Source organism: Eleutherodactylus coqui, chromosome 12 (genome assembly GCF_035609145.1).
Source record: "Eleutherodactylus coqui strain aEleCoq1 chromosome 12, aEleCoq1.hap1, whole genome shotgun sequence".
Classification (NCBI taxonomy): Eukaryota; Metazoa; Chordata; class Amphibia; order Anura; family Eleutherodactylidae; genus Eleutherodactylus; species Eleutherodactylus coqui.
Window position 1 is genome coordinate 90,414,743 of NC_089848.1, and position 144,179 is coordinate 90,558,921.

General features: G+C 44.6%; 1 protein-coding gene across 1 annotated transcript; it reads right to left on the reverse strand.

The window, feature by feature from the left end:
* Nucleotides 1-6,472: 6,472 nt before the first annotated feature.
* FAM171A1 (family with sequence similarity 171 member A1) lies at nt 6,473-115,186 on the reverse strand. The gene is made up of 8 exons (XM_066584951.1): nt 114,902-115,186; nt 50,326-50,553; nt 44,930-45,022; nt 35,302-35,460; nt 33,523-33,699; nt 18,023-18,139; nt 15,023-15,137; nt 6,473-9,141 (listed from the first exon to the last, which is right to left on the reverse strand). The coding sequence occupies exons 1-8, from the start codon at nt 115,107-115,109 to the stop codon at nt 7,575-7,577; spliced, it is 2,664 nt and encodes an 887-aa protein (XP_066441048.1). The 5' UTR covers nt 115,110-115,186; the 3' UTR covers nt 6,473-7,574.
* Nucleotides 115,187-144,179: the final 28,993 nt, after the last annotated feature.

Below are 144,179 nucleotides of genomic sequence, written 5' to 3' on the forward strand. Positions count from 1 at the left end.
CATCCTTTGAGCAGGTATCCGTCCAGGCTATTAAGACCTGCTTGTGGCACATTTTAAGAGATCGCTGGTAGAAATACAGTGTAGTGCAATACTATCGTATTGCATTACTCTGTATGAGCAATGAAATAAATCGCAAGTTCAAGTCCCCGTATGGGGACTAAAGAAAATTGTTTTATTAGAAAAAATAAATATTTAAAGCTTGAAAGAAAGCAGTTTTCCAGTTGTTGCGTCACAAAATAAAAACTTTGGTGGTATTGTTGCATTCGTTAAAGTCCAATTTATTAAAATCACATTAATGTCATATTGTGAATGCAGTCAGAAAAAAAAAAAAGCATAACTGCAGAATTGCGTTTTTTGTTTCACCCAATGTCCAAGATAAATTTGAATAAAAAGCTGTTGAAAAGTTGTACGTACTCCGAAATGGTACCAATATAAACTACAGGTCACTTTGCAAAAATGAGATCGCATCCAAGCCCATCAATGGGAAAAAAAAAAAGTTATGAGGGTCAAAAGACGGCAACAGAAATAGAATATATATATATTTTTCCTCTTTCTTCTTTCTTTAGATAGTACAACATAAAAAAAACTATATAAATTTGCAGTCACCGTAATCCTACTAACCCACAGAATAAAGATAACATTGCAAAAACAAGCCTGTCCAAAAATGGTGCCATTACATTTCTTTCCATTTTGTCACACTTAGGACTTTTTTAAAGTTTTTAAATACATTGTATGGCACATTAAATGGTACCACTGAAAAGTACAACTTGTCCCACCCAAAAAAAGTAAAAAAAAAAGTTATGATTGCAGAGGGAGCTGCAGCACTGGAGGAAGAAACAGGTGACTATGGCTTATTACTTCAACACACTTGCAGCAATATCTAAAAAAATCGTCCCACTCCCGGACAACCCCTTTAATGTATCCACATGAATTTGGATTATTTCATCTGTTATGTACTTTATGCGGAAGCAATATATGTAAAAAAAATAAAATAAAAACTGCATTTTACAGAATACGCAAGTTTTTAGGCAAAGTACAAATCACACAGAACCACAAGTACTATTTAGGCAAAAGTATAAAAAAAAGTGTCATAAAAAGGCCTTTATGGGGGAAAAAAATGTATTTAAAAATGCAAAAATTAAAATCACTAGGGTGAGAGAAAAAAATAAAGATATTACTCACTGAAAAAGGAGCCAATAATGCAGCAACTGATAGACTGCAGGATGTCAGCTGGTGTGACCAACTGTGGTGATATAGGGCGATCCATTGCTTTGCCAGTAGGGGTTGCAATCCTGTATGGTGTGCCACACTTATCTATGACTGGCATCACTGGCATCAGTTCACATATGCAGGCTGTTTGCAGTCACCCCATCTGGGCTGGGTCGAGTTGGGCGACTGCACAGAAGTAGCTCCTCCATATTGCACTATGGCTCTCCACATTCTACTAGGGTTTATGGTGATGGCACCTGCCCTGCAGTCCATCAGGCGGTGCATTATTGGCTCCTTTTTCAGTGAGTAATATTTGAAGATGCAAGACTCAGGTTACTTGTACACGGGAGGACTGTTGATGCTGCATAGCCATTCCAACGATATCTGTCCTGTGCTTTTACATGGAAACAAAAATCGCTCACTGAATGGAGGTGGAGGGCGCCAGAAATCTCTTCCAGTCATCTGCCTCCAATTAGAGTAAACAGGTAGTCCTTTATAGATGGGCTACTGCCTGTTTACATGGACTTGGCTTGTGAGTGATTCTCACAAATGACTGACAAGTGAGTGATTCTCGCTCTGTGCCCTGTTGGGTCCCACTATGGGGAAAGTTAAAGAAAATCTGCCAGGTTGCAAACAGTAACACCAAAACTGGCAGTTTTTTTTAAAATGACAGTTTTGCTTTATTTCCCCCATATATTCTATTTATTTAGGCCAGAAATTGTACTTGGATTGGTTTACAGTTTAACTACACACCCAATTGTGATTTCAAATTGTGAAGCATATTGCGCACATTTGCCTCATCTTGTGCCATTTGGTGCTTCCATCTCCAGCGGGCTTCAGATTAACTGGTGTATGACAAGCCGGACCCAACAAATATGCAGTATGTATATAGTTTCTAATTCTATAAATTTTACATACAAAGTATATTCATTCTCTGATGGGGATTTCCCCGACTTCATAATGCAGCCCGAGCCTATATACTGTGATAGCAATTCAGGCTGCCCATTTATTGGAGATTGCCTGGGCTTGGCACCTATGAGACGAATAGTAGAGAGCAGCATATGGCTTGGGCTTGGCACCTGGTAGCCGAGCAGCAGAGAGCAGCCTATAACTTGGACTTGGCACCTTTTAGCAAAGCATCAAAAAACAGACTGTGGCTTGGGCTTGGCACCAGTTAACCAAGCAGCCGAGAGCAGCCTCAGACTTGGGCTTGGCACCTGGGTGCCAATTAGCAAAGAGTAGCCTCTGGCTTGGCACCTTTTAGTAGAGCAGCAAAAAAGTAGTCAGCTTTGGCTTGCCACCTGTTAAACTGAGCAGCATAGAGCATCCACTGGTTTGGGCTTTGCACCTGTTAACCAAGTGGTAGAACAACAGAGAGCAGCCTCTGGCTTAGGCTCAATACCTGGTAGCTAACTAGCAAAGCGTAGCCTCGGTCTTGCACTTTGTACATTTTAACTGTGCAGTTCTGCTATGGCTCGAACTTGGTGCCTAGCAGCTGAGTAAAAGAGAGCAAGATCCAGCTTGGGCTTGGCCCCTCCCTGGCAGTCGTGCAGAAGTGAGCTGCCTCCTGGCAGCGGAAAGCAGCCTCTAGTTTGAACTTGGCACCTGGCAGCAGGAAGCCTCTGGCTTGGGTTTGCCACCTGAGCAACAAAGAACTGCATCTAGCTTGGTTGGGCTTATTAGCACCTGGTAGCCAAGCAGAAGAAAGCAGCGTTTGGCTTGGCCTTGGCACTAGGTAAACGTGTCACGGAAGAGAAGAATGCTAGATTTGGTCTCTGCCCTCACCACCGGCATAGAGCTCTGCCTAGGCTCTTGACAGCTAAGTGCATTCTCAGAACAAGTAAGCGTACCTGCTGTCATGAGGTTCCAGATACTGGGCTAGGTTGATGCAATAGCAATTAACTGAGACTTGTACAAGCTCTCTGCATCTTGGTATATTCATCTCAGCTGAGGGCATATTCACCTCTATCTAGGTATTTCACAGATGGGCGATTCATGGAACAAATGCATTTCCCTACTGCCTTTGGTTTTGGTGGGTGCCAAGCTTGGTCACCGACCTTGCCACCGACTGAGCCATCCATGCAGGCTCTTTGCTGTTGGGTTCAATTCAGCTCTGCCCTGGCTTTTTAGAACTGGGCGAGTTCAGGGAACAAGTGAGTGTGCCCGCTGTGTCACAAAGCTGTGGTTTTTCAGGCTGGCTCGGTCACCGCCCAAGCCACTGGATCAGACCTCTGCCTGAGCTCTCCATGGCTGGTTGCATTCACAGAAAAAGTGAATGTACCTGTTGCATCATGAGGTGGCACATTTCCAGCCATATTGCTACCCTCACCACCAGCCAAGACCTCTGCTTCGGTCTCCGCAGCTTGGTCCATTCACAGAACAAATGAGGTTACTAGCTGCATCACGAGGATGTACATACTGTGCTTGGTCGCTGCCCTCGTCGTTGGCCGAGACCTCTGCCCAGGGTTTTCACTACTAATTAAATTCATGGAACAAGCGAGTGCACCTACTACGTCATGAAATATCAGATGCCAGGCTCAGTTACTGCCTGCACCAGAAGCGGAGCCCTTTGCTCTGGTTCTCCACAGCAGATGCCAGGCTCAGTCCTCTACCTGGAATCTCCGCAGCAGAGTACATTCATGGAACAAGTGATTGTGCCAGTTGCATCATAAGGTCTACTGGGCTTGGAGTTTATACTCCCCATCTGCCGAGACCTCTGCATGGTCATTAGGCTTTACATGAGCAAAATTTCATGATGAACAAATAAAAATGTAGGATGAAGACAACCATTTGCAGCTCTGGCTTGACTGACCCTCAATGTTCTGGAAACAGCTGGAGGACAAAGTCTCCATTAGAATGGACCCCCTGTGACCTTGAAGCAGTTTTGACTCCACTCCTGAAGAACTTGAGTAATGGCAATTTTCCCGGACCAGAGTAGACTGTGTGCATTAGCACCCCATGAGCGAACTGTATGTAGGTTTTAGGTAAGCAAACCGTATGGCAAAAATTGTTACTTAGATGTCTCTTCTGTATTGATAACTCACCGTCTGATGGTCCTTCTAGGAAAATAAATGGGGAACAAACAAAGATGATGAGGAATAAAAAAAAAAAGCTTGAAGACCAACCATCTCAAGCTCATGGTCAACTGCCCATTTCCTTTGAAAGAGGACGGTGGTGCGCCATGCACATACTACACCGTGGAACGACCATCTTGATAAATTGTTGCCGACACATCCACGCCATACCCTCAGACTTTCTGGAAGTCAAACGGTTTGCTATTTTTTTTCTAGTTGTCGAGAAAGGTTTCCATGGAAAAAAAACACCAATTTTAATGATGGAATGGCTTTCTGAAGAGCTCGGAGGAGTTGGTCTTTTTTCTTAACACCATGTGTACTAAAAGGACTTTGTCCATCATGTTACTTTTGTCTTTCAGCCGGATGGTTCAGAACATTTACATTCTTGTCGCACACCGCAATGGCAAATGTCTCCTGCTTCATATCAGTATTGCACCCCGATTCCTTGCACATACTGTGGGCGATGAATGGGTTATTTGTTGTAGGAAGAGGAAAAATGGTGTACGGTTACGAGGTCAAGGAAGAACATGCCTCCACCAACTGAAGAGGAATATGGCGCACTGCATACTTACAGCAACATTGTTTAGGAACTATTAACCTTTTTCAATTCAATTTTGGATTCAGGGTTTCCTAGGGGGCTCGCTCTTTCTGCCATTATACAATTGCGCCATCTGCTAGTAAGAGCCAGTACTGCGGTATGGGACATGCTGGAGAGGCCCCCCGACAACAGTAACAGCCAGTAATATATAGTAAGAATACCCTGCCGGACATCTTCCAACATCAGAGCTGTACAGTCTTCAATCAGAATGTCTTTAGACATCAGACAGTGGATTGGAGAAGGTTAATCTAATTTGCATGCTACACTGATGAACTCCCTGGATATCACGTGCTTTGTCGTTTTTTTAACTTGGCTCATAGGAAATATCGGTGTGAAAAGTGCACCAATTCTGGAGATGGAATGCCTATAGAATTTTTTTTTCTTCAACACTATGATGGTCTACATACTTGTATTTTTCAATGGTGCAACTTGTACCAAATAATGTACTGAAAACGTTTAAGTGATTTCTAAGTGGAGAGAGATGAGGAGAAAATTGCAATTATGCCATCTTGGAAGGGGGAGAAGAGTTTTGTTTTCACAGCGTACATATTGTGGCAAAAATGACAGAACTTTATTATAGGGGTCAGTATGATTACGAGGATACCAAATGTACTGTATATTCCGGCGTATAAGACGACCTTTTAACCACGAAAAATCTGCTCTGCAGTGGGGGGGGGTTGTCTTAAAGGCCGGCTATAAAAAAAAAACCAAAAAAAACTCCCCCGGCGTTCTGCGGCGCTGCTGCAGGCTGTCGCTCCCTCCTTGTCCCCGACAGAGCATTGCTTTCTGGACGCGGGGCTTGAAAGCTAATGCTGTGATTGGCTAACACACACGGCGTCAGCCAATCACAGCCATTAGTCCTCATAAGACACCTTATACATACAGTACTCCTACCGTATTACATTATACTGCATTTTGACAGTCTATGGAGATAGGCATAGCAACTGAACAGCAGTTTTTAAGAATACCATTTTGGGGTACATACATCTTTTTGATCACTTTTTATTCAAAATGTTTTGGAGCCAGGATTTTAAAAAACCTCACCATTGTGGCATTGTGTCTTTTTCCCCTCTAAATAGTATATAGTGATAGTTTAATAGTTTGGTTTTTAACTTACACCGCAATACCAAATGTGCGGTTTTTCAAAAATTTTTTCCCTTTTATATTAAAAACAGGAAAGGGGAGTTTGAACTTTTAATTTATCAGAACATGTGGGTGTACCCACTGTGTCACAGGGCATTCACCAGACCTCACACCATCTAGACTTTATGGGGGTACTTAAAAGATAAAGTCTACAGAAAAGAAAAAAAAAAAAAAGCAACAGTCAACAAATTGAGGGGCAGCCATTGACAAAAAACAATTATGAGAAGAATGATCCATTTCTGTATGAATTGTATACTAATGAACACTGACTTCATAATGATTCACAGTGTGTATACATTTTTGGGACACCCTATACATTAGTACATATATCAGTAATGCAGTTCAATATTTATATATTTAGTGTCTGCCCATTTCTTGGTGCTCGTGGCATACTGTTATACCCGGTCTGTAATTCTGTCCCTAAAATTAGGCACCAACACCACATTTTTAAAAGGTTTTATTTTAATAATTCTTGTATAACCAAGCAGTTCATTTAAGAGAATGCACAGAAGAGTCATTCCAGCAATTCCGAATGTTAGAGTAAGTCATACATTCTCTGCCCACCAAGTCAACAGGGAGCAGTTGAATCAATTCTCGAAATTAACAGAAACCATATTTACATAAATATGCGTGTGACGCTAAGTGGGGCCTAGATGTCTTCTTCGTTTTTAGCTACGTTGATCTCTACTGTACACCGTGGTATTCAGAGCATACATCATACCGCTATGGAAGGAGTGAGCAAAAAGGTGAAATCTGGTGCATGCAAGAAAAATTAAATAAAAAATAACCAAAATATAAAATCATGAAATTACCTGAACTGTAAAAAAAAAAAAATTGGATGAATTAAAATATTTGGGAAGCTTTTTAAAAAAGGCACTTGGAGAATAGGGATCGAATTCTATGGACAAAAACCGTACAATGCACTTTTTGTTAAGTTTTGTTTAGGAAACAAAAAAACATTTAATACAAAAAAAAGAGATCAGGTTCACAGCTTTTGTGTAGAAATACATTACAAAAAGAGAAAAGCAGATTAAAATGAAAAACATAAGAGGAATATATTTTTTACAGCCTCGTTAAAAAAAGGGGTAAAATAAAAATAAAAAGCGTCGCCTAGGCAAAAATGTCAAGTTGGCGTAAAAGCAGCAATGCATAGCCTTTTCCGATAATGTCTACATCGCCTGTGTAGAATGCAAATATACAGTAAACACTGTGATACTATTGGTTTCAAAACTACAAACTTGTCACATGCTCCCATCACGGGGAGGTTAGTGGTCAGAACCTTGCAAGAAACAGTCAAGTTCTTAAGAGTTCGGTACAAAAAGAAAGGCTGCGGTAGTGCTACACTGAAACTACTCACTTCTTAACTAACTGTAAAAGAGTCCATAAAATCCATTCCGCTTCTTTTCCTCGAAACCACCTGTGAGCCTAGTCTTTATTAGTCAAAGATCAGGTCAAAATTTCACAGAGAGACCCTCATCCCCCTACAAAGTAAGCATTCCCGAAAGAAAGAATATTTGGCAATTAATTACTCCATTTTGTAACTCAACAACTTATTTCATATTGAAGGCCAGAAGAGGTCGCTCTTCTCGTTTCTGCCATGGGCTTTTTTTATTCTCTCCTTGGTCATCAGATCCATCGTCATGAATGGAGTACTCGTGGTCAGGGCTGTTTAATGGCACTGGTGAGGAGTCTGCAGTTCGTCTTAAAGTTTCTTCCTGAAGGCTGGGTAGTTGGCCACAGCTCTTTTTTGCTGGTGCCTCGATGAAAGGTCTATTATCCTCAGGGCTACAAACAGCTGTTCCACATTCACTACCACTTTGGTCCATATCCTCTAGATAAACAAGTTGTGTGTAAGCAGTGCCGTCAGACACCTTCTGTTCATGTTGCTGGTGCTCCTGTAACGTTGGGTGCTGTGAAGAGAGATGATGTTGCAGCATTGAAAATTTGCCACCTCTTCCTTTTCGACCAGATCTTGGTTCATTCATGTCAACGCCCGAGTCTAAACTAGCATCATTACTCCCATTCTTTCCTGCTCTTTGGAGATCAATGTATGAATGTCTAACATGTGCATTCGACCGGCCATCTAAAGAGACGAACCAGGCACGGGGATGGGGCATGGGTCTTCCTCCACCGAGTTCCATCAACGCTTTCTCGGTCAGCAGTTGAACTTCGCCATTAATCTGAGCAATGGCCGCATCGTTCAAAGAAGCTGGAATAGAAACCGATTCTGACATGACAGTGTTTTGTCCGCTCCATTCCATGCCTTCGCCATCTTGTAAGTGTTGCTGTGACATTGCTTGGGAGTTTAATTGAGACGCTTGTACCTGTTGTGGATGTTGAGCATGAGATTTGGACAGCTCGGCTTGAAGTCGTTCTAACTCATATGGTTGTTCAGCAGACACAATTAGATGTTCTCCCGGTAGCTTCATGTAATGAGCAGGAATAACCAACGTGGGCAAAACATTCCTGTAAACACCATCATTCACCTGATCAACAGAATTGTAACATATAAGCTGACCTGGATGAGGGAAAGAGGTTGGTCTTTCAAGGTGGTCTACAGACCTAGACATCATACATTCATTAGGTCGTCGGTCTATGACCTGCTCTTGTTCAGGAGCAGAAGGCACAGGGTGACTTTGTTCCTGAAAGTTTGGCTTACTTCCTGCTGTAACATGGTTTGCAGTTTGGTCTTTGTTTTCATATAAAGGCTGACAAATCACTGAGTTGTAACTCCGGCGATACTCGTCTTTCATGGGAGACACAAAACCATCTGAGATGTCTGCAGATTTTCTTGATTTTAAAATGAACTGGTCCAATGATTTATTGTACACCTGTCTCAACGTGCCACTTGGAGTCAAGTTGTCCAAAGACATTCGGCTTTTCCCATCTTGATGAGAAAGCAGCTCTTCTCTTGAGCTGAAGTCCCGTGAGGTATTATAAGAAGGCTTAAGCATCGGAGTATGCATATCAACCTCTCCACTGGAGGACATCATCTCCATATGCATGGGGCTGATTAAGTTGATGTGAGACATTGAGGTGGCTTGATCTTTCTTGGAAGAATCCAAAGCAGAGGTGAGCTGAAGCTTCCGGTGATGACGTGGCTTCAAACATTTCCTCCTAAGTCAACCAAAAACAGAAGAATAGATTTTGTTAAAGCTATAAAACGATAATGCATTAGATCACTGTCAAATATGTAGAGGTCAAATGTAATTTCACAAATGGAAAAACTTGCACAGGACGTATATAGTATAAAAAAAAAAAAAAACCAAAAAAAACCCCAAACACTTTTTAAAACATTGCATTCAATGAAAAATGTATGGAAATGTAAGGCTGTGCACAGAATGGCCTGCAGGGGGCTGCAACTGGGCCTGTGTACTGAATGTGTGCTAATCAGCAGGGACAGCTGTGTGGATGTGTCTGAAGGAACTAAAAACTCCAGACACATTCAATTCCTTGCTGCAAGCTGGAAATGGAAAGCAGGAAGCCAGAGCTACTGCCGAGATAAGAGCAGAGCTCAATGCCAAAGGCGGGCTGCTGCCAGAAGCCAGAGCTAGGCCAGGCTCTGAGAGGAAGAGGCTGAAAGCCGGACGTCTATGGGAGACCAGGCTGCGGTACAGCCACGAGTCTGACAGGGAAGGACGCCTCCAGACTCAAACCCTTTGGGTAGGTGTAGTGGCGCTAGGCCACTGTGTAAGTAGTGAGGGAACTACTGTGTAGTTAGCGGCTTGACGGGCAAGCGGTTATTATTTTTCTCAGCACTAAGTGTATGTGCTGCCAGTGGCCGATAGATTTAGATTTGTTTCTAGAAAATGAGTCCCCGATGACCGAACCTAAAGGAGCCGACACGTCTCCGCTCCCAGTGTCCCTCGCTGCTGCTCTGGGTTTCCTCCGCTGTGTTTGTTTACAGGCGGAAATCAGCCTGTAACGAACCATAAATTAGTCGCAGCTGTCTGTTTACGAGACAGCCTGTAAACATTATGTCAACAAGGAGACTGGAGCCGCCGATGGGGTGGACACGCAGGGAGAGGTGGATATCAGCTGCTTTGTCATGTTCTGCCATGTGGAAGCCATTTGCAAAAAATATATTTGATTTGGGACAACCCCTTTAAAAAAACACAACAAAAAAACTTGTTTAAGGTAAAAATGGACATACAAAAAAAAAAAAAAAAATCTGTCTGCAGATAAGTATCCGGTTTGGCCAACATCCATAATCATGTTTCAAGACTCATGGGTTGGAAATTAACTTAAAAAAGGTAGCTACCTACAGAGGGCAGTAAAGGGACAGAAATCCTGCAGAAGGAAGCAACTCATTTGCATACTTTTTCCTACGTGGAGTATTGCTTGTAAGATTCTAGAGCTACTACTACTCTTTATATTGCGTCCACATATTCTGCAGCAATTAACAAATCCGAGGGACCACAGACAAAATAACACACAGTAATAAACCAATAGACATCAATACAATCTCCTCGGTGAGAACCAGTTTCCTCTCGGTATACACAGATTTAGTTCAGCTCCCAGGCTGCCGTAACGACACTTTTGGCTTCAGTTGAGTGAAAGAAGCCCCTTGAAGGGCACAAACATGATGTGGCCCTAACCCAAGATGGTTGATGTAGGTTCTGAAGACAATTCCTGTTCTTTATGTCCCCTCTAAAAGACAATTCTCATGCTAAACGTTATGATGACATGTCACTAGGATATGCCAAAAACCTTTTAACCCTTTCCAATCCACTGTCTGACGTCTTCCTACACTCGGATTGAAGCTTGGACAGCTCCAATGTCATAAGACGGCCGACAGGGTATTCTTACCGTCTATTGCCAGCCACTCCGCTGTCGGAGCCTCTCTGGCGCGCACACACTGGCTTTAGCCAGCAGATGGCACCGTTGTATAACAGCAAAAAGAGAAAGCCTTTTAGGAAACCCTGAATCCACAATTGGATTGGAAAGGGTTAACCGGCGGGAGGGGTGTCTGACCTCTGGGAATAAAACATGGAGAAATCTTCAGCTTTTCTCCTGCACGGTGACACTATCGGAGATTTGTTGTAAATAAAACACCATGAAGGAGTCGCAGCAAAGTGGCATCCGTGAAAAATTCAGTTTATGGTTTACCTTTTTTCTCTCTTTATTGCCCTAAATTAATATTTACACGTGACCGTTGCATCAGGAAGATGTGCACTACATTAATACATGGAGATGCCGTTTCTATGCTTGGATATGCTTTTAAAATATGTATAAAGATAGGGCTGACCGGCAGAGATTCGGCGACGGCTCCTGCTCCCGGGCGGCGGCGATACCGCATTGCCCATGGACAGCCGGCCTAAGTCACTGAGGTCTGTAACCATATGAAAGGATAAGACAACGCAGAGTCACCCTGAACTTCAGTATACTCAAAGAGTGCGTTCACACATAGTGGAAATGCTGCAGATCCGCACCAAAATCCGCATGACCGGATACAAAGCGCTGCTTACACACGGAACTGCTAGTGAGTGCATTTCCCAAAAATCACATGATTTTGGTTAGGTGACGCAGAAGTGTGCTCAGTAGTGGTTTCGGGTGAAGGCAGCGAGCAACGATTACCTATCTGTACTTAATCGCTGTAGCTGAGACCTGATATCAGCTGCGGACCCACAACTAAAATCAGCTGCGGATTCGTAGCTGCATCCGAATCAATATGCGCATTGGTTGTGCAGACTTGGATGCGGTTTTTGATGCAGGAATGCTACGGATTTTGGTGCGGATCCGCTGCATTTCTGCTACGTGTGAACGCACCTTTAAAAAGAATGGTAGCAAGATATAAAAGTTATCCCCAGCCACAGGGTACGTAATAACTATGATTGATGAGAATCAAACAGCTGGGATCCACCACGGTCCTGAAAACTGGCAATATCTGGCGCAGTCATTGAAATACACCGGCAGTGCGTATATGTACATGTGCTTCGACTTCATTCATGGAGGGACTCTTGGAACTTCTCAGGAAGTCCCAGAATTTGGACTCCCACCGATCATAAAGTTATACCCTATTCACAGTATAGGGGGTAACTTTCTATCTCGGCACAATATTTTACAATTCCTCTTAGCTATGCCCCCTTTTCTGGACAAAGTGCATAAAGTGTCCCTTTTTGTACCAGAATTCTGCAGTATTTTGCTTTATAAAATGCCGCCATTGTTCCTCAGATGCCGTAGAACCTCTTCGAGGACAAGGAAGGCAATGTTAATAAATGTCCACGAAGAAGAAAGTCTGCAGCAGCTGAGGCACAGTACTGTATAATATACACGGCAGCTGCTGAGGAACATCTTAAATAGGAAGTAGATGTCCATTACCCAATGGTTGGCATAGGAGAAGGAACTTGCAAGCAAAGCAATCTGACAGACCTCTTTTGCAAGAAGAGATCAGCAGCGCCCGTGTGACGTCACTCACCTCAGCATAATTGGCAGGTTCAGTTTATACAAACATATACACTGAATGGCCACTTTATTAGACCCCCCCCCCCCCCCCCCCCCATCTAGTAGCGTGCCGGTCTCCTTTGGCCATCAGAATCCCAACAATTTGTAGCAGCATAGATCTCAGGTATTGGCATTGCTCTGCAGGAATATTGGTCCATGCGAACAGGAAGCGTCTTGTAGTTGCTACAAATTAAATGGAGGTCCTGACATGTTCTGAAAAGCCCATTCTACCTCGTCCCAGAGGTACTCTATAGGATTAAGACACAAGGACTATGAAGGCCAGGGAAGCAAGGACAGCCGGCCGGTGCGACAGAACGACATGTTGTGGTTCGGACACATTAGCTGGAGCACCGGCGTTGTAGTCGCCTCCAATTTGCTCAACTGTTCTGTCTGTCGATTCTTGACACATTCGACAAAAGGGTTTCCGACTGAAGCAGGAGGTTGGAATGTGACGGTGCAGAAGACGGAGCCAAGTTGTATGCAGCAAAAATAACCTTTAATAAACCAGAAATTACATTGACATCACGCCATAGGAGGGTTCTTGTACCCAACGCGGCATCATAACCAGGGGCGCAACTAAAGGCTCAGGGGCCCTGATGCAAAAGGTGAGCAGGGGCCCCCCTCTATCTGTACCCGTACCCATACCTTAACCATGCTGCACAGAGACATAACTTGAAGCTTCTAGGCCCCAATGCAAAACCTGTAACGGTGCCCCCAACTATAATGCTTTATTCATAGTACTGGGCTCCCTATATGGAGAAGAGAGGCCTTATGGGCCCCCTAAGGCTCCTGGGCCCGGGTGCAACCGCATCCCCTGCATCCTCTATAGTTACGCCCCTGATCATAACATTACACAGCATCATCTTTTTCTTAATGTGAGGGTACTTGAATTTTCACCAAAAGTCACCACATTGTTCACCACATTCGGCATCACACAGCAGTGAATACCTCTTCAATTCTCCAAAGTGGCAGCAGCAAGACACATGTAGTATTGGCCTTCTCCATGTATACCACAGCGCCCTTCTCCATATATTTTGCAACTATGCAGAACCTAGCAACTACATTCTTGGCTGTCCTGATCCACATACATAAATTGGGGTCTCGGAAAAGTAGCTTGCCTCTTTAATCCTAGCACCACACTGCAGAATAACTTCACATCAACTACGCTTCTGCAGCGGATTTCAGATGATGCCGCGCTCCCCCTCACCTCCAAAGTCTTTGCGTTCTTGGCGCTTCCTTCACTCGACACTCTGTGGTCTTTAATGAGTACAGTGCTACTGGTGCCTTCCACAACATGTGACTAGTGGCGCTGCGCTCACTACAGACCACCAGGGGCCCAGTGCAGGAAGTGGCAATGCTGCGGGTTTTGCAGTGGAATTTCCGCTAAGTGTAAACATACACCTAAGGCTTCATTTCTTATACAGCAGAGGTAAAATGAAAGCTGTGCTGTGATTGGTCGCTTTTATAGAAGTGTGGTGTCCGGATCAGAGACGGGTTACCTTTGTACAGCCCACCCTGTATAATTTCCGGTACCAGCAACTGCTGGGATTCCACGTCCAGTTTCCTTCTACCATGTTTTGTGGAAGTCGATTAGCTGCGCACACTTAACACGTAACAAGTGTGCAACATCCAGGAGCTTTACACATCCATGGCAACATTTTCCTATAAATGGAAGATTCGCTAAAATATACGCTTCGGTGACTCTTGCTTGAATCATATGGCACAGAAGCACCCATCAGAACAACTCTGCTACAGCGGAAGCCATGTCTAGTATACTGCTGCCCGCAACTTTATCACAATCTCACATAACTCAGAGTAAGCAAGGTTATCCTTCATCAGGTCCCATTACAATTGGACTAAACAAATATATATCACATCATCCTATTCAATAACTAGTAAACACCTAAGCAAGGCTTTGCGCGAAAATCGCAGCACAAATCACACCCTACGGTAGTAATAGGTTAGTCACGATAAGTTCAAGATTCCCCCCCCCCCCTCAACCTTGACTTTTTATACCCAACAGTCCTAGAGGGGAAAACTGCACTCATAACGGTCCTCGGGAATATTTTTTCGCGCTGTGGCCCTTTTCTTCGCCTGCACAGCAGTCAGACACAGCCATCTCATCTCTGCCTCAGGGAGACTCTTTCATCCGATGTGCGGTGTACATTTTTTTTCCATCTTCCTCTGCACAGCGATTGCTGCGCAGACCTTAACACAGAGCCTTCTTGCTGAATAGGGAGACGACGACTCCTCCCAAGTGCGCACGACATCTTCTTTGGCCCAGGTCATCAGGGCCTCTTAGCATTGCCCAGCTCTGGTCATTCTTGGGGTTGCACCACTGCTTAGTTCCTGCTATGTGGTCAACAGCTGTTCACCTTCTTTAAAAGGCCTCCGCCACTTCAATAAAGCTGGCTTGCTGGCAATACAATGAAGCCCCACTCGTGAAAGGCACGGAGTCTCTCATAAAGTGGCCAATCCGTGTATACAAATAGACAAGCTTATTCGAACATAGTAATGGCACTTGTATATTACAGTATGGTTCATGTAGACTTACCTACAGTAGTATAGCAGGAGACAGAACAGGACCAGGAGAATGAACACAATCCCTCCCAATATTGCCAAGAGGAACCATGTGTGATAGCTTGTGATATCTTGTTTAACCACAGGATCTAAAAACCAAAAGGAAAAAAAAACACAAATGAAGCTGAAATCCTGATGACATCATTCAAAGGACTATCCTACAAAACACTTAGCACAGGCAATAAATGTATGATCACTGGGACCACCGCTGATCAACAGAATGCTCCCCTCCAGTTCATCACTGCATGACCAAGTTCTCTATGAAGCAGCAGTTGAGCATGTCCGCTCTAGTCATAGTCTATGGAACGGACGGTAACAGCTGAGCATTTCCTAAGGGCTCCTGCACACTTGCGTGTCTCTTGCGCTTTTTTTTCATGCGGTTGTCAATGGAACGTTCTAACATTAACGCGTCGCACCGCAAGCCCCACCACATGCCTGTGATGCAGCCAGAAGGGGGTTAGGGAACAGGTCAACAATTAAAAAAAAAAAACACCTGGCTAACTAATTTATATAGAATGATAATTAACGTTGTACACCCATGTGTCAAAAGTCATGGGATAGCAGTATGTAAATTGATTATGAAGTGGCTGATTGCTGGGGAACATCCACACCTCTAAGTTATGAGGTGTTATCTTGTGAGTGAGGTTGAACCTTGCCAGCAGGCTCATGGCAAAGGGGCAAGAATAATCCGAGTTCCACCGAGGCATGATAGTGGGTACCAGACAGAGGGGACATGCCATTACTAAAGGCCCATTTAGACAACGATTATCACTCAAAAGATAATCACTTTTGAGCGATAATCGTTGTGTCCATTTACACAGCAAGGTGTTCGCTCAAACGCTGAGCAATCACCTTGCATTCCCAGTGGGGGATACAGAAGACAAGTGAGGCCGCTTGTCTTCTCTATCTAGCTGTTCTCCGCTCGTAGCGCCCGGCTGTTATAGCCGAACGCTCCCTGCGGAGGATTCAGAAGACACGTGGGGTGGCCCAGCTTGTCTTCTGCATCTAGCTGTTCTCCGCTGGTAGCGGCCAGCTGTTACAGCCGAGTGCTCCAAGCGGAGGGTGCTTCCAGCTGTTCTCTGCACGGAGCGCCCGGCTGTTATACAGCTGAGTGCTCCGTGCCGGGTATGGAGAACACAGTTGGACTGCTCTGCTCTTCATACCCGCCTGTCATCAGGGAGGGGGATACAGCTGAAACAATAGTATCAGCTGTATCCCGCTGTGAATCCCTGATAAGGCTCATGGTTGTCTTTTAGCATGCTGAAAGACAATGATGAGCGACGGCTTAATGAAAACTGTACGATGTCAGTGCAGCTACACACAACGATTATGGCTCAAAAGACGGCTTTTGAGCGAATTTTGAGCGTTAATCGTTTTCTACATGGGACTTAAGTTGTGCAAACATTTAACACACCTGGGCCCCAGAGGGCCGACAGCATGTAGTGTGGTCTGATGACTCACGGTGCCAAATGTTTTGGGCATAGGTTAGGGTTCATGTACAGCACAAACCCCATATAGCCAGGAATCCCAGTTGTCAGGGCAGGTTGGTAGTGGTTCCATACTGGTGCTGATGGGGGAACAGGGTGTTTCCATGCATGTGTTTGGTCCACCTAAACATATTTTTGACGGGAATCAGCAATGTTTCAGTGTTTGGTGACCATTGTACAGCCCTGAAAGTACCTCATGTACCGCCACAATGATGGGATATTCCAACAGAATGTCGTGTTCCTTTGGGCCCTCGTTGCCTGAAATTTGTTCACATAACATTCTGGAAAGTTTTTATGAATGGTGCGACCTGAACATTTTGCATCACATGCACCGAATAGAACATTTAAGGCATTTGGTGGAGAGGTCTATTCGCACCTGAGATCCTGCACCTACAAATGCCACAGAGCTGTGGGTGGCAATCCAGGCGGCAGGGCCCAGCAGCCCTCCAGGCGGCAGGGCCCAGCAGCCCTCCAGGCGGCAGGGCCCAGCAGCCCTCCAGGCGGCAGGGCCCAGCAGCCCTCCAGGCGGCAGGGCCCAGCAGCCCTCCAGGCGGCAGGGCCCAGCAGCCCTCCAGGCGGCAGGGCCCAGCAGCCCTCCAGGCGGCAGGGCCCAGCAGCCCTCCAGGCGGCAGGGCCCAGCAGCCCTCCAGGCGGCAGGGCCCAGCAGCCCTCCAGGCGGCAGGGCCCAGCAGCCCTCCAGGCGGCAGGGCCCAGCAGCCCTCCAGGCGGCAGGGCCCAGCAGCCCTCCAGGCGGCAGGGCCCAGCAGCCCTCCAGGCGGCAGGGCCCAGCAGCCCTCCAGGCGGCAGGGCCCAGCAGCCCTCCAGGCGGCAGGGCCCAGCAGCCCTCCAGGCGGCAGGGCCCAGCAGCCCTCCAGGCGGCAGGGCCCAGCAGCCCTCCAGGCGGCAGGGCCCAGCAGCCCTCCAGGCGGCAGGGCCCAGCAGCCCTCCAGGCGGCAGGGCCCAGCATCCCTCCAGGCGGCAGGGCCCAGCATCCCTCCAGGCGGCAGGGCCCAGCATCCCTCCAGGCGGCAGGGCCCAGCATCCCTCCAGGCGGCAGGGCCCAGCATCCCTCCAGGCGGCAGGGCCCAGCATCCCTCCAGGCGGCAGGGCCCAGCATCCCTCCAGGCGGCAGGGCCCAGCATCCCTCCAGGCGGCAGGGCCCACCATCCCTCCAGACGGCAGGGCCCAACATCCCTCCAGACGGCAGGGCCCAACATCCCTCCAGACGGCAGGGCCCAACATCCCTCCAGACGGCAGGGCCCAACATCCCTCCAGACGGCAGGGCCCAACATCCCTCCAGACGGCAGGGCCCAACATCCCTCCAGACGGCAGGTGGAATTGATGCCACAAAAAGTTGATGCCCTTTGCTGGGCCAGAGGGGGTTCTACAGGATATTCCTGTCCCATGACTTGTAGCACATCAGTGTATTACTAGGCGTCATATGCTCATTAGAATCTAGCTTCTAACAACTTTTTGAGATTTCTTACCTGGGTTTGAAGGAGACATGGCGGCAACCCAGTATCCCATCTGTGGAGCAATGTATGTCCAGGTCAGCTGGTCTCCCTCCTGTTGAATGATTCCGATACTACTTTTTACCCACGTTCCTGTGAATTACAAGTAGTACAGATAACATTTACAGTAACATGAAGGAGTATGCCTTATGTACTGGAGATGAAAGTACTACGGTATGCAATAATTCTGTGCAGTATTTAAAGGTGGTGAGAGAAGAAAAAAACAAAAAAATTCCACATGTATATTATTGTTCTTGCTGCATCAAAGGATACAACTATTTAATATGACCACTAGGTGGAGCTGTTGGGTTAAAAAAAAAAAAAAAGAAAGTTTCCCCAGTTGTGAATGGGCAAAATGCACAATTTTCAATTGACGAAAGCCAAATAAAATGAAATAAACATTTGTATTTATTTTCTTATATGTTTTTACATCAGGTTTAAGCACCGATGACGTACAGTGTTAGTACATGCTGCGTGACGAGGGGTTGTCTGTAGCAGGTAGCTTTTTAGGTCAAAGCTACTGGAATGGAGTCTGCCATGCAGGACCGAGCACACTAGACATTCATACAGTTCAATAGGTCCTATTTAGGAGGGCTCCAAAAAAATAAAATAATTCCAACCAGTACATATAGGTGACATCGGAGAAGTTGTCCAGTCTGGACTTCGATATTATAATATGTCCTTAAGTTCAATAAAAATGCCCTCCCGCAGCTCCTGAGCCGCCATATTGTTACCCAGGTTTTTCAAGAATAGAACAGACAAATGGTAATTTGCGTCTTGCAGATAATAAATAAGGCATCAGAGGACAGATTTAGGCTGGGTTCACACGGGGCGGATTTGCCGCGGAAATTCTGTGCGGAATTTCGCCGTGGCAAATCCGCATGCGGTCGCTAATCCCGGGATTAGCCAGCCATGTGGACGAGATTTCTCAGAAATCTCGTCCACACGGGACGGCAAATCCACTGCGGCTAAGCTAGCAGAAGCCGCTGCTGCGGCGCGGATTTGCCGAACGCAGAATGTCTATTTTTTTTTCCGCTGCGGCCGCGCTCCCCTCTATGGGAGCACTGGCCATAGCGGAAGAGAGAGCGGCCGGGCCGCTTCAAAGCTTCTCCCGGCGGATATGTTGCGGTTTTTGCTGCGGCCAAAACCGCGACATTTCCAACGGGAATCCGCCCTGTGTGAACGTGGCCTTACAGAATAAGGTCGGCTTCACACAAAGAATGGAAACCGTTAACTTCAATGGGTTTGTTCACAAAAAACACATCTAGAACATAGACTAATTAGCCATTTCAAATCAGTACGTGTTTTCCAAGTGCGCAAATAAACAAGCCCTTGCATGCAGAAAAAGAACAGTAAAAATACGGTGATACACGCGCAAAAAAAAAACTTGTTCTCATGTGCATGCAAATACATATACGCTCGTAGGATGCCGGCCTTAAGCCTTATATCTACGGACAATTTTAAAGTCAGAGTTTGAAACTGCCAGAACTCGGACTTAACCCCTTCCAATCCACTGTCTGACGTCTACAGACATTATGATTTAAGGCTGTACAGCTCCGATGTTGGAAGACGTCCGTCAGAGTTCTCTTACTGTATATTGCCAGCCTCTCTGCTGTCGGAGCCTATCCAATGTGTCACCTCATGCAGTACTGGCTTTAGCCAGCAGATAGCACCGTTGTATAACAGCAGAAAAAGAGTAAGCCCCCTAGGAAAACCAGGATAGAAATTGGATTGGAAAGGGTTAAAGTCCACGTTTGCATTTACATGTGGACTTTTTCATTCTCAGACCAGAATCGCTCATTCAGCTCAATGGGGGCATTACAATTTTTTTTGGACATCTTTCATTAGAGTGCGGTGCTACTTTTTCATGGCCCACCCCGTAATACTGTCATATCTGTCACTTCTATAACCCAGCTTTTATCATTTTATTAAATTTCGTAATTCTCATCGTTCGCGTAGCGCCCGCCTCATACATCGTAGCACCGAGCAGTAGATCGGTAAATAAGATGCCCATGGTAATTGGGAATATTTAATCATCCTTGATGAGTTAAACGCTCTTATTTGACATGACAACTGCTCCTCTTCACCATCCCTGGGTACCGGCTGACATCCCGCCATTGTCATGTTAATATTCAGTCAAGTGTCGGATGAGACGAGGATTTCTAAGTCACCTGCAAATCTTAACCGGAAAAGAAAAAAAAAGCGGATGTGAACTAGTCGCATCGCGAACATTGTTAGCCGTACGCCAGATGTTCAGTGTTCACTTTACACACTTCTAGTTTTCCATATTTTTTATTTTAAGTGCTCAGAACTGCAGAGGACTTTGTAGTGTAAATGAGCAGAGGAATCAGCTAATCCGGCTTTCCACGACTATGGCGTTCGTGAGATGAGGCTTGATGAATATTTTATTGGAATTGACATTTTTTTTTCCTGTACAAAACGCTTAACAAGAATCAGCCCATTACTCTAGAAAACGCGACTGAACCAGCAAAATACAAAAACACTGAGGCTGCAGATCAGTGCAGACTAGATATTAACCCCTTGACATGGAAGCCAATTTAAAGGCTACAGGACAAATTCCAATTTTTTTTCCCAACACTCTAGCGGTCCAAACTATACTAGAGGGGGAAAAAATTAAGAAGAAGTGTTCCTGACGTCCTCAAAAAGTTTCAAGTACAGGGAATGGGCCAAAATAAAACAAAGCTATGCTTCAGGCCAGCGGTTCCATCACAGATCAGGCTCAAAATACTGAAAGAAAGACACAGACAGTCGGCCGGTGATTCCCTGAATGGAACAGGAATGCGGAACCCACAATGCAGGCGTGAAACCACCATTACTCTAAGCAGTGCTCACCAACTGTTCCAGGCACTGAATCACATCTGTAGACTCTTCCTTCGCTGGATGGATGGGGTCTCAGACCTTCACTGATCAAGAAGAGATGGCATAGGCTAGCTCTTATGTTATAAGATAGAAATACCCCGACTGCCTGTTTACATGGGCCGACAGTTGCTTGGCTCTCAAGCGAGCTAAAAACCAAGCGATTCCGACAGGTAAGCGATTACTCGCTCAGTGCCCTGCCGGTGGCACATGTACAATGGACAACTATTGCCTGACATCGCTATTTCCAGCGATGATTCATGTGATAAGGTACCTTTTATACAGGGTGATTAGGTCATACCTGAGTTTTCAACAAGTTTTCTAATATATACCAAGTTCTCCTTACTCGCTCATTTGCTGCTGTTTGCACCGTTTCAGGTCTGTAAGTTCTGGTTTTCAGATGGTTTCTCTCATTTTTCTGTTGCTCTGCTGTTAGCAATCCACTTTCAAGGAGGGGGCATTTAACAAGCCTACCATTCTGCCAGTAGTTCACTGTCTTGACTTCCTTGCCCTTACTTACCATGCTGCATTGCACTCTCTCTGGTCCAATCAGCGGGAAAGAATTATCTAAAGGCCCGCCCCTCTATTCTACCAGGATGATTTGGCATTTAGACACATTCTGGTCTAATGCTTAGTAGACCCACTGTAATCTGTTTGTAAGATAGACACACACACACACACACAAACAGCAGGAGAGGCAGAAACTGTCAAGATTATTACAGTAGCTGCAGATTTGTCAGCCTGTAGCCTCTGAGTGCACGCGAGCTGCCTGTGAACATAGCTTCTCTCCCCATAGCTATCGAAACATCCGTGTCCCCTTGTTATTAAGGAAGTTCCGCAGCCAATGACAGAGAATGAATTGCAAAGAAGCTTGGAAGGGAGACCCCTAGGGGCAGCCACTTCAAACGTGATTTACATTGGTAAAGCAATAAAGTTTTTAATGCAAGTATATAACAAAAATTATGAGACTAACAAACTAGTAGATGACCATAAGTTTTGAAACATTGTGCTATATATTGTAATTCGAGGATTTTGTTTCCATTGTAGATAGATAAGATTCAATGCTCCATAATAGAATTATCAGGACATTTGTCCGATATAGGGAGGGAGTTGGACTGCGGCAAGAAGATCCAATCTTATATATATAGGAGCAAGAAACCCCAATCTTATATATGGACTTTTGAAGGAAAATCGGAATGTCCTGAACGAACCAGCAGCCTTAACTTAAATAGCAGCAAACGTGACATCTGTTCCCTGATTTAATGAGCTGAGGGGGTGAGAATTGAGGCAATGTACAGGATTAGCATATTGGCAAGACAAGCACTGACAGCAGAAGAAAGAAACCGCAGAATAACGAGGGGTCCTAATTAGGTGTGTTAAATATAAAGAATAATGAATTAAAGGTGCACTCGGGGTACTTTAAGATTATATACAAGTGTAGTGGTTGAAGCACAGAGGTTTTGTAATATACCCTTAAAAGTGAAGTGTATATAGAGAATAGTAGACTATGCTTTTGTGTCCTCCAAAAAACAAAAGAGAATTGACCAAAAACGTATCAAATGAAGGCTTTGGTCTCCATTTGCCAAATTAAACTCAATGGTGCTGGTTTCAGGCATCCAAAACAGGCCCCCTGAACACAAGAGCACAGTGTACACAAGAACGCTGTGTGACATACACCATGTTGTCAAAAGTATTGGGACCCCCACCAGTACTATGCTTAAAGTGACCGGATTTTCCCAGGGTCTCTGCACAGAAGCCTAACATCAGAGAAGTCAACGTACAGAGGCGCTTGCGATGGTGCTTGGAGCGCCGTTCTTGGATGGTACACGAGTGGAAGCAAGCCTTGTGGACAACTGAATCACCCCACATCATCTTCCAATCAGATGAAAGAGTCAACTTCTCCAACACCCAGCAAACGGCCGAAATCGCCTCAAGCTCTAAGTTTCTGTTCACACACTGTGGATCTGCTAAGGAGTTTCGGCAGTGGAAAAGCTGATAAAAATCTACAGTGGTAAATCTGTAGCTGATTTGGGTGCAGAAACTAATTATGTGATAATTTTGGGTGGCTTTTTCAGCAGCATGTGGATCTGCAGCAAACCCATCCCGTGTGAACATGGTCTAAAAGGAATGTACTCCGTTATGGGTTGTACAAGATAAAAAGAAAAACATGGCAGCTTTCTTCCAAGAACAGCGCCGCCCCTTCCATGGTTTTGTCCGGTTGTACTGCAGCATGTCTCCACTGGTGAGCAGGGCTGAGCTGCAATACCACACACAACCAGGTATGGTGCCGCTGGTCTAATCCTGTACATCAGCTATAACTCAGGTTGTTATTTTCCAGCTGGCCTCCTTATTCCATCCTATATGTTAATCACCAGATTATTCCGAGGTGTTTACTGAATCTGAGTTAATGTCCCGTAATCATCCTTTAAAACCCAATCATTAAGAAGCTAAACAGATTTTTAAATGAATCCAATTAGGAGGTGGAAATTAAGGTTTTGGGGGGAAAAATGATTAGAAAAACATGGCTGCTTTTTTTTTTTATAGAAACATCTTGTAGATAACAGTCGTTGTTTTTTGCAGTACTGGAGTTCATGGAGAGAAGTGGCTCCGTTTCTGACAAAAGCAGCCATTTTTTTCTTTTAATCTCGTAATATTGGATTTTTAGAATGGTGCAGTCTGCAACAATTGCATAATCAGAACAAACTCATTATTGAATTGAGTTGTTAAAACAATCATCCAATTCCGCCTCCTTCATAAATGGCACTTCTATACAGATTGTCAAGCTTACAGGGGAAGGAAAACAGAAATTCGAAGTATCCTGTGGAGTTATCATTGCAGCGCCCCATCCTGTGTGTATACTTCTATTTAATGACTAATGTGTGCAAATACCTAGAGAGAAAAGATGCGCCCAAAATAGTGCCCGAAAAATTGGGGCGTGCACCAAAATTTGGCAGAAAGTAACTGAGCACGCTCAATAGACTGGCTGTAATTGGAGGATGCTCCGGTATACCAAAAGTTTTTGCTACATAGTATGTAGAGAGAGACGCGCACAGACTGAGGAGACCAAAGAGCGAAGCAGTGAGCGACAGACTAAAGGGAAGGCCTGGAGAACGGTTGCCTGAGCCGCCAGAAGGAGGGATCTTATGACCTTGAGCTGAACAGGGCCGATCAGCACTGACAGGGAGACAGAGAAGAGACTGAGAAAGAAATGGGAAGTAGTAGGCTGGGTTCACACGGGGTGGATTTCCAGTGGAATTGCAGCAGTTTGGCTACACCGAAAAACCACGGGAATTCCGCTGGAAAAGCGCATCGAATTGTGAAGCTGGCCTCATCAGAGACGCTAGGTGTGCACATTGAATGCTGCCATCCAATAGGTGGCGCTACAGAGGTATTAGTTCCATCTTCCTTATTTGCATTCAACTGCAAGATGTTCTTGTAAAAAAATGAAATAACTCCGAGTGCCCATAAAGCTTGCAGATCATTTTCCTGTAAGCAGCTCACCAGCGCCGGTCTATATTTCGAGTTTTGGTAAGAAAGTCTGCTCAGCGTTTACTGGTCATCATAGAGGGCCTGGGGGGTTGGCACTACCCACAAACACTAAACCTTACCATACACAGTTTATATTACCAGTCAAAAGCTTTCAGACAGCAAAGGTCCAAATTTCCCTATGAAAGGGGTATTGCCATTTTATATTCTGGGATATGCCAGATCATCATTAGTGGAGGTCTGATCCCTACTGATCCTGAAAATGAAGGACACAAAGTCTGACATTTAACCAGCACAGCGGCACTCCTGGCTTCCCTCCCTGTAGTGTGCACCACTGTGCAGAGAAACTGTGGTAATTACTGGGGGTCCTGGCAAAGGACCGCTATCAACTGGGGGCATAGGATTTTCTGGGGTAGCCAAAACTTTAAAAAAGGGGTGTTCATGTCATGGCCATGTTTGGCTGACACAGGATGACCACCATCTACAGGAGAGTATGGCTGAGCTAAACCATTTCCATAACTCCCATAGAAGTGAACGGAAGTTAAACAACGTACCACAACGAGCTACTTGTACAATGTTTACATAACAGGAGCTTAGGAAAATCCGTGGCTCACTGGGCTACACTCTTTCTGTAACTCTCATAGAAGTTAATGGGAGTTGTGCAAACAGTATAAAAAAGCCCACTCGGCTGTTTGTGGAGATCCCAACCAGCGCATTCAGCTGGGACAGTTGGTACCAGAACTCTTAATGCAATTGCCAAAGATTAGAAAAACATAGCTGCTTTCTTCCAAAAACAGAGCCACACCTGTCCTTAGGTTGTCTCTAATACTGCAGCTGGGCTGCAATTATTTCCCTAAGGCTGAGCTGTAATACCGGACACCAGCAGCCATGTTTTTTCTAATCTTGGAAATCCATTTTTTTCCCTTTTGGAGAGATGTAGTTTGAAATGCAAGCAGCAAAAATGACATGGATGGCCCGGGTCCACTACAGTGGAAGTCAATAAAGTAACCACAATTATAACAAATATTCACTGGGTGTATCCCTTAAAATATAACTTTTATTGACAAATATATATAAAATGTTTGGGCCTCACAAAAAACAGACAAAACAAAACAAAACAGAAACAGAGCAGGAGATAGAACCCTGGAAAAGAACCGAGAAAAAATCTACGAAGCTGATCCCTCCAAGGTAGTACGGGAGTGTACTGATGGATAAGACACTACCGACTCACTATATCAACCGCTCCAAAATCAATTCAAATCTAATTAGAGGACCATATCGAGGTCTACCCTTATAGAAAAGATGGAAGCGGAAAAAAATTCCACCAAGTGGGTGGTTTACAGTCAGCTTCTAGTGGTGGCGAGCCCCTGGGTTCGCCCTATGTCCCATAAGTTAGACCAGGAGCAAAAATGAGCAAGTGACCCAGTAGAAGCCCCAGAGCTCTGAAAATGACGTCCCGGTAAGAGACAAGTGCGGTTCTATCCAGAGGAATGCCCTGTTTAAGTAATAGTAGCGGGCAAGAAATAATCCCAGAACGAGAAACCAGCAGAAGTCTATGATTGGCTTCTATCCACAGAACTAGATGAAAATTAGTTCTGAATACAAGGACACCAATCAATGCTTCCGCTGAGTACCTCCGAGAGATAAACACAAGTGGCTGATAGACTATAAGCCACAGGTTATCAATCCAGAAATACAATAGATTCTAATGAAACAGCAGGAGAACCCCATTCAAAGATATGATGGGTTCTCATGCAACATGTGGTTTCAAAGACCAATAAAAGACAAGTTCAGAACACCAGTGGACAGTCAGACTGGGTTCTCCTAGCAAAAAAAAAAAAAAAAATATTTTGACAAATTGTTTCAAGATTGGTTCAGACTGGTTCAACGCGTTTGTCTCATACAGACTCATCAGGAACCTTAATGCTTGATAGTGTCATAAGACACGGAAAAAGAATAGTTGTCCTTGATAGTAAAAATATCTATCTCATGTATGATTGGATTAACCTAAGCAGATGCCCTATGCTGTGAGCTATGCTGTTATATGGTAAAATAGGTGGTACCTATCCGTATGGGCAAATAAAAAGATGATAAATTGCCCATAACAGAACAAATGTACCAAAATACCACTTTCCCCAATAATAGAAAAACTCCCAGAAAAATAAGGAGTATGCTCATAAAAATAAAAACTAACCAGGCTGATTGAAACACCTATGGAGAAATGAGCGTTACAAATGTTGCACTGATTCCTCACTAGAAGGTGCTAGGATAAAGTGATATCCTGGAAACAATATCCCAAACAGAACAGAGTCTCCACAATACATGGAGAGTGCTCCAAAACAAAAGGTTAAAAAAAACCCAATCCGGTTAGAGATAGAGCAAAGTGGGAAGAAGAGAGAAACAGCAGCAACTCCTGTCTTGATGTATTTGCAAGACATATGTTTTAAAGGGAATGTCCATTTACCAGACAATCTTGCCAATATAAACTCCAACTGTCTACCAATAATAGTAGTTAGTACTCGCCGGTTCTCTGCAACGGCAATCCATAGCTGTTGCCCTACTTTCTCAGTAATTGTTGTGGAAGAGGATGTCAATGAGAGTCACCTGACCTCTGCAGTCAATCGGAGGCTGCAGCATCATTGTTCTCAACGCCTGGCATCATGGCACTCAGGAGGTCAGCGCTGATGGCCGGAGAACGGGGAGTGACGCTGCAGCGGTCAGGTGACGACATCAATCACCGGGAGGATGGCGGAGCAACAGAACTGGATGCCCACGGCAGAGGATGGGTAAGTACTGCTCTTTTTGTTATTTTAAGACAGTTGGAGCAGCGATGATTTCCAGTAACCAGACAACCCCTTTAAGAAGCGGTCTGATTTCTGATAGGATGGTGTCTTCATCTTTTTTTTTTACTGGGATTCACCTACTAGAACATGTTGTCTTCTCTCCTCAACCATCAATCATGTCCCATGACAAAAAGGTTTTAAAAATGCTATCTTAAAATTGGTCTCCAGAACCCAATGAAACATTAAAATTAGCAAAAAAAAAAAGTTACGTTTTCTATGGTGCAACCGTAAAAATGTCCGTACAAATATGTAATCAATTCTATCCAAATGGCCTCCCTAGCTTCCCCGCACTACAGGGCTCATAAATGTCTCCGCCGCACATCAAAAAAAGTTTTCTGTTTCTGAAAATCCATTACTGAATGTCCATTCCAGTTAATGGGAGTTTACTGAAGGCGTGTCCCATTTCCAGTAACTGGTACCGCTCAGCTGTGCCCGAGGGGTTAATGTGCTAGATCGAGCCCTTTTCAGATGCAGATATTGTGGCCAACTGTGTTCACAGTCCAATTACTGAAGAATATCTGGTAACAAAACGACAAGTGAAAAGTCGGAGTGCCACGTTCTACTACAAATATGTATACTATGGGCAGATACATCCGTTTGCCGTCAGCTTAGGACTCCTGGGAACGAGTAACCTCAAACAGACTATGCAAAACAAGTATTACACATCAGATTCTATCAACCATGGCTTAATGATATCAAGAACTATACACAAACTACTGTATATGGGCTCAATATAGCGCATGACATACACTGAATGGCCACTTATGGTATTAGCAATATCTGCCCTTACAACATAGGAGTTTCCCTATATACATCTGTGACCCCAGAGTGCAGAACAAAATCAAGTGAAGAAGTATTCCATGCATCAGTTTAATCTACGATGCAGATTTTGATGCAAGTTCTCATGCAGTAATGCTGTGGAATTTGCTGCGGAATTCTCCACAGTGGACATTCCGCAGCGTTTCTGCCCCATGTGAATGTACCCTTAGCAAAGTTCGACCCGAAAGAGGGTTCTACCGGTTCAGTTTGCTCAACATTAAATCTACCCACAATGAATTGCAGAATACCAAAGGAGGTCCAAAGCGCTACTCAATGGGCGTCTCTAATAAAGTAGCCATTCACGGTATACTGTAATGTTAACCCGCACTTTGTTTCTACCTTAGCATCAATATACTCTCTCGACTACACAATGGACACTTAGAAGGTCTATCCAAATTGGCACAAGGAAAGGATATTACATGGGCTAGCGGTGACCAGGTCATTGTCTCCTTATGTAGTCAGCAAAAAGACTTTTCCATATCTCATTAGTGAGGCAGCAGCACTAAACAGCATATTCGTTTGCGTCCAGATGGGGACACTTTGTCAGAACTCCTTAACAGCAGGTAGTGGCCTAAGTCCAGCAGTAGTATTATCCAAGGGTCACCTCGGTAGGATAGGAATACAATCCTGCAAACATAACTTCACAGGGGTAGACTGACTGTTAATTTGACTTGCGCTTAAAAAATGTGCCGCTCATCGGGTTCTCAAGTACCCAGCGGCATTGCCCATATTCACTTCTACCTTTTACCCTGGGTCTACTCACTGACATCTGCCACCTATAGCCTACTGGCAACATAGGCACCAGTGATACAGCCTACTTGTTGGTTTTGGACTGGCCAAACAAAGTTTCCTACACTTTATGCATTTCATTAAACAGTGTAAAGTCATACGGCACATCCGACACTCATTGTACAACGTAATTTGCCTTTCTGACAAAAAAACCAAAAAACAACGAGCTGTAGCAGTAACAAACATCACCAAGTTGAATGCCACCTGTCACCAACCAAGACTGTGCCATCTGACGGGAACCTACATCTGTGGACCAATCCTTATAGGATAGGAGTAAATATGGTAACACTTCTTGAAGATTGAGATCATTGCTGATGGATCCAACTAATTTTGATGGGATCAAAAGTGCCGTATCTATAAAAGGACAACCCATTTGTCCCCCGTTTCACAGAAGCACCAGATACAAGAGAGTTGGACTTTAAGCCATTTAGTCTCATTGTTTTTCTTGCAACGAAAAAAAGGTATCAGATGTTCCTGGTGCCCATTTAACTACCTTAAAAAATGAAGTAGTGAGGAAAGAGGTCTATAGCCACCGTCAGGAGGCACACAAGTAATCAGCATGAACGAGTATTGGGTGGTCTACATAGGCATTATATGGCCCAATGCCAAGTACAGACAGACCATTGCTCCAAACCTACAGTTTTGCTCTGTATAGGGAAACACTAAGAAATAATCTAGAATCTAATTGACTATTTTAATGAGGCAAAAATCAGGTTCTATATGTATAAGAGCTGAGACCGAGGGCTTTTATAGAGGATATATCATACTTCTAGGATCTGGAACAACGCTGCTTGTTTGATATTGGAGGAAACGGCCCAAAAACAGTTGTCCATCCAGATCTTTTAGTCTGGTATGCCCAACTAATAGATTTGTAATTAATCTACTATGGAAGTGAGCAGCCTGATAAATGGCCATTGGGCACCTTAAATCAGACGTATATGAGGCTATGAATGGGTCTGTGTCACAACTCCACTTCCAAGAGGACTGTATTTTTGTAACTAACACACACTTCAGCACTCATACATATTTAATATCTGCATAAAATTGACATCTATTGTTTATAACCACCAAAATTTGTGCTAAGGACCTTGCATTTTTTTTACGTGATCAAAATATGTGAGCCGATCCGCCACGTCCAGGCATACCGTATTGGATGGGTTCCAAGCCTTACAGTGACCATTTTGGTCTAAAAAAACCCTCTAGAGATGCACACGCAACAACCACCAAAGTCAACACTTCTATTCGTGTGGCAGATTTTTAACCCAAGAGGATGTGGCGTATGGACCCAAATATTTTGATCAAGATGTCTGCGAAGACCCTTGCATTTTTTATGCAGTTCGTATAAACAATAGTTTGCAATTTTATGAAGATATGTAATATGTAAGAGTGCTGAAGTGTGCGTTTGTTAAGGTCCATTTAGACAACAATTATCACTCAAAAGTAATCAATCAATCTAAGCGATAATCGCTGTGTCTAAATGTGCGGCCATCATGCACTGTTCATGCACTATTTGTTCATCGCTGACTTCAAGCCAGCTTGAAGTCAGCGATGTGTCTTATCAGACTGCATGCTTAGTTCTCAGCGGATAACGCTGATAGTATTCTTTCAGCTGCAGTCCTGCTCGAGAACAATGAAGCTGAATGCAGATAACAGACCTCCAGCTGTTATCTGCATTTAGTGAAAGGCTTCATTTCCACGCTAATAAGCTACTAAGTAGCTACTTAGTAGTTTATGCTAAATGATCGCTCAAAACGGCCGTTCAAGTTATCTTTTGATCAATCTTTCCATGTAAATTGGCCTTTACTGTAACTGGCGCAGCCCTAGCTTATGTGCACCTTCAGGTTTAATTTTTTTTTTGTTGAAATTGCTGACTTTGCTTTTTTTGTTTGCATATTTTTTTTTCAACTGACTAAACATTGGATTAAAGTGGCTGATCATTTGTTTATTGGATTGTTCATATGACAAATCTTTGCTTAGTTGTTTTTAAATTGAATTGTTCTCCTTGTGTATCAGTCAATGAATCTACCTCTATGGTTGTGCACACACTATTATATGGGGCTTTCTTTTCTTTTAGTACGCCATATGAAAAGTTTCGTTTCCAACAATACATCATGAGCAACATAGTGAAAGACCAGACATGACTGCCCAACAAAGGCACACATACCATTCTAGATCTAGAACGGCCATGACAGATCGCCTTTTGTTATCAAGTTTCACAATGTTTTCATACAACGTAAGTAAACAGAAAGAAAAACTGAAACAAATTGATAGAAACTGCCATTTTTTTTTAATCGAACCTTCTACCGGATCCATTAATTGTTTAATCAGTTTTAATTCTGTTTTACTAATGGTTTATTAAAAAAATTAATTAATATATTGTTGGACGGTAATCCGTGGTAAAGAGAAGCTATTAACAGATCGTTTTCGTTAATCTAAAGTCAGATTTTTTTTTTTTTTTAACAACACGATGACTCATTTAAAAAGGAGCTGTGTGAGCTTTCTTTCAGAAACAGCGCCTCTCTTGCCAACAGGTTGTGTCCTGTTTTTAAAGGAGTTTCCCAGAATTGAAAAACAAAAGCAGCTTTCTACAAACAGCGCCACAGCTGTCCATAGTTTGTGTCTGGTATTGCAGCTCAGCCACACTTAAGTGAATACCGCTTAGTTGCCATACCACACAGACTAAAGATGTGGTGCCATTTTTCAGAATAAAACAGCCATGGACCAGAGGTATGGTCCACCTTTCAGTGCCATATTTTATATATATTATATATATATATATATTATATATATATATATATATATATATATATATATATATATATATATATATATATATATATATATATATATATATATATATATATATATATATATATATATATATATATATATATATATACACACATACACATACATATATACATATATACATATACACACATACATAATACCTCTTTGTAATGACCAAATAGAATTGCTGTAAAAATGGTCTTTTGAAAAAAAAATATTCCAATTTTTGTAGTAAGGGAACTGCAAAATCAATCAAAGAAACTTGGTTTACATGGGCGTCCTCTTCCCAAAGAGGTTGGCTTGTTGGAGAGGTTTAATTGTAAACGCAATCTGAAATCTTAACAGCTTAAGCAGCTTTCTACATACACTACTTTAGATTAATGGAAACAGTCAACAAGCTTGACATTAGACACATCCATAACAGCTTACTGGACGTTGTGAAATGCAACGGGACTGGTATATCCGCTAGGCCTCCTGCCCACAGACGGGTATTTGCTGCCGAATCCGCGGCGAGCGTCCGCACCGCAGATGCGCAGAAAATGCCGCTCATAGCATGCTATGGGAAATCGATTTTTCCTGCACACTTACAGAAACAGAACTGCAGTTTTCACAAGCACAGCAAGAATCGCAGCATACTCCATTTTCATGCGTGACCCGCACAGGCAGCTTCCATTGAAGTCAATGAAAGCTGTCCGAATCGCGCCCATTCCAGAATGTCAATTCTGGGATCTACGCAGATTCTGTGTCATCGCCTAGCGACAGCGTGGTGAAAACTGTACTGCTCATGTGCGTCGGCCGGCCCATCAGTAGTACAGAAAAAGAATAAAAGAACAGGTACGCAGGGGGTCATCGGCCACGGTCAGGGCCGGATCATGTGTGGGATTCCACTGTCGGAATGCGGACCTGCCGTGTGCAGGCGGCGTTACACCAAATTCAGTAACTTTGATGTTGCAAACGAAAACAACACTTTCCCAGAACACAAAATATCAAAAACAAAGCTCTACAAAGTAGAGCCAGCAGGGAAAACATGGAGATTTCAATGTTGAAGTATGCATGCAAATTGTGAATGCAGCTCTGGAGGAATATAATACATGCTGTAGCTCAGGGTCAGTAAAAGATAAATATATTGTATTTATTAAAAGTTACTCAACTTTTTACATAGATTCAGTCTACAGTAGATCTAAATTGTGTTTAAAAATTCTCTTTAGAGCGACTCTCCGGGCCTGGAAAAACAAAGATGGCTGAACTGCTTCTCTAAATACTTGATACACACCATGCATAGCATGCATTGATAGTCTAAAGGCCCATTTACACTGGACGAATGTTGGGCAAACTATGCCCGACACTCGTCCCCGCACATACTCGCTCCCGTGCTGTTACACAGGAGTATCGCTGGCTCGCTAACAGAGCGGCCTGCAGGGGGCTGGGGCGGCTCCATTCACTTAACACAGTGGCCATTCAGTACTGAACAGCCACTGTGTTAAGTGAATGGAGATGGATGGGCAAGGGGAGAGAGAGGAGCGAAATCTCCTCTAGCCGCCTGGCTCCCTGCTGGCAAGCCAGCGATACTCGCTTCTGTGTAACAGCACGGGAGCGAGTATGTACGGGCACGAGTGTCGGGCATCATTTGCCCAACATTCGTCCAGTGTAAATGGGCCTTAAGACACTACATGCTGATCTGACTAGTCAGTGTTGCGCATGTGGACAGCACTGGTAATCAAAGCATGCGTAGTATCCTAATGATGGGTACTAATACACAGTGTGCATCAGAGAAGCTGGTGCGGCCATCTTTGTTTCTCCAGACCCAGAGGTACGCTTTAAGTCTTTTGCACAGGAAAACCCCTATATGAAGTATACAGTAATACGCCTTACCATGGTACTGGTCGAATCTCCATGCGGGCACATGTGCATTGTGTTTAAGGTTGCTATGAGTCGGCAGAGGGACCGTCACATGGATCGGGCCTTGAACCAATACGTCCGTTTTATCACTGCCAAATAGATGGATACTGACAGCAGTGACAGGGGTGAGGTCAAACCGGCTGCTGTTCCCTGTGAAGCAGACACATAGGAGATGGTTAATAGGAAGCATGGCCACACAGTATTCACAGTACTAAAGCCGGCGTGAAGACGTTACCGACGCTTCTAACTAGTAACACCGGTCAAGGCATTCAGTTAGGAGCGAATCACGTCATAGGCAGAAAGTGCAGATTAAGCAGAAAAACGGTGACACATTTGGCGCACCTGGAGCGTGTTACCCTGAACCATAGATGACATTTCGCTTGCACGTCTTGCCAAGTCTCATTCAGCAGCAAAATTGGAAATGTCAGCATCCTTACTCACTTAATTCCTTAAACTACTAAACATGCCCTCCTTATTTTAAGTTTGGCTTGGACCTACTGGCAACTCTGTACTACTTCTAGCTCTTCCAAGTAACAGTTTCCACATATTCGTCTCCGCGCTCGTAAAAGCAGAATAACATTTTCTACTTCCATTTGGACTGAAAAAAAAAAATATCACTTTCTTCAGACTATACAAGACATTTTAATTTCTGTTAGTCAACCTCCCAAAACCAAGTTACTTACAAAATAAGTGTTTTATAGCTTTAGTTTAAAAGGGAGAGAATGCCTGGTTACTTGAAAATACAGCAGCTACTCAAGCAATATCCCTATGACAACACTTCATGCGCTACATTGCGTACATCCAAGTCAAGGAACTTCAAAAAGGCCACATCTGGAGTTATTCAAGCCCGTTGATGAGGATTTAAATTCACACAATTCAATTATGACCAGTTAGGTACCAGAGCACAGACAGCAAGTGTTGTCATGGGGACAGCAGAGTTCCAGGAATTGGACCTGTGCCTTTAAGTAATTAAGGATTAAAGGGGTTGTCTGGTTTCCGGACAATATTGCCCGTAGACCATAGTGTTAAAAATGACAATTAAAAGAGCTGTACTTACCCATCATCTGCCATGGGGATTTGTAGATGTGCCATCCTCACAGTCTTTGTGGAGAGGTCACAGGACGTCACATGACCGCTACAGAGTCACAACATGTGGTCGCAGATGCCAAGAGAACATGTCGCGACGCCAGGAGTTCAAAATTGTGACACTGCAGCTTCCTATTGGGTGCAGTGGTCAGATGACTTCATGTGACATCATTTGCAAAAACACTGAAAGAACGGTGGGGGGACAGCGCTGGATCCCCAGGGCAGAGGACGGGTAAGTACTGCTCTTCGTTCTTTTAAGGGAGTATTCCCATGGACGATTTTTGCGCACGACTTCTGTCAGATTCCGAGATGGACAGGAACTCGCATAGGAAAATATACCTCTTCATTAGAATTGGTTAATTCGCTCTTAATTTCTCGTAAACCTAAAAAGTCTAAGATTTAAAAATAATTATTTTTGCATGTTTTCCACTGACCTATGTTACACTCGCCCCTGTGTGTACACAGCCTAACACAATTGGTGGTATAGGGGCAATGTGGTTCCATAACCATCAAACTTTTTGCAAACTTTGAGTTTGTTGTATTGCATTTTTCAGACTCGAAATCCTGCAGGGAGATGCAAGGGTACATGCCACATCCCATCCTATTTTACACTAAATCCTACTGTACTACATTATAACTTCATTTAGAGTACGGCAGACGTCCTACCTGATGAGTTTCCATCGGTCCCTTGTAAGTAAGGGAAGCTTTCCACCTCTAAGGAAGTGCTGGCAGCAGTCAGAAATGCATTGAGATCCTTATAGGTAGCGTTTAGTGGAAGTTCCAGGGCGCTTCTTACAAAGTGCACTCTCGGCTGCAGGCGTGACCCTGTATGAACCACAAACATCAAATGGTTGTCATGTGCAAACTTGTATAGGCTTTCTGCAGTATAACCAAAGCTTAAAAACCATTCCCTCAGGTCTGTCTGAAGATCCTATTACACCAGTCAGGCGGGCTTTTGCAGCAATAACCCTTCATAGCATGCTATGGAAAAAAGATTTTTCATCCACACGAGCGGAAACCAATTGCGGTTTGCGCTGGGAGATGAAAAATTGTAGCATGCGCCATTTTACTGCGGTTTCCGCATGGACAGCTTCCAATGAAGTCAATGGAAGCTGTTCGACCCGTAGCCTGTCCACGATTGACATTGCGGATGGACTGTGGATTCCGTGTGAAGATCAGGAGAATTTAATCAAAAAAAAAATCTCTACTGTGCATGTGCGCCGGCTGATACTTCCACCCACATCCGCAGTACAGATCTTCAAGACACGGACAGCTAGGCAGGGTCGCCAGCAGCGGGCGGATTCCATGCGGGATTCCCCATGCGGAATCCATGCGTGCCCATCAACACGAGGCCTAAACTTCAAGAAGCTCACCGTATAGTTTAACGCCAAACGTCCTGAGCGCCATTCGCTGCTCTCATCTTCCTGCCATCTTAGCCTTGAGCTGAAGGCCAACGTAAAGTGAGAAACAGCTTGTGCCTTAGACAATGCTTTCTCGATCTTCTAGGACTAGTTCACACATGCATCACTCTATGTGTATAAGCCTGAAGACTAATAATGTGGATGTGCTGCTTGACAACGCCATATGAAAGGCTGGTAGGTAGTATGACAAAAAAAACCTGTCGCACATAATTCAGTTTATACACCACCTATCTTAGGGATCTCCAGCTTTCAGGTAATAAGGGGTCCCCTAATGGCTGTTCATTACAGAGAGATACAAGCATGCACAGCTACTGCTCCAATATATGTCTGCAATAGGGAGTCACATGAGATCTTGGTCTCATAGGTGGGATTAGGACCCACCAAACGGCTTTGCCCAGCAGCCTCCATTGTCCTTAAAGGTGTCTCTTGGACCTTTGACACCAATGGTCTGTATTTAGAATAGGCCATCAATATCAAATAGGTGGAGGTCCAACTCCCAAAACTCCCACCAATGATGACCGATGGGGCTGCAGCACTCTAGCTAGCGCTGTGTCCGCTTTGTCGTTCCCCAGGCATAGCTCTATGTTTAGTAGCGGCTTGCAGGCATTAAAGTGATTAGAATTAAGCTGCAGTACCAGGTACAACCACTACAAAAAGTATGGCACTGTGCCTGGTTCACTAGAGTGCCTTGATCCCTTCCATCAGCTCATCAACAGGAGTGTCAGGTGTCAGGCTATCCGTATCAGAACAGAAGGGGTCAATTCTAAAGGCTAGCCCATCAGTGTCTCAATCCCTGAAAATCTCTTTAATTCAGACCAGCAAAACTCCCCAAACTGCTGTCTGTTACAAGGCCTGTTAAAAAGGTCAGACATAGACTTGCAGGAATGCTGCCTTCTTAGGTGGCGCTCTAGAGGCATTGTACCAAACCCCCATTTGCATAAATTTCCCAGATATACACGCATGGCCCTACAAACCCCCTCACACCTAATAAATAGAGAAACTATGCCCCTACTTGCAAAGGCATAAGTGTCATGTATTAGCAATTGAGCTTTCATTCTCTAGGAGGTATGGTAATTTTTAGTCCCTAATTGGGTCAAAGTTTTTGACAAACATGAATTTTTCTTTTTTTTTTTTTACATTTTTCTTCAAAACCATTACGCTTTGATGCAAAAATTGCACGACGGCGCTCGTGAGTATAAAATACTGGCTGACACTTTAACAACAGGTCATGCATCTACTTTCAAAAATATAGGAGCAGGGAGGCATAAATATGATTTTTTTAATTATTATTTTATACTAAAAATGTCAGTTTTCTTCTGTCAATTAAAAGTCGAGGATTTTGGCCCGAAATGTCTGGCAGTGTAGGGGTTAATTACACTTTACGAAGGGCGGCTTTGCACCAGTTTTCATACAAGAGACCTAAAGTAAAAAAAAAAAAAGGCACAATATGCAGAGCATGTATAGAAACTGCAGAACTTTCGCCGACTGCAGACCACCTGTACAAAATCACCAAAAGTTCATGTCTGGGGAGTCAAAACCACAAACCACTTATTTACGACCATAAACCCAAAGCCAAGCAGACAGGAAAAAAAAAGACAAATAAATGAGCTCATTCCAGTCACGCTGCTCATTCCAGACCAAATGGGGTTTTATGGACAATTCTAAGTTCGCTGGTGGGACCAAAATCTGAGCTCTAGAAAGAAATTCCTATTGTATTGTCCGTGTGGTGTAGTAGCCGTATAAAACTATGCACAACCGTAACCACTACAACAATACACCCGATGAAGTGTGCCGTAACACAAAGTGTATCTGGGGCAGACTTAGTCTGCAGAACGCATCAGCATGAAGTAGCAGGCAGCTTTCCCAGACCACTTCTAGTCGTGGCCTCAGACTGAATAGTTTATAACACCCTTCATGGGTACAGCCGGGCCATGTGCTTTTATTACAAAAACCTGCCAATGAGGGGGTGTGTGAAAGCGCCACACGGGCACCATGCATGTGGTTCTCATTAGTATCGAACACTATAAAATGCCTTCTAGGTCAAACAGCTACAAGCTTCCCAGGAAACTGGCGCAGGCTTTCATTAGCTGACTTCTGGCAGTAGCGGAAGGTACACACACTTTAATTAAAAAACGTTGAATTTGGAAAAATTGAAAAAAAAAAAAAACCATAACATTTCTCATGAGCTAACAAGTCTCAAAAGTGAAGTCATTTATAAGAAGGACCCAGTACCAGGTACAACAAGCCCGAGATGTCCAATCTTTGGCACAAGGTTGGAGAATATGATTGGTAGCTGCTTAAGGGCGCCTTCACATGACCGAGAAAATCGTGCGAGATTTGTGTGTTGCGAGATGCACAGATCTCATATGAATATGAACCCCACTCTTGTGATTGAGGTCATATACACGAGAAAGCAATGCAGCATGTCCTATCTTTGCGCGTTTCCCTGGAATGCCTCACCCATTGGTTTCAATGGGGCTGGAAAACACATCGCACGGTATGTAATGTTCACGCGGGTGTGAAAACAATGGGAAACACTTGCCAATCCTCCGACGTGGATGTAAGCGGTGCCGGAGAATAGCAACTGTACTGAGTGATGAGGGGCGCTTTTGACACAAAAACGCCTTGGATCCGTGGGTACAACGCATGTTACCGATATTGGGCGGCGTCACGGCCCGATATGGAGGTCGGCCGTGTGAAACTAGCCTAAATAGCAATTGCTTTACATAAATGACATGGACTTCAGGATCTATTGCGTTCTATTTTTTTAGTTCCCTCTCTCCACGCCCAAAAATATTGTAAAGTATTTTTCGCTGTCAGGGGGGCTTGTGTTTTGTGGGACACCATTAGGTTTTTAATAGTACTATTTAATGTACTTAAAAGCTTTTCAAAAATTTCGAAGCAGATTGAAATGGAAAAAAAAAAAAAAAGCAATTTAACCAGCTTCGGGGTGGGGGCACGTCCTATTTTTACGGCATACACAATGCAGCAAAAAAAAAATTTTTTTAAAAATGGCATAACTTTATTCTGTGGGTCAGTCCAATTACGACAGTAACATTTTTCTTCCTGTGATAGTTTAAAAAAATAAATAAATAGAATCTCTTAATTTAAAAACAAAAAAAAAAACATAGCAAGCGTGTTTTTATGGCCCTGAGGATTAAAGCACACTTGACCGGGATGTGAAAAAAATAAAACATTATGGGTAGGTCACTGAGGTGTTAAACAAGGCCAGCCAATTTTCCATTTATTTTAGTAGAGAATAGCAGCTACTAAATTTGTCAAAAGATACAAAAAACCACAGTTACAAGAAGTAATCAATTGATGGAAACAGTAGGGGTGAGGGTCCTGCTCCAATGAGCTTACATACTACAGATAGTGGGGTGATACAGAAGGTAAAGGTGCTGGAGATGTGCACAGTATGGCGAAGTGGAGAGTGTGAGATGCTATACTCCTAGAAAATGGTCAGACATAAGCCATATAGTGGCTGAATTGGTAGGACCCCAGGGGGTGGTTGATTACGGCTAGCAGGGGTTGCAGTCAGAAGGTCAGGGAGCATGTTATCAGGGGAAGTACAGAGGGGTTTGGTTTAGCGGATATGGTATGCCTCCCTGAAGAGGTGCGTTTTTAGAGCACGTCTGAAGTTTTGCGTGTCAGGGATTGACCTGATAGCTGGAGGTAGCGCGTTCCAGAGGATTGGTGCTGCTCTGGAGAAGTCTTGGAGGGGGAAATGAGAAGTTCAAATTAAAGGGGTACTTAATCCGATTTCATAGCGGAGCCAAGGGCGTGGACTGGATGGTGGATTGAGATGAGGCAAGCAATGTAGGACAACGCGGTGCTGTGGAGAATTTTATGGATGAAGGAAGGGAGTTTGAATTTAATTCTGTATTTGACGGGCAGCCAGTGCAGTGACCGGCACAGGGCAGAGGCATCCGAGTAGCGGCTGGACAGGAAGATGAGCCTGGCTGCTGCATTCAGGATGGATTGGAAGGAGTAAAGTCTGGCACAGGCAATGCCGATCAGCAACGAGTGGCAATAATCGAGCCCAGAGTGGATGAGGGCAACAGTGAGCATTTTTAGCATGTCCATTGTGAGAAAAGGGCAGATTCTTGTTATGTTCTTGAGGTGCAGCTGACATGTTCAGGCAAGGGATTGGATGTAGGGGAGTAAAGAAGAGATCGGAGTCGAATATCACTCCAAGACAGCGGGTGTGCTTGGAGTTATGGTGGTGCCACACACTGAGATGGAGAGGTCAGGATGAGGTTGGTTAGTAGAGGGTCGAAAGACCAGTAGGTCAGTTTTTGAGAGGTTCAGTTTTAGGTAGAGAAAAGAAGATAAATGCCCGCAAGGTTATATAAAAGGGGTTGTACCAGGATTACAAGTTAATCCCTATCCGCTGTTCGGTGGGGGTCTCACTGCTGAGACCCCACTGATCTTAAGAACAGGGGATTCTGTCTCTTCTGTCCTCCTCACTGCGGGCTTACTTCCCTCCGAAGTGGGGAGTACAATGAATGGAGTGCTAGTCACACATGCATGCTACTGCTCCATTAATTTTCAATGGGATTGTGGAAATAGCACAATGGTGAGACCCCCGCCTATCAGCAAGTTATCCCCTATCCTGTATATAAGGAACATGTAACCCAAGACTTTTTCATCCAGTAAAATGCCGGATTGCTGAAACAGACCCCATTATAGTCAATGGGGTCCATTCAGTTCCATCACAAAATGGGTCCATTCGGCTCATAACTGAGCAGGAAAACGGAATCCCCTAATGTAGATGTGAAAATAGCTGCGTGCGTATGGCCAGATTACACTCAGCTCCCACAATACACTGCTCCCTGGCAACAGGAAACTGGAAGAAGTCAGAATTTAACTAAAAGTAGTAAACCTCATGCTACTCAAAAACAGTACAAGAGACAAAAACCCAAACTTTTTCTAAAAAATTCCACACTTCATGTTTAACTGTGGACCACTACACAACATTTACACATATAGGACAAAGCGCAACATCTCAGCAACATTCACATGATGATCCCGTTAGTGAACCCGTGTCACATGAGACGTTCCGATGCACGGTACAGTTATCACAAAGACACGCTGTATTTCCACCAGACCCGTGACGTTTCCCCAGGGAGAATCTGACATTTTCCTTATTTCTGCTTTTCACGACCAGAAGGCTGCACATCCTAAAGAGCCCAGTTTTATTTTTGCACTGACCTCAAAACAACATGTTGGAAATGGCTTCCTGACAGACTTGCAGCCAAAAGGCTCAGCAAAGTCCTGAAACGCGTCTTAAATGGGACATATGGTAATCCCATCAAAAAGCATAATGTCAACTCAGCACGGAATGATTCATTCCAATCAGAAGCTTTTCAAGTGGAAAAATCTGCAAAATCCTTCATTTAAAAAAAAAAAAAAAGAAATTCTACTTTCCAACAATTTATAAAACATTCCACAGCCAAAAACTATAGAAAATTTCAAGTAGCAACTACATAGCTTTACTTATCTTCTATGGATCCAGAATTAGGACTATAGTCAGATATAGGTCCAGAATTCTGCTGGGTTCTACAATGACACAGATGACCCGTACACTGAGCTGTGGCTAGGCTCTGGTAACAGGACATACCAGACCGTATAGGTTTTTTTGCCTCTTTACACTGGGAGTCAAATAACTTTGTGTGGCATAGAGTGTTAAGGCAGCAGAAATGCAGTCCTAAGCTCTCGCTCACGACCTGAAGGTTACGAGTTCAATCCTCGCATGGTTCAGGTAGTTGACTCAGGTCTTCCATCCTTCCAAGGTCGGTAAAATGAATTCGCTCACTTAGCGTTCACAGTTGTTTAGCACTCGCAGGCTTCTCGTCTTGTGTAAAAGCTCAGGGCTTCCCATAGGAGGGGTGGAAGCACTGAGCGAGAAGTGGACGATCAGCATGCGAGCCAGCGGCAAACCTTTTTAGTTTAAATGCTGTGCACGAATGACGTCTGCGTTCGCGCAGTCGCTGAAAAGACTGTCAGCCTGTGTAAAAGGGCCTCTAGACACTTGCTGATCCGACTGGTCAGACTGGAAACACTGGTCAGTCAAAGTTGATGTAGTGTCTCAGACTAATGATGTACTAATGTACAGTGTGTATCGGGGTAGTCAGAGAAGCTGGTAGGCCATCTTTGTTTCTCCAGGCCCGGAGAGTCGCTTAAGGCTTCATTGTCCATGGGCGGATTCTGCAAGCGGATTTCCACAGCGGGAGACCTGCGGAAACCATTTGTGGGAGATCGCGGATGTAATGGTTTTTCCACGCGGATGCACTGCGGTTCATCCGCACAGAAAAATTTCCGCAACCCCACCTCCCTAATTGATTTTGGTCTTCAAATCCCTAGTGCATCCACAATAGTATTTGCGGATGCACTGCGGATCGTCCGCATCCATTGACTTCTTTTGAGCCCGCCCGCACAGAAGCCACACTGAAATGGAGCATGCTGCGATTTGCTTTCTGCACCAAACGGTCCACAAATTAAAATTCAGTTGCGTATGCCACCGCTTCCCTATGTATACTGTGAACTGCGGATCTTCCGCACGGATGACCCGTGCGGTTCTGCAAATTCAATCCGCCTATGGACATTGGGTCTGAAGCAAGATTCTGCAGGAAAGGGGGTCTAGAACTTTTACATGGGGGTGGTAAAGGTTTATGCTCGAGGGAAGGGAAAGCAAGGGCACCCATTCAGAACTTAGCTATGGGGCCCAGGCTGTTCTATACATGTGAGCTACATTCTTTGCACAGGGGTACTCTGTGTCCACCCCTGCACTATAGTGTCCATTGTGCATGACCCTTAATATTAATGCATACGCATTTGGCAAGGTCCTTTTTTAAAGTTTATTTTGGGATAAAGAGAACTTGGGGCTCAAAACCAGCAGGGAAGGCATCATCTGTGTGCTCCCTGCATGTTCCCACAGATAACTGCCTATTAGATCAAGGTGACCAGCGAATGGGGTTAACATATCCAAACTACGTATCCGATTTCTCAAATGAATTAAGCTTTGAAGGGAGAGATAGGATTCTTGTTCTGACACCCTGTTCCCCACAATGTTTGTGTAACAGGATTTGGTTTCTTGCATTAACATTTCAGATACCTCCAGTGGATTTATTAAATACACAATTTTTAGACCTACTGAAATTTCAGCCCTCAAAAAAAAAAAAAAAAAGTAAGACAAAAAGATCTAACATGAGAGAGGAGCTCCTGGGGATTTAGGGTTTATGCATCTATAATGCAGCGGCGTCCTCATTATGCCGATTCATTGCAGTCTTCAAGCTGTTTAGAGGAAAACTCATCGCAGCATGCCAGAAGTCATTAATTAATACTTATGCAAATGATCGACTTGTGTATTACAGTTTGTCCTTATGTACATGGCTGGAGTACGTCTCTGCTTAGTACAGAGTGGTAATGGAGCTCCCATAGAAGTGCATGCAGCCCCTACTGAACCTGCATATCAGTACGGTATGCCCCACCACACACTTCACATCTACAGGGTTATTCACTCAGTTACATCACTACTAGGGGACAATATCACTATACATAAACATCCAATAGTGTGTTCGGCCTCCGTATACTACTGCAAAGCAGAACCCTAAAGCCCTAATTACATCTTCAAGAGCTTATAACATCCTCAAACACAATCAGCAATGAACAACAGGTAGCAGTTTCCACCAACAAGCGGTAGCTGCCACCAATTTGTTGCCCATTTGGCCAATTGATGGAGAGGGAATACAATCTTAGTGGGTGCCAAGAGGCACCACGTGGCCAAAGTTCCTTCTGGCACCAAAAAAAGCTGTGGGCACAACCATTTGGTGCCTGTTGCCTTTAGGCCAGCTCAATTTGCATGCAGTGCCCGATTTAACATGGCCGATTGTGCTGAAAGTGTCCAACTAGCTGGTCCCTTTAAAAGGTGTTGGCCACTTAGCAGACAACCTCCCCTTATAACACACGATGGAGCTAAAACAAAATCAGCTGTACTTACCCGTCCCCTGCTGCTGTGATTGAGCACTGTAGCCTTGCTGTCCTGCCAGTGTTTGTTGTTGGAGATGATGCCATTGGATATCATGTGACCACCGTACCCAAATCAGAAGCTGCAACATCAACGCCTGTTCTTTTGGCATTAGTGATCACATCCGGGGCGCCATGATAGCAAAAGTTTAGAATGGGCATTGACACTTCGGCCATCAATTGGCTTCATTGGTCACGTAATATCCGGTGACAATCCAACAACTCCAAGACTATGGTAGGGCTACAATGCTGGAACGCAGCGGCAGAGGACAGGTAAGTACAGCTTACCTTGTTATTTTAGCACAGTTTGTGCCATAGGGGAAAATGTTGTCTAGTAACCGGACAGCCCCTTTAAGACTACATGATTCCCTTGATGTCCAGCAACCATCAGTCTTATGAGGAAGCGCTGGGGGTTGGTCTCCCTTTTTGACCATGTTCCTTGGCAAAGACAAGATTATAGCAGCTTCACTCCCATTCACCCATCGTTATAGGCCTTCAAAATTTTGTAATAATTGTTCTAGAATTTCTATGGTTCACATATTTTTTTACCTATTTTCGTTTTTTAATATAGCAATAGCAGTAGGATTGGTCCCACTACTCAAAAGAATACCTTTATATGACAGATACCCTTTAGAAGGGGATAGCCAAGCGAGGCATAAGGAGGGCCATGGTGCACCAGAGATGGCAGATGGGGAATCAGAAAGACTCCTTCATCAGGCCATAAAAGGGGTTGTCTCATAAAGACAACCTCTGCTCATATGTACATGGACAGAAGATAGGGGGATGGTCTATAGGATAAGAGAAGATCAGATTTTTATTTTTTACTGGCACAAACATATACTTACCTTGAAATCCTGAGACTATCTGTACGACATCATCATAGACCATTAGGGTAGCCGACCGCTCAGGCAGCAGACCGAGGCTTAGGGAGGAAAACACTAAGGAAGAAGGGAATGAAAAGAAAATTACTAGTTGTATATGAATTCAAAATGGCTGTCAATTATAGTTGTACCTTTTAGCTACAGGACACAAAACATTGGTTACAGTACCAGCAACAGAAAGGCTATCTGGTGAATGTAGGAGCTATATAATGTGACTGCTGTAGAAGAGGACGCCATGAATGAATTTGTTTTTCTGCTTATGGCCGTGATTGGGGGGCTCAATAAAAGTTATACAAGTTTCTTGGTTACCATTAGAGATGAGCGAGCATACACGTTAAGGCGATTTACTCGAGAGAGCATCGCCTTTTTCGAGTACCTGCTGGCTTGTCCCCGAAGATTCGGGGGGGCGGCGAGGGGAGCGGGGTGGAGAGTGAGAGAGAGAGACATCTCTCTCCTGATCCCCTTCGCAACCCCCCCGAATCTTCAGGGACGAGCCAGCAGGTACTCGAAAAAGGCGATGCTCTCTCGAGTAAATCGCCTTAACGAGTATGCTCGCTCATCTCTAGTTACCAAAGACTTATAATGTGTGTGCAAATTAAAAATGTAAGGTGTATCCATTTTCTAAAGTCCACTTATGAAGTACTGAGTAAATGGAGGGCAGCCATGGGAGCTTCATCTCATGCCATATCCGGGCACGACATGAACAGCTAATAAAAAGGGTTGTCCAAGATTTTCAAAAAGTGAGGCCAAGAGCAGGAACCACGGTTAAGTAAAAAACAGCAAGACAAGAACTAATACTTGCCGGTTCAATCTACTGCCGCTCTAGTGTTTTCCACCTGCCTTGCAGCAATGATGTCACATACGTTAATTATGCGACTACTGCAACCAATCAGCGGCCTCAGTGGTGATTCTTGCATTTACAGCATGTGAGGCTAGTGATTGGCTGCAGCACTGACGTGATGTACATGATGTCATCACTACTGGAGCGGCATTATTGAATCAGTAGGTTGGGTGCTTTTTTTTGGTTTATCATGGTTCATACTCTTGGCCACATATTTTTAAATCCTGGACTTCCCCAATTGAGGTCAATGGTAATCAGGTAATGGTTTGTTTGGTGCTGCAGGGATATTCAGCAGGTCAGCGATGGGCCTCCAGCTTCAGCCGGTCCTCCTCTGCTACCAGCGCACTCAGTAATTGGGGAAGATAGGCGCTACATATTGTGCTGACTACGGGGAGCAAGCATCTTGAAAGCAGCAGAGTCTGTTATTAGCATCATTAACTATGATCTATGGAAGTGACCTTTATCCTTTAGAGACCACAGCCAGCAACATACAGAGCAAAACTCAGAACTCAGCTGGTTCCGGCTGGTAGTTTTGAGGCTGTTTGAACCCATTAGTGGTTCTAAAGCAAAGATTGGATGAGCGCACTCCTTCGTCCTGAACGTTTTCATAAACGCCAATAACTAAAGGGGTTGTCTGTGCGATAAACATTTTTGTAAACCATAGATTCAAAACCATTGTTTCACATCTGTCGAAAAACAAAAACTAGCAGCACTTCCATGTCCTTAGGGCTCATGTCCACGGGCAAAATGTGATTTAAAATCCGCAGCGGATCTCCCGCGCGCGGATCCGCACCCCATAGGGATGCATTGACCACCCGCGGGTAGATAAATACCCGCGGATCGTCAATAAAAGGCATTTAAAAAAAAATGGAGCATGAAAAAATCTGGACCATGCTCCATTTTCATGCGGGTCTCCCGCGGGGACGGCTCCCGCGGGCTTCTATTGAAGCCTATGGAAGCCGTCCGGATCCGCGGGAGACCTAAAATAGGAATTAAAAGCATTTACTCACCCGCAGCGGACCGGGAAGCTCTGCTCTTCCTCACGGCCGCATCTCCCTTGCTTCGGCTCGGCGGATGTGCCCGGCGCATGCGCGCGGCACGTCGAAGACGTGCCGGCGACGTGCCGCCGGCGTCAGGAATTCATCCGCCGGCCGAAAATGAAGATCCGGCCGTGAGGAACAGCTGACCTTCGCCGCCCGCTACGGAAAGGTAAATGCTTTTAAATTTCTATTTTCGGCGCTCATGTCCGCGGGGCAGGAGGGACCCGCTGCAGATTCTACATGTAGAATCTGCAGCGGATCTGATTTTCCCCGTGGACATGAGGCCTTAGTAATGCAGCGCTGCAGCCCTGCGGTCCTTACGTCATTTGTTTGGGAACAATCACCACCTGACATCGGCAGCAGTCAAGTGCCATACTCCTGGCATCACCACTCAGATGCTGGGGGCCATGATGCCAGGAGAACGGCAACCTCTGACTGCAGTGGTCCGATGGTTGCCATACCTGAACACACACCAGGAGGGCAGCAGGGCTCTAGACCTGGATCGCTGGGGCCGGATAAATGCTGCTTGTGCTATTGTTTTTTTAGATGTGGGTTTATAGATATAATGTTTAGCACCTTGACAAACCCTCTAAATATTTAGAGGTCAAACAGCTGAATCCCAGAAAATAAAAAAGTAGAACATAGCTATGCGGCACATGTAGCATGCTGAACACATTTTTCTATGGCTTTTTAGTCAAAATTCCTTTGAGGTCTTATTTTAGATGTGTGGATGCAGCAGTTTACAGTTTGCACCTCTCAGCATCCCGGAAGCTATAAGTTTTTTTCTCACCCCCCCCCTTTCCCCTTCCTAACAATATTCTGCAGTTCTACTACCTGCAGTTGCTCCTCTTCTACGATCTGCCAATTTCGGGCCTTGTTTTCAGCCATCCGAGATAGCTGCATTTTCTAACTACCTAATGCACAATGTGCACTGCTCTCTGATTGGTCAGCGTTAAATCACATGAGCAGCTCTGGCCAATCAGAGAAGGTATAGTGTATTTGTAGTCTGAGAGTATGCTCACACAGCGGAATTCACTGTGGAAAAGTTCCACATGAATTCCTCCTCTAAAGTTTGTGTCTTTTTCATGTGGATCTGCATGCAGAATTTGCCGTGGTGGTTTGGCTTCCGAATGTTTTTGCATCAAGAAGTGACATGTCACCTAAAAATTTCACATGCGGATTTTGCCCATTGACAGGGACAATTTGCACATATGGATCTGCACTAAAAAAAAAAAAAAAAAAAAAAAAGGGGCTTTTGAAGCAGATTTTAAAGGTGGAATTCCATGGTGTATTCTGCCATCTGAACATACCCTTTATAGCTCCCACACACTTGTGTTTAACACAAATGGGACTTCCTAATCTTAAATACGCATCGCACAAAAGTCGCAAAGCACAAACTGACGATGCATTTTCAACATTAGAAGGTCCCATTGGCATTTGCGTTAAAAAAAAAACAACAAAACACGCAAGTGTGTGGGAGTCCCTTAAGGCTGAGGTCATACGGGACTGAAATCCCGTGGAAATCTCACGGTATTTCCATGCGGTCATTCCGTGAGATTTCCGTGGGAGGAATGCAGCTTCATAACCTGCAGCCGTTCGAGGCAGGTTTTGGAGCGGCTTCGCTGCCTGTATTCCGCTGTGGCGATCTCTCCCGGTAGAAATGAGAGAGGCTGCCGCAGAAACGGGGAAAGAATTGGCATGCTGAGTCTTTGAGTTACGCACGGCCTGTCAATTTCAAAACGGCTTGGCCGCAATGGATCGGCCGCAGCGCGTGGACGAGATTTCTGCCAATCTCGTCCACTTTGCTGGCCAATGCCGGGATAAAAAGCCGCGGGCGGAATTTCCGTGCAGAAAATCTGTACGGAAATTCTGCGGCAATTACGCCCCATATGAATTCAGCCTTACACTACCAATGGACTATGGGAACAAGGTAGTCTGAAGAGTGAAGAGTGCGTCGGCCATTGTAGAGGGGCAAAAACAGGCCCAGGAAGCAGCAATTTGGAGGAATGACAGAAACAGCTGCAGGAAATCCCCCACCCCTCACTCTTGTCCCAGGACAGAATTTTGTTCTGAAATTGGAGGGTTGCTTTAAAAACTGCAGGGGTCAACAGTTGGGATTTCAGCCATAGTGGTCACTGCCACTGGTGTCCCTGTGCTAGTAATGCATGGCACAAAGTGCACAAGTGTTAGCTTCTAGCAATGGTAGTTTATAATGGGGGCTCAAAATGCCACTTAAACACATACTTGCCAACTTTCTCGGAATAGTTAGAAGACCCCCCAGAAGAAAAGGAAGATCTCCCAGGCAAGTAGGCAAACATACCAGCTGCCACAACTTTATAGTACACTTGTCTCTCCCTGTTCCTGAACTTCTCAGCACTGCTTTCGCAGACGATGTACCGACACTGGTCCCAGGTGTCCAGGAGTGAAGAGAGATGTAGAAACGAGGAGAGGGGAGAATTTTCACATCTCTGAAGTTTGTATAAAAAGGAGTAATCTGCTCTAGGGTCTATTCGGGGTAGTGGGAAAAAAGGTATTCTAGTCTTAGCCATCACTGCTTAGTCATTGTATAAGGAAGGAATACAATTTTCTGGACACATGATGTACACACTGATTGATGCATTACAAGACAACTGCAAGGAGCATACTATCCATCACATCATCATGACCCGAACATACAAACAATGAAGCAGAGATCTTGAAAAACGGCAAGGAATTGAAGTATTTTGGAAAATTGCTTAAAGGGATTCATGCTGCTCAAACCACGGTTAATATGAACCCAGGGCAAAGAGGTCTATTGGCCCCGTGGGCATTTTATTGTGAAACGCCATGGCGTTTCAGAAGAAATATACTTTAAAGTTTGACTCTGAGTTGAGCTCAGAGTTATGGGGCAGCGCCACGCGCCTGCCTCAGCCTGCTGCATGCAGAGCTGTCACTCTGCATGCAAAAGGCGGGGGGGGGGGGGCTGAGGCTGGTGCATGGCGCTGCCCCATGATTGATCTCAAGCTTCAAAGTATATTTATTCTAAAATGTCAGTCTTTCAGACTAAAACACACATGGGGGCAAGAGGCATCCTTGTCTCGGGATCATGTTACCAATGGTTCAGGCAGTATAAACCCGATGAGAAAATCCCTTTAAGTTTTGTATAACTTCATATCCCTACAAGAGCCTCACCTGTCCACTAGAACCCAGGCCACGCTTACATCCTGCTGCTCAGGGCTACTCCAGGATGGCTACTTCATGGAATGTTTAAAGTCCATGATGTGCCATGTGCAGGCCTAGTCTGCCCTTTACTGAAAACAGCCCTGATAAAGAACTTCATTCTAGATTTTTTAATGGTTCTCATCAGGGACCAACGTCCATTGGAGCTACTGGTCCAAATCAGGTGGCTCAGATGTGGATTTAAGAAATGAGTACACACCGAGTGCTTTGTCACAATGCTAGTACAGTATGGTTTTCCTTTTAACAAAGTCAAATCCTACCTGGTAACCGGACTGGTCTCCAGGGTGCGGAGTTTGGCACATAGGCGTGTTTGGTGGCTGTGACAATCAGTTGACTTCCCAATTTGTACTGGAGTTTGATCAGTGCTGTCCCATCTGATCCGGTAGTCCCAGTCGCTGCAGAGACTTGGTTGGCAAATATCTCTATGACAGCATTACTGAGTGGCTGGTGGGTACTGACGTCACTAACCTGGACTTTCAACGTCACCTCTGTAAAAAGGAAAAAAATAAATAAATGAATGAATACCTACTACTTTATCATTTAGGAAAATATATTTTTACAAAACAGAAATGATCTGAAATCAAAAGAAATTGTTCAATTAGTCATTTACAGTCAATTACCAGTATGCTAAATTGAGTTCTACAATGTGGGCTGTAACGCCAGTGCCCGATTTGTGGTTGGAAATTTTATTTTTTTGTATCCAGTTGTAGTTCAAAAAGACCAAAACTACCAACATTTCTTGAAAGCTGGTGGTTGGCAGTGCATGCAGGGAGTTGTCGTTTCAAATCAGCTGGGGATTCAGGTAAGAGGACTTCTGGGGTGCAGAATTAAATTTTAGCAATACACTTGGGATACTAAATAATCAATGACTTAAAAACATGAAAGGTAATCAAATGAGGTTGAGTTGCAATACCAGACAACTCATGGACAAGAGCGATACCGTTATAGGGTTAAAACAAAAAAGAAAAAAACAAAACAAAAAAAAACACAAGTCTGCACCCCGGACTACCCCACTTCAAAACAGTCCCGTGTGTCTAACCCCATACAAGCCTTTTTAAGGGCTCACTCACATGGGCATATGTCACCCACGTATCGGAGCGCTTCTTTTTTACAAGCGTGATAAATGTTGTTAAAAAGCCCATTGATTTCCATCAGGTGACTCATACCTGCGTATTCTATCAAACGCTTGTGAAACGCATGAAAAAAAAAGCAGCATGTCCTATTTAACATACGCAGCAAATACGCAATTACATGTTTAATTTGCGGTGTACTGCGTATTTTACTCGTGTAAAAAGAGTCCACGGGCCACATACGTGTGTGTGTGTGTCAGAAGGGTTCCGGGAAGATAGGCTTTTACAAGTTATTCCGCTGCTAGTGACCGACAGAAATCAGCAATGATCTATGTAGGAACCTGGAAGTAAGTGTTCAATTCTACTGCAGCACCACCACAGGGGAAATGAGGTATTACACCGTGTCCACAGAAATCAATCGGTTGTCTGTGTAAAACATAGATGTGCTGGGTCCTTTAGAGCAAGAACCCCCCCTTAGGAGCCCCCCATTTACAAACAGAATCCCTTTTATATGTCACGTTGTATATAAAATGGTCTCCAAATTAATGCTGCATGAGTGAAAGGAAGCTTCTCTTGTTGCAAATTTAGAATACAGAGAGGAAATCTGTTGGCTAAGGGGGGATCCATACCTGACAGGGATACACACACATGGACACACCAGCTGGATGAACCAACACAAATGAACTCGGAAGAAACACGAGAGCATTTGGTGGCAGCTGTTTAACCAACCCACTATCTGACAGCATTCACCGACAGTGAGTTTAACAGGTCATTACTATAATATGGCCACCAGTATGTGAAATACAAAAGGCACAGAGAGCCCCACAGTCTAGTCACAGCTCCAAGTCCATGAAAACTTGTGAAGTGGGGAACAACACTACTGGTCTGTTAGGATAGGTAGGGTCAGATCTCTAGGACTGGAGACCCACTGCTCGGTTAATTTTAGGCACACATCGTGCTCTGTAAGTAGGGCAGTGCCTATACTGCAGCTCCATGCTCATCAAGGTCATTCTAATTGGAAAGGGTCCCAGAGGTCAACCCCCCATCAAACATCGATGGCTTATCCTAAAACTGCAGAACCTCAAATTTTATTTCTTATAATGCAAATGTTTCAATTAACCTGTAAAGGCCCATTTACACACAAAGATAATCGTTCAAAGTTTTGAGCGATTGTTTTGCATAAACTGCTAATAGAAACGAATATGCATTAGCAGCTTATCACCTTTATTTGCATGTAAATGAGCCTCCAGGACCTGTATGCAGAGAACAGCAGGTGGTCTGTTCTTTGCATTCAGCTCCTTTGTTCTGCCATGGGGCTGCAAGCTGAACACAATGTAATCAGAACTCCAATGGAGAATACAGAACCCTGGACAGCAAAAACAGCATGTGGTCTGTGTCAAATCTTCTCTCAGGCTGAACGATGGATTTTATGCAAACCTAAAATTCATCATTCAGCTAAAGAGTGAAAGATGGGAGCATTTACACACAACGATTATTGCCCAAACGATGGCTTGTGAGCAAATTTTGAATGATATATAATCGTTGTGTGTAAATGGGCCTTCAGTGACTGTTTTAAAAAGGCATATAGAGATTCACTAACAGGTTTTCTTCTGATGCATGCTCCCATTTATAGTGCTGCATCAGAAGTCCAGCACTGGTGCCCTGTGCCAGTTATAGCAGGAACTCACCTGTCAAAAGTTAGCTAGGTTCATGCACTAAGTGCTGGGGTCGGAGTTAGCTTAACCCTTATGAATGCTGTATCTAAAGAGGCAGACAGAGTGAGGGGGCACCTTTCAGTCATCTATCTGACCCCTATGATGCAATTGCGAGGTTTCGATTGGCTGCTATGGCACCTGAACGCCTAACAATGCCTGAGAGGTCAGTCAGCAATCTACACCAGCTGATTAGTTCAACTTCCACAAACCTGGGACACAAAAAAAAAAATTAAAAAAGTTTAATGAAAACGTTAAAAAAAAAAGGTTAGTTAAAAACTTAAACCCCTCCTTTTTTTTACCCGTTACGGGGAAAAAAAACAGCCCAAAAATTGGCATCACCACATTTAAAACGACCCCAATAAAATGTTAGCTTATTATTAAACCCACATAATGAACGAAAAAACAAAAAAACTCAATAAAAAAGTGGTCAATATTACTAAACAGAATGAAAAAAAACCCCAAAAAAACCAACAGGTAGTTGCATATACTGCACCAATAATAACTATCGCTAGTCTCTGTAAGAAAAGAGAAGAGAAGGAGGTTCCGTCGCAGAGCAGTCAGAAAATGCAATGCATGCAGCGCTTTTTGGTCCAGTAAAGTACTGGACAGCTGAGCCAAAACCAAATGAACCCCATTACAGTCAATGGGGTCTGTTTGTCGTTGTTCGGTTCTGTCATAAGACGGATCTGTTTGGCCACGGGATACCCCTTACCTCCTCCCCGAACGGAGCAGAAAAACTGAACCCCCCGACGCACATGTGAAAGCAGCCTAAAGCAGTTTGACCCTTTCCAATCCACTGTCTGACCTGTGAAGACATTATGATTTAAGGCTGTAGAGCTCTGATGTTGGAGTACGTCCGTCTGGTTTCTCTTACTGTATATTGCCAGCCTCTCTGCTGTCGGACTCTATGCAACGTGTCACCTCATGCAGTACTGGCTTTAGCCAGCAGATAGCACCGTTGTATAATGGCAGAAAAAGAGTAAGCCCCATAGGAAAACCAGGATACAAATTGCATTGGAAAGGGTTAAAAGAAAACAAGTGACTTAGACACTGCCTGCAAGCTAAAACTGAGTCTCATCCTCCCTCCTCCACCTGGCCTCTGTACATTTCAGCGAGTCTGATAAATCCTCTGCCTTCAGCACCCCTTTTAATATCTCCACATCTCCTGTCAATGGAGAACGGGTAGTGGGCAGCAACCTGGGAGGGAGAGAGATCCTTAGTGGGCAGCACTTTAGAGAGATTTTTCAGCACAAAAAAGTCATTTTAGGTAAATCGTGAATAGCAGTTTTGCAAGTTACCACACTAGCTGTCAAATTGTTTGAAAAGTTAGTGACCGTCTAAAAACAAAATTTCACTCTTAACCAAGGATAGCAGATAGGCATACAACCACTACAATGGGCACCCAGCTTCCCACAGACCACGAACACCATAAAGCAGCACTGTTATGCTAAATTCTCTCTCCCTCATTTGTTTGTCAGTTTTGACTGTAGCTCTGGCATTCTATTCAGGTACCAAGAAGCTCAGAATGAACACTACTATAGGTTTCATTGAATAAAAAAAATAATAAAAAAAAACAAAAAACACACAAACACAGGCGTAAATGTAATACATTTCTAAATAAACCCAACCAATGTGTACTGCAAAAAAAAAAAAAATGCAAAGACTATGGTGGTATGACATTTACAGGGGCAGCAGCTGGTAACGTTCAGTAAATGTATACATAAAAAGGGCCCGCCACTAATAAATGCCCCTCGTATTATAATTCTTTAAAGCTGCTAATAGAACACATAAAAAGTGCCGTTTTAGATTTGCAAATTGACATTATAAATGTATTCAGATCTAAATGCCAAATGCTAATATGAGCGCACATTAACTAACGGTTAAAAGGGAGACTATTCCAGCTCGTATCATCAGAAGAGATGTTAAATCACATAACACTGGGAAGATGGGAAAAGGATTTCTAAGAAGTGTTTCATAGTTGCAGTAACACGCAGAAAGCCCATATGTCAACGAGAAGACCACCTCTCAATTGACACAAGTGATATCTCCAGCACTGGCCATACACATCAGATAACGACCCCTCCAATCTCTTAGCCTATAGTAGTTACACCCCTATTCCAACTACAATAAACTTGATACATACAGTATCTATACCAGGTGACAAAATGGCAAACAATTTCGGATGCAACAGACCCCGTTGACTAGCTTACCAACAGTACCCAAGTTTGCATTAAGATCCACTCACCATGCAGATGCCCGAGCCGAGAGCACTAGAGCCTCTGCCACCACAATGCTATCCGGCAGGGCTCAGTACAGGAATGTCAGCTGGGCTATGTCCATAATGTGTGGCCGCAGCACTAACGTCTGGAATGAATCCTCCAGGAGGGGCTCACAGATGGCACAGTGCGATTCTCGTTAATGCTGAAGTGACACGCAGTAGTGAGGGGGAAGTGGTGTGTAATGCCAACCAACGGATTTCATGCTAACTACCAAAGCTACATCACAATACCTTAAATCATGGTTCTTTTTTATGCTATCTTCTAATCTGTTCAATCGTGTTCGACTCTTAAGATACCCTATAGACCAGTCCTCTCCGTGCTCCTCTATTCTCTATGGATGCTTTTCATTGCCCTTGTCCTTCTTGGCGTTCAACCAACATGTCTTGTCTTCTCCATTTTCTTTAACCACTGACTATTCCAAGTAGCATCTTTTTTTTCCCAGCGAATTCGGCCTCATCACTTGTCCAAAGTCAGTCTTTGTTCAGTGATCTCACGTTCCAGGACAGCTTTGTTGGTGACTAGAGATGAGCGAGCGTACTCGTTAAAGGAAATTACTCGAGCGAGTATGGGCATTTTCGAGAACATACCTGCTTGCCCGAAAAGATTCGGGGGCCGGCAGGGGAAGGGGGGAGTGGGGTGGGAAATCTCCCTCTCCCCTGCTCAGTCCCGCAACTCACCGCTTACCCCCAAAATTTTTATCGAACGAGCAGGCACGTACTCGAATATGGCAATACTCGCTTGAGTAATTTGCCTTAACGAGTACGCTCGCTCATCTCTATTGGTGACCCTAGCTGTCCAGGGGATTTGTAGAAGTCTTCTCTAACACCATCATGGTACTTCTCCTTAAAAGCTCTGCTTTTAACCATTTCATATGTATGATTTGGCTCCATTTAGGCCTTACATACAGGTAAGATGGCACAGATGGTGGCTCTGCTCAATATTATTTCTGTTTTGTGGGAAAAATTATTTTTGGCATCAGAGGAATGGGTAGATTGTGAGTAGTGATGACGATTATCCGTTCAGTCGCAACCGACCCTTAGTCACTCCATGGATCAGTGTTCTCCATGCATTTCTGTCTTTCACCGCTTCTTTTAGTTCTGCGATTGACATGTCTGTGGTGGCCTTGATTGTATCTAGCCATCTTGTTCTTTGTCGTCCTGATCCTCTCTTTCCACTGACCTTGCCAAGCATCAGTACTGTTTCCAGTGAGTTAGCACGCATCACATGGACGATTTTGCCCTCTAGTGATATTTTCGGTTTGATGCAATCTAACACTACTTTGTTCGTTGACATGGCAGCCCAAGGTATCCGTAGCATTCTCCTCCAGCACCATAATTCATACGCATCAATTTTCCTTCTGCCCATTTTCTTGAGCATCCAACTTTCGCAACCATACATCATTATGGGAAAGACTATTGCATTGACCAGCCTGGTTTTTGTTGCAATGCTAATATCCTTGCTTTTCCAGATCTTTTCCATTCCTTGCATTGCAATCCTACCAAGTGTAATCCGTCCATTGATCTCAGGTCCAGATTGCCCGTTGCAATCGATTTTGGATCCATGGAAGATGAAATCTTGGACCGGCTGGACTTCTTGTCATTGTTCATTTTTATGTTCACTGTACCGTTGCCTACCGCGGTCATGGCTATAGTTTTCTTGCTGTTGAGGTACAGTCCCATGCATTCTTTCCTTTTGCACTCATTGGATAAGGTATTCCAGGTTCCTTTTACTTTCCACAAGCAGGGTGATGTCATCTGCATATCGGAGGTTGTTGACATTTCTGCCACAGATTTTGACTCAGAATTCTAATTCGTCCAAATTGTATCGCCTCCTGATCGTTTCGGCATACAGATTGAAAAGGACTGCTGATAGAATGCAGCCTTACCGTACGCCTTCTCGATTCCGAACCAATCAGTGTTTTCCTAAGCGGTCCTGACTGTTGCTTCTTGGTTGCTGTAAAAGGGTGGTGATTGTGAGCACATTGTAACAAATGCCATATTCACATTTGATAGAATTTCATAGTGTGTTGTTGGTCGGGACCATTTGGTGCAAGATTAATTTGTACCCACATAATGTTTCATCATCCAGATCCTGCAAATGCCAGAGCGTGTTAGTATTAACCAACCTTTGGCAGGTCACGGTCATCACCTTTGAGCCCCATAAACTACATTATGGGACTCAAAAGGTGAGGTAATAGGGAGTCCTGGGAGGTATGCCTCATACTCACCAGGCTTCCCATTTTAACGCTGTGTCCTCACAAAGTCAACATGCACCAACAGCTTAACTCTTTTTGCATGGGCACGTCACATAGACTTTCTACATGCGCATCATCTCATTAATCTCTACATGCTGACTTCTCTAGAACACAGCACTGGCACATTGTGCCCAATGGGTATGAAACATACCTCCCTAGACTCCCTGTTCTGTCACCTTTGCGCCCCATAATGTAGTTTATGTAGCTCAAAACGCGATGACAGTGTCTCTTCAAAACACAAAAACAATCATAACCACTATCAGAGCAGTAGGATAGGTCATCAATATCTGGTGGGGATCCGCCATTCGAGACCCAAGCTAATCAGCTGGTTGAAGAATGATGGGGCTGCTGCACTCAATCAGTTGATCAGTGGGTTTCCAGGACAGTGAAGCCCTTACAACCCAGATACCCCCTTTAAGATTTACATATTTCTGCATTTCAGGTACATATTAAGCAAAATACAACACAGTAGCATGTGCCAAGCTCTCCGTCTTGGGAAGAATGCCAACCCGCCACCCTTCCTTGACTAAGTTATTTAGATGCAGAACTAGGGCAAGGAACTGAATGTCTGTCCTGAATCATGGGAGGCCTAGCTTTGATTGGGCAGAAACTAAACTTTGCTTTATATAATGCAAGAAAAGTCCCCAGCAGCTTAGCGCCTGTAAGCGATAGCCAAATACAGGCTATTGAAGTAAAGCATGTATTCAATACTCACAAAAGGAGTAGGATGGTCTGAGCTTCCGAAATGTATGAAGCAGCAAATGGTGCCAAGTGCTCACTGAAGGGTCTTTACATAACTCTCCCAAAGGAATACAGAGAGGCCAGTGTACACAAAAAGTGCCTAACAGGAGCTGAAAACTAAGACTTGTAGAGTGTAATGCCAAGGTGTTGGACTTTTCAAGAGGTTGTATTCCCAATATGGATAGCAACATGTGGCTGTATTACTGCTATCTGAAAACCTAAGGCTACAGACTGATTTATAACGGTGTATAGATCATGTCCCATACGCAGACAGCACATTTAGCAAACCCTTAAAAAAGGACAGTCCAAAAAAGAAAATTACCATACACCATTATGGCTCGAGTAGAGCTTGAAGGACCACTGGACGACACAAGGATTCAAAGCACCTTGCACTAGACCTACATACAGATCAGGTTTTCTCCAGAGTTCTTAAAAATTGTAGTTACTTACACAGCGCTGACGGCAGGGGATGACAGAGCCGAGCAAAGAGGACGTCGGGGAATGACAGTGGAGAGAATTCAAGCAGCCTGTTGCACTGCCGCCGGGGACACAGACGCCGGCTGAGAGGTGAGAATGGAGTTTTTTTTTAAGCCTTCCCTGACTCGAATATAAGCCGAGGGGGGCATTTGCAGCACAAAAACAAAAAGGTGCTGAAAAACTAGGCTTATACTCGAGTATATACAGTAATTTATCGCAGAACCCTTTAGACTGCGGCTTCTGCAGCTGGAGAGGTGTTCAGCAGCCAATTACAGCAGGGAAGGGGGAGAGGTCACATATAGAAATATATAGCTGGGGTGCAGGTTGGCCTGGTCCTTGAACCCATTATTAAAATTTTTTTTTTTATTCCTTTATGCAGCTGAGAAGTTAAGGCAGCTAGAACGGTCTGTGACTGTGATGAAAAGTGCTAGCTGCTGGAACCCAGCTCTCCTGTCAATGATGTGCACCAGGTTCACATGACAGATATGTTTTGACAGCACCTCCACTGCTGCCGCTTGTAATCCCGATCCCCTCCTTCTCAATCACCTGATGTCTGACTGATGGATCCTGCAATAAGTTGAGTTCTCAAGCTTACAGTTTGGGAGGGGAAAAAAAAAAAAATGGACAATTTTTAATTAAATGCAATTTTTTTTGTAGAAAAATACATCTACTTAAGAAAACAAAAAAGGGGTGTATGAAGACGTATACAACATTTAACGGCCCTACACATTCACCTCAAATTTCATAGGATATTATATGGAGAAAAATAAATATACACACACACAAATATATATAAAATTACTCATACGTATACACTCAAACACTATCAGTGGTCGCGGGGGTCACATGTGGCTCGTAACCCCTGTTGTGTGGCTTTCCATGGAAGTCCCGAGTTCTGACCATATGTGCTGGCAGCATACATTATTGCAGACATATCCTATCACCCATCAGTGCCAATTCAGATGGAATAATTCTAGAATCAAACTGAAATATTTGTCAACAAAAGGTGAGCAATTTCTTGTTTCTCTACAAAAATTGTAAAAAGTTTGGTACTGGCTAACATAGTACCAAAACTCTTGCTCTACTGGCTAACAGGGTACCAAACATTTCCCCTTTCTAAGAGCAGTGACATTTTTTGTTTCCCCACATATACACAGGGGGCTTTGGGTATAACACACATTACACTGTCAAAGATCGCACTGTGGCCTCTGCATTGTACTTGAATGTAAGTGAATGTGGTTGCATTGTGACTCACAAGTTGCCTTGACCCAATCACAAGGTCAGGACCCAATCATCAGGTCTGGGTTTCTTACAATTACAAGAACTTGCAACCAAGTTCACATGTATTATAGTGTGAAATTAGGGTGTGTGATGTGTGTTCTCCTCCACATTTCACTTCTCCATTTTTGAGATGCATGCGACTCCTGACCACCGCTTAAAAGTGGAACGTCTCTCACAAAGTACAAAAGGTTTGGGACCTCTGATGTAGAGCCTGCAAGAAAAATAAAAACATGGCACATTCCATTGGATGATGTATTGTGGACGTAGGCCTTCTAGATGAGAATGTTGCTGTTCGGACATACCATACGGCGGTACATGGAACACCTATGACTCCATAACACAGAAACTGTAGGTCTCCATATGTGCTGTCATACACACACGAGGTCTAGGTCTGACAGCACATCTATAGACACACTGTATATATCAATTACATGGTGTGTAGAAAATATACATCTGTTCCTCCACCATTTTGCCAGAGAGGATGTGATCTCACAGACCATAAATAGGGGTTATTTTTCAAGAAAAGGATGGCCGAACTTCTAAATGTCAAAAAGGCAAAAAAACAACTTGCTCCACATTCAATTTGCACCAGAAATGGGAAGAGAGGAAATCTTGCCAAATACACAGCAAACAGATGTCTTCAATTTAATACAGATGTCCCGGTCTGTGCACAAAGCAGGAAAGAGCGCACAGGCCAAGTCCAGAAACTTCAACGGCACAGATAGAAAATTTCCATTGTTAGTTTTTGCAATACCGGGGTTATTTATTTGGTTCTTAATTTTTTAAAGAAATGTTTCTCAATGTGTATAATTAAAATCCGCTCCTTTAGAGGTCTTCCAAGAAAAAATAGTTCACACATAAAACCAATTTATTAAAAAATAAATAAATTTACAGTATGAAAAATGCAAAAAATATGCATTATGTTAAGGTTCTTTGAGGGAAAAATAAAATTCGACTTCCAGTGGAGCTCCATTATTAGCATCACTTTTGGAGTAGACTAGAAAGTCATTTACATAGAAGTTGTCTAAATATTATAAGTGGTGGGCGCTGTATATAGTGCATAGTGTCTGTATATATATTGCTACTATACCGTCTTATGGTGGCCGCCAGTTGTACAATAGATCCAGTAATTCTACCACCTACAAGTAGGTGCATTCAAGTTCTATGGTCTCCAAATTTTCTAAAAAACTACTTGCTCCAGAAAGCTGAAAGTATTGTCACTTCTCTACACAATCTCTCGACGTACACGGTTTTCACAACATCGATACCAAGATTGCATGGCTGCTGCGAATGCTTCTTTAAGGGGTCTGCTTTGCCCACTGAGGGGGGCGGGGTGGGGAAATATCGCTGACGCAAGGGTGGCACGACTGGAAAATGTGTGACGATACAGAGAGTGTCAATCATTGGAAAAACTCAAAATCGCTAGGTGCCAAGGTCAGGTGAGTAGGGAGCATGAGGAACCACTTCAAAGGGGTTGTCCTAAAGAAACCTCTGAATAATGGTTGCCCGATGACCAGGAGCGTTGCTTTGATGAAAGCCCACATGTGCAGCTTTTTCCAGCTGTTTTCCTTGCAATGCAGTTAGTCATCACCGTAGTGCCCTTTGGGGTACAATGAATAAGGATTGTGCTTCTGCTGCCCCAAAACATGGCCACCATTATTTTCTCAGCACTGGCGATAACCCAGAATTTCTTTGGTAGCGATGCTTTCATTACACCGACTACATCCACAACTCCTCCATTGTGACAATGGACAGAAAGAAGGCACTCTTCATGCAGTCATCCCGTGTCAAGATAACCCGACACATGGCCATGAGTGCAGCTTTGGATATCTGTCAGCGTTCACAGCACCCACCTGGAGAAAACTTCCCGCATCTTCAGGTCTTCACGCAAGACAGTGTCCACAGATCGTGCGGAAATGCACACTTTACAGTAACCTCTTCCAGTCACTTGGTGAAGCCCCAGAACCACTGCCTCCACTCGTGCAGTCGAGGTTCCTTGGGTTCATTCTCCCATGATGTTCAGCCTTCTTTGAATTGTTGCACCCACGAAAGCACATTTTCCACGCACATTAAACCTTTTCGCATGTCTCATTCGACAGATGATTAGTTTTGATGGGTGTCATTCCATGCAAGTGAAAAACTGATAATTACACGCTATTCTTGAAATGTGAATGTCACCATTTTAAAGCATTGAAAATATTTCTACTCCAGCCTCCGTAATGTGGGTTCTATGTGCTGAACAATGCTGCCAACTATCTCACACCTCCTCGAAGAATGCTTGTGTCTTCTAAAATGTGTTACATGTTTGTATCTGCTCCTGTTCCCGAGAGAAAAAAATTAGAAGACCATAGAACTTGAAAACACCTTGTCCTAATGATAACTCTGCTCATTCTGTCCTGGTTTATACAGTAAAGCTGACAAGTGAGCTGCAGAAAACTGGAAAGTTCAGCCTACACTGACTGCTCCAGCAGTCAATATGAGAACTGACATATTCCAACTTTTTTTATATAGTTTAACCCTTTCCAATCCACCGTCTGACATCTGAAGACATTATGATTAAAGGCTGTACAGCTCCGATGTTGGAAGACGTCCGTCGGGGTTCTCTTACTGTATATTGCCAGCCTCTCTGCTGTCGGATCCTATCCAACGTGTCACCTCATGCAGTACTGGCTTTAGCCAGCATATAGCGCCGTTGTATAATAGCAGAAAAGAGTAAGCCCCCAAGGAAAACCAGAATACAAATTCGATTGGAAAGGGTTAAAGTGTACCCATCAGATAGTCAGTGTGGCGCCGATTCCATCCCTGCTTTTTTTTCTCCTATACTTGTCTTTTGCCCAATGCTTTCAATGTGTGAAGTGGATGGTCCCCCACTAGTCACTCAATGGGTGACTGTTAAATCAAGTCTGACAGCACCAACTGAGTGAGTAGTGGTTACTGCCCACTTTACATATTGACAGGTTGAGTTGGACCCAAGAGCCTGTCCGGGGATAGAGTCAGTGGGGTCATGGCTACGAGCTATGCAGCCAACTCTGCTGATTGTATGTTGGCATTTCAATGCCCGTAAAAAAAAAAAAAATTTCCAATGGGGGTTGGGAGGAGTGAGGCATTTAGCTCTTAGCCTCAAGCAGCATGAAGGCTTCGGGTACCCCAGATCCACTTTAAAATTTATAAACATGCCGATAATAAAACCGTGATTTAAATAACATTTTTTGATGATCCAACTTGCAAATTTATTTTGCAAAAACAGGTGCCAAGGGATCCTACAGTTTAAGGCAATTGCAAAACAAATTTTCCACACCTGGTATAATATAGATGTGAAGACACAAAGTAAAATGATTGTTTTTTCTGTTGTGCGTTTTTTCAAACTGCAAAAGTAACAAAGGCATTCTTTACATCCATTAGTAGAAAGTAATATCCACCACAAGGTCTTTAAAATTAAGGTTGCTGATATATGTTCCTTGCTGGGGTTGGGAGGGAAAGGGCTGCTGCTGCGGCAGGCCTGACTTCAACGGAATAATTCAAAGATTTGTACTATCATTCGTAAGGGTGTATCCGACGGAAATCTCTGGAGCATTTGCTGACATCTTGCATACTTACCACTCCTTGCTGGACAAGCCAGATTCTATCACTCACTTTCCCGCAGTGAGGCCCTCTGAGAACAGTACAGATAAACTGAATATATTATTGCTAGATATAGGTTGGAAAATTTGCAAATACGTCATATAAAAATGAGAGGGTGGACAGGGAAGGGATGTGACTAACATAGCAACTATGCAAGGGTTTGAGCGAGCAGATTTGCTTTCCTCTGCAGTATTTTTCTTGCCATTCTTCTCTTTCATTGTTCTAGAATGATAAATAACTGTAGAGGGAGTGTTTTATTTGCGCTGTCTCTTTAAATATTGAGCTATTTTTGTTTCGAGTGGCAGGTGGTGGGGTGGCAAGCTGAACATGCGTAGCAAGTTGCTGTTCGGTAACTGGATGGCCCCAATTGTATAGAGCAGAACTGAAGGAGACACAACGAGAGAGCTGTATATTTAGATGCCTCCATTGTGATGCAGTTTGAGTTATGCCAAAAAGCTACATAGGTAGCCAACATAGTAGTCCTCATCACTGCACAGTGTCATATGTAATATGGCTGACAGTGGGATGTGGCAGCGGCCCAGCAATCTTTGTAGTTTGACTATAAAGACACTGGACAAAGGACAGTAGTTGCTTGTTCTTGTTATGGATTCCGCACGTGAGATCCTGCAGTGGAATTTGACCCCATGCCTGGGCGATGACCCCTGCGTACCTATCCGTATTTTTTATCTGCATTGCGAATGTGCCAGCCAGTGCAATTCATTCCACTTGGCGATGACACATCGCGCAACCTTTCCGCAATGATGATTACAGAAGGGTCGTGGGTCGGTCAGCTTCCATTGACTTCAAAGGAATAGGTCCGCACCGAATCCGTCTAGAAAGAGCTTGCTGCAAATTTTTTTCCCCATGAGTGGAAAGTTGCAGTTGATTTCCACTTGTAGGCAGGAAAGAACGCTTTTCCATAGCATGCTATAGCGGGTATTTGCTGCGGAATCCAGAGGTGGACGCCCACTCTGGATTCCGCAATGCAAATCCGTCCGTGTGCAGCCGGCCTAATTACACTTATTGGTTTATCAAGTAAATCCCTACCATGAGGCAGCCTGAGCCTGCCACCCAGGCGGCAGTCTGCAGGGCCTCAAAGGGGTGGCGGCAGGTTGCCACCAGGGCCAGTATTTATTTTTTTACTAGTCACAGTAGAAAATAATTGCCAGCTACAAGCTGGCTGGAGAGCAACAAGACAGGCCTTTAACTCACTCCTGTAGATCTGGTCCATGGCTGTGATAATCAGCCTGCAACTCCTGACCTCTTCCCCCAGCATCTACGTTCCTGCACATAGACGCAGTCCTGCATGCAGTGCCAACGCTAGGGAAGGAGGGGGGTAGAAAGATCAGGGGTCATAGACTGATTATAACAGTGGCCAACACCACACCACTTGACCAGAGATACAGGAGTGCGTTAAATGTTTGTTGGCTTACTGCCCAGCTAGAGTTACACTATGGGTGTCAGCATTACTACTGGGGCCACAAGTCTCAATGGTTCAAATAGGTGTTGGCACTTTCAATACTTTTATGTCAGCACCGGAGATTGCCGAGCGCCAGGATTTACAATGCTCCCATTAAAATAAATAGAGCGACAGTGTGCACGTCTGACTCTGCTCCATTCAGATGGGGGACCTTTGGGACTCCCATTTGTCAGTATCTGTGGGGGTACCAGTGCTTGGAGAAGTGATAATAAATCCCTTTAAAGGGTTCTCTCAAATTACAATATTGATGGCCTATCTTTAGTCTAGACCAGATTGGTGCAAGTCCAATTCCTGGCACCTGTTGATCAGCCGTTTGAGGGTGTTGCGACACTCAGGTGAGTTCATATTGCTCCAGGCACCACCACACCATATATTTAGTAGCAACTGTGCTGGGTATTGCAGCATTGTCCCATTCACAATACTTTTTTGATCTGGTCTAGCATGTACAACAAAAAGAAAAAAAGATTCCAATGTCCAGGCTAAACGTGACCACAAGCCTTCCATTGGCAGGGGGAAGCTAAAAGATTGTGCCCTATTGGCAATGAATAGGTAGCAGTACAGGCTCAGCAGCAACAACGTAGAACCTGCCCAAAAGACATCACAAAGAAGAAAAAAAAAAAAGAGCTTTCATGGAAGTCTCCATCTAGAGTTTTGCTTATGCACTCGTTTACATGCCTTTCACAGATGTTGATTAGATCAAGTATGACATCCGGAATTTAACTTAAAATCCTACTTACATTTTTGAATTTGCTGCTTTTCAAAAAGGTGCATTTTCCTAAATACCATACCACACCTTTATTTCATGGATGATGTTCCCTTCAAAAGGCTCTGTCTGATTAGAATGTCCATTAAAAAAAAAAAAAAAAAAAGTGTCTTTCCATGTTTTATCTAATGGCTTGATCACATCAGCATTTTTTGTTTTCCGTTGTGCTGTTCCATGCGAGGAAAAGTAAAAAAAATAAAATAAAAAGTTTGGTTTTATTTCCATTGATTTCATTGGGATTTTCTGAGCTTCAGTAAGGCCCCTTTCACAGGGGCTACAAAACGTAGAATGTCAAGGTGCACCTCTGTGTTCATGGTTCTGGCCAGTACAACCAGCGGACTGAGACTATGTAAAATGCCCTCAGAACCTCCGCCGTACTTAACTGTTGCAACACAGTCAGGCAAAAAGTTTCCCAGGGATCCTCCAATCCATTTGATTTGAAGATGAAGAACCACAATTCTTCACTCCATATCGGTAGAACTTCCATTGCTTTAGGCCCAATGTCCACCGGTGGGTAGGATTTGGGGCACCCGTGCGGAAGATCCACGAATCAAGCCACCAATAGGAAACCGTAGGCGTCCGCAAATGAAATAAAAGCATGCGGATTTGATTTGCAAACCTTTTGGTCCAGAAAACAAAATTGCAGCATGCCCCATTTCAGTGCAGATCCCACACAGATGGCTTCCATTGAAGTTAATGAAAGCCATCAGATTTAATTGCGGACGGGCCGTGGATTCCGCGGGAAAGCAGGAGCATTAGCGCAGGCCAGTGCTTCCACACGCATCTGCGGACCAGGAAATAGAAGACCCAGACAGTAGACCCGGACAGGTAATGCAGGGTCCTCGGCCGCAGGTAGGGCCAGATTCCGCTGCAGGCTCCCACATGCGTAATCCGATCTGCCCAAGGACATTGGGCCTAGCTGTTCAATGGCAACAGTCCCAGCACCATTGTAGATGGTGGTGGTGGTGGGAAGGGGGTGGTGGTGGTGGGAAGGGGGATAGGAGGGGAGGTGGGGGGGGGGGGGGAAAGAGATCTCTCTCACAATTTACCGCTCACCCCTGCCAGCCCCCGAATCTTTTGGCACGGGCGGGCATGTACTCGAAAATGGCAATACTCGCTCGAGTAATTTGCCTTAGCGAGTAAGCTCGCTCATCTCTAATCCTAACCCAATTGCCATCCCAAGGGCACAGTTTTATTACAGCACATTAATCCTTTAAAAGGCACTGGTGGGAGTAACACTCAATCTTGAACGTTAAGAAGTTTGAAAACTTTGGCAATTCTTATCCAAGCTTTTCAAACAATGATACAAAAATGATGAGCAAGAAGAGGTCACTGAAAGTTTTGCTTACAAGACGGACTAAATCTAAATCACCAGTGCAGAGTTCTCATGAGAAAAGAAGGTTAACCTGCCAAATGGGCAAAGTGCAACATAAACTGTATGATCTTGAGTTTCTTTTGAAAGATGAGGGTCATTAAGGAATCCCGCAGGGATTCAGTCTGATAATGATAATTTCAGTACTCATAACAGGGTCAAGTGGTGAAGGAAAACAAGCTTATAGCCAAGTTTCAAAACCCTTGCAGTACAACCCAGACCTTTATTTCCCCTACAGTGACCTCGTTGCTTGCCATATTTTATTGTTTGAGTTCATAACACATGAAATAATCAATAGTCCGAAAAGATAGTGTTTGCAGAACGCAATCCGTCTCCTTCTGATGGGATTAGGAACACGAAGCGGCTGTTGTAGACCATAGCGATGGCTTATGGCTCGTTATAGAGGCTGCCTCATGGACGCCACCTTTTGTTATGCTGTATGCTGGATTTCATTACCAAGGATTAGCACAATTGTGTGGAATATTTAATCCCGTCAGCCCTATCAATTATCAGTATTGTTCATTTATAGAATTGTAAAAAGTCTTGAAACCTCCGGAGAAAAATAGGTTTCTTCTAGTTCTATTTGCCAGGAAAACATACTAGTTCATGAAACGCAGCGATTAAAAGGGAACCTGCCACCTGCCAGGGCTGTCATGGCATTTTTAGGACCTGGATGAATATGCTTCTCATGAAACTTTGGGATATATCCTTGTGTTCATAAATGATATCACCAATAGGTTTGGGAAGCTCTTTGGAGCCAAAGAATGAATTCCTTAAAAGAGGTTGTTTGGATACAAATCAGTTGAAAAAAAAAAAACAAAAAAAAACAGATACCTGCCCCTTCAGCCCTGGCAATCCAGCACTGCAATCCTGCTATTTCACCTAGTCTGTGTTGACAGCAGAAGTCAGACTGGCATGCGGCTGCCATCAGAGGCCACAGTGTCACTACCATTTCTGCTGGCAGCAGGGCTCACATCCTGGGTGCCATGATGTCAGGAGTTTGGAACGGCCTTTGATTGGCACGCGGCAATCAGCAGACAGTCGCCATCATAGTCTGGATAAATTGCGGTGCTGCAGATGGCAACTATTTGTTTTAATGTTTTTACCCATTTGGTTACAAATTAAGGTTTTAAATTAAGAGACAGACAACCCCTTTAAGGAGGGTATTTCAATCTGGACCCCCAAGTCGCCTCACTCGTCACCAACTTCTGGATCCATGCTCTGAGAGGTAGCCTGTTCTTAAGTAAACAGCCAATCACCCGTGCAACACTGTTTCCATAATATGGAATGGGGAGTTGCGTTTCTGGAACCCGTGACTGATTTTTCCCTTTACAATAGCACTTCTGGACACAACTGTGCAGGGAGTTGCAATATAGTCCCACTCCGTTAGGATGGAACAGCAATAACCAAAGAGACCACCACTATCACGTTTTGAGATTTTCCAAAAAAAGGCATCCCACCTGTCCACAGAAACTTACAGGTATTTAAGCTCACACCCATTCTTCCAGAGATGAAATCTCAAATAGAGTTTGAGAAGGGGCGCATTATTGGATTGTGAGTAGAGTACCACAGCCTACAGTATAAACTGCTGGTATATAGATTATACATTGGTGTAGTATAAGCAGCCAGAGTATTTGCCACCAAAAAACATGGAAAGTTGCAAAATTGTTGTCTTATATGAAGGAGTTATAACCTGAAATTACCCAATTCTTAATGGTCTCGGTCCATCACGCAAGTAAAATTAGAGTGTAACTAATTAAAGACAGCAGCAATGGCAGTGCAACCGGATCTAGTCATCCAGCTACAGTCTCCCCTATTCTTTCTTTCTCTTGCTTTGTAGTTTATGAAAGTCAGTCTTTAGGCCTCATGCACAACCACAGTTTTATAGAACAGTCAAGGCTCTAATGACAAAACCCGTCTATTAAGTTAACACACTGGTTGGTCAACGGGATCTTAAGGTGCTTTTAGATGGAAGGATGCTCTTTAAATTAAAAAAAATCATTCAAATAAGCGAAAGTGAACAATAATTGTTGAGTCTAAACACGAGCCAACAATTGAGTGATGAACGCTCATTAAATCGCTCACTTTTTTTTTGCCGTTGGCTCGTTCAGTCCCTCTTATGCGCTTGTACAGGGACTGCGAAGGGAACGGTTCTCGTTTAAACAGACCAACGCTGTATCTGCCTGTATAAACCGGCTGCACAACTTCGAACGATCTAGGGGGGGCAATCTACAGGGGGCGTCACTCGCTCGTTTCAACGATAAAGCGGCTAATCGAAAAAAGGACCCTTATAGGAAGCCACCTGACTTTTTAATCCCCGGCTTATTCTGTTTCTTTTTACCTGGACGGAAAGTTTTGATTCAGCACTCATGAGACCCACAATGACAACTCATGAAAAGGACTTGGGGACCGGTCTCAATACTGGATTCCCTGCAAATAAGACCCAGTAGTAAAGACTACCAGGATTTCCAATTGTGGGCTACATGCTGAGTGTTTTCTGCCCCTGCTCCTCGTATAACCACAGCGATGTGATGCATTGTTGCTGATGTATCACCATGCTGAAGGTCACCATTAATCTTGGCATGACATTACTATATATAGTGTGGAGGTGCGCTCAGCATTACGGGGGGAACATTATGACAAAACTAAGAAATCTGGTACAGTGCTCAGCTTGTGTAACACTTCTGAAGAGCCCCTGGAAAAAGGTTATCTTGGGGTTCGTCCACATTGGAGGACTCTGCAGCGGATCTTACCCTGATCACAGGGCGAAATCTGCTGCAGACATTCTACAACAGACCGGCAGCGCAAAATCCATGTATTATTTCAGCCTGCAGCACCTCCTCGCAGCGCACGGAGCAGCGCTCACCCAGGCATTGCTACTAAGCACTGCGGTTGCCAGTTAGGTGGCGCACCAACTTCTGCACCACCTGACTGGCAGCTGCAGCACTCTGTAATGGTTGCTGGGTGAGGGATGAGAGGGCAGCTCCATGCATTGCAGTGAGGGGTTGTTTTTTTTTAGGAGGATATGCTAAAGAATTTGCTGCGGAAAATTGGCTACATTTCCGCTACGTGAAGTACCTTACAAGGGGGTAACTCCATGCTGAAAATCAGCAACATAAAACTGCCATGCGGTGAATTTACAATCCGTATTGTAGGTCAATTTATGCAGCAGATCTATACCGCGTCAATCTCAACCGTTATTTTGTACTGTAACACGTGATTCAGAGTCTTCACAACGTGCGAACATTAGTGTTTGCGGTTATTAATTTCATCAAAAACACTCCAGTTTTGGAAGAAAGAAAGGAAAAAAAAAAATACAAAGATGGCTACAACGTGTAAAAAAAAAAAAATACCTGGGCCTAAGGGAACATGTCGCACAAAAATCGCAAACCACAAACTTGCGATGAGATTTTAACTAGAGATGAGCGAACCTACTCGGCCACGCCCCTTTTTCGCCTGAGCACCACGATTTTCGAGTACTTCCGTACTTGGGTGAAAAGATTCAGGGGGCGCCGTGGGTGAGTGGGGGGGGGGAAGAGGGAGAGAGAGAGAGCTCCCCCCGTTCCCCGCTGCTACCCCTGCTCCGCCACGTCTCCCCCCGAAGTACTCGAAAATCGTGGTGCTCGATTGAGTAATTACTCGAAACGAGTATATTCGCTCATCTCTAATTTTAACATTAGAAAGTCACATTGATATTCGCGTTAAAAAAATGCAAATGTGTGGGAGCCCTAAACCCTGGTTACCACTGGAGCGGTGGCCATATATGCCCAATCACTCGCCACTGACAGTAACGTAGTGTGATGACCATTAGGCTGGGTTCCCACACAGTGTATTCCCGGTGGAAATCTCGTGGTTTGGCCGTGGGTTTTGGAGCGGTTCTACCGCACGCCTTTCTGTTGCGGCCGGCGGCCGGCGCTCACATAGAGGAGAGGGCGGCCGCACCAGGAAAAAAAAAAAAAAAAAAAGAAGAATGGACATGCAACCGGCGAATCCGCGCCACCGACTTCTGCCGCGACTGATTCGCTGTCCCGTGGGGACGAGATTTCTGAGAAATCTCATCCACATGGCTGGCTAATTTTGGGATTAGCGGCCACAGGCGGATTTGCCGCAACGAAATTGCGGACTGAATTTCCGCGGCAAATCCGCCCTGTGTGAACTCAGCCTTATTATATTACGGGGCGGCCACGGAAAAGCACCCCGCTCTTATGTAAGCTGTCTAAATGTCTTTGTTGCCCATAGCAACCAATCACATTTCTTACACCTCTGAGGTAAAGCGAAAGCTGTGTTGTGATTGGTTGTTATGGGCACAACACTTATGAATGCTGTCATAGCAACCACTCACAGCGCAGCCTTCATTTTACTTCAGCAATATAAGTAATAGTCAGTCACAGCTTTTATTTCTTCTATTGCTGAGGTAAAACGAAAGCTGTGCTGTGATTGGTTGCTATGACAGCTTTCATAAGAGTGTTGTGCCCATAACAACCAATCACAACACAGCTTTCGCTTTACCTCAGCGGTGTAACAAATGTGATTGTTGCTATGGGCAACGAGAACAGATTTTTTTCTCGGAGAGTTTTCATAAGAGTGTGGCCCACCCTGTATTATATTATTCTTCATAGCAGCGCGGACCCCCTTATTTCATTCTTCTTTTCCCAGTAGTGATGTCCTGTTATTAGACAGCAGCACAGGAATCTCCATTACTCCAGTGCACTACATGCCATTCATGTGGGAGAGCGTGCAATAAATCCAAGCCGGTTCTGGCAGTCAGCTGGTTTACATTCGCGGCCGCCCTGCAGCCAGCTGCTCCGCATGTGTTGCCACTTAAAATGTTTTCCCCCCCCTTCACTAAAGTATGAGATTTTTTCCCTCCCTTTTACCATCCGCAATTCACACGCCGGCCACTAACTTCACTGACAAGCACTTCTTAATGCAGTCAAGTAAATCTATGTAGGGAACAGGTTCTACTGACCCATAGACGCGGGTCTTATGACATCATAGACTGGTACGCCATTTGTACACAATCACCAAAGCGCTCAATGCCACCCAGATCTGAAGTGGCGTTTTAAAGAGAAGAGTAAGACACCGCAGATTTACTATTATGTAGACAGCATTAACGTAGGCGAGACAGACAGCAACAAACGCCAAATATATCATGGCGCCGGGCAGATGAAAATTAGCTTAAAAAATAAAAAAGACAAACTGCCATTGTTGCCCATAGCAACCAATCACAGCACAGGTTGTCATGTTTCAAGGGCAGAATGCAAAATAAAAGCTGCGCTGTGATTGGACGCTATAAGCAAAACGATTCCAGAGATCTCAGATTGCTAGACATGTTGAGCCGCTTCCACATCTGCGGTGGCGGTTCAGTTTTCGTATTCTGTTCGTGGAACAGGAAGGGGAAATCCCCTATCTTATGACGGAACCAAACGGATGGAGGTTCCAACGCAGATGTGAAACCGGTCTAAGGCCTTATGTCCAAGGGGAAAATCAGGCCCGCCGAGGATTCTTCATGCAGAATCCCTCAGCGGGTCCCTACTTTCCGCGGACATGAGGCCTAAAAAGAAGATTAACTTACCTGTCCGGACGCTGCGATCTTCTCTTCGTCGCAGCCGGATCTTCTTTCTTCCGCCCGACAGCGTGCCGTGCGCATGCGCCGGGGACTCCCTTTATTTTTAACTCCTGCTCTCCCGAAGCGGCAGAGCACAAATTCAGGTGCGTGTGTGCCGCTGATCCGGACGGCTTTCATAGGCTTCAATAGAAGCCTGCTGGAGCCGTCCCCGCGGGAGACCCGCACTAAAAATGGAGCATGCCGTGGGTGTTTTCCCGCACACGCAATCCGCGCCTCAGGGGAAAAGGACATCCGCAGGTATTTAACTACCTGCGGGTGTCCAATGCATCCCTATGGGGCGCGGATCACGCGTGCGGGTGAAACGCTGCGGATTTAAAATGACATTTTAGCCGTGGACATGAGGAGAGTTTAACGCGCCCCATCGTTGCAATGGGTGATTAGGTGCGTTAACCCTTTCCCATCCCATTTTGGATTCAGGGTTTCCTAAAGGGCTCTCTTTGTTTGCTGTTATACAACTGTGCCATCTGCTGGCTAAAGCCAGTGTGTGCTCCGACAGCGGAGTGGCTGGCAATAGACGGTGAGAATACCCTGTCGAACGTCTTCTGACATTGAAGCTGTACAAGCTTCAATCAGAATGTAGGAAGATGTCAGAAAGTGGATTGGAAAAAGGTTAAAAAAAATTAAAATTAAAAAAAAAAAAAAAAAAAAAAAAAGATTGCTGAAAAGCACTAAAATAGAACAGTCAGCGTTCGAGAATCGCATTAGAAACGCCACGCTCAACGCTGTACAAACATATTGCTCACACGAGCGGGTTGGATGCTCATGTTGTGGAGGCAGTAGGGCTACGGTAGGTTGTAGGCTTGTCTGAAAGGTGACTTTTCTGGTGTCTTTTGAAGTTCTCCCAAGTGGCGGAGAGTCTGATGGGGTGAGGTCGCAAGTTCCCAAGTATAGGTTTCGCACGGGAGAAATCTGTGATAAATCCATATGTAACCAATTAGTATTTTGTTGCGGGTTTTCCACTGCGGACAATACATCCTGTCTGGACATGTTCTCAAAACTCTCTAATGAGGTGTAAAATGTGTGAAAACACGTTATACGTGAGGCGCACATCAAGTACATTAGCGTGCATGCACATACTTGGAGCCAGAATTCTAGCACCTCTTAGTAACTCTCCGCATGGTGGATTCCAATGGACCGCATTATAAAAGAAGCGGGCATCGGTGATATCTGGCAAAGCCATCAGACTTCTGTTTTATTACGGGAGCCACAACAGAATTAACAGATCTCAATGTTGGTTCCGCACAAAAATACGGCATATTTACCAAAATAACTATTCCACAGCAAAAAGCACAAATGGAATGACTGTTGAAGATTTGTTGTTCACTTGCTTGGGAATTGTGTTGACGATTTCAGTTCGGAATTTCATAGGGCCCCGAATTCTATCATGAATTTCCACATCCGAAATCCCTAACACATTTCGAAAATGCTGCGAAAAGTATTTCTGTAGCAGAAATACTTTCCATGAGTTGCAGATATTTTTAGACATATATGGTGTATAGAGTCACAGTGGATATCATGAATCCACCCTAGGCAATTATTCTGCTATCCACTTAACAGCGCCATACATGTTGCATTTGTCTGTATGGGTGTAAAGCCTCATGTACACACCAGAGCCAAATGCATGTAGACTATATGGCAGCACGTTAATGCCTGCGGTTCAGCATTATGGACCCGTAAACCCCGTCATTCGGCCCTCTGTCCAGCGATATAGTAACAGATTACCTCGAAAAGCAATGCTTAGAATAGAGAAATCTTTTGTAATACAGTTGGCACCATCCTGCGACACTCTGCCTAGTTATATGGGATGGAACTGTGGGGCCGTCATGTGCCGGAGCCCTAGAGCAAAGTGAAGGGGGGGAAAAAGAAAAGGAAATGAGAATAAGATTGATCTAGAAGAGGAAATTTCCTGTGCCGAGCCCCACACTTCCTGATGGGATTGTGATCAAGCAGCATGACAGAAGGTGCAGACAACCTGCCATAGATCAGTCTGCAGCTCTTCTGGGGACTCCTGACCTACAAATTACAATAGATTAGGAACGACCTGTACAACATAAGACTTTACAGATATTATTAGGCTTCTATCTTTTCTCCAATGGAAAAAAAAAGACAATTTCCACTGGTTACTTGTTTGAAATTTGACATTTTCTGACAAGATGGCTATGTGCCTCGTTAGATTCAGGTCTCTACTGACATGACTGTTTTAGCAAAAACATTCCTCAAAGTAAAAATGCATAAGCAATTTTTTTAACCCCCCCCCCTCTTTTTTTTTTATTTTTATTTTTTTTAATTTCACCCCCTCCACTTTAAAAAAAGATACTAACTTATTTTTCAGTCAACGTGACTGTTTGAGGACTTGTTTTTGTGGGACGAGTTGTATTTTTCAATTGCACTATTTAATGTACCATACAATGTGCAGAAAAACGTCTAAGAGGAGAGAAATGGGGGGGGAAATACAATCTTTGTGGTGTGTTGTTTAAACGGCATATGCGCTGTGGCAAAAACATGATAGCTTTACTAGGCTTCGTGTGGCACAGAGTGTTAAGGCAGCAGTATGCAGTCCTAAGCTCTCACGCTGCACTAAACACTGTAAAAAATAAATAAATTAAAAAATTTTAAAAAAAATGTTTGTGTGAGGAAGGCCTAATGCAAAAATTTTATTGCCCATCCACTAACAGCAAGCAGAGATCTTGATCCAGTTTAGTAATTTAAACAAAGTAGATTAGAAAGTTGCAGTCCGTGACCAAAAGCGCCCCCTTCAGACATTCCAACACATGGCTGCAAGACGTGCCCGATTCATCAGGAGAAAATATGGCATCAGCAATTGTGCTGAAATAATATTTTATCTAGAAGCAATCAAAAGGCAAAGTATGCGCCCATGCACTACTGTCCGTTCAGGCAATTAGCCACTGCCGAAGGACTCAAGCATTAGCTGAGCCCACAGTCCTTCCCCTAGAATCTGTATGAACGTTATAAGATTCTGATGCAGATTCCCACAACCGAAGTATTGTAATGAATGAATTCTGCAGTCACAAATCTATGGCATTCCTGCAATAAATCAAAGGAGGCTTCAGATTTGAACTACTGCAGCCCCAACCATGCCCCGCTGCAGCCCGACCATGCCCCGCTGCAGCCCGACCATGCCCCGCTGCAGCCCGACCATGCCCCGCTGCAGCCCCTTTATATTGCAAGTGAGTGGTGTATTATAAAATGCCCCTTCAGGCTTGTGCACCCTAATGTATATTCAGTCTGCATACTGTCCGTTTATTTCACGAACGGCACACAAACCCATCATCAGGCTAAACACCTGGGCACTATTTCATCAGATGAATTATCGGACTGTGTAAAAGGGCCTTAACCCTTTCCAATCCAATTTGTATCCTGGTTTTCCTAGGGGGCTTACTCTTTTTCTGCCGTTATACAACAGCGCTATATGCTGGCTAAAGCCAGTACTGCATGAGGTGACACGTTAGACAAGCTCCAACAGCAGAGAGGCTGGCAATATACAGTAAGAGAACCCTGATGGATGTCTTCCAACATCGGAGCTGTACAGCCTTAAATCATAATGTCTTTAGACGTCAGACAGTGGATTGGAAAGGGTTAAAGTATTATTTTGGGCTTTTTGAACTGATGACCCATCATTGGAAAGGTCATCAATAGGTGATGGTCAATGGGCCACTAGACATCGTAATCAGTGGTTATAGCAGGAAGAGGGAGTGCAGACTTCACTTCCATTGAACGAATAGCATTGCTGCGCTTCTATTAGGGCTCATGTCCACGGGCAAAATAAGAATTAAAATCCGCAGCGGATTTTAAATCTTCTCCCGCGCGAGGATCCGCACCCCATAGGGATGCATTGACCACCCGCGGGTAGATAAATACCCGCGGATCGTCAATAAAAGTGATTTTTAAAAAAATGGAGCATGAAAAAATCTGGACCATGCTCCATTTTCATGCGGGTCTCCCGCGGGGACGGCTCCCGCGGGCTTCTATTGAAGCCTATGGAAGCCGTCCGGATCCGCGGGAGACCTAAAATAGGAATTTAAAAGCATTTACTCACCCGCAGCGGGCCGGGAAGGTCTTCTCTTCTCTTACGGCCGCATCTCCCTTGCTTCGCTCGGCGGATGTGCCCGGCGCATGCGCGCGGCACGTCGACGACGTGCCGCCGGCGTGACGAATTCATCCGCCGGCCGAAGAAAGAAGATCCGGCCGCGACGCAGAGAAGAAACGGAGCGGATGGGAAGTGAGTTTATTCTCATTTATTGTTATTTTCAGCGCTCATGTCCGCGGGGCAGGAGGGACCCGCTGCAGATTCTACATGTAGAATCCGTAGCGGGCCCGATTTTCCCCGTGGACATGAGGCCTTACACTTCCTGCTTCTCCTATGGTCAGGATGTCAGGTCCTGTCCTGACCATAAGAGAAGCATGGAGCTCCCATTGATTTCAAAGAAGGGAAGTCAGCATTCCCACTTTCTGCCACAACCACTGACCACGATGTCTGGCCCACTACGCTGACAAGCCGGATAATCAGCTGATGGAAAGGTATCACCGAGTGGCGGACCCCGTCCATCTACTGGTGACCTAACCAGAGGTCAGGTCATCAGTTCAAAACAGCCTGGAATACCTAAGGCTCTGTATACAACGGTGTCAGGGACTCTAGGGGCAGTTTTGTAATTTAGGATGGCAAGAAAATCTATACGTGCAGCGCTATTCTTACATTAATCTAATGACGCCCTCTAGGAACCCCAACAAACCCCAATATAACCAAATGAGTGTCGTGCACTATTGGGACCCACTGTGCCACCGGTTCAGGATGGCACTGTACCTTCCATTACGAACGTAAGCCACAACACTGGTGTGAGGTGTGCCCAAAAGAATCTGCATTGTGATATATGAAAGTGCCCAGACAACTCCCAAGGGTACCATATAACGGATATGTAGCATGAGCACTCAACGGGAATATACTCTTGTGGCTACTAGCTTGCGTTTTCTTTCAAGAATCAATTTGCAAATCTCCATTTATGTTAAATTTGACTACAGAAAACACAAATCTACAGGTCATCTATTGTTTCCAGGGACAATAGTCCCATTGGGCATGAACTCAATTATAGGGAAGGGGATGACATTAGGGGTATTATAGGATGAAAGGGAATTTGAAAGAAAAAATTTTTTTTTGGACAGTGTGGTCGGCCATATTGAAACTCATTAGTACATAGCTACACAAGAAAAATATTAGGCAATGCACAGTTTGTTGCATCAAATAAAGCTTTTTATTAGGTCCACAACCCGCCTATTGTGCGGGGCACAGCTGTTTATCAGACATCTCCAGGGAGAGGAGAAAGCACTTTCTCACGCAGAGTCAGGTCCCAGCAGAGCTTTCCCTGCGACAGGAAGCCGCTCGGCTCCATTCTTTGTGGATAATGACAGACACCTGCTCTCCGCTGTGAGTGCTGTCATCCATTCAAGAGGCCAAGTGACATTTCACCATGAATGACTGCACTTCAGCCAAGTATTGAGCACTTATGTCTTATTTTGACTGTATTCAATGAAAAAAAAAAAAAGACAGGTTGCTGCACCAGAATGCCAAAGCTGTGGAACATAAATGTCTCCTGCGAAGGTCCAGAAAACAGGGGAGAAAACAAAAGAAGGCGATGGAGCTCCTATGGAGTCTATCGGATGCTGCATTATGCAGGAATTCTCTTTGATTAGTGTTAGTACTACTGGAGACCACATCCATATTATGGTGCCAGGTCGTGCCATATGGGCACCATGGCTGGCGAGTGACCCACTTTCAGCCGCAGAATTGGACATTTGTGAAGAGATAAGCCAACAAGCTGAGGTCTTAGGCCACTTTCAGTGTATTTTACTCCACATTTGGTAAACCGTAATACAGAACTTAATGAAATCTACGCATCTATTCACATGGCCGTATTTTTTATGGCAGTGTGTTAAAAGTGCAGCGTGCGCTTGTTGGTCTGTTTTCGTCTAGGTAGCCACATTCACTGCCATTACGAGTTTAAGGTGTTTAGATGTGCATGTTAATTGCTGTCAAGACAGATCAGGATTCACCGATACACTGTCAGATATTTTTTATCCGGCTATCTGAAGAAGAGGTACAAGTTGCCTCGAAACAGGTTACCTATTGGTTTTGAATAAAGTCTCATGTTCCGAACCATCAGCACTTCATATTCTTGAATATCTCGTCACCAAGTGGTTGCTCGAGTGCTTCCGTTAGTCCACCACTTTCGTCTTGCTAGTCAACCAAGGGTTGTATTGGCGTCAAGTAGCATTACAAGACCAACAGCGGCTATACCTACACTATTGGCCATGAAGTATTGCACACCAGAGTTGTATTGTTGGCTTTTGTCTCCACCCACATTGCGCTGCCCTAGCCTGTTGTCTAGCTTGTAAGTGGCACTTTGGCTCGTACAGAAAAGGTTCCCCCTGCCAAGAACCTTTTTCTGATGTCCATATACCTTAAAAGGGTTAATGCATCGGCCTTGCCCTGGTGGGACCCCTTTAACAATGTTGGAGTGGTGGGTGATGTGCACAAAACATTACGATGGCTTAGTTGTTGGTAGTCTAGGTTTAGGATACCTGGTCACAAACTCCTACGCCACAAGAAAGATAATACAGCATCCGTGGCAGCCCGGATCACCGCACTTCTGACGCCTAGTCACACTTCAGATTACGGACGCCATGACCGACGTCATTGGGTTGGATTACAATTCTACTGAGGGAAACTTCCTAGAATAATGTAGAGCCATAAATAAAAATTTGCCACTCAAAAAGCATTTTCCATTAAGCCTGGTGTGTAATCCTCGATAGACGTCTGAAGATATGAAAACCACAAGACTTCGGAAACACAAAAAAAACTTTATTCCGAAGGATAGCATTAACTTACCAAAAATAAACACAGGAGGTAAACACTTGGCTAACAATATCCCAGCTTGCTTTGAACATGTAGCAAGGCAAGCCAAGTTCTTACCAAGGAGATTCCACAGGGAGGGCAAAACCAACATAAAGCGCAAAATGTGGTTATCTATATCCGATCACACTTCCTCTAAGTGACAGGCTGAATATTTTTCAGATTTGCAGCTTCTGATGTAACATTCCACGGAAAGACTGGTCATTGCTCAGGGAAAATCAGAGCTTATGCAAAAAATTAGTCCGCCTAATCCTCAGTTCTGAGAAGAGTCATTCTAGCAGAGCAAGAAATACTGTGCAAACCACAATGACACAAACCAGTAATTAATGATCCCCTGCCTGTCCTATGGGCAAGCGATAAGATATTAACGAAGGACAACGCCTTTAATATTAGTTGATATCCGATTGTTAAGGGTCTGATGGCTGATCACGAGAACGGGAGTTCCAAAGTTTGGACAAGTGCACTTCTGCTTCAGTCATTTCGAATGGAACCACATTCTGCTATCTCCCATTGAAATGATTGGACCGGTAATGCAGACACATGACAACTGAACCGCCGATCTCATGATCAGTGGTGTTCCCAGAAGTCGGACCCCACTGATCATATAGTTATCTGCCGCCTTGTGGATAGGTGGCCACTTTCCTTTAGTGAGACAACCCCTTTAAGGCTATTAAATATTGCTTTTACCGAATGTCTTTCAACAGGCTTCTGGTTTCCTGTCTGGAAGGATTTAAAGCAATCTCCTGGGGCCTGAAGAAATAAAGATGGCCGAACCGCTCATCAGACTGCCTGATGCACCCTGTGTATTAGTACCGTATGCAGTGGTAGTCTAAAACCCCATTTACACGCAAAGATGATCGCTCAAAATTCGCTCAGACAGTTTGAGTGAAAGTTTTGAGCAATATTTTGCATAGCTACTAATGGGCACTAATGCCTATTAGTAGCTTATTAGCTTCATTTGCATTTAAATGAAGCTCCCTTTGCTGTATGCAGATAACAGCAGGTGGTCTGTTAGCTGCATACATCTCCCTGGTCTCCCATGGGACAGCAGCTGAAAACAATGTTATCAGCGCTCCTGCGGAGAATTACAGTGTGCAGTCCCTGCTATCAGCTGGCTCGCTGAACAATGGTTTTTATGCTGAACTAAAAATCATTGTGTGGCCGAAAAGCTAACGGATGGTAGCATTTACACGCAACGATTATCACTCAAAAGACATTGTTTGAACGAATTTTGAGCAATAATCGTTGTGTGTAAATGGGCCTTAAGATACTACACGCTGCTCTGACTGGTCAGCACTGTTCATGTGGACAGCACTGGCCAACCATGTGGGTGTAGGGTCTTTAACTAACTATACACCCTAATTGAACAGTGTGGATCGAGTAGTCAGAGAAGCTGGTATGGCCATCTTTATTTCTTCAAGCACAAATAGTCACTTTAAAAAAACCTTTAGCTTCTGACAGATGTGCACTGACCACACCTCCTTATGTAATATCAGGGCAGGGCATGTGGTTACAGAACCAGACCATATGCTTATAGACGGATTTAAAATGCTGTAAAAATGCTGAAATATTCTCTTCTACACATGATTATTCACATTCAGATAGCATTTCATCACGAATCTATTTAGTCCAGGAAAAAATAAATAAAAATCATGACGCATTTGAAGGTTCCAATGCATTTAAGACCCGAATTGCAGTCTACTTTCTTGTTGTGGCCACTACACCTGTATGCATGGCTCTTCACCCGAATAGGAAACAGATCTGCTGCCCCCCACTGATTGCAACAGACAGCTGAAAATTGAAGTTTACATGAGCAAGATATCACTATTGAAAATAATGGGAAATACTGCCCAAAAATAAGACACGGTGCAACATTTCTATGTTGCTGCATTACGGCAAGAGAAAAACCTAGTGCAAATAATGAGTTCCATTTCTGTGCAAGCTTTATGCAAAATCTGTCCATATAAATACAGCTCAAGGCTTTATTCACACAAGCATATATTGGCCGATATACGTCGCCCATCTGATGCATTAGTTTACAATGTATTAGTTCACATGGGCGTATTCCCACGGTGTAAAAGCGTCCAGCTGGCCACGGTAGTGCATTTCGGCCGGGCGCTTTTATGTCGGCCAGAAAAGATAGGTTAGGAACTATCTTCCTGGCTGGAATATGTTGGCTGCTGCCATAGACTCCTATTGGAGCTGCTGGAGAAGGGAGGTGGGAGTTTAGCAGCGTGACTGCTAAACTCCCACCCCTTCCCACCTTTCTGCCCCTTACCGGCTGTTTGCAATGGCAGGGGCGGGAGCTAGTTGCTAAGCTCTGTCACTTGTCGGCTGCCAGCAATGGGAGGGGGCGAGAGCTTAGCACATTAGCTCTGACTCAGTCCCGCCCTCTTCCCTTGCCGAGAGCAAAGGAGAAGGCAGTTTAGCAGAGCCAGATGGCCAGATGGCAAACTGGGCTTGGTGTATATGCGCCAGACCCGGGCCGTCTGAACTGGCGCACAACGGCAGATTTGTGCGCCAGTTCATGCGCTTTTCAGTCACGCTGTGGCAACTTTTCTAAAGGCCCATTTAAACGGAGCAATGATCGCTCAAACGACAGTTTGAGTGACAGCTTCAAGCGATGACTTTGCTCTTAAGTAGCTACTTAATAGTTTATGCAATTTAGTGAGCTAATGAAGCCTTAGCTGAAAACAGTTAATAGCCCGAGGGCTCTTATCAGCTTTCAGTTCTTTTGTTCTCCAGCGGAAACAATACTATCAGCACTCCCCCGCGGAGAACTGCTGATAAGGCTGAAAGACAATTTTTAGGTTGGACTGAACTTTACGATCAGTTAGCAGTGCATGAAAAGCGCACGATGGCCGCGGTTTTAGATGCAACGACTATTGCTCAAACGATCGCTTTTTAGCGATTTTTGAGCGATCGCTCCATGTAAATGTGCCTTAACTCGGACTGTCAGAGAAAGAAAAAAGGCTTGTGTGAATTAAACCATTCTAATGAAAGTGTTCTTTTCCTATGCAAGTTCTGTCCATCTTGGGATTCGGACAGAACTTGCGTGGGGAAAAAAAAAATTACCCGTGTAAATACAGCGTTATATTGCCCGCTACTATGGATGTGGAGTCTATGCAGCAGTCAACACTTGCAAATATTCCTCAGAGATGACAGTAAAACTGAACATAAAAGTGCATAAAATACAAGCATTTACACAACTTGTAAGCTTCCTGGCCCCAGGCTGCCATTTGCCAGGGAGATTTACAGGATAATAACTCAACTGTAGCAACATGTGCTCCAACAAAGAGGGATTGTATTCCGGACAGAAAATACAAAGTAGCTACACAGCTCATTTCCATTTATTCCGTCTTCAGATTTGCATAGAAAAAGTCATCTGTACAAGAGAGCGTAAAACAATATGACGACTAAATATCGATGACTGACATAAAAGCGGTTTGAAAGAAAAGAAAGGTTCAAATTTAACGTGAAGAGGGTGACCAGATCAGAAAAATAAGATGGTCTTCACCTGTCCATGGTTTGTGTCTGGTTTTGGAGCTCCACTGATGTGAAAGAAATTGAACTGCAATACTACAGACAACCTGTGGACATGTGTGGAGCTGTTTTTAGATGATGGCAAGAATTTCAGAGACATAATGTCTGGACTGGGGCCAGCAAGGATTGTTAGAATGATGGGATCATAGTACTCATCCAAGCCATGGTTCCCTGGGGGTTATCTGGGAGTTAAAGACTATGTATCTGTTTACCAAAAAAAAAACCAAAAAAAAAAAACATTCATTTAAAAAAAAGTGTGTAATGTAAGCTTTTTGTTATTTTTTCCATTAAAAATGTTGGCACTGTAGACTGGAGGGCTGAAATTTGGCAAAAAAAGTGACAGCTCCTCCCCTAGCCTGCTCCCCTGTTGTGAACCTGCATTCACTGCCTTTCCATTGAGCTATTACAGGGGGCAGTACAACAATGTTTGGAGATGGTGTAGGAAGGCAGAGCAGAGAAAGCTACTATTACAGAGGGCCGTAACCGACTTGTGCATGTTCATGAGAGAGACCAGCTGATCAGTGCTGGGAATGCCATGAGCCAGACACGTAAATGTAAGAGAGCCTGCAAACCAAGTATGAGGCTTTCTAATTGCATGATAAAGAAAACCCAATGGGGGGGGGGGGGGGGGGGGGAAAGAAAAACCATAAGTGAATCTTTTTTTATGCAGGGACTTTGATAAATGTGTATTGATCTTTCATGCACAAATGTTTTCATTGCCTTTAAATATTGATGACTTATTCTTAGAATAGGTCATTAATATTAGATTGGTGGGCGCCTGACTCCTGGCATCCCCATCATTCAGCTCTTTGAAGGAGCAGTGGCGCTCGGTTGAGGTCTGCGTCCTTTTGCTTTGGGCATAGTCGCTACACAATGTACAGCATTGCAATTAGTATACAATAACGTGGCGGCTTACCCAAGTGCTGTGGCCCCTTGAAACAGCTGATTGTGGACAGAAGGAAGGTATACAAAGTCCTGGAAAACCTGTCATTTATTTTAATAATGTCATTTCAGATGTCAAAGATCCTGTCTACGCCTACTACAGAGGACAGACCCGAGAGGCATGTTCTGATGGCCACTCTTCATTCCCTGCCTCACTAGGAGGATGCAAACAAGAGCAGTGACTGAATTATGTCAGTGGGGATTCATCAGATGTCGCATCTCCGTGCCCTCCAGCTCCTCAATCCTATAGGTTATGAACGCATCAATGAGCAGGTCAATAGGGTGCTCTACCTTCCCTGAAGACATGCAATCATATAAAGTGAGGGACTAGAAAAACCAGCATGGACAATTACTTTTTAGGTCATCTTTAGATTACATTTTTAAAATAAAAAAAAAAAAGTCTAATATTTTATATGTACCTGGTAAAAAAGGTGGCAAAAAAAACTCACACACATACCCTGGTGTCCATGTACAAGAATTTCCCTCCATTCACATAAGTGGTTTTATTGTAATTTCAGTTGCAATTTGTAAAAAAAATAAAAAAAAAAAAACAAAAAAAAAACAACACATGCATAGACCCTGATCTACTGAAAACTGCAAAAACAAAACGGGGAGGTGTAAAAAACATTGTTATAGTTACAAATTTTAAATAACTTTTTTTAAAGAATATATTCGTAAATTAATTGTGGGGGTATAAACAGCAGGTGGCGCTATTCTAACACTAGTTATGGAAGATCGGGGAATGAAGAGATATTATATATATATATATCTTCATCCCCAGATACTCCGTGACTATTGTTAGAATAGCGCCACCTGCTGTTTATACCCCCCAGATATTGCAGGACTAATGCTATGGCCGTTTTTTACATGGGAGGACGGTCGTGCACTAAAGCACCTGACAGCCATCCCTGTGATAATCACTCAGTGAATGCAGGAGGAATGCGCCACAGATCACTCCAGCAGATGAAGGATTTACACAGGCCGATCATCATTTGACTTTTATGTGTGTATAAAACTTTTCCAAGGTGGTCACACACGCTCAGTCCCGCACACGGTCACACACGCTCAGTCCCCGCACATGGTCACACACGCTCAGTCCCCGCACACGGTCACACACGCTCAGTCCCCGCACACGGTCACACACGCTCAGTCCCCGCACACGGTCACACACGCTCAGTCCCCGCACACGGTCACACACGCTCAGTCCCCGCACACGGTCACACACGCTCAGTCCCCGCACACGGTCACACACGCTCAGTCTCCGCACACGGTCACACACGCTCAGTCTCCCTTCTCTCTCTGCTCCGCTGGGTGTGTGGAGGGATCCCTGGTGTAACGAGCGACTGAGTCTTCTCGGATGTCAGAAGAGATGCTGAGCAAGTGATGATGGCTTTCATTTTACCCCAGCACTATAAGAAATGAAAGCTGTGCTATGATTGGTGGCTGCAGACAAAGATGAGAGCAGAATTGTTTGGATAAACTGCACCACAACAGGCTAAGGTATGTATGTATGTATGTATGTATGTATGTATGTATGTGATATACACTGCAGTCGCCGGCCTGGGACAGCCCTTCTACCAGTTTCATATAAAAGAGTGGCATGCTCCATTAGAGATCTACACTGTACATACGGCACACAACTAAGGAAGGGACGGCTGCGCGTGTAGTCCTTGTGGCTCTATATTCCAGAGCCGCACGGGACGCTGTGTGCATGAGGCCTGTCAGACGATACCTCATAAAAAGTAGAGTTTATCAACAGGGGGAGAAAAGTTTGGTTTTCAAAGCAATTAAAGTTACTGTATATATGACTGAAACCAGCTGCCTGAGACTCTAGGAAAATAAGAATCCAATCCAGATATTTAATGTACGTGTCAGCTATAATCAGTGATCTCAGGCAAGGAACAGCATCCAAGCCGCGCTCTCCAACTATACGGGCTACAGTTTCCATTATTCTGAGCCAGATCGTGTGAAATATCTGGACACTACACAAGTGTATGCGGCAACAGAGAGACGCAATAATCCACTTCATGATAAATTATTACTGAAAAAAGACCCGAAACAGTCCATCTAGCCACACACACTTAAGGGGGGCAGTCTCGCTTTGGGAACCCCTGTCCCCAAGCAGGACAGTTTTTTGTCCCAATTTTGGAACATCTGGGCACCATGAAAGTGATTACCAGTCACAGCTCCCCAGCTGGTAATCAATCACTCAGTAGCACTGCTCCTAGGTTCCACAGGTGGAGAGTACGGAGGAGGAGTCCGGGAGCGCACACACTTCCGCCCATAGCAGTGCAAAGCAGAGGAGCAGCAGCGCTTTAAAGACAAGGAGAAAGGAAGTATATCAGTCTCAGGGGGCGCTATTACTACTGGGGCAGCCCCAGTTCATTACTACTACTGGGGTTGACACAGGAGACACCATTACAAATAGTGTCCCCTATATCGGCCCCAGTAGTAATAGAATTACTATTGAGGCCACTGTAGGGCGAGTCACTATTACTACTACAGGTCCAAGGCGGTCTCAAAACGTTCATGTACGGGCCAAGGGACTCCTCACTTACCCCATTTATACCCCATCAATTCGCCTATCATGACAACTACCACAGGGTATCCACCTTGATAAAGGCAACCCTGTCCAAAATCTTCCCCTCACAATAAGATCCCTTTAAAAAAAAATTCCCGTAAAGTCCAAATATGTAGTCCTCCCTTCAAGGGACTTCTCAGGGAATAAATTCCAAGGGATAATAATGCTCAAGAACTGCTTATTCAAATGCTGCTTAAATCCTAGACAGCAGTTACAGTCATGCCAGGCAAAAAGTGCTGTGTGAATTATCTGCATGCCCAAAGTGTCAGGCTGCACAATATAAATTGATATCCCTAAGGTGTCTGGCACTCACATAACGAAAATGTGTGTCTCCCATAGCGTGTAGGGGGCGGGTTCTGCACGGGGACAGCCTTATCAGGGCAAATACCCTGTGCTACGTGTCTTAATAGGTGAATTGATAGGGCATACTAGGGTGAGTGAGAAGTCCCTTGGGCCTTATATCAAAGTTTGAGACCACCTGGGACCAATGGCGTCATCCTGAGACACTGAGATTTCCGAGGCTGCGTTTTTATGCACTGGTGTATCTGTCTATTGCAACAACTTTTAATATATGGATTAAAAAAAGTCAGGTTTCAATAATCTATATCCATATTTGACAATATCTATCTTTTGGCTATTCTATATCTACCAAGTCTCTTCAAACGCAGTGTGAGTTGAGGCTTTTTAATCTCGGGCATGTCACAATTAAGTGGGCCTGCCATTTGGCTAATGTCCAAAATATCAGAGAACAGATTTAATTAGAGAGACAATAAAGGACAAGGCCTGCAGTGGGGTTAAGGCGGCCAAACGTTCATTGTCTGAAGGCGGTACGTTGGTGTCGTTCCTAGACAAAAGAAGCTTTGTTCTCAATTAGAAATGAAAATAAATTAACTTCCAGCGATTGAAAAGATGACAGATCATTCCTGTCCCCCTTTCTAAATAAGAAACCATTATTCAAGGTGAATTAAACAGCCGGGCCTTCTCCATCGAAGTTGAGAAAAGCATAGCTTAAGCGCAACATGACCTTGCAGCCCCCCAAGAGTAGGATACCCCAAATTGGCAGATTTGGCCACAACAGTTACGGCAAAGCTTGTCCAGCAATCGTCTTTGAAGAGGTTGCAACTAGAGAAGATGATGCATCCCTCTGCCACAGATCAAAAGAGTAGGACTCTTGGTCTTGAATATAGAACATCACAAAAAAACTGCAAAAATTCCAAAAACAATTCCAGTGATGGAATGATTCTTTTGAAGGAGTCTAGAGACAAATGTAGCATCCATGACAAGCAAGTTAAGATAGAAGTCATGAAATGACCACAACCATGCCTGGGACGGAGGTCACAAGTGTTTTTTTTTCTTTAATATCAAGAAGTCTGCCCTAATTAGAACTATTAGGGCACATGGACATCAAAGGCAGGAGTGTCTTGTTCTGCAGGATTCTATGCAACTCATACCATATTTCTAGTGTGGTAACTTCACCTAGCTTCCCTCATTAACATCATCCAATTACTGCGGGGTTTTAGCTAATTGCCAGCAAGTCTTCACTAATCGCTTCGGTTTACTGTTTAGCTGCTCCGTCTGAGGAGCAGTCAAACGGATAACAGTTTAGCTCAATTTGGGGGGAAAAAAAAGGGGGGGGGGATAATTCATACAGAAGGTTCCATTCCCTATGTCCATTCCAATATCAGTTTTAAATGGGCATGTGCAGAACGTTGTACAAAAGCATACAATAAAAAGGACTGTTCAAACGGGATGTAAAGAGGCAGCTGCTATCAGTTTGTTTCAAACGGATCCATGTATTGGATCTGTTCAAACAGGAAACTAACAACGCTGATGGAAGCGCGCCTTAGGTCCTTGTACACAGGGCGATCTTTGGGCGCTCAAGTGTCTAACAGTGGTCACAACGATTATCGCTCCTACGATGAACATTCAATGGATGGAGTTGGTTTATGCCAGAAATCTCTTCAAGCCACCCGCCAACATTTAGAGTCAACAGGCAGTTGTTCAGAGACAAAATAACTGTCCGTTTCCAGAGGACGACCATCGTTTGATTTTTGTGCCTGCACAAACTGAACGACGAAGATAAGCAAACGAATTGCCATTCAGTCAATGGCAGGACTTCAACTGAACGATAATCTGACAAATAAGTGTTCTTTGTAAAAAGCCCTTTAAGGCCCTTTTACACGCAACAATGATTGCTCAAAATTCGCTCAAAAGCCATTTTTGAGTGAAAAACGCTCTGTGTAAATGTGTGCCCATCGTGCACTTTTCGTCCATCGTCACTTTCAGCTTAGCTTAAAAATCTACCGGGACTTTCAGCAGCTGGAGAATAGTGGTATTTAGAGAACAGACCACCCGCTGTTCTCGAAACACATGCACACGCAGCTAATGCAAAATGATCGCTCAAAACAGTCAGCTTCTGACATCTGTGTGTATAAATGCACCTTTAGGCCTCATGTCCATGGTAAAAAGAAGATTTAAAATCCGCAGCGTTTTTCCCGCAAGCGGATCCGCGCCCCATAGGGATGCATTGGACACCCGCAGGTAGTTAAATACCTGCGGATGGCATTTTCCCCTTGAGGCGCGGATTGCGTGTGCGGGAAAAAAAAGCGGCATGCTTCATTTTAGCGCGGGTCTCCCACGGGGATGGCTCCCGCAGGCTTCTGTTGAAGTCTATGGAAGCCGTCTGGATCTACGGTACACCCGCGCCTGAATTTCTGCTCTCCGCGCGCGGGAGAGCAGGAGTTTAAAAAAAAAAAAAAATGGAGTGCCCGGCGCAAGTTCCGGCTGCGACGGAGGGCAGGTCTGCAGCGTCCAGACAGGTGAGTAAATTCTTCTTTTTAGCCACATGTCCGCTGTCCCCGGGAAAGGAGAGGCCCGCTGCGGATTCTCCATGAAGAATCCGCGGCGGGCCTGATTTTCCCCGTGGACACCAGATGAGACGACCCCCCTTAACCAATTTGCTAAGATATCAGGCGCCTCTATGCTGAATCACTGTAAAGTTTCCAGCATGCGTTAAGGCTTGTTCACACTTACATGAACCCCTGGTATGGATTTCCGTTTCGCTGTTCCAGTTTGGAATTAAACTTTCTTTTTTTCTTTAGCCAATGATTTCAAGGTGTTTTTTAAAAAAAAATGAAATATTTCTGATTTTATTTCCTTTGTTAAAATGGAAACAAACACACGGTGCTGCAGGCTGCGCCATTTGTTTTCTTGTAAGAACAGAAATGGAAACATTTCTGCTTTTTTGAAAACCTACAGAAACATTTAATTCTGTTTTAGTTCAGTTTCTTTGCTCTAACGTGAACAAGCCCTTACGAGTTTCAAACATGGACTATCCAGCCCCAAAGAAACTTCAGGATTGTATGGTGCAGGAATAGAACACCTTAAGAATTCCTACTGCGTCTCTATCAGGGCTCGCTCACATTGGTACAGGTCGCCCGTACATTAGGGGTTATTCCCACAAGCATAAATTGGTCAGCGTTTTCACAGCTGGTCGATCTACACTTCCATCTAAGCATTGCCTCTTTCCCTCCCACTCACCGGCTTTCTGTCTCGCTCCTCCACTCCTGTGTTTGCAATGGGAGGGGGCGGAGCCAAGCTTTGCTCTGTCCCACCCACTCCCATTGCTGGCTGTGGACAAGGGGCAGGAGCTTAGCTTTGCCCCTGCCCCCTCCCATTGGAAACCACTCGGAGGGGAGGAGAGAAGCAGAGAGCCGGTGAGTGGGAGGGACAGCGTATATCGGCCTGATTTTAAAAAAAGCTTGATGTCCTATTTTGGCACGCAATGCGCATCAATATAGGCTATCGAGATTTAACATATATGTGGCAAATACATATGTTACATGTGCATAATACGCGAGCGACATATGTGCATGTGAGTTAGCCCTAGGCCTCAGAATTCATACAAAGCAATATGTATGAATCCAATAGAAATAAGTTATCTTTCATACATACTTCTATACAAGCTTTTTCTTGCACCAAATTTTGCCCCCGTGTGTGATCTTTGGTGGATGATTTTGGTGTCATTAGATTTGTGACATCCTCACCATCACAAAAAAAAAAAAAACACACACAACCCACAAAATTTGGGTTTGATACATTGACCCCTCGCGGTGTAAATCCGCGGCAAACAGAACATGCCGTGATTTTCCATTGCGGAAATCCGCGGTACAATTCCGCAGGTGAGCATTGGCAGGCAGAAAAGCTATTCGGTTCAATAGAACCTAATAGGTGCGGAATTCACAAGCGGATTTCTGCCACGGGTAATGCGGTAGAAATCCATTCGTGCGCATTCTCCCTTAAGTCGGCTTCACACCAGCATATGCGTATTTGCGCGCCAATGAGCAGCATTTTTGCTGAATGAGGTTTTGCATGCACATTGCGTATTTTACTGCACTTTTTGCACCCGCAATGTTCATTTGCGCGCAGCAGAATGACACAGATTGAAATGGCTAATTAGTAAGAATGCATTCTTTCTCCTGCGCAGTTTCATACATGCCCTTGTGTATTGCGCATGTATTTGAGCACCCCCTAGTAACCTTTGGTGTGCAAATATGCAGAAAAATAGAACTTGATCTATTTTTTTGTGTGACAGAAATATGAATGAACCTGTTGAAATCAATGGATTCTATTCTCTGCGTATTGCGCGCGCAAATACGCCATGTGAAGCCGGCCTTAGAACTCACTTTAGAAATGTAATCAGTAGCTTTCACGTGCGTATACTGATACAAAGAGGCGTTTAGGCGACATGACAAGCTTTGTACTGGCAACTTTGATAAATTGATGTAATATAATTAGAGGTAATCCAGCATAAATGGCTTTGGGAGCGCGAGGATTGTCCAGACAGTTTCATTAGCCAGATGGTTTAGCGTCTCCTACTCAAAAATCAATGGAGAAGGAGCAGGTGAGTTTGAAGGCATCTGCACTATGCAAAATATGCTGATGGCTGTGTAAATAATTAACAATTAATGCTTGAGCTCATTAACATAATTAGCTTTATCCCAATGCTACTGAGGCCTTAATGCCATTACAAAACAGAGTGCGCTAAATTCCCATATGCCAAGTAAAAAAAATCCAAATAACCAACTCCTAATAACATCAGATTAATAAACCCCATAAACAAAAAATGGTTACAAAATGTACCCCTCCCCTGATGGAGGTTAGGCCAGATAGCTGAACAAGATACAAAGATTATCTGTTCATATTATGGATTTGTACTACTTCCGTGGTCATTTAGGTTAGGTTAGGTATGTATGTATGTATGTATGTATGTATGTATGTACACGCACGAACGCACGCCATTGCTCTATTGAATTCCGTATGCACCGACAACTCATGAGAGCATACTGTATGCAGTGATAAACCTTTGTACAGGTACTTCAAGCATTAAAAGGTGTATTATGGGACTTTAACTACTAATGACCTATCCTCTCAGCTCCTCATTGCAGTCAGGGTCGAATGTCCAACCCCGATGGAAATGAAGAACTGAAAGTATAATAGGACACAGTGCTCTGACTGATTTCAAATGGGAGTGAGGCCATACTTTCTCCCCCAACTATCTGGGATAATGGGTGGCCCATTTCACTAACGGACCGAGCGATCAGCTGATCGGCAGGGATCATAAGTAGCGGGCCATCGTTGATCAACAACTTATGACCTATCCTGGACTATAGGTCATCAGTAGTTCAAGTTCCAGACAAATGAGCCGCATGAAGGGGCCATAATACTCCAGCAACTGTCATGGCTCGTTCATTGTCCACACCGGCACAGTGGTTCCTCTGTAAGGGGGATCTATGCCGGATACTGCTATACGCTTAGAGTGGGGGAGGAAGCTGAAGTATCCAGAGCAAACCAACCCAGAATACAGAAAAAAAGACATATAAACGCCATGCAGATGTTGCCCTTGGTCGAATTTCAAACCAAGACCCCAGCATTGCCAGGCAACAGTGCTAACCAACGTACTGCCCAGATGCACACTGGCCCATTGTGATTGGCAGCTGTGCCTGTGTGGACAATGAAGAGTGTAGGAAACACATTGGAGCGCTGCAGCCCCTTTATTTAGGCACATCCCTTGGTCCATTTAGACGGGACGAATGTCAGGCAAACGATGCCCGACCCTCATCCCTCCCTGTGTCTTCGCTCCAGTGCTCCTGCACAGGAGCTAGTATCACTGGCTCACTCAGAGCGGCCAGCAGGGGGAAGTGAGGTTGCAAGGAGATTTCTCTCCTCTAGCTCCCCCGCCCCTCTCCATTGACATATCACAGCTGCTGTTCAGTACTGAACGGGCGCTATTTACACTGAATGATGAGCGATCAGCTCATTGTCCATTGTTTATGCCGCATGGACAATGGGCCTATTGCTGATAGTTCAGTGTAAATAGCAGCCGTTCAGTACTGAACGGCCGCTATGTTAAGTCAATGGAGAGGGGTGGGGGAGTGAGGAGAGAAATCTCCTGCCACCTCCCCGCTGAGAGCGAACGATACTCGCTCCCATGCAGCAGCACGGGACGAGTATGTGCGGGGACGTATGTGGTGCATCGTTTGCCCGACATTCATTCCATCTAAAAAGGGTCTTTATATGGACTTGGAAAAGCCAGTATCACATAAAAATCTGATAGTCTGACCATTTTGTAAATTAGCTCAGGAGGTGTGCGCAGTTCTCCACATTGGTCATATAAGGAGAAACTTTAGTGTATTCCCCACAACTGCAAAAGAAAATAAAGGAAAATTCTAAAACAAAAAGGACAAAAATAGAACTGTGTTCGAAGGTTATCACATAAACCAACATGTAGACGTAACCGCAGTCAGACAGCTGATAGCTGGAAAACAGGTCTTAAAATAGAATTGGCTGCGCTAAAGTCTCCCATGACACAAGTTTTGAGGGTCAATTCTTTTTTTCCTTTTTAAGTGGGTAAAAAGGAAAAAAAAAAAAAGAAGTTAATGCACAATAATGCCCCATATGGTTTATTCTCCAAAAAACTGCACACGTTGTGGTGAATTAATACACCTTGTACTTGGAGTGCGGTGGCCTTATTACTTCTTGTATGGTTTGTACGCCTTCCACGGATCAGGACGACTAGCGCGAGCGCCTCTAGGAGTGGTGCCAGTATCCGCTTTATTACAAGGCGCATAAGGCCTCCTGTGCACACTGATTTTGTAGCAAGTCTAAAGACTTGTTTAAAGGGATCCTGCCACCAGGCTCATGCTGCCCAAACCATGGGCAACATGCACCCATGACAGATATGCCCATTCGGTCCATTAAGGTTTCATTCCAAAAAGTTGCTATGTTTCAGAAAAAAAAAAAAAGAAGAAACTTAGAAGTTTGACTCGAACTTAGAATGAAGTTCTGAGGCCTTATTCAGACGAGCGTATTTGTCATCAGTATTATGCGAGCCAAAGCCAGAAGCGGGTCCAAAATACGGAAGACACGCAAATCCTTCCATTATAGTTTCTCTCCACTTCTGGGTTTGGCTCACAAAATACTGATAATAAATACGCCTGTGTGAAAGAGAGCCCCGAGTCAGAGGCGGGCCGCGCTGGGGTCTCAAGAGTGACCGCTCCTCTCCCTGCCTGTGTATACTGAGAGTGCCATCAGCTGTGGGCACGAAAAGCTTGGCATGGCCTGCCCTTTTGACTTAAAGAAGATGTCTCGAGGAAGCAGTGAATTTTTTTTTTTGCCCAGTCCCCCTAATTAAGCAAGCATTACTAATTACCCCTGTAAATGACATTTCTAGCTGGTTTGTACTTACCGTTCCAGCAACTTATAAAAGTTTCCCCAAGATGGCCGCCGGCTCTTTTCCCTTCGCTCGCTGCAGCCCGACGTGCGCGCTCCCGAGACGCTACCAGCTGTGTCTCCATGGCAACCAGACGCCCCGCAGCCGCCGACCGGACCCCTGGAGTGAACACGGCCGACCAGTCACCCACCGCCAGGCAGAAGGTAACCGGCGCAGCGCACCCACCCCCCCCATCACAGCGGCAGCCCCCCCGGCCCAGCGACAGCCCCCCCCGGCCCAGCGCTAGTTCCCCCGGCCCAGCGGCAGCCCCCCCCCCGGCGCAGCGACGACAGCCCCCCCGGCGCAGCGACGACAGCCCCCCCCCGGCCCATCACTTACCAGGACGGCAGGACAGCTGGGCGGCAGGACAGCTGGGCGGCAGGACAGCTGGGCGGCTCTGCACCTTCCTCTAACAGAGGATGGTACAGAATGGCCACTCCAGCGCGCTCCCGAGCAGTGACAGCTCATCTGCGCATGCGCAGAAGAGCTGTAGCGGGGAGCACACTGAAGCGGCTCGTGCTGAAAGGAGAAGACCGGACTGCGCAAGCGCGTCTAAAAAAGCAAGCTGCCAGCGAATTTAGACGGAACCATGGAGACGAGGACGCTAGCAACGGAGCAGGTAAGTGGAATAACTTCTGTATGGCTCATAATTAATGCACGATGTATATTACAAAGTGCATTAATATGGCCATACAGAGGTGTATAACCCCATTTGATTTCGCGAGACAACCCCTTTAAGAGCTGAGCTTCGAATGAAACGTCTAAGTAGTACTTTTTTTTTTTCAAACTGACCATATCTGTTTTGGGTTCGGGCTGCCCGCGATTTGGGCTGCATGAACCTGGTGACGGGTTCACTTTAAAGCAAAGAAGAAAAAAAAAAAATTTCAAAAAGTTCTTTACAACATTATTTTAACAAGCATTTCTGGTGGCAGTTTTTATTTCCAACACTCCAAATGCGCCGCGAAATAGAAAGCTTTGTGTATTTCCCTATAGGCTTGAGGCCTCATTCACACTGGCGACATCACTGCTACAAGAATCGCTGCGGTATCGCTGCTGTGTACATGTGATTTTGTAGCGTCAGGGAAAAACGTAGCATCGCTACTACCCCCGATTTTCTCGCACGATAAAGATCGCGTGATTTTATAGCGAGAACGTCAACAGAAGTTTTTAATGTTTTATCAAGCTACAAAACATGGCTAATGTGATGGAACCTATTGGAGAGCAAGGGCTTCACATAGATGGGATTTGTAGCGCTGTCCCATCGCGAGTAAGTCGCACGGTTTTGTCGCCCGTGTGAAACTGGCCTTGGTAACATGTGGCCGCAATGTTCTGCTCTAGCAAAAACATGCTGTGAGAAAGACTGCACATGTTGTACGGGAATCCAGCCGGCGTGTGCGTCCGCGCAGGTGGTTTTTTATTGTTTTTTTGGCAGAACATCGTTCTACTCACAGCGATCTTATTTGTCGTTTACGGCAGCGCTGATAGTCTTCTGTATTTACTCTTTAACCGCTGTATGTTATAAGCTTTTTACAGCTTGCGATTACAGCTGCCTGTCCACGGGCGATGATCTGCTTGCGATAAATCACCCGCGGATCAGGCTAACTATGGAAAGCGCAGCCAGACATCTATGAGCGGAGAATTATAGTGATTCTCCGTTTGCGGGTTTAAAATCGCGGCATGCTGCGATGAGCCTATTAGAAAGGCTCATCGCGAAAACTTGTCAGTGCTCCCCCTCCTCCCCCGCGGCGGAATATCGCTAGCGTGATTCACAAGGAAATCACCTTGCATCACTGTGGGGGTTCCCTTCATCTCCGCCGCGGCTGTCACAGCCGCAGCAGGAGATTGCGTGTTCTCCCATGGTTTTCAATGGGGCCAGAGCTGCAGCCGTCGGCCCCATTGCAAACATGTGTAAGCCTCTGGATGCAACAGACTTGCATCCATGCGGGGATGGAGGAATCCCCTGGCGCGGCAGGGGATTGCCATCTTCTCCTATTGATTTGGAAACCATGGGCGATATTGCAAAAAAAAAAAAAAATATGGACACATTGCGATGCGTTTCCGGCATGGCAACGCGGTTCCACGCAGGCAAACATCGCAAGTGTGAATGAACCCATTTGAAAAAAATTGGTTGCATATGTGAGTCTTGCAACGCAAAAATCTCGCACGAATTATATGTACGCTAGTATTACCTGGCCTCTTTTTCAGATATTCATGTGATCTCAGATCTGCTTGAGGTTTTGTGTTGGTTTTCTAGTCAATTTCTTAGTCTGAGGCCGGGCTCACATGACCGTATAGGAATTGCGCATTACGTCGGCTCTGTACGCCCGTGTGATATGCGGTAACCTGCAAGCGGTCAATTACATTGTCTTACGCAGTTACTCACATTAGCGCATGGAATTGCTCAACCTGTGAGCGCAGAACACAACATATGTTCTATTTTGACACGTATACACGCGAGATAGAGCCTATTCTTCTATATTGTCGCATATATACCCACAGCACATTGCGTATTGGCTGCATGTATACTCAACATTGCAAAGCGACGGCGTGGAAAAGCTCAACCAAAAAAGAAAACAGTTGCACTGCGCATGACAGCCTGTGCGAGTATGCGGTCATACGCAGTACAGTTTCGCCGACATATGTGCCCTTACGCAGGGCCACAGCCGGGTTCACATCTGTAAAACACTGTGGGAGCCGAGTGTCGTTTTATGCTTGCAGCTGTTAGAGCCTGGCCTTATACTGTAACACAGATGTTTACACGGTCATTCCTGTCCCAGTTACTGCTGATCATATAGCTCCTGTCACACAGCTATGATAGAGGAGGTCACAGCTCATCCTCCTGACTGTATACTTTTGCTCAGTAGCTTATTTGGAAGACTATATGATATAATTAAACAGTTCCTCCTGCAGAAAGAAAAGGTAGAGCTGTGCTGATGCATCATGGGATAGATGTGAAGATGATGGCTGATGGGGGCTAGACTGCAGGGAAGTAACTAGAATACACAGAGGAGACCCCTGCCTACAGCCACATACAGGACAATGAGGAGGAGGAGGAGGAGGAGGAGGAGGAGGTGGCTGAGCTCCTTTAAAACACAAGTTAGATATCTTTTTTTTTAAAATTAGTAACAGGAGAAGAAATTTTTTGTCTATTTTCTATGTTTAGCGTTTCTTTTATGCCCAATGCACAGGGGCGGATTTTTGTTGCAGAATCCGCAGCGGGCGTTTGGCCATGGATTCTGCAGCAATCTCAGTCCATAGCATGCAATGTAAAATGATTCTTCTATGCACACGAGCGGAAATCACCTGCGATGTCTGCCTGAGGAGGAAGAATTGCAGCATGCTCCATTTTCGTGCGGGACTCGCAGGGACGGCTTTCAATGCGATCAATGGAAGCCGTCTGACCAGAGGAGATTCCGAAATGTCAGTTTCAAAATTGCTGCGAATCCACATCATCGCCGCTGCAGCATTCTCTACACTGTGCACATCTGCAGAACACAGGTGAAAATATCCGGACAGGTATGTGAGGGGGGCGGGGGTGTCACTGGCCGCCACCAGGTCGGATTCCGATGGGGGATCCCTCAAAAAAAAGTGTTGCCATAGCAAAAACGACCCCTTGAAGAACAACAAGATATTGGACAAGCAGTGTTTCCAGCCACATTGGTCAATGGCTCTTTCAGTCATTCATCCATAGCGCTCAGTACAGCAGACACAAAGGTTATGGGCAAGACGACGGAACAATGTAAAGATGAACAGAATGGCATCGCAGAATCTCTCCGCTGATCAGAATTCCCCGAGCCGTTCCAAGACAATTTCTCAACATCTCAGTAATCCTGCAGACAACACACTGCGGTAAACAAATGAGTGTCCGCCATTACAGCGTTTGGGGGGAGACAGGTATACTGTGGGTTCAGATCTGCACGGCGTGTTGTAACAATATTCACCACACAAGTCACTCTCTTATACGCTTATAAACCTCTTTTGAGTGATGATTAGAATGAAATCGTGGCAATTTTTTTTCTAATTACGGTGGGGTTGGGGCAGTTTTCACACTCTACAGACACCACACAATCGGCTGATACTTCCTGTCTCTGCAGCTCACTTTTCAGCTTTGCTGTGTAGACTGGGACAGAGTTATTGCTCAATCAGCAGACCTAGATATGGTAGGGTAGTAAAACTATACATAAAGATAAGGCTTTGTATGCGGCTCTGTCCTCACCCCCTAGTTTCTGGCGTAGGGGACAATATTCCATCACTTTGTAGAGACCAATAATTATGATAGGTCTTTCAGCTGACTGCCATTCATTGCAGCTGCCCCCCCCCCCCTTACTGTCTATACAGGAAGGAAGTGTTTTTTCACCACCAAAGGAAGGTTTTTTTTTTTTTCTTTTAAAAAAGGATCTACAACATTGAAAAAAGTCCTAAAAATAAAATATTTCTTTTCTACAGATAAGATTTTGATTTTGTTGCAAAAAATAAAATAATAGAGGAAGCTACTGGGGGAAGTAAATTGACAAGCAGGCAGGGCTTAGTTATAGGACGTGCAAGTCACACCCCGATACCAAAGGGGGCCCAAAAACTCTTGCCATACGAGACATAAGAATTATACTGACTAGCTTTTGGTCTGAATTGTGGCAAATTACTTCTAAATTCAAAAGTTTCGTCTAACCCAAAATCCCCCACATACTGTTCTGGTTGCATCTCAGCGACATGACCTTGGCCACGTATAAATGCTTGGTGGTGCGCCATCTGGTGAAGGCAGCGAGAGCTTGTATCCCTAGGCTATGGCGACAGACTGCGCCTCCTTCCATATCAATGTGGTGTAATGTAATACGGGAGTTCATGGAGATGGAGGACCTGACTGTATCTCTTAAAGGGCACAAAATATATTTAAGTATTGTACTTTGCCTTCATACAATGCTCTTCTGACTCCTACGCTCATCCTCTTGCCCTTCCTTTTGTCCCCCCCAGGTCATTTGGATCCCGTCTTCTATGGGAACACATAGTTTTAGGGAGAGATGGAGTTTCCGACTGGTGAAGCATACTTAGCAAATGGATCCCCTTCTTCATGGGCTTCCTCTACAACTTTCTCAGGCCACCTGCACACAACTGAATCTGATTCCGAATGCAGAAGCCTGCAGTGAAATCCTACGTAGACAGCAGCGGCATCTGCACGCACTTGTATCTTTGCTTCATGTGTACTTCGGATGGAAACGATGGCTCGCCGTCGGACATGCGCAGCACAAGTTGTTTTTCTTTTTTCAATTTTTCCCCCTGCGCCATCACTAGGCGGTGACGCGGAGTCCACGACCTGTCTGCAATGTTAATTGCGGACAGAGAGTAAGTCGGAAGCTTCAATGGAAGCAATCTGCACAAAAATGGAGCATGCTGCAAATTTTCCTAAGCTTGCCGAAACCGCAGTTAGTTTCCACAAATGTGCAGGAAAAAAAAGCGTTTTACCATAGTATGCTATGGACGGTATTTGGAAAAATCTGTTACTTTGCAGGCGCCCTCAGGGGTCGGTAATGGTGGTCCCTGCATATTGGACATACCATCATCTTCATGGTGCCATATTCTCCGGCCGGTTGACTCCGCTTCCTTGGTTTTGTTATACGTGTTCTGATACATTGCATTTCTGGTGTTAAACACAATCTTTTTGTCGCCAAACCTTTTATGGTTGGTTTTCATCATTTCACGATTGGACATTGACAACCATGTTATATTGAAAAAAAAAAACACGGAATAAAAATAATTTTTAAACAAAAGAAAAAAAAAAAAAAAAAAACACAAAACACCATCAGTATTGTCAAATGGCACATGATAGGTGGGTCATCGTTACATTTACGTGGTAGGGACATTATACACACACGCTTGCCAACAGTACCAATCCAGCAAACGCACCAGGAAGGGAATTATGCAAAACTTCACCTAAAGTTTTTGGGGCATTCCCAAAATTCCTACTGGCAAGGCTTAAAAGTACCAAATTTGGCCATTCAAATTTTGGTAAATAGAATGTATACGCAGTCTATTCCATACGTTCGTGCCACAGTTGCTTCTGTCCACTTGTATGATTGTGCCCAGAATGTTCACTGCGCTGTGCAGCATGTGGAGAGAGGAGACAGCATAGCTTTCACTTGTCCCATTGCAATGTGTATACGGCACCTAGTTTATTTTTTAGTTCACAGAGGTTGATCGGCATTTAGTTTTATGCCTGCCTGAACAAAGAACAATAAGCCATCGCAAAAAACAAGCTTCCTTTTTTTTGTGCGATGCGTTAACATTAGAAAGTCCCATTGACATTCGTGTTTAAACACAAAAACACAAAAAGCGCAAGAAAAATGCAAGTGTGCAAGATCCCCAAGAGAGCCCCAGGGTTAGCAAATATACAGCACTAAAGCAACTCTTCTCCAATCCACAACACTCAAAGCGATCAAATTCCACTTAACGCTGAGATTTAAGAAAAAAAAAAAAGGGGGGGGGGGGGTCTGCATTAAAGTCATTTGGGTTAGGCTGCAGTACCACACACCACCTGTGCATAGGTGTGGCGCAGTGCAGTTTTTATAAGAAAACAGTAGCGCACTGTCCTGTACAACCCATTTAACACACTGTGGGCATCTTCAATACGTCCATTAATTAAAATGCACTATTGCGCTGACTAACGGACAATAAAAGGGTCCACAAAATGTTTTGCAAAAGCCTCAACAACATAATGTAAAATATACAAGGAGCCGCTCACACAGAATTAGCCGCTGAACTACTTTTTATCTGCCTTGTTTAAAAACACCACAACGGATTCTGCTGACAAACACCAACATGAAGGTCAACCTCCTGCTGAAGAATGGACTACCACTAACGATAGTGTAGAATGAACCACGTCACCGAAAACTGAAACCTAAAGAGGAAGGATCTAAATTTGTAGTTTGAACAGTATTTTTAAGTGACCTAGTCAAGGGTAAAGCTCTGCTCCGTGGGGCACGTACTTCTTGTATAAAGTCACTTCAAGGCAAAGATCTTCCAGAAGTCAAATAGTCATGAGCTATACTTAGGATAGGTCTCATGACGGGTCCAATCAGACTCAGCACCGTACATCCAAGTGTGGCTCTGCCTGGTACTACAGCTCAGTCCCAGTCACCTGAGAAGGACAAAGCAAAGGCGCAGTACAAACTAGGTGCTATGAGCCACTGTATACCACTGTAATTAAGGCAGGTTTCACATCCAAGTCTGAACCTTTGGCCGGAGGGATTCCCCTTTCCTGCTCCCTAAACGGAGACGGAAAGTGGAATGCCTGCTGCAGACGTGAAACCACACCAAGGCCCCTGCACTGTACTAAATAGCAGAAATTTGGGGATCCCAAGAATAAGCCATCAGTAAATAACTCCATGAAACCTCCCCATGCAGAGCTAGTCATCTATACTGTGAATATGTAGCACAGCCGGTATGCTCAACTATTATTCAGGAACCTTGTCCTGCCGTGCCGGTAATGTGTCCCGCTATCAGTACTCTAGAGAGCCATCACAGTCATTTCTTTACATTTTCATAGATTATGTAGCTTAGAACAACAATGTATCATCATCATCTGGGGAGGCTGATTTGCATATTTGTAGCCAGTAATATGTATTACATCACTTGTTTTTTTGTATTGACACTAATGGCCCATTAATATGCAACGATTGTCGCTCGAAATTCACATGAACGAAATTCAGCGATTACAGTTACATCTAAACGAGAGCCAACTATAACATATAGATCATCATCTAGTTAGAAATAGTAATTTTGCATCATCTAGGGGCCCCAATTCGTATGTACTATACCATTACATCACTTTTTTTGCGCCAACATCACTGCCATTCCTAGCTGCACTTACTGGCCCCTGCCAGTTTGTAACCATGCAGCCTTATGCCTGGCAAGGACCAGTGTGGGCGACGACTGATAATCCTAGGCTTTACTTATCCAAGAGATATTAGTACAGTATATCTGATTGGCAGTACATGGTGGTTTATGATCATCGGGGATGATTAATTTGTACATTTGCTGCTATCTTTAGTGTTCTGTATTGTACTGATGGTACTATTTACTATCACATCACTGACACTAATTCACTGCAGGGCATTGGGAGAGTTTGTGACTTACGGTCATATTCACATTTGTATTTGGTTGGTCTCAGCTTAGAGATCTATACATTGTAGCAATCTATTTGTAAGTGTGGTTTCACATCGGTGACGGATGTGTCTATCTCACGCGGCCCACAGCGAATTATGCCAGTGTGAACCCCGCCTAATCCTCCTTTGGCTACACAGATATTGGCGTGCTGAGGCTTTTATATACACATTTGCTACTTTTTTTCTTCTTTGTCTGACATTACAGCACCCCACTTATTGTGGTTCTTCGCATTCAAGCTGTGTCCGTTTCCTTTCATTCTTTCTGAAGTTTATAACGGAGCGCTGGAAGTCCCAGCAGCGGGGCGTCCTGTGATCAACTCATCACAAAATCTTAACAACCAACCTCTTTAAATTCCTATGGCACCATAATTTAAAGGGGGAGAGCCAAGGCTGAGAGTCAGGAGCATCAACAGAAGTAACCAAGCACCTTGTTCACAGGGAGTGTACTCACTGCAGGCTTTCTGGAACAACAAAATAGAAGCGACTAAATGGCTAATCACAAGCAAGCCAAATCCAAACCTAGATACTGCGGATATTGGTGCGCGTTTCAACTTTTGCGCCCTTTAGAAAAAAGCCTCGCCTTAAAAAGGTTTTTAAAAAGCAGCACAGGGATTCATTGGTTGCTGCTCTCTGCACCCATTTTCAGATCAAGCAATTCAGTTTTCCTATGCAGATTTTCCCAAGCAGCGTCCTCAGCAGCCGTTTACTGTACAATCTGGGACTTACGCTTTCACACTTCCTATGCTGTCTTGCATAGCTCTGCTCCAATCAGCTATATTAATAATTATCTTTATTTGTATAGCGCCAACTTATTCCGCAGCTGCTAGGCAACATCTAAATGTGCACTGCATATAGCAACTAGCAGTCTCCCCATGTTCTTATTACTAGAGAAGCCAAATGCCTAACAGTCAGTGGATTGCAAAAACGTTGGAAGCCAGACCTGTAGTGGCAGGCACTTCAAAAACTTGATTTTCAGTAGCAAAAAGCTAAATATTAATGCAGGTATACTATAAGATTGATGACACACACAATAAATGTTACATGAGCATAAATTGTGTAAAACGTTAGTGTTCTTTTAAAGTTTCCTTCACCTTGTGTCCTGGTCTTGGCATTATGCAAGCAGACAAAAATAGAATTTAGGTTTTATACATAGTAACACCTTTACCAGAAGTGTAGAAGTTGACTAATTCCCATACGGAACATTATTACTGTCTCATGCTGGAACCTTGGCCCGGTGGCTAAGCTTCTTTGAAATCCGTGCTGTACCGCAGTTCTATTCTTGCAAAGCACTCAGCAGCATTTTCCAAACGTCGCACGAATGATGATTCACCTTATTGTACAGAAGATTCTGTCGACTCAAATAACTGCCGGCACAACATCAGATTTCTGAATCATTATCTGACGTACGCAAGGACCTTCTTATGCGTTCTCTGCTAACCATCCCCAATGTGCTACCCAAGCCTCATCTCGCTAGAATTAGGGCTTTATTACAACGTTATGCACATTGGTACTGGCATTATAAATTCTTGATACCTCTCCAAAGTCATCATATCAGAGGTAGCCCAAAGTCTTCGCTGCACTTTCCTAATCACTAAGCGAACAGCACCTCGAATGTGGAAGCATTTACGTAAAGGGCAACACATTTATTGACATCACCACAACCCAGAAAACCTTCCGTCAATAGAGGAGGTTTTATTGCATGCTGGCTATAGTAGCCACAAACACCCACAGCTAGCCGCCTGGCAAACAGACTACCAAAAAAAACATTGGAAGGTATCCTGCAATACAACGGATCACTTAGTTTATCGCTATGTCCCGTGAATGCTGTAACTTGTAGGCAGTTTCTTATCTCTCATTGTATAGAGGGAGGCTGGGAGCAAAATGTCAAACCACCAGGTAGTCGAAACATTTAGGAATCCGATACTGCACCTTTTTCTTAAAAATATCAGTCTGCATTGAAAGGGATTCGGTCATCAGATTTAGGGGTACTACACACTTGCGATTTTTTTAACGCTACGTTTTTTTTTGTTTTTTTAAAGGGCACGTCAATGGGACTTTCTAATGTTAAAAACTAGAGATGAGCGAGCGTACTCGGAGAAGCACTACTCGCTCGAGTAATTTGCTTTATCCGAGTATCGCTGTGCTCGTCCCTGAAGATTCGGGTGCCGGCACGGAGCGGGGAGCTGCAGGGGAGAGCGGGGAGGAACGGAGGGGAGATCTTTCTCTCCCTCTCTCCCGCCCGCTCTCCCCTGCTCCCCGCTGCGACTCACCTGTCAGCCGCAGCGGCACCCGAATCTTCAGGGACGAGCACAGCGATACTCGGATAAAGCAAATTACTCGAGCGAGTAGTGCTTTTCTGAGTACGCTCGCTCATCTCTATTAAAAACACATTGCACAAAAATCGCAAAGTGCTAACTTATGAAGCATCAACATTGGAAAGTCCCATTGACATTCGCATAAAAAAAATAAATAAATAATAAAACACGTTAAAAAACTCAAGTGTGTGGGAGCCCTAATGCTGACGAGCCATGGGCAGCATGGACCCAGACAAAGAAGTCTATTGCCCTTGTGACTGCCTTATTCCACATTTTGAAGTTTGACTCAGTACTTAGCTTCAAGTCACAGGGGCGGGCCATCCTGGCCAATCCACCCGCTGCATGAAGATGGACAGCTCATCCCCCTATACATAGGCAGGGAGAGGAGCGGTCGGTTGTCATACAGCAAGCACTGGGACAACAGGATGGCCGTCCCCTGTGACTCACAGCTCAGCTCAGAGCCAAACGTCAAAGTGAATTTATTCTGAAATACCACAGGTGTTTCAGAATAAGGCAGTCATCGAGGCAATCGGCTTCTCTGTCTTGGGTTCATGTTGCCTGTGGTTGGGGCAGCATGAATCGATTGACAGAATCCCATTCATTTGGTCACCTACCGTATGTCATAGATCCAATGGAACATATTTACTTTGGGTCATACGCCGATCTAAGTAAACTATGCGCAGGCATTCACGTCACAAATTTTGCATCTCTTAGTACATTATTCGCTTTTGGCGACTAAAAAAAAAAAAAAACAAAAAAAAACCTGAATGCAGGGCCTACTATATCTACCCCCCAGTGTCCAGAACCACCCCTTCCTGCCCTTATACTAAAGACATGGCAACCTTCTTTTAGAAGGCATCTCCGCTCATCTTCATGAAACGGCCATGGTCTGCTCTTCAGCCATCCACAAAATATAGGATAACCATTTGGCAAATGCTCATTCCATCAATTACCATTTCTCCATATATATGAATGCTTTGATTGGTTGAACTTGTATATTTTTTGTCTTTGGGAAGGAAGGGAGGTAAATGCAAAGCTAGGCACTGTCAGCAGCTTGTCTTTTGCAGAAACATGGATTAGTGAACATTGATGTTGAATACGCCCAATATTGAGTACCTCCAGAAACTGTCTCGTTCGGAGGACTTAGAAAGTTGCCCCGGATTCGGGGTATTTTCCTATTGATGACCCATCCTCAGGACAGGTCATCAACAGATAATTGTGAGGAGGGTGCACCACTCAGGATCCCACCACTGTTGTCAGTATGGAGACAGAGCAGGAATCAGATTGCACTTTCTGCACTGCAACGGCTTAGGTTGGAAGTACAAGTGCAGCTTCAATCACATTCAACAGAAGCAGCTTGTGCACTACCAGCCTGGTCCACTACAGTATGTATGGCATAATCTGCTTCCTGTGCTGTCCATACTGACAGTGCTGCCGGGAATCAGCTGATGTGAGGATCCAAGGTGGCAATCATCTATTGATGACCTATCCTGAAGATGGATCATCAATTGACAAAATGCCCAGAGTCCAATACAACCACTTTAAAGGAATGTGCATGACCAACTCTGCCCTTGTGGTCGCTGACCAAACAAGCCCACGTGCTAACCAATAATATATTAGAATTGTACTTCAAAGTAGAATCCTTACAGGTATGCACAACCAGATACAGTAAAACCACTCCAAAAACCACCTCCTAGAGAAGAGAACCTCCTTATCCAGACCAGAATTCCCGTTCTATTATATATTATACATACCGGGCAAATTCTTTGAGAAGACCACTTTCAATGCTATTATGTGGTCTTCTGAAAGTGACAGAAGGATGACCAAGTATGCCAGTTCAGGCCCATTCAAAATCAGTACAACAGATAAAATTGCAGAAATCAAGTCACGTTGACAGTTTTTTTGAGCCTACTTATATGGAACTGCACCAAAGACTCAATCATTGTCCCCATTACCTTACTGCAAGCCAACACACCACTATGTAAAGCAGCTACAGGAGGTAAGTCACTTTCACATATAGGTGATGCCTTCAGTTTCCATTGGCAGTTCTGTCATATTTGTCACAACAGCTGATATAATGGCGTCCGTCCAGGTTGTAGGTCAAGGGGGTCTGTCAGGTGCCACTCATCAAATTTGTCACAGCTTTGTGTCTTTCATTCATAACAGTCGTGAAGAAAGCTTAATTCTTACCCAACTTGACTGGTTTGATGTCACTCGTATATACAGCTCATTAAATATCTAAGGGTGGTTTCCTATCTGCGGCAGGGATTCCGCTTTCCTGCTCCGCCCGGAAGTGAAATGGAAAGCATCTGTAAAGCTTTCCACTTACATCTGTTTTGTGGTGGTGGTTCTTCAATGAATGTCAACTTTGAAAAACCCCAGACAGACATCACCCTTGATCCTACAACTCCAGACAGGCATCACCCTTGATCAGATTTGAACCTACAACTCCAGAGCTGCAAGACATAAGTTGCCATGCTTGAAAAGAATAAACACAATGAGGACATACAACCTACATGCAGATGTTGTCCATAGTCAGACATGAACCTAAACCCCCCAGTGTTACAAGGTGTGGTGGCTCAGTTAGCACTGTTGCCTTGCAGCACTGGAGTTGTAAGTTCAAATTTGACGAAGGCTGTCTTCACACGGCCGAGAAAAATCGTGTGAGATTTGTGGCTTGCGAGACGCACAAAGTCTTGCATGAATATGAGTCATATATATATGAGCAATGCTCTATCTTTGCACATTTCGAGGAACCCATCACCCATTGTTTTCAAATCGGACAGGAAAGCACATTGCACGACATGCAATGCGAGGCTTCCCATTGAAAGCAATGGGAAACACTTGCCGATCCTTTGGCGCAGCTTTTAGGATCACTAATTTACCTGAAGTGATGGGAGGCGCTTTTAAAGGCGTGTGTAGGAAGCCTAAAGGCGATCTCTGTATGGAGATTTTCAAAGTTGATGTTGCCCTTCATAAGATTTGAACCCAGGACTCCAGTAAGACAACAGTGCGAACCACTGAGCCACGTTCATTGAAGAACCACAACAAAACGGATGCAAGCAAAGGAAAAGACAAAACTGGAAATGAAAGACTGTCTTCAAGTTCCATCCGCCTCCCATTTAGTGCAGTCCAATTAAATGACATGTAACCCTTTCCAATCCACTGTCTGACGTCTGAAGACATTATGATTTAAGGCTGTACAGCTCTGATGTTGGAAGACGTCCGTCGGGGTTCTCTTACTGTATATTACCAGCCTCTCTGCTGTCGGAGCCTATCCAATGTGTCACCTCATGCAGTACTGGCTTTAGCCAGCATATAGCGCTGTTGTATAACGGCAGAAAAAGAGTAAGCCCCCCTAAGAAAACCAGGATACAAATGGGATCGGAAAGGGTTAAAAAAGGATCCATCTGTATTCAGTTTCTGAAAAAGCAGTCGGCACTTGTGGAAAAAACGGGATGGAGACAGAAAATACATAAAACTGGTTGAACTGAAGATTTTCTGCTTCAATACATTTCTATGGGCTTCAAAATGGAAACATTTTCTTTCCGTTTTGCTGTTCCCATAATGCATCAGCAAAACCCGAAACCGCTCGTATTAAAAGGCCCTTCACCCTGTTCTTATTAGATGTCTTTTGATTAACTGTATTTTCCCGTAATGTTTCCAGAATTCAGAAACTGACGATCTACTGAATTCTGGGCAATTGTAAACAGCATGCAGCTCATAATGACAGAAAGGTCTCCAATCAGAAACGTCTCCATGTATAAATTACCAAACATGTAGATTTTACTTCTCTTAGATTTATGTAACCAATCAACATAATGCATTCCGGAACAAAGCAGAGATCTCGGCTCATCTCTGTTGGCCAATGACTTGGCCGTTCATCTCCATTCTACAATCAGACCCATCACCAGAATGTAGCCCTAGGGCTTCAACAAGTTCTCACCTATGAAGAGTCAAGTAGAATTCTCCATCAAAGATGGTCAGATCACGTACACCGTTCACCGAAGCAGGGGTGTAACTCTAGAGGATGCAGGGGATGCGGTTGCACCTGGGCCCAGGAGCCTTAGGGGCCCATAAGGCCTCTCTTCTCCATATAGGGAACCCAGTACTATAAGTAAAGCATTATAGTTGGGGGCCCTGTTACAAGTTTTGCATCGGGGCCCAGGAGCTTCAAGTTACGCCTCTGCACCGAAGGTATGTTTCAGGGCTACGGTGCCCGTTTCTCAAACATGGTTAGGTGTAGTGTGGTACTTTCTTGTATACTACAGGACCACGGACCATGTGACCACTCCAGCCAATCACTATTTTTCATTTATAAAGGAGCAGTGATTAGCAATCTGACCATGCTACTACTGGAGGTCACTAGCGACCCACAGACCAATACAATGGTAGTAGTAGGAACACCAAATTCAACACCCCTTTAACAAAGCAGGGACGGCATTGTACCACCGTTACCGACACATGTGCATACATTACGTAACGTCCACCGTTTAATAGTATCGTTTTGAGTACGTATATGTTGGTTTCTTGGCACGTGGGAATTTCCTCTTCAAAGACGGGTACCAGTTTGGGCGAATTATATTCAACACCAACTTCCCTACTTACCAAAAAGGGGCATGAGCTCATTTTTAAAATCTACAGCCAACAAACCCAAGAAGAGTCAATGCTGACCGATACTGTAACCAAAAAAAAAAAAAAAAAAAGTGTAACATGACTACATCCCCCCGCTTCCCAGCTCAGTGCATGCCTTAATCACATGACCACATAAGTACCCGAAATTCTTTAAAAAAAAAAAAAAACATTTTTGGAAATTCTAAAATATTTTTTCCCCAATTAGACATCGTAGAAATTAGCACCCTATTGATGACGTCAACAAAGCCATATTAATAAAGTAATAACTATATCCTCCAGTGTAATATACAGCAAGGCAGACAAAGCTACCAGCATGAACTGACCGTTCCGCTGCCAAATGCATATCCCATCCGCACTATATAGACAATCGCACTACATCATCCTGAAAGCCCCTCTCTTCTCCGAGGTAACAGAATTAACCTCTTATAACCCGATATGAATCTCTCTGCTTCAATCAAAACCCCGGCAGAAGTGATAACCGCTAGTTAGTACACCTATGGATCAATGTATGGAATAAGGGGGGGGGGGGGGGTTAATGTAGCTTTAAATACCTAATGGATGGCTAAGGTTCTAGAACATTCCATATAATGAGATCATAAAGTCATGTCAATACTCAGGAGAGGGTTGGAGCCAGGCCAGAGTCATGGAGAGTCAATGGAAGAAGAAAGGCAGCATGTCTGAAATAATTAGAAGATCACGACTTGGAGTGACAGGAAGGACACGGCATGGCGATAACATAGGAAAAGGGGCGGAGCAAAAAAAAATTACAAACGGCTGGATGACACCCTTAATAATCAAGGGACATTGCAGGAGAGTTATCAAGACTGGAACAAAGGAAACGTTCGCTTCAAAGGAAAATGGAGTAGTTGCTTATAGCGCCAGTTTTGTGTTAAATGGGGGTATGCTGGAGCAAGGAGGTGCTGGCAACTTTCTAAAAGCATATAACAAGTTTCCTTATATTCTCCTTTTATGACCAAGAACGATCTGAATACAGCACAGCAATAGGGAATCCAAAAATCACATGTGCCGTGGCCCAGAGTTAGTGGGGACCCTCCATAATGCCTTGTGTCTGTCTCAGGTCGGTGTCTTATGTGTAGTATGCATTAGATTTATGTGTATAGCACTTCTGCAGTACTGAATGGGTTAATGTCTGGGTTATGTCTGGAAAATGTAACGTTTTGTGAGTCACATGATTATGATAAGATATATGTGCATGTGTTTTGCATGGATAGGAGAATGCAGTGGAGAACAGTCTGGAATTCTGGGAGCAGAAGTCTGACAGACAAATCGATCGGTCTGTGTGGAGCATGGAGGAGGCCAAGCGAGTTCCTTAGGTTCAGCCAGGGCTCCTCCAGCAGTTGAGTTCTAAGAGCGAGACAAGCTGCTTTAAAAAGTGAGGAGAGCACAACTAACGAAAGTGTGAACCGGTAGAGAAAATGAGAGAAAGTTGCTGGGAGCAGGATCACACAGATAACTGGGACTGTGGATCATCTGAGATAGCCCGAGAATCTTCCCTGTTGGATGGAATGGTGGTGTTACGAGTGACAAATGAACTCAAGGTAACTCCTAGTTACTTCCTCTGTGATCTCCCCCAGCAGTAACTTTGTTGGGTCCCGAGCTACTCCCAGGGGAGGAGATGGTAGAGCCCCGTGACAAGGCCTTATCTACACCGCTGTCTCCTCAGCTGCGGGCCTGCTTCTCGGACGCTGCACATGCTATGACCAGAATACAGGCTGCCATAAACTACAGCCTGAACTCTGCTGAGGGTCTCATGGGAAAACTGTATGGAGAAATTGCTGCTCCTAAGGCTAGGCTAATTTAACATGGTTGAGAAAAATAGCGCAGGATTTGTGCATTGCAAGAGGCACAAATCTCGCATGACTATGAACCGCATTCTTTTGAGTTGGGTCCTACACATGAGCGATTTTTCCTCACATCGCATCGTGGGGAAAAGAAAAAAGTTCCGGCATGTCCCATCTTTGGGCGTTTCTTCGGAATGCTTCGCATTGCCCATTGTGTTCAATGTTGCCGGCAGAGCATCACACGGCATGAGAGTGCGATATTTACCCATTGAAAACAAACAGAAACAGACGGAAAATAGGAGTAGGTTATGGAATTGCTATTTGGGCAATTTCCTATCAGTAGAGCTTTACGTAAAGGGCATGTGCAGTTATAAACTATTGATGGCCTACTCTCAGAATAGGCCATCAGTACTAAATTGGTGGGTGTCCCAGGCAGCAGACCTCCACCAATTAGCTGTTCTTTTGACCAGTGCACTTGAGCTGATGTGTGCAGGAAGCAGATGGCTCTGTTTCCACTGCAGTGGTCAGGCTTGGTATTGCAGGCAAGATTCATATTAATGAAGGACTTTAATACCAAGCCTAACCACTCCAGTGAAAACGGAGCCGTCTGCTTCCTGCAATGCACAAGCGCATCAGTCCAGCAAACAGCCGATTGAGGGGGCTCCCCTAAGAATAGGCCATCCATAGTTTACAATTGGACAACCTCTTTTATATAGATAGTCATCAGCAATTGGACATGAAGTGTCTTTGCATTTCTCACCAGGCTGACGCAGCAATTACTATAATTATCATCGTATCTCTGAATTCTACTGCATCCGTTCATTTGTGGTGAAGTATCGGTCTACGTATACGAGGTTTAAAAAAGGGAGGAAAATTTTAAATAAATACGGCAACACAAAGGTCAAGTCAAAATGGTTTGGAGATTTTGGGAGGCGGTTACAGAACAAAAAAAAAAAAAGGGCCAACTAGTGGTTGAGTATGGCAGTATCTACTATCGTATATTTAGGGCTCATCTGTATAGACCTTTTTTTATGGAAGGCATATGGACAGCATACAACACCACAGATTTGTCTTGGTGGATTTAGAGGGATGGGTTTTTAAGTGTGTATGTTACTCCTTAAATGAAAAAAAAAAAAAAAAAAAGCATAATGTCCCATTTTGGTCCATACAACAAACTTAAAAATCGCCCATTAACCCTTTCCAATCCACTGTCTGACGTCTAAAGACATTCTGATTAAAGGCTGTAGAGCTCCGATGTTAGAAGACGTCCGGCAGGGTATTCTTACTGTAGATTACTAACCGCTCTGTTGTCAGGGGCCTCTCCAGCATGTGCCATACCGCAGTACTGGCTCTAGCTAGCAGATGGCGCCATTGTATAATGGCAGAAAGAGAAAACCCCCTAGGAAACCCTGAATCCAAAATTGGATTGCAAAGGGCTAAAGGTCTATGGGATCACGTAAAAACTCAGTTGCGTGTATATTCACTGTGCTTTTTACTCATGCTGTCAGGAGACAGGGGCAAAAAAGCGACATCGATTGGGCCCATTGAGGAGGATTCACACCCGCGCTCCAGGTACCACTTTCCTGCTCCATTCGAGGAAAGGGAAATCCCTGCTGTGGAACGTCTCCGTTTCAGGATGGAACCGCACAGCGCCGAATGGACCCCACTGACTATAATGGGATTCGTTCAGTTTTTGCTCAGCTGCCCGGCTCTTGGACGGAAGAAAAAGCGCTGCATTCAGCGCTTTTTCTTACAGTATTTTAAGTTGGATCTGCAACGGAGGTACTAGTGCAGAAGTGCAATCGGCGTGTGATTTTTTTTTGTGCGCACGAAAAAAAACAAACCCTGCAGTGAATCCCGATTCAACAGCAACATAAAAATGCACCAACAACGCACAGAACACATGCAGTGAAAAACACTCGCGCTTTACAGGGACCAAAACTGCATCTGCCTGTGTGAATGAGGCCTCCTATACGCCATGCACCAAAACAATCCCCATATTCAGAGACACAAGGTGACGGCTCCTTCCACGCAGCCCTGAAATCAAGTTTTAACCCCCCTCTCCCTTTGTTGATAGAGAAGATGAGAAGGAGGGGTGGTCGGGGGTGAGGGATCCGGGGGCATTTGGAAAAACTGTTTTCATTTTACGACTTATAAGGGGGAGAAGCAGCGCAGGCTCAGATTTCCATCAGTCCCAGCAGCACAAACAGAATGAAAAGCGCCAAAGTTTCCTGACCAAATGACATTAGAACAATGGAAGGAAACCGCACGCAGGAGAGAAAGCCCCCTCTTCCTCTAATGGGAAGAACACAGAAATAATAAACAAAGATGTATAGAATGTCACGATATTTACAAGAAGGTCTAACAATGTATCAACTCTTGGGGTTTTTTTTTTTTGGTCCCTCAACATACCTAGAAGTCAAGGTTAGAGCGCGGCACTTTAAATCAGGTCTCAGCAGATTGGATTCTGACCTCAATTACTTGATATGGCGCTGGATTAAACACGAGGCCAAACGCGATCGCTCAGTACGGGCAGACATAATTCAGAAAATTTGATCCTGCTCGCCGAAGGATTAAACAAAAGAGAAGAGCCTGCTAAGCTTGCAGTTTAAACAAGAAAGGGTTACATACAAGGAGGACATTGTCGCCAAGCCTTTTAGCGTGCATTCACACGGGCAAGTGCGATATAGTTCGGAGAAACTCACACCAATATGGCACTTGCAAACCGCGATATTTTTTTTTCTGCAAAAAAAAAAAATTATCACTGCAAGTGAAAAATTGCGCATTGTTTAAAAAAAAAAAAAAGAAAATTGCATCGCAGTCACATGCAGGGCGCATTACATGCAAGTGCAATGCAATTTTTTTCCCTGCTCCCATAGGGAATAATGGGCATTTCTTAAACATAATCACCGCCAAAATAGGTCATAGTGCGGGATTGAAAAATTGCTATTTGGGTCAAGTGGGAAAAAAAATAAAACGCATAAAAAAAATAAATTATTAAATGGCTCATGTAAATTACTTCTTTTACAGTATGAGCTCCATCTGAAAGAACCCATGCGGGAAAATCATTTGTGTGAATGCACCTATAAGCAAAAGGTTTCCTTGCACCCCTACCCTTATTCTTCTGCAATCCAGCAGTGCAAAGGTTAAAACCAATGATGTCAAAAGGTACGTAATAGTAACCCGGCATAGTAAGGGTCAATTCCAAAATGACAATGAGCTCCGATCGCATGCAAGCATTTTAAATTCAGCAAGGAAATAGGCAACCCAGCTGGCAGAGGAAGGGTTAAACAAGGGGAACAGCAACCAAAGCTGCTCATCGGTCCCCTCCGCAATCTGACAGGGAAGGGGTTAAACACAGATGACATGGATCTAGGGCTTCCTGCATGGAGGGGGTTAAACAAGCCTCCAACACCGAGCATCCTGAGCCCCCCATAGGGCATCCCCCCTTGTGGTGGGGTGTCCCTCCCCTGCACCCACCGACCTTGAGCTGCTGCATTCTGCTCCTGCAGGGTTTTGGTGCCCCCTCTCCACACGTTGCAGCCCAGCAGACAGAGGAGAAGCGCCGCCGCAGAGCCGCTCATGTCCTTTCCTCTGTCCCTGGATGTTCCTGGAAGGATCCCGGAGGGAGCGCCGCGCACAAGAGCATGAACCGCCGCCTGCACCCGGGAGGGGTGAGCACAATGCCGCATCAGACACAAGCCTCCATGTTCCTCTGCTCCTCAGTGTGTATTGTGTTCCCTGCTCGCATCCCTCTCGGCTTCTCTCCTCCTCCCCGACAATTGCTAATGTTCCACCAGCAGCTTTAACTCTTCAGCAACCTGACAATGGACTGAGCTTCAGCGCCACCTGCAGGCGCGGCCGCTAACTGCAACCACCATGCATGTGTGCAAAAGTCAGCGATCTATTCTACAAGATGTGCTCGGGACCTTTCACATGGTGCGAAATATTGACTTGCAGGAATGCTGCCTTCCAATAGGTGGAGCTGCAGAGGTATTGTTCCATCTTGCCTATCTGCATATTACCCAGAGGAGCATGAATGGCCTTACAAGTCTCCTCAGTCGCCTTCTAGGTGCTCTCCCTAAGGAGAAAACAGTGTTCCTGACCCACATCACGGGCCTCTCACTATCCAAGACAGAAACCTACTGCACTCTGATGAGGGGGAAACACCCTGAAACAGCTGTCTGTGTATGGTTTCTGGCTTGGTTTCCTATTTCTGGTCATTGTTACAAGGCTTGTATAAAGAGTCTAACATTGACTTGCAGGAATGCTGCCTTCCAATAGGTGGCGGTGCAGAGGTATTGTTCCATCTCGCTTATTTGCATATTCCACAACAGCATTGCAGAATTTGCCATCCTAGAATTTGGCACCAAAATCCACACGGTGAAGAGTATGTTCAGATGGCTGAATATTCTGCCTCTAAAAATCACATTAAAATCTGCGTTTTTGGCACGGAGCTGTGTGGATTTACTCCTGTCGGGGTATATTCACACGTAGCTGATATACTGAGCAGGATTTCCGTATTAAAAACGACAAAATCCTTTGGTGCAGGTTTTGACTCGAAATCTGTGACGCATCTGCAGCTGATTTCAGTCCGCCGCTGATTTCAGTCCGCCGCTCCTCTCACCTCGCAGTCAGCAGCCCTTACATCCCACACCTGGCAAACGCTACTATGCGCTGCGGCCTCTTCTCAGGTGAAGCGCCTTTCTCAGCAGCTGATTTCAAAATCCGCGCCAATGGTTTTTGATGCTGTGGATTTTGCAGGGGAACTTTCCACTACGCGTGCCGATACCCTAAGGCCTCATGTCCACTAGCAAAATTGAATTGTGGATTCCTCTGCGGATTTCCGCATTCAACTTTGCCCATAGGGAATCATTAGCCATCCGCGGTCATTTAAATGCAATTTTGCACCCGCGGATGGCATTTTAATAGATTTGCGTTTTTCACAGAGAAAAAACGCGGCATGCTCCAAGGGAGATCTCTCTTACTCTACCCCCCGCCGCCCTCCCGCATTTGCTCAGACGAGTATGCAGTTACTCGAGAAGAGCAATGCTCACTCGAGTATCTGCCTTTACCGAGCCTGCTCGCTCATCCCTAGTCAGAACGCCACAAATGGTGGTGCGGTTTTTAGAGGTGGAATTCACATGGAAAATTCCGTGAGAAATGACACTGTCTGAGCATCACCTAACTGCAGATTTTGATTTTCATATATAGATGGTTTAGATTTTATCTGGGAGGGCAAGGATGAAGACCTTAGTAATTTTTCTTCTCTATCCATCATCAAAAATTAGGAGCGCTAAAAGCCGGCGTCCTCAAAGAATGGCTTTGATTGATTCATACAGCACTGGCTCTGATTGGCTAAGCGTCACAACACTCAGCGAATCAGAGGCAGCGCTTCCAGGAGGCGGGTTTTTTTTAATCCCCGGCCAGAAGAGATGCTGAAGACCAGTGTCGGAGCCAGGGAAGAAGATGTAGTGATGCCGGACAGCGCTTCTATGTGATGTATTATTTTTTTTTTCCCCTGCAGCTAGGGCTTTTATTTGAGGTAGGGTTAATATTTCAAGCCATGCCCCCAGAAAATCCTCACAAGTGGTGCTACAAAGTCACCCGACTTTGTAGCACCACTTGCGACTTAGTAGCACCACAAAATCACAGTATTGCCGCAAGACGACGCAGTGATATTGCACAGACCACCGATGCAATATCGCTGCAACTGTCTGGGGGTGATCTCGTGTCTCCCGTGTGAAGGAGGCCTACATGCAATGAGAAGTGAACAAGCCAATACTGATTTTTTTGCCTGCATAAAATGAACAACGAGCGAGAAGTAAACGATTTTTGGGCGTCACTCGGTTGTTGGCTAGCGTTTAGACTGGATGATTATCGTTCACTTTCATTCACTTAAATAATTTTTTGAACAATAACCGTTACGTTAGCAACAACCTGGGCTTCAGGACCGGAGGAAGTTCAGCATGTGCAGCTTCTTCTGAAAAAACACCGTGAAGAAAGGCAGCGGATCAGAAGAAGCACCCCAAAGGACCACCATAAAAAGGCAATATGGTGGTCATTAAGTGGTTAAACAAGACAATCAACCAACAAACAGGTATTTGCTCATTTGGATTTATAAGCAGCCCGACAATTGGGGAAACACAAATACATGTATAAAAAAACTGCTTGATAAAGGAAGGAGGGTGCAGCCCTAACCTTCCCGAAACGCGTTGTATGCTTGTCTTATTTATCTTATTAGTTTTTATTATTTGTTGTGCTTTTATGGGTGTAATCTCTCCAATAAACATGTTGCCAAGATTCCACTGTTTTTATTGTCAGCTACTTCCAACTACATTATTTGGGTACTGCCTTTCTGGACACGGGGGAGTTGACAGAGGTCCGCATGGGCCGACGTTTCTCTCTGATGAGGTAAGTTACTTACCATTTATCACTTCCCTCTTGAAGGATTGTCCTCCAGCATTTGTGGCTTTATTTGTTTCTTCATCTTTATTGGGGAAGCAAACATTCTTGTGAACATTTCTGCCTGATTGTTGGACTGTATAAAATGCCCTTTAAATTGATGGAAATGCATGATTTCACCCCAAATGATCATTCTTCTGGTAAAATTTAACAGCATATGATTCTTTTAGCTGCCTGACAATAAACTGTCATCATCTGGAAAGAAGTCAGTTTCGATAATTGGATGATCTCTCTTTTTTTTAAACTAGTTTTATTGACAAGTTAACAGCATGTCAAATACAGAAAAAAAAACAGAAACATTGTGCAGTACATAATCTTGTGTATGAGGTAAAAGGCGGTCGGGCCTGTACTTTACAGTTTACATCGTGCTGGCGCGTTTCGTTGGGCAGGAGTGAAAGGGGGATAGGATAAAAGTGAAGAGAAGTATAGTGACATAGGGTGGGCGGGTGGGGAAGAGTAGAAATGGTGAGGGGTCCATAGAAGAAGGTGTAACAGTGCTGAGGCATATTTTAGAGCATATGTCTGTTATAGGAGTTATCATAAGCAAACGTGTATAACTTTACACCAACTTATGGTTATTAACCGGGTACGTTGCGGTACGGAGCTGGGGCCATCAAGGTGCTTTGTTTTAAAGGGGTTGTCCCGCGAAAGCAAGTGGGGGTATACACTTCTGTATGGCCATATTAATGCACTTTGTAATGTACATTGTGCATTAATTATGAGCCATACAGAAGTTATTCACTTACCTGTTCCGTTGCTAGCGTCCTCGTCTCCATGGTGCCGTCTAATTTTCAGCGTCTAATCACCAGATTAGACCCGCTTGCACAGTCCGGTCTTCTTCTTTTCTGAATGGAGCTACAAGTCTTTCTGTTCGACACCTGTATTTCTTTTCTTTCTATACAGTATAAGCTATCGTAACCCATTAGACAGACGTGACACAAGGTGGATTAACCGGGGGGACACATTTTGGGGGGGGGGGGGGAAAGAAAAGGGAAGAATTGCTCAACCGTTAAGTTGCGTGGGGTATAGCTATGTGGTCAGGTTTCGCTTTTCCGTTTAGTGATCCATTAACGAACGATATTCCTCAGATTCCTGGAACACTATCCAGTGATACCATGTTTTCCTGAACCCTTCCTGTGTGCCCCTTAGTGCCGCAGTGAGGTCCTCCATCTCCATGATCCTCCTTACTGTATTGAGCCATAGAGCCATTGTTGGTGGTGTTGTCTGTCTCCAAAGTTTAGGAATGCACGATCTTGCCGCACTCACAAGAAAACGTACTATCGATTTTTTGTAGGTCGCCAGTGGTATATCTCCGTGATGCAGGAGGAAGAAGGCCGGGGACTTTGGCAGAGGGTAGTGGGTGAATCTAGATGCTGTTCGCCACACCTCTGATCAAAAGTTTGCCAGGGCCGGGCAGTCCCAAAAGATATGCAGTATTGTCCCTTGCTCTGCCCCGCATCTCCAACATGCGGGGGGGACTGTCGGGAATATTCTATGCAAGTGGGAGGGCACCCTGTACCACCTGGTGAGAACCTTGTATCCGGATTCTTGTATTTTGCTCGATATTGAAACCGAGTGTGTGATAGTGAAAATTCTATCTCTTTCCTCCAGTGTAAATGTGACTCCCAGCTCTTCTTCCCATTTATTCATGTACCTGGGTGGCGGGGCCTCGGGTTGCGTGTTTAGTATGTTGTACATTTTGGACAACGTATGCCTGAGGGGTCCCTTCTCACTACAGATTACTTCGAATTGTGTTTTTGGGCGAGCGAAAGTGGTGGGGCGGGGCAGCGTAGATAGAAAGTGTCTTAGTTGTAATGCCTGCCATAATGGGAGTTGGGGTGAGTCAGTATTCCCTCTGAGCATTTCCAGCGGGAGCCACTGGCCATCTTGCATAAAATGTTCTGCCCGAAATCTGCCTTCGGTAATCCTTGCACGGAATACTTTATTTTCATTGCCTGGGGGGAATCTCGGGTTACCCAGAACCGGGAACATGGGTGAGGGCCTGGGGGAAATGTCTTTCCTGGCTAGTACTTTGGTGGCAATCGCTAGCGTTGGCCGATTGTGGGATGGAGTGCTAGTTCTTTGGGGGCTTGCCCCTCAGACCATGGGAGAGCTACTAACGGCGCCAGGGCTGCTGTTTGTTCTGTTGCTATCCACTGCTTAAGGGCTGCATGCTGGTGCCAGTCCACCATGCGTACCAAGTGTACTGCCTGGTGATATTTTGCGTAATTTGGTAGTCCCATGCCCCCCTCACTTTTCGCTCGAGATAACGTGTTTCTTGCTATCCGTGGAGCCTTTCCTGCCCATATGAATGTGGACGTGAGTGATTGTAAGTGCTGGAAGAAGTGTCTTGGTATTTGTATGGGAAGGGCCTGAAGTAGGTATAGTATTCTGGGGAGTATGTTCATTTTGATTATTGCTCCCCTGCCGAACCAAGAGAAAGTCCCTTTGGTCCACGTGTTGAGGTCTTGTCGAAATTTTGCTTAGGAGTGTTGGGAAGTTGGCGGGATATAGGTCCTCTGTGTTTGGCGTTAGCTTGGTCCCCAGGTATTGAATGTGGTTCTTTTCCCACTGAAATGAGAACGAGTCCTTTAACTCCTCCACTAGAGGTTGTGGGAGAGAGATGTTAAGGGCTGCTGACTTATGATAGTTTATTTTGAAGTTTGATATTTTGGAATATTGGTTAATTTCTGCCATTAGATTTGGTAGGGAGATTCGTGGGTTGGAGATAAAGAGCAGGAGGTCGTCCGCATATGCTGCGATCTTATATTCTTCCTCCCCCACCGTGATCCCTTTAATATTTGGATTGTTACGTATTTGTGACAACAGTGGCTCCAGGCATATTATGAAGATCAGTGGTGATAAAGGGCAGCCCTGCCTTGTACCGTTCGAAATGGAAAATGATTTTGAAAGCTGGCCGTTTACTCTAACGGACGTGGATGGGCTGGAGTATAGGCTTGTAATCCAATGTACCATGTTAGGGCCCATCCCTATGTGGGTAATGGTCGCAAATAGGAGGTCCCACTCCACCCTGTCAAATGCCTTTTCCGCATCTGTGGACAAAAGGCATATCTATTTGGAGAGTCTGTGCGCCAAGTGTATTAGGTTAATGGCTTTGGTTGTGTTGTCCCTTGCCTCTCTCAAAGGGACGAAGCCTACTTGGTCTTTGTGAATTATGTTACCTAGGTAGGGGGAGATCCTATTTGCCAGAATTTTAGAAAATAGTTTCAAGTCTGCGTTGAGTAGAGAGATAGGGCGGTAGCTCTGGCATTGCGCTGGGTCCTTCCCTTCTTTAGGGATGACCGCTATGTGTGCTGTTAGGGTATCCCTAGGTATTTTGTTTCTGGATGTTATGGAATTGAAGGCCTGTATGAAGTGGGGTGAAAGCGTGTCTGCAAATTTCTTGTAATATGAAAGAGTAAGTCCATCTGGACCTGGCGCTTTCCCTGTTTGGGAGTCAGTCAGTGCCTCCGCTAGTTCAGTCGGGGATATTGAGGCCTCCATCAGTTCAATGGCCTCCTGGGGGAATCTGCGAATGTTTGATCGTTGTAGGTATTCCTGGATCATAGCTTTCTTGTGTCCTCTGGCCTGTTCGGACTGTGGTGGGGATTGGTTATATAAGGAATGGTAATATTCCTGAAACGCTTCTGTGATTTGTTCGGGAAGATGTAGTGTGCGGCCTTCGGAGTTATTAATGTGTGGAACGTAGGCCCTAGCTCTTGCTGCGCGGAGGGCCCGGGCCAGTGTGCGGCTCGGTTTGTCTCCGAATTCGAAGAAATGACGTCTACATTTCGTCAGGCTCGCTTTTGCCTTTCCCAGACAGTGAGAACGGACCTGCTCCCTCAGCCGTAGCAACTCTGCTCCCTTCTCCCTATCTAGTGTCGCTTTGTGGGAGGACTCTAACGCCTGGATCTGGTCTAGGAGTCCCCTGAGATGTGCGCTACGTTCTTTTTTAATGCGTGAGCCAAGGCCTACACAAACGCCTCGTATCACGCACTTGTGTGCTTCCCATACCGTTAACGGGTCTACCTCTGGAGTGACGTTGTGTTCAAAGTATTCCCTTAATGCCGTGCGGATTTCGTCTGTGTTCGCTGTGTCGTGGAGGAACGATTCATTGAATCGCCAGTGCCATATCCTATTGTGCAGGGTAGGTAATTCCAGTGCTAGTGTGATCATTGCGTGGTCTGAGAATGTGATGGTGTCTATTGTAGCTGAGACTAAATTCGCTAGCGATGAGTGTTGGAGGAGGAAAAAAATCGATTCTGGAGTATGAGTTGTGTGGTTGGGAAAAGAACGCGTAGTCCTTTGTGGTGGGGTGTAAGGTTCTCCAGGCGTCTACCAGCTGATACTTGTGTAGTGTATTTTTGATCCTGCGGTACGCTGAACTGGGAAGATTACCACTGCCCTTAGATGTGTCTATTCTTGGGTCTATTGGCACATTAAAATCCCCTCCCAGGACCAGGGTGCCCTCCTGGAATTCCTCCAGCTCCTCCAGGATCTCCTCTAGGAAGGTCACCTGATTGGAGTTGGGTGAATAGATAGTCACTAGTGTGATTTGTGTGCCAGCGAGTTTCCCCTTAAGGAAAATATATCTACCTCCTGGATCACGGCGAACCTCTTCCTGCTCCCATGGGACGGAGTTGGCGATTAGGATGGAGACCCCTTTGGACTTGGATTCCGCGTTTGTGCTGTGGTAGGCGTTTGGAAATCTGTCGTTTGCAAATCTGGGGCTTTTGTTCGTGCGGAAGTGGGTCTCCTGGATAAAGGCCACGTGTACTCTTCTTTTCCAGAGGAGGTGGAGGATGAAGGACCTCTTCTCTGGCACGTTCAGTCCCTGCGCATTAATGGAAATTATGGAGAGGTTAACCGAGCCTGGCATTGCAAGATAGAGAAGGTCAGACTGCAAAAAGGGGAGGTGGTGTGAGCACTAAGTTGAGGGTCAGAGAAGATAGAGAGGTAGGGAGGGGGAAGGAGAGGGGATAGAGAGAAGAAAAGAGAAGGAAGGGAAAAAAAGAAGAAAAAAAAAAATTGGGAAGGGGGGCGGACGCTTACACGACACACAAGGGAAACTAAACAGAGACAAACACAACTAAGGCTAGCCCGGTGGCTAGCAACTATATTCTAGCCAGGGAGCCTGTTTCCCCCCTCTCCCCCAAAAAAAAGAAGAGAAGGGGGGGTCAGGCCAGGTTCCCTGATGCCCTACTGGGGGTAACGTGGAAGTGCACTTAGGTTGTTGAAACCGCTGTCTATCTCGGAGGTCGGATAGCAAGAAAAACGGCCACCGATCCCGTATCTGCTCCTCTACTGCCTTCTCACTCGGAGCTTCCGTGGTGCCACTATCCTTAGAGGTAGTACTGTGGGAAAAAACGGGAAGTAAAGAGACAAAATTAGACAGCTTTCCGCCCGCCCGACCGGTGGAAGACTGGGGAACGCGCCACCGTCGTTCGTAGAGTGTCTACTGGCGGGGTACAATGAGTCTCGTTTTCTTTGATTAGTTGTGAGTCTCGGTCCCTGCTGCCTTGACGGTTGGAGGAGTTCCTTGGGACCTTCGTGGGTCACGGATTGGTCTGTGCCGTGTCCATGGGCATAGTCCAGTCTGGGATGGGCACCGCCGGTACTTCCAGGAACTTAAACGCTCCGTCTAGGTCTGTGGGTGATCTGACGGTGTACAAGCGGCCTCTCTTGCGTAATATTAAGTGGAAGGGGTGGCCCCATTTGTAGGTCGCGTCCGCCTGGCGTGCTGCGTCCAGCAGTGGTCTTATCAGTCGTCGACTGTTGAGGGTCAGTCTGGAGACGTCTGGTAAGATGGTAATTTCAGCTCCTTTAAAGTTAACTGGACCTCTTTCCCATGCCATGCGTTGGATTTCCTCTTTTTGCCTGTAGAAATGCACTCGGCAGATGACGTCCCTTGGCAGATTGGGGTTCCTTGTTCTCCCGCCCATCATTCTGTGGACCCTGTCCAGCTCTATTGTTCTGTCTTCCGGACGGCGTAGGAGCTTGTTGAAAACTGCTGTTACGCACTCGTAGAGCGCTTCTGGTGGTATGTCTTCTGGGAGACCTCTCAGCTTTAGGTTGTTGCGGCGGCCTCTGTTTTCGACGTCGTCCAGATGGAAGGTTAACTCACTGAGCTGTTTCTGCTGCTTTTCTATGACGTTTGTTAGCTGTTGAAAGTCCGTATAGGAGACCTCGGGGTTCTCTTCTAGCGCCGTGACCCGTTCTGTAAGGGTCTGTACTGAGTGATTAACTGCCACGATGGCTCTCTCGTGTTGCTCTTCTATACGTCGTATCTGCCTCTCTAAGTCCGTTTTGGTAGGTAGGGCACGTTCCTACATCGATTTTAACCTCCTTGATTTTCCTGGTTAAGAAGGTAGTGCTGGTTTGTATGGCCTCTAGGAGCTGCACTGTTACCTGCTTGAGCGTTGGTTCTTTCTCTGTCTCTGGGGAGAGGGCAGAGCCTGAGGCCCCGTTTGCATCCTCATCTAGTCTGGGTGATCGAAGTGGGGTGTCCGTTGTCGGTTCGAGTGCGTAAGCTTTGAGACGCTCCGTTATCGGTGGGGGAGTACTTCGGCTCATCCTGGAAGACTTGCAGTTTCCCCGCTTGCGGGAGGAGGGCGGCGGTGGTATGTTTGCGGTCTTTATGCACTGAGAGGTCAGTAGAGGATCTACTTGTAGGCGAGGGTTTGAGATGTATAGATACGCTCCGTTACAGTGGAGTGGGAGGTTTGGGATACAGAAGTTTCTAAGCAGCTTGCTTTGGCTAGTTGTCAGTTGAGTATATTCAATTTTTGCTGTTTGCCGCAGCCAGGGTCGCACTAGGTTGTGGAAGTAGCAGCTGTAATGGTCAGAGTTCAGTTGGCGTGGCTGCGCTTTTGCGGGACGTCGGTATGCCGCCGGTCGTGCCCCAGCACCTCCTTGCAGGAAGAGATGGGTGTCCGCGAATTGCTCCGTGTGTTATTCGCCCGTTTCAGGGATGGTGTGGCTGCGAGGTCGTCAGCAGATGTTGCGTGCGGCCTGGTGGCAGTTGCCGTTCCGGGCTGAAGTGGTGCCTTAACAAATGGGGTGTCGCTTTACACCTTATGTTGAGGTGATACGGGTTGCAAGTGGTGCCTGTTGTGGGTTGATCCCCCGCTTTGGGGGTATTGTCGTTGTGGGGTGGCTGGCAGTCACCTTGTATGGTCTGGTGGTATTCACCCGTCCCGGTCTGGAGTAGTGCCCCAGCGGATGGAGTGTCACCCTGCACCTTATGTTATAGTGGTGCGGGTTGCTAGTGGGCCCTAGTTATGGGGTGCTTGCTTGTTTCAGGGGTGTTCTCTTTGTGGGGTATCTTTTTGTGCAGAGCTGCTGTTGTGGCTGGGGGGGAGGTGCTGTATTCCTCTCCGTCTCTGTTGTTCAGAGAGGGCAATCCGGTGGCCGCTATGATGTTTCCCCTCTTCCTCCCAGCACCCCACCGCCTCTTATCGTTGTACCGGGGGCCCTCTGTGTCAGGGTGTCGGGTCTGGAGCCCAGTGCTGGCCGGCCGACGCCCGTCGCTCTCCGGGGCCCCTCCTCCTTATCTGTGTCGTGGGGAGCCTCCAGATCTTCAGGGCTATGAAGTCGCGGCCTTCCTGTAGTTCCTGCCGCTCTGCTCAGCCTCCCGCTCTTGCGCTCTGCCGTTGTGGAGGGTTCCAGCGTCCCGCCGGGTCTTCTTATGTGGAGGAGCTGTGAAGCGCGCGCCGTCCGTCGCGGCCGGAAGTGCCGGCGCCGGAGTCCAAGGAGCAGGCCCGGGGCTGGTATCTGCCAATTTCGCCATTGGGTGCCCGCTGAAGCTCTCCCGTTTTCGCTGGGGGTGATCACCTGTGCCTGGGTGAGTTCTTCTGCTGTTTAGTGGGGTCGGGCAGTCAGGATGGGTGCAGGATGGTGGGGATTGCCACGGAGCTCAGGTTCTGTGCGTCCTCACAGCATGGCTGCTGGACACGCCCCCGATGGATGATCTCTCTTTGCAGAACCTCCAACACAAATGTGAATGGGCCCTTAAGGGAGCAAATGTTATACGGTATACCCCCTTAAACTAATTTATTGTTGCCTTGCATACATATTTGTACTGTGAAGGTCAATATGTTGTTCTGTACTTTCACTTGATGTGCACTTTGAGCGCTGGTAGGTCATGGTATGTAGCAGTGCTATATCCTGTCAAGGTAGCTGACAACAGGTATATTGGTTCTCCAGTTGTCAGCTAATTGGAGATAGAAGAAATGGGCGCAACAATCGACGCTCTTGTGGATGGGTGTATGTTGTGGTGCTGAAACGCTGCTCCACATTGCTGATAGCAAAGACAAGACGAGTGACTCTAGGGGGTTTGAATGCCAAAGGGAAGAGCACAGTTGGACCTTTTGTGGTGCCTGGAGAACCTGTTATTGACCTATTTAATTGTAGATGTTTGTGCTTGTCCATTGTGACTGTGGTGTCCGAAACATGGGCCACACCACTGAGGAGATGGCGGGGGTAGTTGTTAGGGTTGTCACGGTGGCACTACCAAACTCCTCCCCTGAGGGACGCGTGCAGCCTCGGCCAAGGCACCGCTAGGCCCCTTCCAGGCAACGCTATGATAGTGGTTACCTGAATAAATGGTGTAGTGGACTCTAATAAAGATATCACGGGTGACGCCACCTTTCCTTACTCCGCAGGATGTCCAAGAGGAAAAGTGAGAAAGTCCACAGACAGATATTTGATAACTTCAGTCACTGGGAATGGTCAAAGACTGGAACTTTACTTTCAGAAATGGTGACTTCTCACACCAGTGCAAGAAGAACAGGTTACAAAGGTCAGGGAGGATAACACAAGATGACACCGGGCCTACAGTATAAGTTATCTGTATGACTCCACTCCTGAATACACACACTGGAGATGGACACAACACTCCACTGGCACTCACTTGCGGTTAGTAGCTCGAACACTGCATAGCTTTCACTCGCTGTCAAGGTAGGGGTCCTGGGATTGGAACGCCAGGATACCTCTCTTCCTCTTCCATCCTTCACCACATGAGGCCGACACTTTTCCTCCACACACTATGGACCTCCTTTAACCACACCTTACACTCCTATTTATACCTTTCATACCCACATGACCGGACAATTGGTTACAATTTCTAGACATATTCCAGTCATTCATAGACATTAACCTCTTAGATGCTGCAGCTGTGCAATACACATAACTAAAGACAAGACAATTTGCACAGAACAGTTACATTAAAGACATGACATGTATGACTATTATGGAGGGGCCAGATACATAGACTTTGGGTCACTACATGACAGTGTCAGTTGGCTGGAGGCCAGAGCAGCTTGTTCACCATGGAGAGGGTCAGTGGATTGGAGGTGGAAGTGGGTGATGGTGTGCCTGATTAAAATGCTGAGCAGAAGCTGTTCTTGGAGTTTTGTAGGAATTCCAAGGACAGGGGTGCTGTTGTGGCAGACTGCGAACTGACTGTTGGAATAAGTGACCCTGGGTGGCAAGGACTAAGAGTACCTACAGCCCTATAAGAGTAGGATTCGTTGAGCTGGTGTGGTGCTGAGCAGATCCTTAGTTTTTGGGGGTACTGGTGCATCTTGTCTCCACCAGAAGAAAGGGTGGAGACATGGGTTGGGCTGGTTGTGTATAAGGGGAGGGGGCAGTTCATGCCCCCAACAGTGTATTGGCTGCTCCCCACACACACATTCCGCCTCTCCTGGTTGTCAACATCTCAGTTCCCTAGGTTCCTGCTGCTTCCCCCATACACTGACAACCGTAACCCTAAACCCAAGCCTAACCCTAACCGTAACCCACAGTCCTAACCCTAACCCGGCAGGGCTGCTATCTCCACTGCTAGCGCCTCCTGTCACTCTGCCCTCCTGGCTGCGGCGCTGTCAGTCTCCCCCCCCCCCTCCCCTCTCCCCTGCGCCCCTGGTCTAACATCATCTCCCTGTCCCGGCTACTATCACTTTTCTGCTGCTCTGCCTTCTCCCTTACCCACTTTGGCACTGCCCATCCAGCGCTGTAACTGTCCCCGCAGGGCAATCTATCCAGTGCTGTCAGTCTTTCCCTCCTCTCCCATCTCGGCACGTCTAACATTCTGGATGCTGTGCCTTCTCCTCTCCCATCCCCCGACGGGTCTGAGCCACCGTCATGCTATCCGTCCCCACTGTCTCCGCTGTCTTCTGGCGATATCTCCTTCTGTTTACTGGCACCGCTGAAGCTGGGCCCGCTCTGCCCCCGTCCCCTGTTGCTGTGAGCTGCAATCAAGGTATCCGGCACCACTGTCTCCCCAGTCTTCTGATGTTGTCAAGGTAGCCAATCAGGAGCTGTGGGCGTTCCCCATGTCTCCACCCATAGTACCGGTGGAGACAAGATGCACCAGTAGCAGTTTGGAGAAGGTCAGACAAATCTAAGTAGGCTATTTGCGACGTCAACCATATGAGGAACCAAGAAGGGCTGTGTTGTGCGAGACTTTAGCCCAGAGAAAAGTTGTAGTTGGGTCAGGAAGTGGTTCAATTGAGCTTCAGTCTGAGATGAGCTAATGACCAGCATATACTGGGAGATTGCCTGCATTGCAGCCTGTAGCCTGGGATCACACGGGGCAGAAATCCTGCAGAAATCTTGGGGAATGACCGCACTGAAAAAATGCAAGATTTCCGCAGGATAAGAGCAGCCTTAAAAACCCATGTCCTTTTGCCGCGGGTTTTGGAGCATCTTAGCCGTCGGCATTCCACTGCGGCTATCTCTCCCCATAGAGAGGTCGCTGCAGAAACGAGAAAAAAATTGACATGCCGTGGCTTTGAATTCCGCGCCGCATGTCGGTTTTTGTGTGGCTTAGCCGCAATAGATTGGCTGCAACTTGTGGATGAGATTTTTGAAAATCTTATCAACTTTGCTGGCTTATCCCGGGTTGAAAATCCACGGGCAGAATTGCCGTACAGAAAGTTAGCACGGAAATTCCGCTGCGATTCTGCCTTGTGTGAACCCAATCGTAAAGTGACCTGGATATTTTGGTCTTTGAGCATCAGTGGATCACAGGGAGTTGTAGGAGGGAGTGGCTCTGGAAATAGGGTCCAGATACATGAAGAGTGTCCCTTCTGCTGTATAAAGTCCAATAAAGTAGAATCAAGCAGCAGGTTTCAGGTGCAAAAAAGTTTTATGCATCCATAGGAATGCTAGATGGAAATCACATCATCATACAGAATTGCGACGTTTCAACCATATAATCAGGTCTTTGTCAAGAAGAACCCCCCCCCCCTTATTAGTTGTGGTGAGTGCTGCTGATTCCTTTATACCTTCTGCTGTATAGTCTCTAAAGTTAATAGTTGAGTGTTACTCAGTTTATATGTGATCTGTTTCAGTAGTCAGTGTGCAGTCAAGACTGTCCTGTGGTCTCTGGGAAGTAAAATTTAATAGAATGAAAGTTGTTCTGTGTGAAAAATTGTTTAAATTGTGATCTGGAGTATTCAATTGTTCCATACCACGCAGAATTACCAGCAAGCATCAAGTTTACTTGCGCTAACAAGAGTGTATTGTAACCATCAAGAATGCTGTGCCTTTCTTTATGAACTGTCAACACTAAGCATACTGTACCAATGTTGTGTGAAGCAAGTAAAGTCTTTTGTTCTGCCAACGCATGCTACACCATTCATTAAAAGGGAACCCTGGACCAACTCTTACAAGCTTTAGGAAAGAAAGTACCTGGTTCTAGTCACATTGCTTAAGATCACAGGGAGCTATTGTAATGATAGAAGTATATTAAAAAAGTGAGACATCTTTTTTCCTATTTATGTAAAGCTATACTAAGTCCCTCATGTATTGGATGGTGCATTTATTTGTCACCACAGTATAATCCATTTGGGGAGAGCTGCCTGTGATTGGCTGAGCACCTCAGCCAATCACATTCAGCTCTTTCAGCAGGCGGGGATTTTAAATCCCCGGCTGCTGATAGATCAGCACCACAGTGCAGGGGACAGCAGGAGAAGACCCGGCTGAGTCCCGGCAGCTGAAGGGAGGTGAGTATCTATTTTTTTTTGTTTTTTTTGTTTACATTTAAAGCCCTTCCCTGGAATCAATTGCCGGCAGCAGAATCCTCTACCGCAGCTGACAGTAGAGATTAAAGAATTCCTCTGCTGCATCTCTCACAGATGTGGCAGATGTAGCAGCAGGGAATTCTTTTAACTAGTGGGGATGAAGGAAACATCTGCTGCATGCAGTAGATGTTTTTTTCATCCCCGCGGGGGTCACGGCAGCGGCGGATAGGTATATATATTTTTTTTTTTACACTAAAATTTTTCTTTTTCAGGGAAGAGCTTAAATGTAAAGCCCTTCCCTAAAAAAGAATGCAGGGGTGTCGGTAGAGCATTGTTATCAATGGAGCCGCTGGCAGCAGCCGTGGCTCCATTGAAAACAATGCATGGACCTGCATTCATGCAAGTTTTTGCACGTACATGGGTGCGCACCTATGTATGTACAAAAACACGCTTGTGTGAAGCCACCCTTGGTGCCCCCCTGCTTTGCAATTTGCAGGACTCCCCTGCACCTATGACTGGACATGAGATCCTATGTGTCATGACACATGAATAATAAAAAAAAACAATAATCAGTAATAAAGACACAAGCCACACAATTTGGATTATAAAAGGCCAGTTTATTTATTTAAATGGTTGCCCAACTTGATTTAGTATTCAATAATTATAAAAAAAACCCGTATCTTATAAAACATGTTCAGAGGCTTAGTTATACAGACTCCAAAACTGAATTAAACTATTAAAATAATGTCCACTCATGTGAATCGGGCAACAACCCACCACCAGCCATGACATCAGCAATGACATGGCCCACCCAACATCGTAGCCTTCTGAATTATAGTTTGAAGATTAACATATCTAATGCTATGTCTGATAAATTAGCACAGTCGCTTCTGTAAAAGCCAGGCAAAAATTCCTCTAACTCAAAGCGCCGAAAACTTAAGCCTCCACAGGACAGCCAAAATTTTTCAATCACCCCGTTCAATCGTTTCCTAATCTTCTCAATGAAACAGAATTCAGGAAAAGGACCAAACCAGACGGGGGACAGTTTCAGAAAAACAAAATACAACTTGTGGAAAAATAGCCTTAAAGGGGTTGTCCCGCGCCGAAACGGGTTTTTTTTTTTTCAACCCCCCCCCCCCCCGTTCGGCGCGAGACAACCCCGATGCAGGGACGTACAGAAAGCTTACCGGAGCGCTTACCTTAATCCCCGCGCTCCGGTGACTTCTATACTTACCTGTGAAGATGGCCGCCGAAATCCTCTTCCTCCGTGGACCGCAGCTCTTCTGTGCGGTCCATTGCCGATTCCAGCCTCCTGATTGGCTGGAATCGGCACGTGACGGGGCGGAGCTACACGGAGCCTGCATTCTGCACGAGCGGCTCCATTGAAGAGAGCAGAAGACCAGGACTGCGCAAGCGCGGCTAATTTGGCCATCGGAGGGCGAAAATTAGTCGGCACCATGGAGACGAGGACGCCAGCAACGGAGCAGGTAAGTAAAAAACTTTTTATAACTTCTGTATGGCTCATAATTAATGCACAATGTATATTACAAAGTGCATTAATATGGCCATACAGAAGTGTATAGACCCACGTGCTGCCGCGGGACAACCCCTTTAAGATTCACAAAGTCTCTTTTCATTTCCCAAATAAGATCTAAGGTATTAACATTGCCAATCTCATTCCCTCCAGCGGGCAAAATTAAAATGTCAGGGTCAGGCCAAATACCCCTCTTATTCTTAATCTCAGCTAATAATCTACCTCATTTTAAACCTCGAATATCACCCCAAAAAGGTGAAATTTAGAGCCATGTAGTGCAAGAATCTCCCCAAAGCCCTCATCCGGGCCCAAAAATTAAAGAAGTGACCGAGTATCTAAATATATCACTTGGTAATACCTAAGGTATGAAAAAAACACTTCTCAAATTTGGTCAAACATACAGCCTAAATTGTGTAGGATCCCATTCCCCAATGTTTCGTATTGCTTCTTCACTAAAGCCCAAGCCGGCAGCTTCAGTAGCGGTTGCAATTCTGAATGAATGCAAAGTGACCCGCGCATTACTTAACCCCAATAAAACTAAACATTTCTGTAAAATTTTTATAAACAGGAAAGAGAAGAGCCATCGGCATGAATTAATAGAGAAGCAATACATAAGGGCCAAGATTCAACCAAAGCCATAAATTATGAACAGACATAGATCTGAATTAACCAAAATATTCACCCAAATCGAAACACCTCGACCCAACCTTTTAGATTGATGCAGAAATAATTTGACAACCTTTGCCGAAACACGCATCTGACAGTAATAGATGAAACAAAGAAACCTTGGACCAGAGCACTAACTCACCAATGCGAAGCGCACTGAAAAAAGCCAATAAAAAGGCACAGCGAGACGACAACGTTTCGCACTCTGAAAAGCAAGGCCCAGACGTCTTAGGCCCAATGTCCACAGGCGGATTTGAATTGCGGAATCCGTAGTTCAAGCTGCCTGTAGGGAAACATGGGCATCCGCAACTGAATTAAAGCATGCGGATTTGATTTGCAGACCTCTTGGTCCGGAAAACAAATGGCAGCATGCTCCATTTCAGTGCGGTTCCCGACCTGCGGCCCATCCACAAATGACATTGCGGACGGGCCATGGGAAAAGCAGTAGATAAAAGAAAAATAAAAAATCTGTACTGCGCGTGTCTAACGGTGAGCCATGCGGACCATCTGTAGTACAGATAAGCCAGAAGAAGAGGGCTACGTGTGGATACCGCCAGCTCGCATCGCTGACTGATAATCTTGCCATGTATTGGGTGCGACTGAACAAGCCAGTAGTTGATAGATTAGTCCCATAGCAGACCTCATAGATGTATTGAACACTCCAAGTGCATCATGTCTGCATCCGCTGCTGCTTCCCGAAACCTCTCCATCTGAAAATAAGACAAGACATACGCAATTACATAGCCGCGCCCATACACGTCAGATTTTAATGACAGACAATTAATGGCAAACGCATACTCCATGGTCAGTACTTAGCAGAATATGCCTATTATAAAAAATACTGACCCCTAAAGGACCTAAGCACTACTACAGGGAATACTCTAGTAACACTAGATTCTTAGTCAAGCTGTGGTTGATGCTAAGAGAGATTTTGGTTCTGAGCCAATGAGAGGCAGCAGTCACTCACTCATTCATAAATTCATGAATGGGTGTGTGAGTGAGATCTGCCTCTGATTGGTCAGGCTGTGACCAATCAGAGGCAGCTCATTCAGCAGGCGGGGATTTAAAATCCCTGGCTGCTGAATACTACTCACAGCTGTTCAGAGCAGTTCAGGAGGACTGCCGCCGGCCGCGCTGAACTCCGTCTGCCGGGACCAGGTGAGTATATTTTTTATTTTTATTTTTACACATTTCTGGATGAATTGCAGGGAAGGGTTTATATATTTAAGCCCTTCCCGACAATTCATCCCGCGCTCGCCGGCAGCCCATTGCTTTCAATGGAGCCGGCTGTATTGCCGGCTCCATTGAATTCAATGGGCTAACATCGTTCTTCTCTGCCACAGCTGTTACAGCTGTGGCAGAGGAGAACGATCTTTATGCTGACAGTGCGGGGGGGGGGGGGGGGTCTCACTCTTGCCACTATTGTGGCTTAATAGTGGGACCTGGGAACTTGAGATGCAGCCCAACATGTAGTCCCTCGCCTGCCCTATCCATTTCTGCGTCATTCCCATCACTTTCTTGAATTTCCCAGGTTTTCACAAATGAAAACCTTAGCGAGCATCGGCGATATACAAAAATACTCGAGTTGCCCATTGACTTCAATGGGGTTCGTTACTCAAAACAAACCCTCGAGCATCACTGAAAGTTCGACTCGAGTAACGAGCACTCGAGCATTTTGGTGCTCGCTCATCACTAATAAATAATGAATATTACAAAAACTATTCGGATCATTTTTTTGGGATAACCCGTAGAGAAGACTTAAATTGGCAAAAGGAGAAACAACATGGCCCTTAGCCACCTCTTTTCAATTTTAATATCCAACACCATGATGTATATCCACAGTCTTTATAAATTTTTAATCTATGAATAACCTGACCCTGTAAACGCAGGAACAAAAAAACTGTACCGAAATCCAAACTAATTAGCCGAACCTTCAGACGGTCTGGATAGACTTTTAGCAAGGGAATTATTCATGGAAGCCTCACTGGTGTAAAGGCTCTTGGGTAAAAAATTCCTTATCTGAGGGATGTATGCTAAGATGGGTGTCTCTTTTTAAAAACACTCCAACATGGTATGTGTCCCACCACAAAAGGAACATTCATGGTCATATCTGAAATTCTGTAACCACTTACATTGGCTCTCGTAAAAGATGAAGCAGACGCCTTTATGAAAGCCAGGCAGTGTAGTGCCAGAAGACTTTAAAATTAGATGTCGGCCTTTAAGGGAGCATTAAGTTCAACCAGAGGCCGACGTCTTTGGCACCAGATTTAACATTAGGATAAACGGTTAATTTTTGGTTAAACATTTTATCATACAAATAGCAAGAAAGAGCGCCAAAATTACGATAAGTTAAAAAATTCTGTTGATATGTTGAAATAACCCCAAAGTACTAATTTGTGAACATTCTGAGAAAATGGCAGCAAATATTGAAACATCTTGTAGCCAATTATTAAAAGATTTGACAGGCACTCTCCTACACTCGTCCTTCTTGTCATCCACCTTTTTATCAGACTTTGTTGCAAACTCTTTTGCAGACGGCAATAAGGACAGCAGTTCCACAAATTCACCTCTCCATATATTTTCCTTAAAAGCTCCGAGGGTGATGAAAACCCATAGGGGACAGCTCACAAGTCAGCGCCTCCTTCATACACACCTAACACCTGCTCCCCTCTCTAAACTGGCTCGTCATGGACCTCCATTTGACAATTCTAGTATTTGATAACTAGAAATGTGAACAAATAAGATTTTTGTAAAACCCTGGCAGCACCTCTGGAAGTACTAGATTTCAGTGCTGTAGCCTCCTAAATATCTTGGGACCCCATTTCTAATTTTGTCCAGGGCCACACTTTGTATAAAATTGATCTTGATTTTGCTTTTCCTTCATCCAGTGCAAAGTTACCATTTTCAGTTCTAGTCCATCACCTAAATACCCTACCATACCACAGGTATTGGTTTGTTAGCCAAATATGTCACCCGGCAATAATCCCTCCGCGCTCAAAACTTATTGTAATGATAAACAATGACTAATCATAGAATCGGAAGGGACCTCCAGGGTCATCGGATCCAGCCCCCTGCTTAATGCAGGATCACTAAATAATCCCAGACATATGTCTGTCCAGCCTCTGTTTGAAGACTTCCATTGAAGGAAAATTCACCCCTCATCGATCACCCTCACTGTCAGAAAGTATCTTATAATATCTAATTTGTGTCTCCTCCCTTTCAGTTTCATACCATTGCTTCTAGTCTTTCCTTGTGCAAATAAGAATAGGTGTTGGGGATCGAACCCAGGACCTCCTGTGCTTTGGTCAGCAGCTTTCTCCACTTCTTTCTGTGCCCCTGATCCATTCACTGTTTTGGTTCCACCCTACCTGTTAATTGGACTTCCTATAAAAGCCTGTCTCTTCCTCCACTACCTTGCACAATTATTGTGCACCAAGCCTTGATCAAGCTCTACGTCTGCCTGCTCATCTGTACTGCAAACTGAGATCACTCACTGCTGACCCCTGGCTTCCCTTCTGACTACGCTTCCCACTATCTCCATCTGTAGTGCAAACTGAGACCTCCCGTTGCTGACTCCTGGCACTTCCTTGACTACTCACCAGACCTGTGGCAATAACAGCTGAGTCTCCACCATTGTGCCTGAAACCACTAGAATAGGGCTGATTCTCCTGCACTGTGACAACCTGTCAGATATTTGTAGACAGCAATTAAATCTCCTTTCAGCCTTCTTTTTTGCAAGCTAAACATTGCCAGATCCTTTAACTGTTCTTTATAGGACATGATTTGCATACCACTCACCATCTTGGTAACTCTTCTCTGAACTTGCTCCAGTTTGTCTATGTCTTTTTTAATGTGGGGTGCCCAGAACTGGACACAGTATTCTAGATGAGGTCTGACTAAGGAAGTAGGGGGGATAATTACCTCACGTGATCTAGACTCTATGCTTCTCTTAATACATCCCAGAATTGTGTTTGCCTTTTTGGCTGCTGCATCACATTGCTGACTCATGTTCTGTCTGTGATCTATTAGTATACCCAAGTCTTTTTCACATGTGCTGCTGCTTAGCCCAATGCCTCCCATTCTGTATGTGCTTTTTAATTTTTCTTGCCCAGATGTAGGACTTTGCATTCCTCCTTGTTAAATACCATTCTGTTAGTCGCTGCCCACTGTTCAAGCTTTTCTAGATCTTTTAAATCCTCTCTCTCTTTTATAGTGTTAGCTATCCCTCCTAGCTTTGTGTCATCGGCAAATGTGATCAGTTTCCCCTCAATTCCCTCCTCCAGATCATTTATAAAAATGTTGAACAACACTGGGCCGAGGACAGAGCCTTGTGGTAACCCACTTGACACAGTCTTCCAATTGGATGTGCAGCCATTTATGACCATTCTTTGAGTACGATCACTTAGCTAGTTGTGAATCTATCTAAGGCCTCGTACAAGCGAGCTACAAAATTTTGCTACAAAATCATCGCTATGTTTTGTAGACTGAAAGAACCCACTGGAAACCATGGGCTTCACATACATGCGTTTTGTAGCAATGATTTTGTAGGGAGATTTTGTAACCCGTATGAATGAGGCCTAACAGTTACCTTGTCAATCCCATATTTGGTCATTTTTTTCAATAAGTATGGTATGAGATAAGCATAAACATTTAAAAAACGAAATAATGCTCACCACCTCACTCCATGGGCACCTGCTTCAGTCTCGGTTGAATCTCCTTGTTCAGAGGCAGCCTGACTGTACAGTCCACTGCGGTGATCCTTAACAGGTTTGTTCAAGAAACAAAGTTGCTGCTTGTGTATGAAGATTAAAGCATTTATTTATTCAGCGTCATAACATAAAATCAGATAGAGAATACGCGTTTCGGTCAGCAGTAGACCTTGTTCACCTAAATTCTATACAAAATAGTACTTCCTTATAAGTAAGAGGTAATTAAAACATAATTAAAACCATAGGAAACAACTGATTTATTAACTCCTTCATCCCTGGTATAAGATACTTGCATGTATGTGGCCATCTATGAAGGCAGACACAGAACTATCAAAACATCTCATATTTTTTTCTTTCCTTGGTTGTTATTCTCAATATGATTTGTTATTCTAATATAAATAGATGATCAGGTACAGAATATATATATATATATCATTATTTAGATACTCTCATTTAAATTATGCAAGAGAAATATTCATTAATAATTTTCATTTATTATCAGATATATTAATTATTTATTATATGTTTATCTAGCGAGATCTTAAAACCTAGAGTTATCATAATAACAGTATATACAGAAGTATACAAAAATGGCAATATATAAATATGTGAAAAGTATATATAGAAAATAAATTCAATAAAATATGAAAAAATAAAATTTAGCATGATAATAAAAAATATCTTCCTTTGTATCTAGCAAAATGTATATATATATTTTATATTTATTAATAATAAATGTACAAAAGGTCAGATCTGTACTTGAGACCTCTAGTTCTGTGTCTGCCTTCATAGATAGCCACATACATGCAAGTATCTTATACCAGATATGTAGGAGTTAATAAATCAGATGTTTCCTATGGTTTTAATTACCTCTTACTTATAAGGAAGTACTGTTTTGTATAGAATTTAGGTGAACAAGGTCTACTGCTGACCGAAACGCGTACTCTCTGTCTGATTTTATGCTAGGACACTGAATAAATAAAGGCTTTAATCTTCATACACAAGCAGCAACTTTGTTTCTTGAACATACCTGGTATGGTATGCAATACTTTGTCAAATAGTTTACTAAAGTCAAGATATACTATATCTACCACATTTTCGTGATCAACCCAGTCAGAGATTCTGTCATAGAAGGAAATTAGATTGGTCTGGCATGACTTGTTTGTTACAAACCCATGCTGGCTCTGGTTAATTATTCCATTTTCATCCAAGTACTTGCATACATGCTGGTTAATAATTTGTTCAAAGACCTTTTCCAATACAGAAGTCAGGCTCACAGGCCTGTAGTTTCCTGGATCCACTTTCTTCCCATTTTCGAAAATAGGGACAACATTTGCCATTTTTCAATCTTCTGGGACTTCAGCTCTCCAGGAATTTTCAAAGATTATGACGACTGGTTCAGCAATTACCTCTGCTGCTTTCTTTAATATCCTAGGATGTAATTTATCTAGACCTGAGACTTGAATTTATTTAAGTTATCTAAGTGTTTTGTCACTATATCTCCACTTACAGATAGCCTACATTCTTTATTCCCCCAATATCACAGGGAAGATCAGTTGATGTTCCATCTACTTTCTGAGAGAAAACAGATACAAAATAGGAATTTTAAAGTTCGGGCTTCTTAACATCATTTTTAACCAATTCACCATTCCCATCCTGTAAACACCCTATAGCATCTTTGACTTTTCTTTTGCTTTTGACATACCCCCAAATCCTTTTTTATTGCTTTTGGCCTCTGTTACAAGCCTCAATTCATTATTAGCTTTAACTTTTCTGACACTTGCCCTGCAGTTTCTGCAGACTGCAGTATATTTTTCTTTAGAGCTCCTCCCTCTTTCCATTTGCTAGAAATGTTTTTCATTTTTTACATGTGTGTAAGTTCTGTGTTCATTCATCCTGATCTCTTTAAATGCTTCCCCATTCTTCCTCCTTTTAGGAATTGTTAACAATTGTGCTTTGAGAATCCCATTTTGCAATATTTCCCAACCTTCTTGGACATTTCTGTCCTTAATAACATCCAAACATCCTTCCTATCCTCTTTCTGAGTTCATGTGCTTTTCTGAAGTCCAACCTTGAGGTCTGAGTCTTCTCAGGTCTTCCTCTCATTGTTATCGAAAATTCAAGGATAGCATGATCACTGCCTCCTAAGGTCCCATCTACCCATACTTCCTCAATCATTTCCTCTCAGTTGGTAAGAATTAGGTCCAAGATAACAAATCCCCTTGTTTTTTCTTCTACCTTTTCTAAGACAAAGTTGTCAGCAAGAGCGGATAAGAATTTGTTAGACCCATTACTTTTGCCTGAGAGAGAATTCCATATCACATCACATAACATACTGTTGAAGGCGAAGAATAGAAATATCCAAAGGGAAAACATGTGGAGTGCTCACTGTCCACTGTTGATCAGAATCATACTCAAGAAGGCTATTGTCAGTCTCTGATCCTTTCCACCATGTTTCAGCTGAAATATTATAAAGGGGTGGGATTTAACTATAGGGGTAATGCTTAAAGTGGTACTCGAGTTGTAAACTATTCATGGCCTATTATCAATAGTAGTTTAGTGCAGGTCCATTGCCTGGGACCCCCTGCCGATCAGCTGGTTGTTAGGCAAGTGTGCTTGTGCATGATGCTGATTTATACAGCAAGCAGACAGCTCCGTTCTTACTGTAGTGACTAGGCTTGGTTTTGTAGGCAAAGTTCCCATTCATTTAAATTGGAATTTGGCCTGCAATACCAAGCCTGGCAAACACAGTAAGAACGGAGCTGTCTACTTCCTGAAGAATTCAGTTCAGTACACAAGTACACCGGTCTGGCAAACAGACTACTGATGACTTATCCTGAGGACAGGCCATGAATAATTTAAAACTGGACAACCCCTTTAAGCTTTGCCTGGTGTAAATTGCATACATGCTCTTCCTTCTATCCAAAGCCCTATTGATGTATATAGATGTCATAGAGGAATGTCTTCTGCTCAGGCTCCATATGAGTCAGAGAAGAAAGCGAGTGAGTATCAGTGACTCCTGCTTTGCAAACCAAGCTCATTCATTTGAATGAGCACCATGTAGTACAACATTTCCTATCTATCTCATTTGTACAACACCTCTAGAACTTAAAAATAATCAGCCTCAGGCAAGAAAGTGTTTTTCTGGCCTTCTCTTAAACAATGTTCTACAAATTGTAAGGTGATTGTAACAAGTGACTATAATTTATGTTGCAGGTTTCTTTAGGATAATGACAAGGTCGACAGTATGAATATAGTTATTTTGTGTGTAAAAGAAGAATAGAAAAGAGGCAGGATAATAATAGTTCTGCCAATGAATGGAGTCCCTGCTGTGTTTTTCACGGATTAAAGATTCACCTCTGCTGCGTCTCTCTTAAATCCGGATAAAAGGAACTTGTGTGGTGACCATCATTTAACTTAATTGAATCATTACATTTACATCTGCTCTTAGAAACGAATTGAAAAATCAAATACCAAGCTTGGGAAAGGGCAATTTTAGACAAATTGTGGAAAAAGCCATTGATTTGACTTCCCCATCAAAAATACACCAATAGACACCTGTATGCACAGTAAAATGGAGAAAGTCCAGCATTGGGTTGAAAGCTTTCTGTAAGGTCTTACCGGCACTGGATTGGAGCCCAGGTGTAGTAATCGAGCCAGACTGGAGAGAAGTCGGGAGGAAGCTGGGTCGTTAGCAGCTGGTCACAGTTGCAGTACAGAGGATGAGGCACGAAACATAGTCAAGTGGAAGCCAGGTCGTTAGCAGGTGGTCACAGTTGCAGTACAGAGGATGAGGCAGGAAGTGTAGTCAAGTGGAAGCCAGGTCATCAGCAGGTGGTCACGGTTGCAGTACAGAGGATGAGGCAGGAAATGTAGTCAAGTGGAAGCCGGGTCGTTAGCAGGTGGCCACGGTTGTAGTAGCAGAGGAGCAGGCAGCAGTGGAGCTTGATCACAGGCTGGGAGCTCAATATTCAAGCACTGAAGGAGTGGCAGGGCTAGGCTTATATAGAAAGTGCAATCAGGAACAGGGGCAGGGTTAGGACCAGGAGGCAGGAACTAGGTAACTGAGAAATACAGAACAAGGCCAGATTTTCAGCAAGGGAACTGTCCATGTCCTGAATAGCCCAGCGGAGAGAACTGCTGACTGGAATGCAAGCGGTTGTGGATTTGAGCCCTGACCCTTTCAGTCTTTATTAGATGGATCCAGACAGGCATTAGATGATCACCGCAAACTTCTTGGCAGAATTTTGGATGCATATTTTGCAGAGCTATGAACCACATGGTATAAGCTGCCGACTGGACTTTTCATTGCATTAGTTATATATTTTTACTTTGTCTCCTTGTAATTGCATTTTGCCTCTGGTGCCATATGTTTTTGTTCCAAGCACCCCATTGGCTATTCACTGTGATATATGTGTTACTCACATGTGCCTTAATGACTATGATTAAGGGCAACATGTTTGCCTGAAACATTTAAGATGGCACATGTCCTTTGTTCCTTCATGTCTGCCTGTCTGGATCATCTAATAAAGACTGAAAGCTTTTAACTTAACGCTGGACTTTCTCCATTTTCCTGTGCATCAGTTGTGGTTTCCAGCCATTCTGTGTGTGTGAAAGCGTCTGCAGAGAAGCTGGTTTCTGGTTTGCATAGACAACTATAAGTAAATATATATAAATCTTAGGATGGGTTTTTTGTTCAATGTAAATTCAGAAAATTAATTATTAAGGCATTTGTGAAAAATTGTAAAGACTCCTGTTCACACAAATTGACCTGTCCTACACTACTCAAAAATGAAGGGAACACTGTGTAATTCTTTGAGAAGTAAATGGCATTTCAACAGTCAATACAAGCCAAAAATATTTCAGCCAGTGAAGGGTTGCATTTCAAATCACCCAGAAAATCAATATTTGTGAATTTCATCATTGCAATTCTTAATGTAACTCAGTAGAATGTATAGCTCCATGTGCCTGGACGCTCTTCCAGTAATGTCTGAGCATGTTGGTGAAGCAGGATGATCGGGATATGACATGGTGGTGACAAATGGAGGTGGCACTTAAAATAAAACACAACTTTACTTAACTTATGGTTAGTGTCTTTTCTTTTTACAGAAGGGTATTGTCAGGGCTCGAACCCATGACCTCTTGTGTTCCAGTCGTCAGGTTTCTTCAACTCTCGATAGTTCCTTTGCTTAAACCTAGCCTTGTTCTGTATTTCCCAGTTGCCTAGCTCCTGCCTCCTGGTCCTGACCCCGCCCCTGTTCCTGATTGCACTTCCTATATAAGCCTAGCCCTGACACTCCTTCAGTGCATGATTATTGTGCTCCACAACCTTGATCAAGCTCCTCTTCCTCCTGCTCATCTGTAATTGTACTGATACCTACTGCTGCTGACCTCTGGCTTCCATTTGACTATGTTTCCATCTCATCCCATTGTACTGCATTCCGTGACTTCCCGATAATGACTCCCAGCTTCCTTGACTACACTCCAGTGACCGGCTTCGCTACTACAACTGGGCTCCAATCCAGCGCCGGTAAGACTTTACAAAATAATCATGCCCAAAAATGGAGTCCGTAGTGACCACGCTCAGGAAACAAATCACAGTACTCCAGGAATTTTGTGCCTCCTACCAAGAGAAGGTTGTTGGTATGCAATTGTTATAGATTGATACTAATATACCTAATGATGACTATCTGCCCCCTTCCTGATTAGAAGGCCTGAGGCCTGTGCATGCACGGAAGAATCACACTGAAACTTGCTGTTCAGCTAAATGAAACTTCTTTATTCTAATCAAGTTGCATGGGGTTTTATAGACAGTATGCATAGTTACTACATCATGAAGTAAAAATCTGTAGCTGATTGGTTATTGCTCTTATATGGGTCTCTTCCTCCAGGAGCTGAGGTCCTTATCTTGGAATTCCTGGACAAAGAATGCGACATATTGAGTAAAATGTTAGAAACACAGTGGGAGGGAGTGAGGAGAGGGAGTTAGTCAGCCCTTTCAGACAGGAAGCTGTGTTTGTAGTGTAGAGGAGAGGCACATATTTGCAATAGGCATTTTACTTAGTTTATTACAATCCATTACACAATGGGAGATTGGGGGGCTACAATGGAAGCTCTAGGAGATGCGCAACTTTGCGCTAGACATCTGCATGATGCTGCCAGTGAAATTTGCAGATGACTGTTGCCAATATCGAGGTTTCTTAAATCAGTGCTGGATTTATTTTCAAATGCAGCCTACCCTGTTTACGAATGACTGGAAAAAGGTATTCTTTATTATTAACCTCGTCACTGATGAGGTGCTTGCCTGGGCCTCGCCATACATAGAGACTGGCAGCAATCTCCTCAACAGCCTCGAAGCCTTCAAGACTGCTATGAGTCAAATCTTCGATGATCCGAACCACTCTGCCACGGCTGAAAGGAGGTTGCATACCCTACGACAAGGGCGATGTTCCGTTGCAGAATATACAGCAGAATTTCGTCGCTAGGCAAATGACACCACATGATATCCTGCTGCACAACAAAGCCAATTTCACTAGGGATTATCTGAGTGGGTAAAAGGTGAACTTGCTAGAGTGCAGACTCTTGATAATATGGAAGACTTCATCCAGTTATGCATCCAGATTTACCGAAGACTTTTTGAGCGATGAAGGGAGAGATTGCGGGTTTCGGGCACCAGCATCCCATACTCTTTTAGTCAACCAACGCTTAGTCCCCACTGAAGAACTAAAGCCGCCCTCGAACGCATGCAGGTGGACATCATACGCAGTCCTCTCTCCATCACGGAAAAAGAAAGGCGCCGGGCTGAAAATATATGCCTCTTTTGTGGGAGCTCAGAACATTATGCCCTAAGCTGTCCAAGCAAGCCCCAAAGGATTCTCTGGAATCTAGAAAACGTCTTCATCTGGCCTTCTTCCTCTCCAGCAGGAGCACCTAATTTCTTTGTTAAAAAGAAAGATTTGACTCTTTTGCCGTGTATTGACTACCGGGAACTAAACAAGATCACCATTAAGAATTGCTACTCTCTTCTGTTAATCTCAGAACTGCTGGAGAGGCTTCGGGCAGCCAAGGTCTTTACGAAACTGGATTATAGAGGATATAATCTAGTGCGAATCCAGCCCAGAGACGAATGGAAAACGGTCTTCAGGCAAGATATGGACACTTTGAATCCCTAGTGATGCTGTGCGTTCTTTGCAATGCTTCCGCACCTTCCAGCACTTTATCAACAATGTGTTTTGAGACCTGTTGGATCAATTTGTAGTGGCATATCTCGACGACATCCTCATATTTTCTGAGAATTTGGAGGAACATCGTGGGCAAGTTCGGCTGGTCTTGAAATGACTCCAAAGGAATACCCTCTACATCAAG

What these genes read in the sequence shown, in the direction of transcription:
- FAM171A1 (XM_066584951.1), bottom strand. Translation starts at nt 115,109, where the DNA reads ATGCGGCATTGTGCTCACCCCTCCCGGGTGCAGGCGGCGGTTCATGCT. An exon ending in CATGTCTCCTTCAAACCCAG is followed by an intron (nt 15,138 to 18,022) that starts GTAAGAAATCTC and finishes TTTGGTTTTTAG; the next exon opens with ATCCTGTGGTTAAACAAGAT. An exon ending in CTCCTGCTATACTACTGTAG is followed by an intron (nt 9,142 to 15,022) that starts GTAAGTCTACAT and finishes TGGTTGACTTAG; the next exon opens with GAGGAAATGTTTGAAGCCAC.